The sequence below is a fragment of the Trichosurus vulpecula genome, chromosome 5 (genome assembly GCF_011100635.1).
Source record: "Trichosurus vulpecula isolate mTriVul1 chromosome 5, mTriVul1.pri, whole genome shotgun sequence".
Lineage (NCBI taxonomy): Eukaryota > Metazoa > Chordata > Mammalia > Diprotodontia > Phalangeridae > Trichosurus > Trichosurus vulpecula.
The window spans coordinates 250,282,228-250,426,406 of NC_050577.1; the positions used below are offsets into that span (position 1 = coordinate 250,282,228).

Sequence of the window (144,179 nt, forward strand, 5' to 3'; positions counted from 1 at the left end):
CTTCACAACAACCACAACAACAGTAGCAGCAACAACAATAACTTATATAGCGCTTAAAGGTTTGTTCAACAATCCGGCTAGCAGCTGGTGTGGGGGTGAAAAACCAACACAAGCCCAACAACAGGAACGCTGCAAGCCCAGTTCTTTTGATCTGCTTTACTAAGGAAAGCAACAAAAGGGGTTAACAATCTTACTTTAATCCAGCATACAAGTATCATTCACTTAATTCAGGGGAAAAAGCCAGCACCCTGAGCTTCAGAGCAAACACAAACAAATTACAAACATCAGCAGACAGACCTTGTCTGATTCAAATCTCAATGTATAGTTACCAGGGTTTAACAAAGTCCGAACACGCAGGTTTACAAACTGGAGGGCTCTTAACTACAGCTGCCCAGAGTCTCCACATCAGCACTGGCCAAGAGTGAGAGCCCTAAGCAAATAGCTCTGTTCTCTCTTTTTATGCACTCTTTAGCCATCAAATGTCATTTGAGTGGCCAGAAATTAAACTCTTATTATTGGCCCTGTTCTTAGAAACTCCCCCTAGGACCCTGAGGGCTTCACACCCACATAGGCTTAGTACCTAATAGATAGGGGTTTGGGCCTGGGGCTTAGCACCTAATGAGACTCAATCAAAGATACCCAACTTAATTGATATCACAAGGTTGCAAAGCATTTCACAAATATTTTCTCAGATTTCTTCTCACAACAATCTTAGGAAATAGATACTATATTATCCTCATTTTACAGATGAGGAAACTTAGACAGGTAGTGATTAAGTGATTTGAATACTAAGTTTTACTGGTCCTACTGTGTGGTAGTGAGACTTGGAACAACACTGCCTCTAAGGAGCTCAGGCTGAGCATCACACAAAGGACCATCATGAAGCCCACGGTGGGTGTGAGCAGGTTACAAAATATAAACAAGAAGGAACTAAGAAAGAAAGAAAGAAAAAAAGAAAGGAAGGAAGGAAGAAAGGAAGGAAGAAGAAAGAAAGAAAGAAGGAAGGAAGGAAGGAGGGAAGGAAGGAAGAAAGAAGGAGGAAGGAAGGAAGGAAGAAAAAGAAAGAAAGAGAAAGAAGAAGGAAGGAAGGAGTGGAGAGAAAGAAAGAAAGGAAGGAAGAAAGGAAGAAAGAAAATGAAAGAAAGGAAGGAAGAAAAAAGAAAGAAAGAGAAAGAAAGGAAGGAAGGAGGAAAGAAAGAAAGGAAAAAGAGCATCAGGAGTGATAGGAAGCCATCAAAGAATGGTGTGAAAGGAAGAGAGCAAATGGGGTGATAGGTGGACAACCAGAGCACTGCTGGAGTCCTCATGATGCTGGGAGAATGCAAGGAATGTTTTTCTTCCACTGGGTAAACTCTGAATGTTTAGGTCCACTTGGACAATAGTCTCACAGGATGAGTTGCAATCTGCACTATTGGAGAGAACTCCTGAATTGATGAGATTACAGATCTCAATCAATGAGTAGTTAAGAGTCACTCAGGTTCTGTTGCAACTGAAGAGCTCACTCAACTTTTTCCTACTTGCAAAAAGAAGTAATAAGTGGGGGCAGCTAGGTGGCGAAGTGAGTAGAGCACCAGCCTTTTGAGTCAGTTCAAATCCGGCCTCAGACACTTGACACACTTACTAGCTGTGTGACCTTGGGCAAGTCATTTAATCCCAATTGCCCTGTCTTCCGCCCTTCAAAAAAAAAAAAAGAGATAATAAGTACAGGCAGGCAAGTATAAAGGAGGCATTTGAATGTAGATGGAGATGTATTTTTTTTCTTCACTTATTCCCTTTTCTATTGCTGACTCAGAATTAAAGAGAAATAGTATGGGGTAACTTAAATATATATCTTTTAATTTTAATTTTATTGTGAATTTTAACAGTACCAAAACACCAAACATTTGCATATTATTCACAAAAGAGAACAGAAAATGAGGATCATACATGAAACTATAAATCTCTATTACTTGCAGCTTGTCCTTTTATAAAAGTTATGTAATAAATTCCACATTACTTCCATCAAGTCCCAGCTGAAATTGTCTACAGGAAGCCTTTCCCTATCCTTCTTAATTCTAGTGCCTTCCCTCTGTTGATTATTTCCATTTATTTTATATATAGCTTGTTTGTCCATAGCCGTTTGCATGTTGTCTCCCCCATTAAACTGGGAGCTCCTTGAGGGCAGAAACTGATTTCTTCTGCCTTCCTTTGTATCCCCAGCTCTTAGAACAGTGATTGGAACATGGTAGGTGTTTAATAAGTATTTACTTAGTGACTGATAAAGTAGCTCTGCTTCTTAACTTCCTTCTATTCTCTGTATTTAAAAATACTTCAATAACTCTTCTTTCTTTTCTTTGTTATGTTTTGGTGACATCATCATTGGATTCTTCCCCTCCCCCCTCCACAGGGGGAGGGGAAAGAAAAACAAAGCCCTTGTAACAAATATATATAGTCAAAACAAATCCACACATTGGCTATGTTCAAAAATGTATATCTCATTATGTCCTTTGAGCTAGCTCTCTGTCAGGAGGTAAGTAGCAAACTTCATTACTCCTCTGGGGAGGTGATCAGTCATTGCATTCTTAAGACTTTCAAAGATGCTTGTCTTTACAATGTGGTTCTTATTCTCACTTGTGACAGTTCATACAAATCTTTCCAGGTTTCTCTAAAACCATCTCTTTCATAAATTCTTAGAGTAATAATATTCCATAATTACATCCACATGTCATAGTTTGTTTGGCCATTTCCCAGTTGATGGGCTCCTCCTTTGTTTCTAATTTCTTGATACAACAAAGAGAGTTGCTATAAATATTTTGTACACATGGGGCCTTCTCTTCCTTTCACTTCTTGGGAGTATAGGCCTAGGACTGGTATTGCAAGGTCAAAGAATATGCACAATTTAGTGACTTTCTTGGGTACAATGAGTTTTGGAACCATAAAGTCAATTTGGTTTTCCAGAATGTCTGGACCACTTAACAGCTCCACCAACAAGCATATTAATGTACCCCATGTCTTGAAGTCCCTTTACAATTGTAATTTTATTTTTTTGCCATCTTTGCCAATGTGAGAAGAGTGAAGTAGAATCTCAGAGTTGTTTTAATTTGCATTTCTCTAGTTCTTAGTGATTTAGTTCTTTTTCTTTTTAATGACTGTTGACAGCTTGGATTTCTTGATTTTAGAACTGCCTGTTTATATTGTTTGACCACCATATCTATTGGGGAATGGCTTGTCATTATTATGTATTTGTGTTAATTTCCTATATTTCTCAGCTATCAGAAATATTTGCTGATGCAAAGATGTTAGCCCAATTGATAATTTCCCTTCTTATCTCTGCCATGTTGATTGTGTTCATGGGAAAACATTTCAATTTAAGGTAATTGCTCTCTTCAATTTGGTATCTTTTATTCTTGTTGGTTTAGAATTTTTTTCCAAGACATAGTTGTTAAGGGTACCCAATCCTGTTCTCTTCTAATTCTTTTTGTGTGATGACCTTTTAAATGAAAGTCACATATCATTTTTGAACTTATTATGGTATATGATGGTAAAATGTTGGTCTTGCAACCAACAATTTTGTCAAATGAGTTCTTCGAATTGATCCAACACCAGGTTATAGAGTTGAATTGTTTCTGATACCTGCTTATCTAGTCTCTTTCAGATGGACTAGTTAGAGATGCAACTGAGTCTGAAGCTGGAAAGAGATGACAGTTGTCTAGTGAGGAGTAAATCCAAGGAGTTCAACAGAGTGATCTGTCCTAGAAATGGTTAGCTCTATTGAGAAGCAAGTTCAGCACGGAAGCTCTACACAGCAGGAATCAGCTGAGAGGCATCCTGAGAAGGAGACTGACTTCAGAACCTGCAATACTAGAGTTGTGAATTGCCTTGCTGACGTGTTTTAAGTTGTGTTCATTACTATCATTGCACTCTTAAGCATGAGTACACTTCACTTTTCCCATAAACCAGGTTTGTGAAGGTAAAGTTCTATAGCTACGGTTCTTACTATGCCATCTTAATAAATACCTTTGCTAAAAGCTAATTTCATCTACTGGCTGATTGTTAATGGGAAGTACATTGGTGAGGGCTTGTGAGTTATAGCTTTAAGAGTGTGTACTCACAGAAGACCACTTGAATCCAAAATAACCTGTACTCAGGGAACCAGCAAGTGATGCTAACAGCTTTTACTACCATGAGCCAACCAAGTCTTAAGGATAATCTCTTTTAAGAACTTGCATGGGGGAAGGGGGACATACTTCTCTACTCCTACTATACCCACCCCCATTTCTCATCCATAAGCCTCTTTCATTGGCCAGAAGGCTCATTGATTAAATCCAGGGCTATTTATTCCCCTGCATTCTGTATCCTAGAATTAGCAGGCCAGGCATTCCTGGACAACACTAAAGAACGTTATCTTATGTGGTACACATTATAGTATTCTTTCAGTGTACACTTTGATCAGTATTTCTCTAACAGTTTCAGTAAGTGTCTAGCATCAGAGGCATTATTACAAAGTATAGAGTGTGGATAAAGGAGTTTACAAAAAACAGTGGTTTTTTTTTTCAGTTAAATAAATAAATTACCACACTTTATTTAAAAAAAGAAAACTAGCTTAGAGAAAGAATATATTTTCTCTAACAAATCTGTTTCTCAGACCTTCTGTTGAAAAAATAGAGGCCTTGAGGCCAGTCCTATACCCGATTCCTAGGAAACATCCTGGTCTAAACATGACTATATTTAAAAGGTCTGAGATTGTAAAAAGAGTAATATCTGCTGGGTTTGTAGAATTAGTAAGCCTTAATTAGTAGCTTAAAGCGTCTTCCTTTCTTTGCTAAAGCTTTACAGAAAGGCATGGGATAACCACTCTGTATACTACTAAGTGCTCTCTCTCTCCCGGAGGTCCATGTCTTATCAATTTTTGTGTAATAGAGTAGTAGAGTTCAGCAAAACTAAACAAAGTATCAAAAAAAGACAGAGATTCCATTCAATGTTCTCTACTGATAATCTCTTACCTCTATAAGGAAACAGGGGGAAGTATCATGTACTTTCTTTGGGGCCAAGGTTGGTTATTATAATTCTGTAGCATTGTATTTTGATTGTTTTTTTTAATTTATATTGCTGTAGTCATATATGCCTTGCTGGTTTTGTTTACTTCACTCGGCCTCCATTCATACAAGTCTTCGATGATTTTGTGTATTCATATATCCATCATTTTTCCAGTACAGTAATATTCGATTATATGTATACCACAATTTGCATGAGGAAATGGAGATGATTTTTGGCACTCCAAGCAACGTTTAGAACTTAGCTCATTATTCTGTAGCGTGATAAGAAAAAAAAATTCCTTAAAAAACTAAATCGGGTTCCTCTTTAAGCTAACAAGCACCACACGAAACACATTAGTTCACGAATGAGAAACCTAACCTTTCTTTCTTAATGTCCTAAGACACAGGCTTAATAATTTGAATATAAAATCAATTGGACTATTACTCTAGGTTAAAACTCCATTTGCTATCTAGGGGGAAAATAATCTCACACTGATATCTGCATTGGCAATAAGACATCTAGTCGAAAGCCATCACCCTGTAGGTGATATGGTTTTTTAGGTTAAGTTAAATGAACCACAAAAAGACAAAGATAATAAGTAATATAATATTATAATTTAATAATTACAGGAGACTTTAATGTTCTTTTTTCAGAGCTAGCATAATCTATCCAGAAAGATAAATAACAATTAAAAAAAACCCCTCCAAACTTCTGGAGAAGGTAGATCTGAAAGACTTATATCTTCTGAATTAAAGAATATTCATACATTTCAGCACCACATGGCACCTTTTCAAAAATATACCATGTACTAGGACAGAGAAATTATAAATAAATTTAATATAATATGACTTGCTCTGCCCCACTCTCTTGGGGCCAGGCTTATTATAATACATCAGGATGCTCTCTCTGGGTCTTCTCTCTGCTGGGCCAGTTGCCCAGCAGGTTTTGCTTGTTTCATTCTGCTACGCCTCTGCTACTCCCGCCTTCTTTTTTTCTTGGGCTGTTCTTTGCTGCCACCTGCTGGCTATCCTGTGGAGTTCTCAGTTGAGGTAATGCTCTTTTCCCGTAAGTGGGCTTTGCCATTTCTCTTTTAGCTTAGAGCCCCAAAGTTAAGCTATAGTCTTTTAGAAAGGTGAGACCTAACACATCTAGTCAACAGATTAGGGGAAAGTAACTTTCACTCCCTTCTTCTTCCTGACCACTCCTTTTCAGTCTTCTTTGGGATCTTCATATAAATCATGCCTTGTAACTGTAGGTGTTCCTCAAGGTATGTCTGTTGCCTTCTTCCCTTCTCTTCTGACTTACTTCACTTGGTGATCTCATCAAAGTCCATGGATTTTATTACCATTTCTATGCTGATAATTCTTGAATCTACCTTTCCCGTTCCACTCGCTGACCTCTAATCTCACTTCTCCAACTGCCTTTCAGACATCTTGAGCTGGATTTCTAGTAGACATCTTAAACTCACTATGTCTAAAACAGAACTCATTATCTTTTCCCCCAAACCCTCTCCCACTCTCTTACCTTCCCTTTTACTGTAGAGGGTGACCCGATCCTCAGTGCTGGTGGTGCAGAGGATAGAGTGCTGGTCCTTACTTACTAGTTGTGTGACCCTGGGCAAGACACTTAACTACTGTTTGCCTGTTTCCTCAAATGAAAAGTAGGGATAATAGTAGCATCTACCTCACAGGGTTATTCTAAGGCTCAAATGAAATATTTATAAAAATACTCAGCACAGTGTCTGGCATATAGCAGGTGCTACATAAATGTTTATTCCCTTTCCCCTCTTCTAATGTCATCTTTAAGAACTTTCAGCAGAGGTCTGGCTTGGTTACATCAACACCGAGGCCTCAGATTCAACAGCACATTTGGTTGGCAAAGTGTGAAATGAGACAACTCCTTTTGTAGCAGCTTAGAATTAGAAACCGAGGGGATGCTCATCACTTGGGGAATGGCCGAACAAGTTATGATATATAAATGTGTTGGAACACGTGCTGTGAGAAATAATGAAGGATGGATGAAGGGGTTGGTTTCAAAAAAACCTGGGAAGACCTATATGAATTGCATGCAAAGTGAAGTGAGAAGAACCAGAACAATCTAGATGATGACAGCAATATGGTAAAGGTAATCAGCTTTACCTCAGCATCTCTGATCAACATAAAGACCAACCATAATTCCAAAGGACTCATGATGAATCATGCTATCCTCCAGAAGGAGGGAGCTAATGGACCCAAGTGCAGATCGAAGCACACGTTCTTTTCTTAAACAAACAAAAATTGGGTGTGGTGGTGGGGCATGGCTAATTGCATGACTATACATATTTGTAATGGGTTTGTTTTTCTTACCTCCTCAATAGATAGGGGAAGGAGAGGGGAGAGCAAGATAATTCAGAACTGAAAATAAAATTGGATTAAAAAAAAAAGTCGAGGGAGATACTTTCACTGCTGTTCTGCAGTGAATTCAGCGGGTGGTGCAGCCGATACTCTGCAACTTTCCTCAGTGGGACTTTGGTGTTCGTTCATCTTTTTCTTTTCCAGAGGGCAACCACAGTGGCTTTTTTCTTCTATAAGGGACTGCATATTTGACTGTGATAGGGTAATATCCCCCAAAGTCCCTCACGTGTGTTGGAAAGGTTTCTGCCACTAAATGGTACCAAGTCATACCAATAACATCAGGGAAAATGTTTGCATCTGATCAGTTTTTAGTACAACACTCAGTGGGTCATACTTTACTTCCATTGTCATATACTTTCCCATCATGAGTGGAATGCAAAATGACAAAATGCTGACTAACAGGGCATTTTAAAAAGAATCTTTCAGTTTTTAAATATCCTGTGACTTTAGGGGAAATTTTAGTTGAACTACATATTTGAAATATCTGATTACATAGAAGCTAATACTTTCATAATCTAATTATTAAAAATAAGCTAGCAAGAGTTTAGTCTGTTTTGTTCTAATGCCACCTGGTGTTTGTATTTAATACAATCTAAAACGTTACTACAATTATTTAACCCCTGAAGGTGTAAGAAGCACTTATGTATGAGTCACTAATTTTAAAAAATGCAGCACTTTGAAGATGAGCATTAAGACGGTGAAGTCTGTAGTTTAATAAAAACCTGAATCTACCAAGCTTTCATTTCATTTTATACTGTGCATGTATGGAACAGAATGCTGAAAAAGGATCTACACACACACAAGGAGAAAGCTTGCAACGTCAGTGTATATAATGGAAGTTTAGAAAACAGGTAAGAACAGAAGGTGGCATGTTACGTTGACCTTAAAGGGATTCACAGATGGGCTGGAAAAATCAAGGAATGTCATTTGTAGTTGAACTCTGGTTTGCAAAAGCACCAGTAGACTCATGGGTCTGTCCAATGTCTTTCTCTCCAAACTCATCCTTCCAGGTACTCCTATCCTTCCAGGCTTGCTGTATCTTTTACTTTTCCTTCTTCCTTCACCCTGGATACCCCATCCATTGCTCAATCTCAGTTTCTACCTCAACATCTCTCCCACCCCACTCATGAGACACTGAGACTACTTCAATAGCTTTCCCATTGATCTCTTTTCCTCATCTCTCCCACCTTAATCTATCTTACACAGTTACCAAAGTAATTTAATTTAAAAAAGGTCTGATTGCATCACTCCCCTACTCAATATACAGTGACTCTGCCAAAGGAGGAAATATACATTTTTTTTGGCTTTTAAAGCTCTCAACAACCTGGCTCCAACCTTCTTTCCAGCCTTGTTATATCACTCCCCTTCCTGTACAATAGTCTAGCCAAGCTGGACCTCTTTTGGTTTCTCATATAACACCCTCTTTCAGGGGCCTGCCCTGACAGTGACAGAATTCCATGCCTAGAATCCCACCTCTCTTCCCCTTTTCCCCCTCACAATTTAGCTCAAGCTCTACCTTTTACATGAAGTCCTTCCTGTGACCAGCTTTTGGGTGACCTCTCCTTCCAAAACTTGCCTTGTATTTAATATTTTGTATGTATTTGTGCACATGTTGCCTTGGGGCAGTGGTAATATGTAAGAAGGGGGTTGAGCAATAGAAAAGATCAGGTATACAATATACAGGGGCCACTTAGTGGCACAGTGGATAGAGTGCAGGGCCAGGAGTCAGGAAGACTCCTCTTCCTGAGTTCAAATATGGCCTCAGGCACTTAGTAGCTGTGTGACCCTGAGCAAGTCACTTAACCCTGTTTGCCTCAGTTTCCTCATCTGTAAAATGAGCTGGAGAAGGAAATGGCAAACAAGTCCAGTACCTTTGCCAAGAAAACCCGAAATGGGGTCACAAAGAGTCAGACACAACTGAAAAACACATTGTTTTCCCCAGTGGAATATAAGATTTTTGACAGCAGGAATGGTTTCCTTTTTTTTTTTTTTAAATATCTCTAGTGCCTGGGCATCATGCCTAGCACCTGGCAGTAAGTGCTCAACAGTGCCTCATGGATTGATAAGAAGCCTCAAGAACCTAGCAAGTACACATTTCTTAACTTCATTTGAATTGGAACATGACATTTTGTTTCTTTTCAATGGCTATTATAAAAAGTGGGTGGATTCTTGGTTCTGCTACTCATAAGGTACTTGTTTGACGCATGGCTTCTCTAGGTCTGTTTTTTCATTTGCAAAAATGAAGGGGATGACCTAGACAATCTAAGGTATATGCCAGATCTAAAAATTCCCATTCTAAACTATGACATTACAAAAGCTTTGGATAATCACTTAAAGTAGTATATTTAGTAAAATAGTCATTCACAATTTTAAATTAACCCATCAAGATTTATTTCATCTTCAAATATTTATTTACAAACTATATTCAAACATGGAAATATGTTCTTCAGCTTCCCAAGATTATGCCTAAATAAGAAGCACTATGGCCTAGTGGATAGAGTTGGACTCAGAGCTAGCAAGGCTCAAGTTAAAGTTCCTTCTCTGACACACACTGGCTGTGATCCTAGGCAAGTTGCTTAACCTCTCAGTGCTCTAGGCAACTCTCAGATATAAATTGCAGAGGATGCCTACCTGCATTGGCAGAAGTTTCCTAACCAGGGAGCTCCCAATACCAATGAAATAGCAGGTGCAGTCCTTATTCCCTAAATGGGAACCAACACAGTGACAATTCCTTGAAGAGATTCCTGCCATTCTGCATCGTCTTAACTGTCTTAACCCGTGAGACAGAATACAAAGACTCCCCTCAAAACCTAGGACGTGAGAAAAAGTAAACATTCAACATTGTCCACTGGGAATGAACATTTTCCCAGGTGTCCCTGATGCTGTACGGTTTACATTAGCAAGGTCCTTCAATGTACTTCAAAAAGCCCCTTCATGTCCATTACTGATCCACGGGTGGCCAATGTGGTTCCACAGTTTTTGATGTTTTAAGTCCACACAGGCTTCACATGGAGGGATCACTGCAGGTGAGGAAAAGTTCATGTCTGTGGTGACCTCTGTGGCACATACAAAATAGGCTTGAGCCTACTGAATGCAGTAAAATGGGTAAGTCCATTTTTTCAAACCCTAATTCTACATTCTGAAAAAATATAAAATTTGTGCAAAAGCTATACCTTACAGTGAAAATTTCTCACAGGAAGTTATCAAGCTTTATACACAATGCAATTAAAAACAACAACAATAATAAAGAAGAGGTTGTGCTTGAAGTCATAGAAATGCCCTCAGTGGATTAGCAAAATGCCTGTACAGTGCGTTCTATAATTACATATGCAGATTTTACATTCAAATTCTTTAAGAGGTACAAATCCTTGGAGTCTTTGCTAAGAAGCCTAAGATAGACAACTATGCCTGGAGTTCCTTTGAGAAACATAATAGCACTTACTCCATTTCACAAAATCCACTTGATTTTCAGTGGCTTCCCTACTAAGTCCTTGTGGGATTTTTTTTTTATATCTCTTTAGTCTGATCATCTTCTTCAAGCTTCCTGATTTCATTTTTTAAACAATTGATAGTTTCACGACTTGCTTTTAACCTCTCTTTAAGTTCAGCAATTTCAAAACTTGTTTTTTTCTTGGCAGCTTCTAATTTTTCCCTGGTTTTTACTTCAAGTTCAGCAACTAGGAAGAAAAAAAAATGATAAATCATTTTCTTATTTTCATGTAAAAACACCTTCAATATACGTGTCATATGATTTTAGCACTATTTTCAGGTAAGTTTTTGATAATCTTTAGCAAACATGGAAAATCAACTCTTAAGTTTTATCTCACACCCAACAAACAAGCAAAGAGCCAAATGATGGGAATAGTCAATATTAGAGGGGCTGTGGGAAGACAAGTGCATTTATACATTGTTGGTGGAGCTGTGAACTGGTCCAGCTGTTCTGGTAAATTATTTAGAATCATGCAAAGAGAATGGCTAACATGTCCATATTCCCTGACTTAGAGATTCCACTTTGACCTCTCTAAGGGGGTCTATAACAAAAGAAAGGGCCCAAATACACCCAAGTATTTATAACAGCAACCTTTGTGGTAGCAAAGAACTAGAAACAAAACTAATGCCTGCCAACTAGAAAATGGCTAACAAAACTGTGGATCATGAATGTAATAGAATATTATTGTGTTCTAAGTAGTGAACATAAGGCATGTAAAAGATTTATATGAACTGGAGAAAAGTAAAATAAGCAAAACTAGGCAAAAAATATACAATGACAAGAAAAGAGTAACAGAAAGAACAAGGAAACGTAAATGAATGCTACCAAATTATGATGGTCAAGCTTGGCCCCAAAGGAAATATGACATCTCAATCCACTTCCATAAAGAGGCGGAGTGCCACTGAGGGTGGAAATACTGTATATAATGTCAGACTTTTTGATATGTTGTTTAGTTTTGCAAAACTTTTTTTCCTTTAAATTTTCTTATGAATGAATACAAAAGCATTTGTTAAGGGCATACTATGTACAAAGAATCGTGCTATTAGGGATATAAACAGAAAAGCAAGACAATCCCCGCTCTCAGGGAGCTCACAATCTAACGAGGAAGATAAAACATATTGTAAGGGATGCTCTTCTGGCAGGGGATGTAAGCAATGATATGGTAGGAAGTGTAGGTGATATAAAAACAAGAGCTATAAAGAAAAAAATTATTTAAAAACAAGAAACAAAGAGAACGCACACAAGGTAGGGGAAGTTAATGTCACATCAAGCAATCTGAACTCAAAGTATTTATAATATTTCCATAGCTGTATAAGGATATCAGACTTAACATGTTATACTATACATTTGAGAGCTTGTGTTGTAAAAAGCTCAAATTTCACCTAATTACAGGATTTTAGGGCTGGAACAAACCTCTCAGCCACCTAATCCAACCCATACACAAAAAGAATTCTCACACTGACATACGTCAGAGGTCATGTCTAGGCTTTGTCTGAAGACGTGTAAGGTGAGATGTTTATCCCACCTCAAGATAATTTTTGGACAATTCTGTTGGGGAGTTTTTCTAGACTTCAAATCTAAATTTGTCTCTGCAACTTCCATCCATTGCTCCTGGTTGAGCCCTTTGGAGCCAAAGAAAATAATACTCTGCAAGACCTCCCTTCAGATAATTGTTCTTCTTATGATTGACTGAAGGTCGTCCTTCACCATCACGGATGCTGTATTCTGGACCCTAGAATTTGTCACAGTTTATTTTAAAAACCATGGTGCCTAGAAATGAACACAATACCAGAAAAGCTCTGGCAAGGGCAGAATATAGTGAGACTAATGCACTCCCATTCTAGGAAGTTAGGCCCCTCTTGATAGAGCCTGAAATTGCATTAACTTTTTGGGTTGTGACATCAAATTGCTGACTCTTACCGAGCTGGTGTTGTAGCACACTAAAAAAATCCCTTTCTTCAGAACTGTTGTTAATCAGAGCCTCCCCCATATTATACTTATAAAGTTGATTCTTTTTCATACTGAAGTATGAGACATTACATTTATTTCTATGGAATTCCATCTTGTTAGATTCAGCCCAATGCTCTAGCCTATCAAGATCCTGTTGGATTCTGACTCTGTTAACTATCCCTCCCAGCTAAAATTTGATAAGTCTTTTACCTAAGTCATTGATAAACTTGTTAAGCAGCACAGGATCAAGCATGGACTGCTGGGGCTTCTTGACTAAAATCTAGGTAAACTATATGGAGTATTCCCCTCATCTATTAACCTAGATATGCTCTAAATCCTCTGTAATTATATTCTATATTCTCTAAATACATTCATATATTTGTAATTAAGCAATAAGGTAAAAAGTTTAGCACATATAACTAAGTAATGCTTAGCTAGATACATACCTAGTACTCTATACTGAAATTTTCATAATTGAATCCATTATACTATTAAAGATATATATGACATACCTGTGCACATAGTACTTTAAACAGTAAACATTCCATTGTAACCAAAGATATAAAGCTTCTTCCACTCCAGAACTGCACAAGAAGTCAGACAGAAGCCTTCTGGCAATAGGTAAGGAGGTTCCTCCAGCAAAGCCAGTGTCAGCCTAACCTGAGATAGGTCTGGCATAACTTGCAGGGCTCTTCTGACTACATAAACAAGAGAAGACGGTTCCCCTAAGAAAGGCCCAGAGTAGACTAGGGAGTAGCAATATAGGAGACACAGACGAGATGAAGGAATGATAATTTAAGAGTCATTGCATTCCTTGAAAAATCCTGAATAAAAAAGCCCCTAACAAAAACAAATATGGGATCATATATGCTATTTCTAGAAAACTGCCCAGATCTATTCAAACCAGAGGGGCAAAGTGGTAACAAAAGAATTAACCTATAAATTCCTGAAAAGGACTCCAAAAGAAAGTCTCAGGAACATCAAAGTCAAAATACTGAGCTTTTACATCAAAGAAAAAAATATTATGAGAATCTAAAAAGCAGCTCTGTTAAATCAAATATGAAGGAGCTAGTCAGGATCACATAAGACTTCTACCATATATGAGAGCTTATATAGCTTCTACTATATATGAGAGATCTTGGAATGAGATATTTCAGAAGGCAAAGACAGTGCTACAACCAAGAAGAATTTAACCTCTAAGGCAAGGAATAGATCATTAATATAGCACAGAGTCAGAGTTGAGTAGAAACTCTGAAATACAAAGGAATGGATCTAAGGCAAGGAATGGAGCATTAATAAAGAACAGAGGATTTTCAAGTATTTTTGATGAAAATATCAGAGTTGAGTAGAAACTCTGAAATACAAACATAAGAGTCTAGAAGAGCAACTGCAAGGGACTATATGATGATGTACTGCTAATACTCTAAGAGAGATATGAACAAGTGCCCTTTCAGAACCTTAATGTCTTCAAAGGGTCCTAATAGCTCTGTTGTGAGGGTTTGAAGAGGGGAAAGGGAAATAGAAGGTAAAAGGAGGTTATAGGAATGTAAAGCTTGTTATTCTCCCAAGTTGGTTGGTATATATGAGAAGAAAACCATACAGACATGGAGTACCAGATGAAACTCATTCTCATCTGAACAAAAGAGGGCTTCTGAACACACACATACACACACACACACACACACACACACACACACACAGAAAGAGATTATCATTGACATACCTAGAACTCTATAAACGACGACAATAAAACAAGCAGGGATGGGGGTGGTGGTGGTGTAGTTTGGTATAATATCTGGTATTGTTCTTATTCTTTTTACTTAACTCTCCTAAGCAAAACAATCTCCTGATCTTTATGGAAGAGATTAAAAGGAAATGGGAGTAGGGGGAAGGAAGATGCAACTGTGAGGCAGAGTAAAGTGAGTGACAGTCATGCCAAAAAAAGGAGAAGCCACTGAAACATTTTAAAAAATGAACAGGAAAGAACAGAATGATGTTCAGAAGGAGGCACAAATAAGAACAATTTTGTTTCTATGATTTGTTCTTTGACCCACTCATTCTTTAGGATTAAATTATTTAGTTTCCAATTAATTTTTAATATCTCTTTCTATGGGCCTTTATTAAATGTAATGTTTATTGCATCATCATGATCTGATAAAGATGCATTTAATATTTCTGCCTTCGAGTGTGAGGTTTTTATGCCCAAATACAAGGTCAATTTTTGTGTACAGTGCCATATACCACTGAGAAAAAGGTATATATTCCTTTTTTCCACAGATCTATCATACCTAACTTTTCTAAAATTCTATACACCTCCTTAACTTTTCTTGTTTATTTTGTGGTTAGATTTAGCTAGTTCTGAGAGGGGAAAGTTGAAGTCCCCCACTAGTATAGTTTTACTATTTCCTCCTGCAATTCATTTAACGTTCCTTTAGAAATCTGGATGCTCTGCCATTTGGTACATTTGTTTTATATTGACATTACTTCATGTCTATGGTATCTTTTACCAACATGTAGTTTCCTTCCTTGTCTCTTAATTAGATCTATTTTTGCTTTTGCTTTGTCTGAAATCATGATTGCTACCTTTTTTTACTTCAGCTGTAGCATAATATATTCTGCTCTAGCTGTTTACCTTTACTCTATCTCTCTGCTTCAAGTATGTTTCTTGTAACAACATATTGTAGATTCTATTTTTTATCCACTTTGCTATCTGCTTCCATTTTACGGGAGAGTTCATCCCATTCACAGTTATGATTACTATTTTCCTCCATCCTGTTTTTCCCACTTATACTTTTCACCCTCTCTCTTTCACCCTGTCCCTCCTAACTAATGTTTTGCTTCTGCTCACTGCCTCTCTCCATCTGTCCCCCTTTCTATCAGGGCCATCTCCCTTTTCTTGTTCCCCTCCTATTTCCTTACAGGACAGGCTTGTGCAACCTGGGGCCCACCAAAGGATTTTGGGCAGCCTGTGAAAACATGTTTCCTCTACACTTTTCACAGGCTGACCAAAATCCTTTGGTGGGCCCCAGGTTGTGCAGGCCTACCATAGTGTCCTATAGATAGATTTCTGTCACCAACTGAGTGTGTTCTCTCTTTGAGCTAAATCTGATGAGATAAGGTTTAAACAATGCTCACTTCCCCTACCTTCTTTCTCTCCACTAGGTCTTTCATACCTCTTCATGTGATATAATTTACCCCACTGAAGCAGAATAATTTAGAAAGTAATGAATTTACTACATATTTTTCCCCTATGGATGAATATTCATATTGAAGTTGCATCTTAATCCAACACAGTCTCAACAGACTCCAGTCTTAAAGATTTTTGCCTTAAGGGATTAATATATAATATCTAAAGAGTTGGTGATCTTTTAGCCTGTAATTAGCCAGTGTTTTTTTGGTTTTTGTTTGAACATGGTCAAATAGCTCATCCTTCTTACAACAAAAAACTTTCCTTGGTCTGGACGAGTTCTTAGATCCTTCAGCTCTGTGGTGAGTCACTGCTATTTGAGAATAGCAAAGGATGTAGTCACAGACCTAGAGATTTCCAGTGAGGTTGATTTATCAATAAGATTGGTCACAATTCATCAAAATGACTTCCTACTTCCTTAATAATAAATGGCTTCAACTGCTATGCCTCTGCTGTTAACAGTCAGTATCTTCCTTGTCAGGCGCTGTTTGAGGTCAAATTGACCATTTTCTGGCATCTGCAGGGTCTCTTCCTGTGTGTACAATCTCTTCTTTATGTGGACTTTTCTTTTCTTCACCTTTTTTTTTTGGATATGAGCCAGTGACTTCTTATAGAAGGTTACTTTTCATAACTGGGTAGTATTGGCTTTCCTAGAGATTGTCTAGTCTAGTCTCCACTTAACTAGTGAGAAGCCCCAGTCTGCTCTAGTGCTGTTGGCCCCTGTGACAAGGAGATAAAGTTCCCAGGACTAGGCCCCCCACCCTAATACACTTTTAAAAAAGCTATAGTCATATGAAATGGAAATTCATATGGAAATTCAAATTCTTTTTTCTGTTTAAATTCAAAATTTTTAAAGTTTGAAAAAACTCTGGAGAGAAAAACACAACCAAACACCATTATACTCCTATTCCTGAGCTGCAGATAATCATGCTGAATGGGCCCGCTATAAATTTATGCCATCTAACCTCAACCTGGCTTTCCTTGGTGAATGGGAATTCTAATCAGCAATTATCTTTCAATCTCTTCACAGAGATCATTCCAAACCTTCTCAACCTTTCCTCCTCTTAACAGTGACCTCACCGACTACTTTGCTGAGAAGTTCTGGGTCATGTAAAGGGAATTTCTTCAACTCCCTTAATTCTTGCAGACGTTAATGGATTTATCTGTACCCTGGATGCCACCTCCTCCATCACCTTACTTTATTAGAAGTCATTCCATTTTGTCTCATGCATTTTCAGTCTCCTCTATTCCACTGGGCTCTTTCCCTCAGCTTACAAGCATGCTCTGGTCTCCTTACCTTTGCTTCTCCCAACTCCTCAAGCTATCGTTTCCCTTCTCTTTTCTGCCTCATTCTTAGAAAGAGTACCCTATACTTGCTGCTTCTATTTTTTTACTACTCACTTACTGTCCAACTCCTTGTAACCTAGCTTTTGCCCACACCACCCTACTGAAATAAAACTACTTCTACGACTCTTATCAAATTCAATGGTCTTTCTTCTGTCGTCATCCTGCTTGACTTCTTATTGGCATAAGACAATGTGGACTGTTTCCTTTCCTTGGTTCCCATGACTCTACATGCTTTTCCTTCGGATTCTCTCTCCTCTCTTTTACTGGCTCATCTTCCTCTTGGCTCTTAAACATGAGTTTACTCAAGTTCTGTCATAAGTCTCTCCTCTGGGGCATCTATCCACTAGCACGGTTTTGATCCTTCTATCCAGACAAGTCACACATCCTTACTTCCACCTCAGCACTTGTCTAGGCACTAGTGCTGTATTTTCAGCTGCCTCCTGGCTCTCTCCACCAGGATGTCCTGCCAGCACCTCAAACTCAGGATGTCGAAACTGAGGCCTCCTATGTTCTTTCCCCAACTTCTCTATTTCTTTTAATGGCACCCCCACCCTATCTAGTATGCCAGGCTCCTAATAATAAGTTAAGACATCTCCTTCTCCTTTACCCCACACAAAACCAATCAGTTGCCAAATCTTATTTATGCCTCGGCCCCTCCTTTCACTCCCACTGCAACTCCCTTGGTTTTAGGTCTTCTGCTGACTAAAGTCTCCCCCTTTCTCAAACCATCTTCTGTAAGTAATCTTCAGGCACCATTATTTAAATGCCTATTGAATCAGATATATACTTCTGACTGACATTCAAGGCCTTCCACAACCTACTCCAACCTATCTTTACAGCTTTATTTCATATTATTTTCCTTGAAGTGTTCTACATTGCAAATGAACTGAATTATTCTCCATCACTCGATCTCTTTCTGTTTAGATGAACACAACTTGAGAAGTCATAATTGAAATAGCATTTAAGGTAAAGGCTTTTTGCTATGAACAGACTTACTGAAGAGGTGGATGTTCATCCACATGGGAAAGAAGTTAGACTTTGAAATATTCTGGTTATGTTGATGATTCAGAAAGGAAATGACCCATAATCTAAACAACACCTTTCACATTCGTAGCACTTTTTAATATTTCAAGGTAATCTCACACAAATATAATCTCACTTTATCCTCACAAGTAGGCAGAACAAGTATAATCATCTCTATCTTGCAGATCAGGAAATAAAAGCACAAAAGTGGTTAAATGACTTATTCAAGGTCAAGGCAGAAATGAGACTAGAACCCACATCTTCTAATTCCTAGTCCCGTGTTCTTTCATGTTAATATATATAAAGATAGAACCAATTTTGTACATTGGAATAAATTTTAATCTCACATTTTTACAATTCTCAAATGCAAATTTCCCCAAACTACATGACAACTGATATAGATGAAAAAAAAATGCTCTTGTCTGTTCATAGGACAGAAAATTATAATTTTGCAGGTTTAATTTCTTTCCACAAGAACTTTGAAATACATATTGAAATATAACATATGTTAAGGTGAGGAGAGGTCATCAAAATCTATGTTAACAAAAGATAAATTAAACAGAAAAAGCAGGATGGAAATCTCAAGAATGTGTTGTGTGAATCTGACTTTTTGATATCTAAAAGTAGCACTACTGCGGGAGACATTCAGAATATACTTTGCTGCATCTTAACACTCACATAATTTACTTTTTTTATTTTATTTTTTATATAATTTACCTTAAATGAAAGCTTTTTTATTAGCAATAATGACATCATGTAGCCTTTTCACCATCACAAAATACAGTTCCATGATAATGTATGTAAACTGTTATGTATTTTAACACTTACATTCTGTTTCATGCTTATAGGCTCCTAAGGTTAGCTGGCGAGATGTTGTTAATAACTGCTGCATCATTGCTGTTGGATCTTGAAATATCTAGAAACAATAAAAAACAAGATTTAAAGTCTTTCCCTTAAAAAATGATTTGAGATCTCATTTAAAAAAAATTCTTACCATTTCATCATAGAACTCAGAAACCACAGTCTTTTTCCCCAGCATTGCATTGGTGTCTGACTGAAAAAGCTTTAATAAGTGATAAAGTGTTACCTATAAATAAAAATAGATGACACGTAAGTCTATTTTCCATTATCATCACAAAACATTTGTCAGTCACATGACTGTACTAAGCAGAGATAGTTTAACAATAACATGTTCATTGTAGAACTTTAGGGTTGACAACTGCTTTACATACATTTTAAAAATATGATCCCCATAACAACCCTCTAAGTTAGGTGTTATTATAATCTTTATTTTATAGATGAGGAAACTGAGGCTGAGAGAGGGTAAATGACCTACCCAACATCACTACAGCTGGTGTCTGAAGTAGGATGTGAATTCAGCTCTTCCCATTCCCATGCCTACAATGCTCTCCCTCCTCATTCTGCTTCCTATCTTCTCAGGCTTCCTTTAATACTCAGCTCAAATCCTACCTTTGCTTGATGCCTTACCTGATCCTCTCCTGCTACTGCTACTACTTGCTTCCCCCTGACACAGACAGACAGACAGAGACAGACACACACACACTCACTCCTCCCATATACATATGAATACACAGACATCTATATTATGTATATATACACACATATATCTATATATATGTATATAAGGCATATGCATATGCCTATGTACATGTATGTATACACACATATTTATGCACACACATAATATAACAGCTACATGTTGTGCCTCTATTAGAATGTCAACTTCTCGAGAGCAGGGATAATTTTTTTTGGTTTTTTTTTTTAGCACAATGCCTGGGCACAGAGTAAACGATTAATAAATGCTTACTGAATGATTAATTCAACTGACTAGGTGTCTTAACACTAAGTCCAATGGTCTATATGTCAAACCATGCTGAATTCTGGACTTTGTTTCACTGACTTAGTGAAAGAAAACACCTAAGGTCTTTATGTAGTTTCCCCACCTTTTAAAGAGGGTTACAGCGACCCTTTCCTATTATGAAGAGATGGGACAGAATCAGTAATGAATGGTCTGTTAAAGCCCTTTCAACTCTGAAGAAGTTAAAGTAAACTAGTAAAGATTATTATTGCTTTCAATCCCTTTGCCTTCAAAAAGACAAAATCACATCAATTGGTGATGGCAATTTCATAATGTTAAATCTACTGTTAGATAAATAATTTCATAATAATAATAATTAACATTATATAGTGCCTACTATGTACCAGGCACTGTGCTAAGGGCTTTACACGTATTACTTTTTATCTTCCTAACAACCCTGTGAGCAAGAAGCTATTATTATCCCCATTTTGCAGATGAGGAAACTAAGGCACATATCAGTTAAATGACCTAAGGTCTCAGAGCCTAAGGCTGGATTTGACCTTCCAAACTCCAAGTGGGGCTCTATTCACTGTTCTATCAGCTGCCCCAAAATAGATTTATAAAATTCCACACTACCAAACGGTTTTCTTTTTTGAGCAAACCAACCAGGAATATTGGGGAAAGCTGCGTAAAAGTGAAATGTCTTTTACACATTGTGTGTGATGCTCAAGCCTACAGGTAATTAAGCATATAACAAATGCTAATAAAATAAAAATGTGCTTAAAATGAACAATTAATACGTCTATAAGGAACAGGCGCAGATGAAAATGTGTTTAAAATGAACAATTAATACTCCTATAAAGAACAGGGGTGGCAAAGCTGATCTGTTCTGGTCAAGCAGGTGACTGTGCCAGAGGTACTTATGACCAGTCACAACAGTGACCATAAGTTTGAAACTATCAATAATTAGTAATGGAAAAATACTAAGACCAAGTAATCATATCATTAACTTGATGCTGATGCTAATAAGATGTTAGGGTTGGCATCAAGTGAAAATCATTAAAAATCTTATTTTTAACTCTAGTCTATGGGCTAAATTATTTGCTTACTCCAGAAAGAGAGACATATATTAGTTCATACAAAGTTAAGGGGGAATACAACACACACACACAACACACACACACCCATCATCTTCATTGCCAAATATATTACTTCCCCATGAAACAAAAGTGAACAAGAGAACCAGTTCAGCAAAACTACACAACAGACACTAACCGAGTCTGACAGCGTATGCAATGTCCAACAAGAATGCTTAATAATATGGCAGAACATTTCTTCAGTAGATAGAAAATGGTTAAGTATTTGTCAGCAATATTGTGGAAGTACCTGAATTAAGAGGGGGGAAGTTGGTCTAGATCACATCTAAACCATTTTTGTATGATGTTTATTATTTTGGAACTTATTTTATGCCTCTAATTTAAAAAAAATTAATATTTTATTTCCTGCCCAATTACATGTAAAAACAATTTTTACATTCTTCCCTCCCTCCCCCAAATTTTGAGTTCCAAATTCTCTCCCTCTGCCAGAAGGCAATCAATTTGATATAGTTTATGCATGTGTAGTCATTATGCCAAAATTTTTAAAGGTTACTTACAGGTCTTTCGTTAGGATCAATGAAAAATATTTTGATGATTATTTCAAATTCACCCCAACCTGTTTCTGTAATCTCATATGGTGGCTTAGTAACAACTGAAAAGAAAAATAACAACATAAATACAAACAACTGCTTTTTATTTTATTTTAAAAAATACTTTATAAATTAACTAGTCAAAATAACACACCTCTTAAAGGATTACCATAACTTTCGTGCAATTTAAACTGGATTTTCTTCACATATGCTGACATATCCTAAAATACAAGCACAATGACAGATTATGTTCTACCATCCTGCAAATTAAAAGTACTAAGGGAATAGTAAACTGCACAGGTAATATTTTAATTAAAAAAAAAAAGTTGAGTGCCTCCAAATATTTTTAGTTTGAAAACTCAATTATTTTTAATTGTATAGTAAAGTTGGTGGTAAATATTTCTGCATCCTACACAGAATCAGCTCCCAATTAATCTATTTCAAAGTCCAGATTTATTCCTAGAAAAGGGCTGTTGACTAGAGTTTTTCCAAAGGAAAAACATAGCAAAAATGGGGCATTATGTCCCTTACCAGGGGCCTGAGGCTTAGCTTTTTGTAGAAATGACCATAAACATCATATTTAATCATCTAGAAACAAAATAAATGTATAGTATAAGACTTGCCAAAGTAAAATATGACTAGATTAAACATTAGATTAAACTAGATTAAAATCTTACAGAGAGGCAAATTTTGGCTCAAGGAGGAAAAATATAGTGCTGCCTCAGTAATTTCCTTATCTTTGGAAATCTTTTTGTGGAGGTTGGATTTGTGGATTTTTTGTGATTTAGCTATCTAGGTTTGGTTGAGATATCTGCGTTCTACCCCAACTCTAAGATTCCATCATCCCAAATCACTTGTTGCTTTAGTCCTTGGGTTTCTTACCTATACGTTGTGTGGTATAAAGGAAACTTCAATTAACTGGGGAGATAGGAAAACTGGATTCTAGTCTGAGCTCTCCCACTAACTAACTATGTGATTCCGAACAAGGTCTTTCCATTGCTATAGGCCCCAGCCTCTTCACTTAAAAAGTGAGGAGTTTGGACAAAGTAAGCTGTTAAGATCTCTTGCAGCAATAATATTCCAAGTCCACGAGAGACATGAAACTATTTTTAATGATATAACATTACAGCATACTGTACAAAGCTCTTAATGTCTTCATAATTTCTACTTTACTTTTATACAATAAATCAAGTCAAAGAACACCACCAATGTCATATAATTCAGGTGGATTTAACTAGGTAAACAGTAACAGGCATTTGTAAGGGGACTTCTGGGGAAACTTGAGGCACCTGATAACTTGAGAAACACCTGTGGATTGCTGCTTTCTTTTTCTTATGGTAAATTTTCTAGTGCCAAGAACAGCTATTAGAGATCAAACTGTTCAGGTCATTCTGTTCCCTTATAAACAGAAGGCCTTTCTGTTTTCTTGGGCTGCTATCAATTAGCTCCAAATCCTGTTATATTAGACATATTTGGTCTTTAAAAGGGATGAACCAAATCTTTTTTGCACTCACCATCTTTGATCCCTCACTGCACTGTTGCTTCCAACTCGAAGGCATACACCCCACTTGAGTGGGGTCATGAGTCTACAAAACTAAGTCTTTCCATTTTAGCCACAAATCCTGTACTTTTCCTAATAATGGTGTATTTCAATTTTCCCTAGAACGCAGCCTTTTACTTTATTTGCCCTATTAAGTATGCTTAAGGATACTATGTGACTATAAACCAAACTATCTTCTAACAAATATACTGGAACTTAGAAGAAATCCAAATGAATGCTGTTCTTCAAAGTATCTTACAGTTTAGGCTGTAAGCCACTGACTCAAATGGAGCAGCTATTGTTCAAAACAATTTTGAAAATTCCTCTTTAAGAACTGTCTCCTGAAGTAATTCATAAGGCCCAGCTTGCTTCATGGACCTTTTGCAATTTCCCACTGTACTCTTCAATCAATTTAAGTGGCCTGGATTTAATCACAGGACTTTTATTATAGCTATTTATGCGCTTTTCTCATTCCCCTTCGATTCTGCAAGCCCCAGGAGGGCAGGGACTGTGTGTGTGGTCTTTATGTACACAAGACCTAGCTAGCATAATGCCCTGGACACAGTAGATTCCTGATAACTGCTGGCTGAATCCTTCCATCCCTGTGACATTAGGTTAGCTTCTCTTCCCTGCCATTTCCCTTGCATTGGAGTAAACTTCCCACTAACCTTGAAGATCATGACTATAAAAAGCATGGAAGCAAGCACCCTAGGGATAGACAGATTAGCTTCTTCATGGAATTTCACTTATGCATTACTTTCCTATGACTATTTTTGTTAATGGCTTTTAGGGGAGTCAGCTATGACTCTTTATCCTCATGCCCTATTACAAGTGAAATGTAATTGAGTCTATCTCCACAACTGTTATGGCATCTAGATTCTCCTTCTCAATGCCACCAGTCTAGTGCAGGTTCTTATTCTCCCCTGCCTGGATACTGCAGTAGTATCTTACCTGCTCCCTGCTCTAATCTACCCTTTATACCCCTGCCAGGGCAACCTTGCTAATACTTCACTATGATCACTTAATTCTCCTGTTCAGAAAACCTGCAGCGGCTTTCCACCGCCCAAAGAACAAACTCTTAAGGCTGGCACTCAACACCCTCGGTCTGGTTCTAACCACTCCTTCCCAGCCTAATCTAACAATATTTCCATTACTACAGTCTATGTTGCAGGCAAAATGAACCAGTCACAAGCTCTGACCATCGTTCTGCCCTGCCCTATCTCCTTCCTTTCGCTCATCTCATCCCCAGGCCTAGAAGGGTCTCTCTTCAGGGGGCCCTGATGAAATATTTCCCTTTTTTGAAGCTTCTCTGTTCCTCTCAGTTGGCTGCACTTTGCATGAGCCCTTGCCCTGCCACTTACTGTCTAATCTGTACTAAATTTATCGCTGTACATGACTGTAAACTTGAGAACACTAACCATGTCTGATTCCTTTTTTGTATTTTAAATGCCTAGCACAACTGGCTTCCAAAGTCCTTCATAACCTAGGCCCTGCTCTTACCGTTCCAGTCTTTTTACACTTTACACCCTGACACATCCTCTTTGATTCAGGGACAATGGCTTCCTGGATGTTCCAGAAACAATACACTCCAGTTCTAGGCATTTTCTCTGGCTGTCCTCCATGCAGCTTCCTTTAAATCTTAACTAAAATCCCACCTTCTACAGGAAGCCTTCCCCTCAGCTCCTCTTAACTGCAGTGCCTTTCCTCTGTTATTTCCAAGTTATCCTGAATTTAGCCTGTTTGTACATATTTGTTTCTTGTCTCTTCCATTCTTTTGCCGATTTTTATATCCCCAGAGCTTAGCATAGTAATTACACACAGTGGCTCTTAATATTTACTGACCAACATAACTGGTTCTAAAATAAGCATTTACTGAATTTAAATGCATCATTGTAGACATTAGGGCAACATGACTGCTTGAATAGTTTCAGATGAGACCAGTTTTCACACATGTACTACAATAGAGATCTCAAATAAGCACCATATTGAATAGTGATCAAGAAATTAAAAGAGTAACTAAGAGAAGTGCCTCCATCTGGTCCAGGATTACACAAAAAAGAACCTAGAAGCCTGTGGGTGTTGTAAAAGAATTTCCACCGGCAAGTCAGCGTATATGCAGGAGAACAATACAGAAGCCTGTAATTATGCTCTTGAGAAGCTCCAGTGGCCCTTGGAACAGCAGTCCTAAGACCAGGAAGCACCATGGTGGCATTCTGACAGCAAATTCAGGGCACAGAGTGCTCACAAGTGGGACTCCTCAGGGCACTAGAAGTTTGTGGCATTAGCACAGACTACAGAAAGTGGATACAAGGAAACTGAGGTCAGGACCACAGGGTGCCTGCCCACCCTAACCAAGAGTTCAGGAGAGTAACTCCACAACAACTACAAGCAGAGCCTCAGAGAAAAAAACTGTCTTGGATATAAGGACTACAAGAGTACCTCGGAGAAATGAAGTGAGATAAAAAATTAACTGAAACAAGGGCTGTGGAATAAAGAATTGAGAGATGAATACATAAATTAGAACAGAAGATCTTTTCCCACCAAGAGATCCCAGGAAAATTAATAGACTTGAAAACAAGGAGTACTTTTTGCCTTTCTTTGAATACTCAATGCTTAGCAGCTTGTTGGCTGACTGAATCAAACAGAAATCAATGATTCCATGACACAGCCAATAATATTAGAACAAAGTCAAAAGATTGAAAAAATATTAAAAAGTTATCTACAATTTTTAAAAAGCCTGGAATACAAGGAAGATAATTTAAGAATCTTAACCTTCCTGAAAACCATGATCAATTTAAAAAAAAAGCTTAGATTCCATATTTCAAGAAATTATGAATGAAATAGCCCAAACCTATTAAAGCCAGGAGACAAAGTAAAAACAGAAAGAATTAAATCACTTCCTAAAAGAAATCTCAAAAGGAAAATTCCCAGAAATTCAGAGTTTCCAAATTAAACAAAAATTACTGTGACCATCTGAAAAGAAAGAATTCAAGTACCATGGAACCACAGTCAGTATTGCATAGAACTTTGCAGCTGTTACTCCAGTGGAGAAGAAATCTTAAAATACGTTCCAAAAGGCAAAAGATAAATGCATAAAACCAAGGATTAACTGCAGGTGCAAAATTAAATATAACTCTACACAGTAGGGGAAAAATCGACCTTTTAATAGAGCAGGGGACTTTTCAAGCATCCTTTGTGGGGAAAAACCCAAAACAATGTATCCCTCTGTCATTAAATTGTCAGCTTCTCAAGGGCAGGGACTATCTTTTGCCTCTCTTTGTATTTCCTGTGCTTAGCACAATGACTGGCAAACAGTAAGTGACCATGACGACTGACTGGGGCAGGATTCCAAAGACTCCAAGCACTGGAGGTAAGGACGCATTAATTTAACAAAATCTCCCAGGTAAACTGGAAAGCAGACTGGCAGCAATTTGATTAAAACTAACATCTAATACAATATAGCCCTAGTTCCAAGTAGATACATAACCTAGAAATAAAAAGTCACATCACAAACAAATTAAGGAAGTATGGAAACAGATACTTTTCACAAATATGGATGGGGGAGCAGATGCTTTTTCACAGATACAGATGGAGAAAGAGTTCCTGACCAAACAAGGGCCAGAGAAGATCACAGGAGATAAAATGAACACTTCTGATTACATAAAATTGAAACACTTCAGTACAAGCAAAATTAAAGTGGGCTGAATTAGAAGGAAAACCGTTAACTAGGGGAAAAAAATCTTTACAGTAAATTTCTGATAAAGGCCACTATACATAGGGAACTGATTTAAATGTGTAAGAAGGACAACCATTCCACCATTCTCTTGAACATGCTTACTTGTTAGCAAGGACTTTTTTTTTTTTAATTAAGGGTGGGAGGTCAGAAGGGAGAAGTGAGTGAGCTAGCTAGTGATAGTGATGTTCCACCTCCCAGAGGCAATTTTTTTAAATGTAGAGAACAGAAGAGAGTTCAGAGGGAGCCAAGTAGGACAACTTTGAAACTAGCATTCTGAATTATATATCTAAAAACCAAAACAAAATAAAGACATTCATAATGATTAGTGGTTTCATATACAATCGTCTTATTCTGTTCTTTGTATATGGAAGCATTCATGTTTACTAACATAAAATTCAAAGTACCAAAAAAATTAATTAAAATTCATCTTAAGTGTTACAAATTTGTAATATGCTGTAATGGCAAGCAAATTGGGACTTATTGCTGCTTTTTTCTTTTGGAGTGCTTCTCAGCACTAAGCCAAGCAAGTCACTGAGCCTTGCCTTTGATTGAATCAAGAGTCTTTGATGACCTGCTTAAGTCACAAGAAAGCCTAAGTCATGTGAGTTGAGTCACATGGCTGTCATGTCCTCTGACCCTGAAGAAGTATATATATATATATACTCTGAAGTTAGCATTTTGCCTGGGGGCTCACTCATTGGAGAGTGTTTGTGCAATTTGGCCAGATGAGACTCTGGATAGCCGTTAAGGAGTCCCAAGGCTTTGAAAACCCAGATGTTGGTGTTTCTCTCTCTGGTAACTATATATGTATTATTATGGAGAGACAGAAGCCCTGTCTGCTGACCTGTGTTATTTGCTCTGTTTATACATAATTTCTGTTTGTGTTTTCTCTGAAGTTGAGGGTGCTAACTTTTTCCCCTGAACTAATTATATATACATAAGCACACACATACATGTATGTGTGTATGTGTGTGTGTGTGTGTGTGTGTTTAATTAAAGTGAGATTGTAAACCCCTGAAAGTTGCTTTCCTTAGAAAAGCAGATCAAAGAACTTGTGCTAGCAGCCCTCCCATGTGCTGGTGTTATTGGCAATATTGTTACATATGGATATAAATCAATAAATATCATCATAAAGGAAAATAACAAAGTTGAAGACTGTGTATAATTTTACTAATGTGGGCACATTTTAAACTTTTATTGCTTCTACCATCCTAACTTTACATTTGTAGAAATTTAGTATTTCAAAATCGTTTCCCAATGTAAGACTGAAGCCACTGTTTTAAGAATTACATTACTATACAAATAATACCTTACTATATTTATTTTATGTAAGACCTCTGCAGGAATGGAATACTTTCCAAAGCCCAATTTTTAGGTTAATACAATATCTGCAAGCATTTTTCTTATAGTCAGTGGCAACAGTCACACAAGTGATGGCATCATAATGTTTGGGTAAGTTAAAAAATGTCCTCCCATGAAAACGGCACACTCAAGATATATGACCTTAAGAACTGTATTATGCTTTCTTTGAGTCATTTCAATGAAAATAAATTTAGAAAAACTGTTACAATTGTTTATAAAAGACAAAAATATTTCCCCTACCTCATTCCTGTATGGCTTTACATATACCGTCCACTGATGAGTATGACCATCTTCTTCTCTTTTCTTTCCAAAATAACGAGCAACATTACCATAAACTATAGGTTTAACGATAGTAACCCCCTAAAAGAGAAATTATTTTAAAACTCACTAAACACTATATTATGACTCAGAAACTAATAGAAGACAAAAGTCTTAACAATTTACTATAGCTGCCAGGGGGCCAATAATTCAATGGTAACATTTTCATTTCCTTATAGCATATTAGTATAGTAATATAGTAGAGTTTTGGATTAATTTATAAATATCTATAATGCACAAAGTTAGACATCACACCATATATAGCTTTTTCTGGAAAATGTTATAATTGTGCAAAACGCTTTGAATGTAAATAGGAATACTTATTTAACTGGTTACCTTTTAAATTCTTTGATGCTATTTTACTATTACTTGCCAGTCCCAACTAATTCAATTGTAAATAGGAATAATTTTGCTTGTGAAATTGTTAGACAATGAAAATGTGTGGAAGGTTTTCTTCCACCAAAACTTTAACAACAAAGGCAGCAGGAGGCAGCTAGGCAACACAGTGGCTGAAGTGCTGGACTTGGAATCATGAAGAACCAAGTCAAATCTAGCCTTAGATGCTTGGTAGCTGTGTGATTTTTGGGCAAGATCCCTCTGTTTCAGTTTCTTCATCTGTAAAATAGTGATAATAGAACCTACCTCCCAGGGTTGTTGGAGGATAAAATAAAATGCAACACTATTTGCAAAGTACTTTGCAATTCTCTTTATGTTTATTCTGTATATTCTTGTGAAACAGATTTATAGACTTGGAGCTGGAAGGGACCTTTGTTATCATTGTTCAGTCGAGTCTGACTCTTTGTGACCCCATTTGGGTTTTCTTGGCAAAGATTCTGGAGTGATCTGCCATTTCCTTTTCCAGCTCATTTTACAGATGAGGAAACTGAGGCAAACAGGGTTAAGTGATTTGCTCAGGGTTGCCCAGCTAGTAAGTGTCTCAGACTGGATTTGAACTCATGAAGATGAGTCTTCCTGATTGCAGACAGGGCACTCAATCTACTGCACCACCTAGCTGTTGAACGGAGCTCAGAGGCTGTCAAATTCTACTCCTTTGTTGTTGTTGATTGTCCTTTGTTCTCCAAGATGGCCATGACATCAGGGAGGTGATGCCATGATAAGCAAGTGAATTGGATTTATCTGAGGGAGGGCTGTGCACAATCACCGGCCTCACTTTCTCCTCTGGAGACATCTGGGTCCAGTGGCCAGATATGGATCAGGATGACTAGAGATGGCCCCAGATATAGCTGGGAGATGTTGGTCCTTTTAAGTTAAGGTCTTTCCCAGGTCTCAGTTTGGCCTCCTACTCCTTTATTTTATAGATGAATGAATGAAGCATTTATTAAACGCTTACTACATGCTAAGTAAGTACTGGAAATACAAAGAGGAAAAGACTGTCCCTGATCTCAAGCCTGCTCACATTCTTTCTAGTTGGGGGAGTCAGCACAGTATGGAAATTTTACAACAGCTATAAATCCATGGTCCTTGATGTTAATGCCCCTTCATTAATGTCCATCTTTCCATTGGTAAGATATCAGTTTCTGATGTTGAACCATTTGACACTGCCAAGGACTTTGTTCTAATGAAGAAACTGAAGATGACTTAAAGTGACTGGTCTGGGGAGGCAGGGTTTGAACCCCAGTCTTCCTTTTCTCCCCAGTCCAGTCCTCTATCCACTGAACCTCCTATGTCTTCATTAACTGTTAAAATATACGGTATTCACTAGCAGTGTGACCCTGGGCAAGTTACTTAGCTTCTGCCTGCCTCTTGTTTCCTCCTCTGCAAATTGGGATTAACAATAGCTCCCTACCTCATTGAGTTGTCGGGAAGATCAGCAGAATTAACATACATAAAGCACTTTATAAATAATAATAAAAATAGTAAATGATAAATAAATGCTAGCTATTGTTAGTGTGTGAAGTAAATAAAATGTGAAGACTTCACAGGGGAGATACGTATAAATATATATACATACACACACACACACACACACACACACACACACAAAGAAATGTTTAAAAATCAAGAAATAGGGAAGTGAAAAAAAAAACATTCTGAGGCCGTGAGAGTCTGATGGCTCAGCCTCTAGGAAAGTTTACCCTGAAACTTTTTGTTCTTTCTTCTGGTTCTGGCTTAAAGATTTGCTCAGTAAGAATAGGGTCACTGTGACCTGCTTTCCTTTACTGTAAAAGTACTGTAAGAGAATGGAGCGGGTCTCCCCCTCCCCTTATCCTATTCTTTTTTAGATTTATAAATGTCACCTTAGTTGTAGTCATTAACTGAGGGAACGGGAATTGGAGTTTCTGTGCCTCAATTTCCCGGTTCTTTGTCTAGCTTTTGTGCTCAGATTGTAAGCCCACCTCCAGCCAATGGTGAGAAGGGTCAGAGGTGGGCGGGAATTCTCCTGTGTTAGGTATAATTATGGGTGCTTTGCCCCTTGTAAAGCGCCTCCTTTGCTGGTTCTGCTCTGTGCTAGTAGAGGACACCCAATTCTCAGGAATTTAATAAAATTTATTTCTGTTCCCACCCTGAGATGGCTCCTTATTATAAATTTAATTGGTGAGGATCTTTCATCCCACACAGTAATCAAAAAATAGGGTGTCCCCAAAGTCCAAGTGCAGTTGTCAGCACTGCTCGCTCTATACCAGCCCGTCCTTAGCGAGGGTTTTATTATATCTGTATCCTCAGCGCCCAGCACAAAGCTAGGCACAGAGCTGGCACCAAACGGATGCTTGATGATTGAAATGTCAGGGACCAGCGTCCCTAATAGCCCTTCCACACAGACTCAAGGAGCAAATAAAAAGGAAGGCAGGGGGAGGAGCCGGAGCAGTTGAACCGGAAGGAAAACAGCGGGGGCAGCTCGCGCCAAGCCCAGCTTCATTCTCACTTCCTTCCCCTCCCCCAACCCCTACCTGCTCCCGGTCGTTTTTCCGGCACCCCCTCCCCCACCTCCGGCCGACACCGACCTTCACTCTCCCGCCGGAGTCAGGCCCAAATTCGGCCATTCTCTTGAACATATTGCACCGGGGGAGAAGCCGCCGCTGCCACTGCTACCGCCGCCGCCGCCGGGGAGAGAGGGCCGGGGCCCCTCAGCGGCGCCGAGCGCTCCTCCCGCCCGGGCCTCGCCGCCTGCCTGGACCGAGAGGAGGCGAACTACCGGGGCCCGTGGGGCCGTGAGCCCGCCTGCTCCGCTGGGCAGCGTGCGTGAGGCCCATCCAGCCCCGCGAGAGCGGGAGGAGGAGGGGGGGAGAAGGAGGAGGAGGACGGAGCGGGCGAAGGGAACCGCGCGTGCCCAGGCGCGCGCCCTCCTACGGGTTCGCTGCGCCCCACTGCGGCTGCGCGGGCCGGCTGCGTCGGCGGAGTCATTGCGCTTGCGCGGGCTCAGACTGAAAGGTCGTTAACTGCTAACTGGAGCGAAATACGCCTCCTTTTCTCAATGGCATTTCTCCTGCAGTCCCTTCCAGCTGAGTTTTGCTGGAAATATCCTGAAGTCCTGATCATTAATTTAGGTTTATTTTACATCATGTATTAGGGGCGTGCTGATAAACTTTTAACAACTGGCTCTTTGAAATACACCGAAAGTTGAACAATCAGATTTCGCCTGTATGAGATGTCTCCAGCATGCCATTCCCTGTACCTTTGCTGAAGTTTATTGTGTGAACTAATTTTTAGTTGACATTTAGCGTTATGTAGCCTAGGAATTCTTAAGCTTTTTTTGTACCATGACCCCTTTTTCAGTCTGGTGAAGCATATGGACCCCTTCTTAGTTAATAAGGTTTCTAAATACATAAAGTATTTAGTATTATGAAGGAAACCAATTGTATTGAAATGCAGTTATCAAAATATTTCTGGTTGAGAACCTCTGCCCCAGATAGCCTTTCCCTTATGTGCAGAGTTGGCCTTTCCTGATGTCCCTTAATGCTAAAGCCTTCCTTCCATTGGTTATTCTCTTTTGGCCAGCAACTCTGAGGGTTTTCTCCTCCCGGTTTGATTTTTTTTCCCCTAATTAAAGGGGCCATCCCTTGACTTGCTTTTTAAATACGCCTGTTCACTGAATGGATGTTACCTCACTCAAAGTGAGAACCTGAAAAGGCCTTAACCTCAAGGGGCCAGGCTCTCCCATTGCATCCTGAGCCATTTCTAGTCATCCTGGTGAATATCTGGCCACTGGACCCAGATGGCTCTGGAGGAGAAAGTGAGGCTGGTGACCTTGCACAGCCCTTCCCTCACTCAAAGCAAAGGCAGCTGCAAGTCACACCATCATTTCCCTGATGTCATGGTCCTCTTGGAGAGTGAAGGACAGACACAACAACAATAATCTCTACATACCTTATTTGTAGTTCCTTGTTTGCCTGTTGTCTCCTTCCTTAGACTGTGAGCTCCTTGAGAGCAGGGACTGTTTTTTGCCAGGTGAAGCCTTTTCTGATTTCCCCAATTGTTAAGGTCCTTCCAAATGACTTTATATTTAACTGTTTTGTGTTTATTTCCTTTATTGTATAGTGTGTGTCTGTAAATTGACTACTCCATTAGAATGTAAGCTCATTAAGCAAAAAGATTTTTTCCTTGTATTTGTATCCTCAGAGTCCTGCCAGGCATATAGTCAGAGCTTAATAAATGTTTGTTGATTAATTGTTATGTTGGTTAATTTTGCTTAATTCCCCCTGTATGGGACAGGATTTTTAAATAATAGGAGAGACATCCTTAGGAGAAACAAAGTAAATTTATTTTACAAACCTTGCAAGATTTGGGCACACTTCCATAATGGAGGAGGCGAGGTAAAAGGAAACCTGCCTTAATTTATACTCTTAATGAAAAAGATCCCCACCCACCTCTGTACCTTCTCACCACTGGCTGGGAGGTGGGCTTACAGTGTAGGCGCAAAAACTAGACCTGGGACCAAGGTTGATCTGTCCATTCAAGTTTTTCCCTATCAGAACTCAACTGCCAGGGTGGCGTCTGAAAGTCTAGGAGAAGAAATGGGGTTGGGAGCAGGAGAGACCTTCCTGGAGCAGAGAACAAAATAGCTCACAGGAAGTTCATTATCTTCTAACATCTGAGAGAGAGGGGGAAGGGCATGCCCACAGTTCCAGGCCCTGACCCTCCAAAACCACAAAGCCAAATCCCAAAACCTCTCCTACTCCATTAGACATACCCTGTGATGTCTTCACAATTATCCATCCCATTCACCACCACCCCCCTTTAAAAACCCTTTGTCTAAAGAAGGCGTGGCTTTCTGAGTGAGTGAGGAGGGAGGAATATATGTGGAGATCAACCTGAATTTAAAATAAAAAATATCAGGAAGAAAAGAAAGAAGAGAAAGAAGGAAGAAAACATTTTTGGCCTTGAAATCCTCAAAAGCACACATGAATACTGGATGGAAGATGAGGCAACAGGGCATAAATATCCCACTCCCAAAAGTGGTGGTGGTAGGAGCGGGACCGGGAATTTTGGGACAAAATAGAGGAAATAAAACCTATTTTCATGCTTCAAAAAAATGACCATGGGGACCACTTTTTATTTCATCCCATAGACAATGGGAAGCCAACAGAAGATTTTAGAGTAGGGCAGCAATCTGGTCAGACCCATGCATTTTTCAGCTATATGAATAGATTCGAAAGGGGCAGAGGCTCAGGCAGGAAGACCAGTTAGGTCATAGTTCAGGTGGGAAGTCATAAGGGATTACACTAGAAAGGAGGCAGCACAAGTGGAAAGAAGACAGAGCAGTGGTTCTCAAACTTGTTTTGCTGATGTAATGGTATTCCTCTTGAGGTACATTATAGAAGAGTGTAGAATTTGCATATAGACATACAATGGCAAATGTAAGTTCCATACACTTAGTTCCATATCTGGCCACTGGACCCAGATGGCTCTGGAGTGGTACACTCCCTTTGAGAACTATAGTGATAGACAAAACACTTACTTGAATTTCAGTTTTGTTTCCTTTTCAGTCAGACTATTGGTAAAGAAAGGCTTGTGCCTTGGGGGTCAAATCAAAATGGCTAAAATCTCTACAAACAGATCTCATATATGTTTTAGAAGCAAGAAGGTACATAAGAATACCAGTGCTTAGCCACTTGGGTGATGAGTTCCTGGTTTTTCAGAATCTATCTAGGCCAAGCCAAATAGACCTTTCTTTCACTAACCTCTTGGTTCAACAAACAGACAACCAGAGTCCCAGTGAGTTCCTGAAGTGTGGAGTAAAATCGCAAAGATTCGAAGAAGGCCCCCTCAAAGTGATTGAAAACTAGAAAAAGAAATGCTGTAGTACTGATTGTTGAGAAGGTTTTTGTAGTACTTTTTCATGATTTTGAGATTAAAAGGTGGTAAAGATAGTTTATCCTTCCAATGTTCCTTCGAAAAGCCTCAGTGGAGGTGATATCGCCATGGGTAAGAAAACAAATTTATTTCTTACATACGCTGGCACCTGCTCAGCAGCCCCTATTCCCAAAGATAAAGCAAATTTTGTAATTCTTATTTTCCCTGTTGGGAACTAGTAATTGCAAGTTGTTGCTGATAGGGAAAGCACTTATGACTAGAATGATCATAATATAAAAATAATGATAAACAATGTTTTTTTTTTGAAGTTTACAAAACACTTTACATACAGTCTCTTATTTGATGCTTTGGGGATGTAGAGGGTGGATCATAGAATCATAGACTTAAAGTTGGGAGAGACTAGAAGACTTACACTGTCTGATAGATTATTCCTTGGTAATGTATTTCCCATCCATTCCTTTCTGATTCTACCATGATCATATGGCCCTTATCATCTCATGCCTAAACTATTGACAGAGCCTCCTAACTGCTTTCCCTACCTTCAATCTCTCTCCTCATTCCAATCTATCTCATGTGCTACCAACAGATTTATCTTTTTAAAATACTGCTTTGCAAGTTGCTCCTCTGCTTAGAAACTTTCAATAGCTCCTCTGCCTATAGGATCAAGTTCATTTTTTCTTAGCATAGCATTCAAGTATAGTTGGATTTGGAATTGGTGAACCGACAACCTAAAGGGCCGTGTTTGATGAATCACTGTCAACATGGAGTTTTATCTCCAAGGTCTCAATGACCTGTCCTTGGCTTATCCTTATCAATGACTTTGATGATGCTTTTCAAATTTTCAGAAGGCACAAAGGTGGGAAGGATAGCTAATATTTTTAATGTCAGAAATTGTAACCAAAGAGAACTTGACACTCCCACAAAGAATGGGATAAAAAAGAAGGAATTAATTAGAGAGGAAGGTAAAGTTCTACACTTAGGGTTAAAAAAATTCAAGTATAAAATGGTGAAAACACAGCCCAATTAATATTCCTACAGTACAGTACAAATCTGACTATACCACTTCCCTGCTCAAGAAGCTCTAGTGGCTTCTAGGATAAAACACAAACTTCTTTTGGTTTTTAAAGCCCTTCACAATCTGGTTCTAGCCTACCTTTCCTGGCTTATTGCATATCATTTCCCTACAGGTACTCTAGCCAAACTGGCCTACTTTTTGTTCCCTTTATCCAACATTCCATTTTCCTCCTCCGTGTCTTTGCATAGGCTGGCCCCTATACCTGGAGGTCCCTCTTTACCTCTACCTTATAGAATCCCTAGCTTTCTCTTAGTCTCAAAGTGCCACCTCTTATACAAGGCCCATCCTGATTCTCCAAGTTACTAGAGCTGTCTCCCATTATGATTTGTACTTTCTCTGTAGTGAACTCATCTCCACATTGTGAGAAACGTGATTTTGGGGATCACTGGACTTCCCCAAATTGTGAGAAAATGCAGTTTTGGGGATCACTTGACTTCCTAGGCAGGGCCAAAGTCTTGAGGAAGAACCCTGTAATAATCCCTAGGGAAGGCTGTACAGACCACAGGACTTCCAGAGGAAGACCAAGTGGTAGCCCCCCCTCCCTTAATCTGTGGGGATCACAGGGCCCCCTAGGGGTCAGACCCTAAGAAGGACCCGAGTGATGGTCCCTTAGAACCGTTGTGCAGTTGTGGAGAAATCACAGGACCTCCTAGAATTGAACCCCAGGAAAGAGCCACGTGATGATGCTTAAGGAAGGCTGTGCAGACCACAGGACTCCCAGAGGAAGACCAAGTGGTAGCGCCCCCCTTGATCTGTGGGGATCACAGGGCCTCCTAGGGGTCAAAACCTAAGGAGGACCCAAGTGATGGCCCCTTAGAATGGTGGTAAGATCACAAGGCTCCCAAGACAGGGCCAGAAGTCCCAAGTGATGTCCCCTTAAGAAGGCTGTGCAGGCCACAGGGTTCCCCAGAGAAATCCTGAGTGGTCGCCCTCTTAACAACACCGCAGTGGGGATCACAGGACTCCCCAAGGCAGGATCAGGAAGTAAGCCGGAGAGAATCTTCTGCTGCTCATTCCTTTCCTCCCCTCCCCTCCCCTCCCCTACTTATCATTTAAAGGAAAACTCCATTTATTACTGTGCTTTCTAGTGTTTTGTCAAAAGCCTTTTCTGAATCTATGGAAATAATCATATAATATTTGTTGTTTTTGTTATTGATATGGTCAATTTTGCTTGTAAATTTTCCTAATACTGAACTAGTCCTATATTCCTGGTATAAATCTAGCCTGGTTTTAAGTGTATAATCTTTGGGATATATTGCTGTAGTCTCTTTGCTAGAATTTTACCTTAGATATAATTTTCTTTCTTTCAACTCTCTTTGATTTAGGTTTCAAGACTATATTTGTATCATAGAAGGAATTTGAAAGGATTCCTTCTTCATCTATTTATCCATCTGGTCCTGGGTTGGTTTTTCTTCCTTAAGGAGTTCATTTATGGCATGTTCAGTTTCTTTTTCTAAAATCAGGTTATTTCAGTATTTTATTTTCTGATATATTAATACAATCAATTTATATATTTTGTAAATCTTTATCCATTTAGTCATATTGATATATAGTTGAGTAAAATAGCTCCTAATAATTGTTTTTTTAAATTTCCTTTTCATTGGTTGTGAATTTACCTTTTAAATTTTTGATAGTAGTAATTTACTTTTCTTATTTAAAATCAAATCAGCCAGCAGTTCATCTCTTTTATTTCTTTTTTCAAAATACCAGCTTCTAGTTTTATTTATTAGTTCAACGGGCTTTTTTTAAACTTTCAATTTTGTTGATGTCTCCTTTGATTTTTAGGATTTTCATTTGGTGTTTAATTGGGAGTTTGTGTATTAATTTGTTGCTTTTCTACTTTTTTTGGTTATATATCCAATTTGTTGACCTGCTCTTTCTCCCTTTTTTTGAAATAAACATTTAGAGATACAAAATTTCCCCTAAGTAATACTTTGCCTGCATCACACAAATGTTTAGTATATTGTCTCATTATTGTCATTATCTTTAATGAAATTATTGATTGTTCCTATGATTTGTTCTTTGACCCAGTACTTCTTTAGGAATAGATTATTTAGGTTCCAATTAATTTTTAATCTATGCTTCCACAACACTTTATTGAGTGCAATTTTGATTGCATTATGGTCAGAAAAAGATACATTTAATAATTCTGCTTTTCTGTATTTGTGAGATTTTTATCCCCTTGTACATGGTTAGTTTTGGTGCTTGAGTTCTATTCTCATTCATATTTTCTCCAGAGGCCTATCACATCTAGCTTTTAAAAAATCTATTCATCTTCTTAGCTTCTTTCTTGTTCATTTTATGGCTAGATTTATCTAGGTCCATCAGAGGGTAAATTGAGTTTTACCACTAGTATAGTTTTACTGTCAATTTTATCTGCAACTTCTGAAAAACCATCCACTTCTCTTTCTCTGTCTTTAAGAGTACCAAGCAAAGTTTTTATCTTTAACATGGTTTCCATTATATATCAATACATGGAAAAGGGGTGTCTCCTCTTTCCATGTCCCCTTTGGCTCTGCTGGGATAGAAACATCCTAGTCCCTTTCAAGCTCTTTCCCCCATTAGAATTTTTTTTTATTTAATATATTTAGTTTTCAGCATTGATTTTCACAAGAGTTGGAATGACACATTTTCTCCCCATTTCTACCCCCCCCCCACTCCAAGATGGCATATATTCTGGTTGCCCTGTTCCTCAGTCAGCCCTCCCTTCTGTCACCCCACTCCCCTCCCATCCCCTTTTCCCTTCCTTTCTTGTAGGGCAAGATAAATTTCTATGCCCCATTGCCTGTGTATCTTATTTTCTAGTTGCATGCAAAAACTTTTTTTTTTGTTTTTGAACATCTGTTTTTAAAATTTTGACTTTCAAATTCTCTCCCCTCTTCCCTTCCCACCCACCCTCCCTAAGAAGTCAAGCAATTCAACATAGGCCACATGTGTATCATTATGTATAACCCTTTCACAATACTTATGTTGTGAAAGACTAACTATATTTTGCTCCTTCCTATCCTGTCCCCCTTTATTGAATTTTCTCCCTTGACCCTGTCCCCTTTCGAAAGTATTTGTTTTTGATTACCTCCACCCCCCTCTGCCCTCCCTTCTATCATCCCCCCCCTTTTTAAATCTTCTTCCTCCTTTTTTCCTGTGGGGTAAGATACCCAATTGAGTATGTATGGTATTCCCTCCTCAGGTCAAATCTGATGAGAGCAAGATTCACTCATTCCCCCTCACCTGACTTCTCTTCTCTTCCTACAGAACTGCTTTTTCTTGCCACTTTTATGCAAGATAATCCACCCCATTCTATCTCTCCCTGTCTCTCTCTCTCAATATATTCCTCTCTCATCCTTTAATTTGATTTTATTTCTTTTAGATATCTTCCCTTCATCTTCAACTCACCCTGTGCCCGCTCCTCTCTCTCTCTCTCTCTCTCTCTCTCTCTCTCTTATATATATATATATATACACACACACACATACATATATATATACATATATACACACTCACATATATATATATATATATATATATATATGCATATTCCCTTCAGCTACCCTAATACCGAGGTCTCATGAATCATACACATCATCTTTCCATGTAGGAATGTCAACAAAACAGTTCACCTTTAGTAAGTCCCTTGCAATTTATTTTTCTTGTTCTTTTTCTTGATTACCTTTTCATGCTTCTCTTGATTCTTATGTTTGAAAGTCAAATTTTCTATTCAGCTCTGGTCTTTTCACTGAGAAAGCTTGAAAGTCCTCTATTTTATTGAAAATCCCTATTTTGCCTTGGAGCATAATACTCAGTTTTGCTGGGTAGGTGATTCTTGGTTTTAATCCTAGCTCCATTGACCTCCAGAATATCATATTCCAAGCCCTTTGATCTCTTAATGTAGAAGCTTCTAGATCTTGGGTTATTCTGATTATGTTTCCACAATACTCATTGTTTCTTTCTGGCTGCTTGCAATATTTTCTCCTTGATCTGGGAGCTCTGGAATTTGGTGACAATATTCCTAGGAGATTTCTTTTGGGGATCTATTTGAGGAGGCGATCAGTGGATTCTTTCAATTTCTATTTTGCCCTGTGGCTCTAGAATATCAGGGCAGTTCTCCTTGATAATTTCTTGAAAGATGATATCTAGGCTCTTTTTTCATCATGGCTTTCAGGTAGTCCAATAATTTTTAAATTATCTCTCCTGGATCTATTTTCCAGGTCAGTGGTTTTTCTAATGAGATATTTCACATTGTCTTCCATTTTTTCATTCCTTTGGTTCTGTTTGATGATATCTTGATTTCTCATAAAGTCACTAGCTTCCACTTGCTCCAATCTAATTTTTAAGGTAGTATTTTCTTCAGTGGTCTTTTGGACCTCCTTTTCCATTTGGGTAATTCTGCCTTTCAAGGCATTCTTCTCCTCATTGGCTTTTTGGAGCTCTTTTGCCATTTGAGTTAGTCTATTTTTTAAGGTGTTGTTTTCTTCAGTATATTTTTCAGTATTTTTTTGGGTCTGCTTTAGCAAGTCATTGACTTGTTTTTCATGGTTTTCTTGCATTCTTCTCATTTCTCTTCCCAATTTTTCCTCTACTTCTCTAACTTGCTTTTCCAAATCCTTTTTGAGCTCTTCCATGGCCTGAGACCAGTTCATGTTTTTCTTGGAGGCTTTTGTTGTAGGCTCTTTGACTTTGTTGACTTCTTCTGGCTGTATGTTTTAGTCTTCTTTGTCACCAAAGAAAGATTCCAAAGTCTGAGACTAAATCTGGGTGCGTTTTCGCTGCCTGGCCATGTTCCCAGCCAACTTACTTGACCCTTGAGTTTTTCAGCGGGGTATGACTGCTTGTAGAGTAATGAGAACTGTGTTCCAAGCTTGGGGGGATGCGCCACATCAGCACTCCTCCTTCCCCAAGAACCCCCAACCCGGACTGGACTTAGATCTTCAGCAGGTTCTTCACTCCTGCTCTGATCCGCCACTTAATTCCTCCCACCAGGTAGGCCTGGGGCCAGAAGCAACTGCAGCTGTAGTTCTGTAGGTGCCCCACCTCCACTGCCCCGGGGGTGGTGGCTGAACCCGTGAACTCCTTCCACTCCCGCAGCTTTTCCCACTGACCTTCTCTGTTGTCTTTGGTGTTTGTGGGTTGAGAAGTCTGGTAACTGCTGCAGCTCACTGATTTGGGGCACTAGGGCCCGCTCTGCCCGGCTCCTGGTCTGGTTGGTCCGTGCCGCTCACACTGGGCTCTGCTCCACTCAGCTCTGCTCTGCTCTCAGCTCTGTGAAGTATAGACCTTACCCAGAGACTATCCAGGCTGTCCTGGGCTGGAGCCCTGCTTCCCTCTGCTATTTTGTGGGTTCTGAAGTTCTAGAATTGGTTCAGAGCCTTTTTTTATAGGTTTTTGGAGGGACTTGGTGGGGAGCTCATGCTAGTCCCTGCTTTCCAGCTGCCATCTTGGCTCTGCCCCCCTAGCCTTCCCTCCATTAGAAATTAATAAACAAACATTCTGACTTGTTAATTAACCTACCACATAGGGTTGTCATAGACTGGAAAGTGCTATGAAAATATGAGCTGCCATTATTAGTAGACTCCATGACTACTACTAATAATTGCATAAAAGTTACTCATCTCCTGTGGCTTGATTAGTATAAATCAGTTTACTTAGGCACAAGCAATCCTGTCACACTGACAAAAGTCCAGTTTCTAAACATAACGAAGTTAAATGACCAGGGCCTAGACAAGAGGACCAAGTACATTTGGCAATGTTCCAAATGGCAAATGCAGGTGCATATTTTCCTTCTCCCTCAGCAGTGTGCTTTCACACACAGAAGAGTGTCACAGTTACACAGTAACATATGCTAAATTATGTTCTTCACATTCTTTTAGACCCACGAGGAGTAACCATCTGTCCCAGCTTCATCAGAACAATGTATGACAGACTCTATTCTCCATGAATAGGTGATGGGACTGAGGTATGGAGTTGCTGGATTTCTTGGATAAGCATGCAATGGGTCCCTATTCCAGTGTTAGTGGCCCCAGAGGGAGAAGATGAAAGACAGCTGCAGGTGAGGGTCTCTGATGAAATTGGTGCTACTTCTTTGGTCCAGCCCAGTAGGAAGAAGGATACTCAGTGGAAGATGTAGATTGGGCCAGGACCAGGGATGAGTTACATTGATTAGGGCAAGTTAAAAAAAAAAGGCTTGGAATAGAGCTAAGGGAACAGTCAGAGTTTTGTCTTCTTGGTCACCAGGTTTTCTGTGTTCTCCTTGATGTGGGAAGGCATCGTGTCCTCCAGAATATAAGCATCTTCTGGTTTCACAGGGTTGTAGTAGTAGCCCATGATGGAAAAGATGAGACAAACAATAAGCAGGAGACAGGAAAACAAGAGAAATTCAGCCCACTGTACTAAAGCACTTGTCTAATAGTGTAATAGTGGCCCATAATGGAGAACAGGGTGCAGATGATCAACGGGAACACAGAATAGAAGATGAATTCAATCCACTGTATCAGAAAAACAGACTTTGCCACAAAGAACACAATATAGTTTCCTATGGAGAACGTCACCAGCTAGGCTGCCGGTAGCAACGACTTCATGCTGGGAGGAGCCTCAGTGTAAGTGAATTCGAAGTTGGTGACAGAGAACATGATCTCCCCAGCTGTGAAAAGCACATATTGTGGCATCTGCCACCTGATAGACACCTTATTGACTGGAATATTCTTGGTTTTCCAGGCCCAGGGGCCTTTTCCAGACTTCTTAACAATGAAGACTGTATATGCTTCACCAAAGTCCAGCAGACCCAGGTCTAGGAAGAACTTTGCATCATCTATCCTGCATGGCACATAATGGTATTCTCCTCTTTCCAAAGTCCTGTAAGAAGAGACACTATAGTTTTCACCAACAGTGACAATGTTGCCTTTGCCCAGGGAGATATTCACTTCCTTGTCCGAAGTGTCAACAAATCTCACAGCTGCCATTTCATTCGTTGGTCTGGTTCCCATATCTTTCATCAGGATGCTAGACACTCTGTTTCCATCTCCAAGAATGACCAAGCTGCATTGGCTCTTCTCCTCCACCACAAGCTCATTTCTGACAGATAAACTACCAGACTGCAGCTGAAACTGGAAACATTGGCTCTCAGTGTTCAGAAGGAGTTTGGAATATTTTGGTGTTTGCTGAAAGGACCTCACAGGCTTTGCTAACAAGGTGTCACCCTGATTGCTCTGCATTATCATCTTCACATCTGATTTGGCCAGATTTACGATCTGTAGAAAGCTCTCTGTCAGCTGGCTTGGCTGGAGCCATTCTATCCACATTAAACTGTAGAATGGCTGCAGCAACAAATGCCAAGGCTGTCAGTATCATTCCAATAACCATCTTAGTAATGGGTTTTAAATTGATTCGGCGCCTCTTGGTTAGTGGGTAGATGACCAAGTCAAATGTTGGGATGAGGATGAGAATCAAGAAGGGATTCAACAGCTGAACTTGATCTGCTTTAATTTCAAAACATCCTGTGTTGCCATTCCACCTGGTTGCTTGCAGAGTCCACCGAGAGTCCTGCTGATAGAAAAGAGCCCAGAACATTGGCAATGGGATGTACACGAATAGTACATGGGTCAACGCTTTCACCTCCAAGATGAGCTGCTTTAACACCAGAAAATGGCTTCTTGAGATGAAGGATGGAGGAAATTCAGCTCTCACAACATAGTCTTCACTGCTGGTAGACAACTTAAACCTACAACCATGACTCACTGGATACTCTTCAGCTGCCCAGTCCTGCCAATGCTCTCTCTTTGGAATATCACTGGAGCAGTTCTTCAGATGGTTTGAAATAGCAAACCATATGCATTTGCAGACTTTAAGTATGATGTCTCCTTCTGGAGGAACTTTTTTGTACATCTCGCTTCCAAATAAGAACACAACCAATGCAGACAGTTGAAATAATCCAGAGACACCAAAGACAAGCACGTAACAATCTCCTCCAAAGCAGCTGATTCATCTCCGAGCAGGGGCATAAAAATTGTTGAAATCAAGAACGCCAGGCTGACTATGACATACATAACGGAGAATACCTTTCTCCTCTTTTCTTTATGTTCTTCTTCAAACTGGTCTCCAATAAAAGCCACAACACAGGGTTTAATGATTCCCAATCCTAAGGCAATCAGGGAGAATCCTGACATAACGAGGATCTGATGAATCAACTGTCCTCCCACCACAGGCACTGAACTGAGTATTAGGATCACGTGACCCATCACACACAAAATGTGGCCCACCACGATTGTGTTGTAACTTCCCAACCAAGAGTCAGCAATGATAGCTCCTGTGATGCTGGCTAAAAAGTTTAAGCCATTAAAGAGATGGTAAATGGCAGTAGAGGTGTTTTCATTCCATCAGAGGAAGTAGACCATGTACAAGGTGATCACAGCTGTTGTGCCACCAGTAGAGAAATGTTCACAGAACTGACTCATCAAGATGAAGATGACATTCCACAGGTAGTTCGAGGTTTAAAGAGCACACTGCTTGCCATCTACCCTCCACGGCAGTGGGACGTGCTGGGTTATGTGCCTGCCAGAAGACAGGGAACAGCCTTCCCAGACACTGTTAAAAGGGGTTGCGGTGGCTGCCTGTCCTCTCCTGGGCCCTCCCCTCTCCTTCTTCACCCATTCCTTTTTAGGGGCCTCCACTCACCCTGAGGGCTTATCTGCAACTTCTTTAAATTTTCCTGTAAGAATTTGGATGCTATGTCACTAAGTGCATATAAATTCAGTAATTGATATTACTTCATTGTTTATAGTACTTTTTAGCCCAATATGGTTTCCCTGTTTATTTCTTTTAATTAGGTCTATTTTGGCTTTGCTTTGTCTGAGATCATAATAGCCACCCTGCCCTTTTCATTTAAGTTAAATTATAATAGGTTTTGCTTTACCCCCTTATTTTAACTCTATATGTATCATTCTGTTTCAAGTGTGTTTCTTTCAAACAACGTATTATTTGATTCTGGTTTCTAATCCACTCTGCTGTCCTCATTTGTTTTATGGGTGAGATCATCCCATTTACATTGATAGCTGTGATTACTAACTGTTTATTTTCTTCTATCTTATACTCTTATGCTTATCCTTCTCTTTTTTTATTCAAGAATCTGTTTTGCTTCTGGCCACTTAATCTATCTTCCCTTACCCCCCTTCCTCTTTTCTCTTAATCCCCTTTCCTCCTACTTCTCTATTGAGTAAGAAGAATTTCTGTATCCAGCTCAGTGTATACAATTACTAGTCCCTCCTTGAACCAATGCACATGAGGATAAGGTTCAAGTATTGCCTGTTCCCCCCTCTACTGCCCACTTTATTGGATAAACTCTTTCTTGTGTATCTCATTTATGAGATAATTTTTTCCCATTCTTCCTCTCTCTTCCTTCTCTTCCAGTGCATTCCACTCCTCCTCCTTTCTAGTCTTCTTTTGAGATCATCCCAACAAAATAAAATCACACCCAGGCCCTTGGTCTAATTAGATTCCCTCTAAGACCCCTGGTGATGATAAAGTTCTCAGGGGTTACATGTATCCCCTCCCCATATAAGAATGTAAACAATTTAATCTTGTTTAGTCTATTACAATTTCTGTCTCATGTTTACCTTTTTATGCTTCCCTTGAATCCTTGTTTGCATGTCAGATTTTCTATTCAGCTCTGGTCTTTTCATTAGCAACACCTGGAAGTCATTGATTACATTGAAGGTCCCCCATTTCCCTGCCCCCGTAGAGTAATACTGGGTAAGTTATTCTTGATTTTAAGTCTAGATCTTTTGCCTTCCATATTCCAGGTTTTCTGTTTCTTTATCCTGGCGGCTGCTAATTCTTGTGTGATCCTAACTGTGGCTCCTCAGCACTTGAATCATTTTTTTCTGGCTGCTTACAATATTTTTTTTCCTTCCTCTGGAAGTTCTAGATCTTAGTTATAATATTCCTGGGAGTTTTCCTTCTGGAGATTCTTTTATGAGGTGACTGGTCAATTCTTTTAATGTCTACTTCTTCCTCTAGTTCTAAGAGAACTGGGCAGTTTTCTTTAATAATTTGTTGAAACATGATATCGAGGCTCTTTTTTTTGTCATGGATTTCAGGTAGTCAAGTGATTCTTAAATTCTTAAATTGTTTCTCCTTTATCTGTTCCCACATCAGCAAGCTGGGCTTGTTTCTTAGTTTGTAAAATGAGTGGGACTAAACTCCATGGTCCTTTACAACTCTAAATCCCATGAAACTTTCTGAGGAACTTACACTGTTGCCTCAGAAAGAATACTGTTCTCTTTTTTCATGAATCATCATAAACTTCAGTTTGGAAAACAATGACATGTACCATAAATGCACCATTTACTTGACTTTATTTTACTTGTAAGGAGGAGAACAAAGAGAGGTTTCTATTGTTCTTTTTCTTCGAACTTTTACATTCCCTATTGTGGAGGATGAAACATTGTGGTTCAATACTCTTCATTGTTTCACTTTGTGCTATTATGTTCCCATTGTTTCTCCTGATGGTTTTATATTTCCCATTGTTTCATACTGTAGTTTTATACCCTCCATTGTTTCATCTTCCTATATGCCCCTATCATGATTTCATGATCAAGGTCTTTGTGAGAGAAAACTGTAGTAAAGAGTGAGTGAGAAGGACAAGACCTTGGCTTTGTTATTATACATACATACATACATATATATATGTGTGTATATATATACATATATATACACATATATATATATATTTTACTAGATCTTGTTTCTATGGTAAAAGGAACTCCTGGTGAGGTATGTCCCTCAAATAATGCAGAGAAGCACCTGCTCTGAAACCATAGTCTTCGAGAGCTGCTTTGGGCATTGAGAAGTTAAGTGACCTGTTCAGCGTCACAAAACCAGGAGGGGTCAGAGGTAGAATTTGAAGTCATGGTCTTCTTTACCATGAGGCCAAGTCTCTATCCATTTTGACATGCTTTTAATAATACAAGAGAATAGAATCGGAGAACCACAGAAATTCAGAGTTGTAATCTAGTCCAACTCATTACCAATCCATTCCCAAGAGGAATCCTCTCTACAGCATAATACGGGTAAGTATCCAACCTCTGTTTGAATCCAAAACTTCTTTATATTTTTTAAACTATTTTGAAATTTTTACTTAACCTGAGAACATGTTCAGGGTACTTTGTTAATTTTAAAATCAATATATAAATATGAGTTATTATTACTAAGGAAGAAGAGCAGAAGAATAGATAATACAAAATGGCATATTTTAAATAATAACTTTATATGGGGTTTTGAAATTTTTTGGGGGGGGGTAGTAATCTTCATGTATTTGAATGACTGTCATTGGGAAGATGTGGATTGGGTTTTTCAATTTCTCCCCAGATAGTACAGAAAGGGGTAATTCATGGAAGTTACAAAGAGGTAGGCTTCAGTCAATGTAATACACAAATTGTCCAGAAGTAGAATTAATTGCCTAAGAAAGTGAGAATAAGGAGTTGACCCATTACTTTCTGGATATAGGGAGTTTCCAGGTGAGGAAAATCCTTCTGCCATTTCATGTTGGCACCTTCTCTGCAATTTAATAATCTTAAGAGAGTTACCCGGTACACCGGAAGGTCAAGTGGCTTGCTCGTGGTCAGACAACCCATAAGTATCAGTGGGGAGACACGAGTCCAGGTTTTCCTGAGGAGAAACACCATTCCATTGCACACCTGTCTTCCCTCTTTGTGGTGAGGGGACAAAATGATATTCCCATCCAACCAGGTCTCCTTCCTGGTCCCTAGGCTAATTTGGGAAGAGGAAAAATGCCATTCTATTGCATATCAGTTTTCTGCCTTTATAACAAGGGGGAGAAAAGGCCTTTCTATCCAACCAGGTCTCTTGTCTGGTATCCAGCCTCCTAGAAGAAAAAGAGAAATACCATTCCTTTGGGTACCAGTCCCCTGCCTTTGTTATAAGGAAAGAAAATGCCATTATATCCAACCAGATCTCCTGACTCTTGCTGGAAGAGGAGAAACACCATTCCATTCCATCAAGCACTTGTCTCCTTCTTTCCAGGGAAGAGGAGAAATGCCACTCTTAAGTCTCCAGCCTGGTCTCCTGCCTTGTGGCAAGAGGAGTGATACCATTCCTTTAGCTCTAAGCCCCTGTCACCTTAGTTCAATTGCCAAAGGCACCAAGAGGACTCTACCTTATGGCCATACATCTACCATATAATAAAAATCTAGCTATAATCATTTCTCAGTGATTAATCAACAACCCTCTGGTCACATCCTTTCCATCACAGTGATTCTGAACCCCCTGCAGTTATAATTCAAACTTTTCCCCTGTCTCCCACTGCCTGATTCCTTATTTCTTCCCCCACTCTTTTCAATGTTCCACTCTAAAGATATGCATCTCACTTCACTATGCTTTCTGGAATACCTATTCCATGAGCAACAAATTGGCTTTCATCTTAAATCTTTTTGTTTCCTATTCCTTTCATCTTCTGACTCTCACCAAGGCCTAGTTTCTTCCTGATGACAGCTTCCCTGGTCTCCCTTTTCAACACTGTTGTACTTTCACTCATTCCCTCCAATCACTTGTTGAGGTGAGGGAGTTGTAATATTTTTTGCTCCCCATTGCCACTTCCAAGTTCTCCTAGCACCTCACTCAGTAATATCTTCTCCTCTGAGGTTCACTCAATTCATGTCTACCACCCAATAAAAATGCTAGAAGTTTGAGTCTACCAGCCTCCAGAACACTCCCTTTTCACTTTTTTAAACTCAATTTTAATTTAATTTCTGAATTCTCTTCCTTCTTTTTTCTCTACTCCCCCATTGAAAAAGCAAGAAAACTGGAAAACAGTATGGCAGAAACTATGCATAGACCAACATCTTTCACCACGTACTAAAATGGGTACATGATTTAGACATAAAGGATGAAACTATATAAGCAAATTAGGAGAGCAAGGAATAGTTTACCTGACAGATCTATAAAGAAGGGAAGAATCTATGAATGAACAAGAGATTGAAAACATTATGAAATGCAAAATGGATAATTCTGATTACATAAAATTAAAAAGTTTTTGCACAAAGCCAATGCAACCAAGATTAGAAGGGAAGCAGAAATCTGGGAACCAATTTTTATAGCTAGTGTTTCTGACAAAGGTCTCATTTCTAAAATATGTAGACAACTAGGTCAAATCTATAAGAATACAAGTCATTCCCCAATTGAAAAGTGGTCAAAGGAATATGAACAGGCAGTTTTCAGAAGAAGAAATTAAAGCTACCTATAGTCATGAAAAAAATGCTCTAAATCACTATTGCTTAGAGAAATGCAAGTTAAAACAACTCTGAGGTACCATATCACACCTATCAGATTGGATAACATGACAAAATAGGAAAATGACAAATGTTGGAGAAGACGTGGGAAAATTGGAACACTAATTCTTTATTGATGGAGTTATGAACTGATTCACCCATTCTGGAGAGCAATTTGGAACTATGCCCAAAGGGTTATAAAACTGTGCATACCCTTTGATCCAGAAATACCACTACTAGGTCTGTATCCCAAAGAGATCATTAAAAAAGGGAAAAGGACCCATGTGTACAAAAATGTTTATAGCAGCTCTTTTTGTGGTGGCCAAGAATTGGAAATTGAGGGGATGCTCATTAATTAGGGAATGTCTGAAAAAGTTATGTTATATGTGGTATATAGTGGAATACTATTGTTCCATAAGAAATGTGAGCAGACAAATTTCAGAAAAACCTGGAAGATTTGCATGAACTGATGCTGAATGAAGTGAGCAGAACCACAAGAACATTATACATAGCAACAGCAACTTTGATCAACTTTGTTAGTCTTAACTCTTCTGAGCAATGCATGATCTAAGACAATTCCAAAAGACTCATGATGGAAAATGCTATCCACATCCAGAGAAAGATCTATTGTCTCAATGCAGATAGAAGCATACTTTTTCTTTTTTTCCTTTCTCATGATTTTTCCCTTTTGTTCTGATTCTTTTTTCACAACATCACTAATGTGGAAATATATTTAATATGATTGTACATGTATAGCCTATATCGGATTGCATGCTGTCTTGGGGAGGGGGGAAAATTTAGAACTCAAAATCTTATAAAAGTGAGTGTTGAAAACTAAAAATAAATAAGTTAAAAAAAAGAAAAGGCAAGAAAAACAAAACCCATCACAAATATGTATAGTGATGCAAAGCAAATTACCAAATTAGCCTTGTCCAGAAAGAAAAGAAAGAAAGAGAAAAGAATAGAAAAGAAGAAAAGAACAGGGAAGAGAGGAGAGAAGAGGAAATGAAAGGGAAAAAAAGGAGAGGAGGAGAAGAGAAAACATGCTTCAATCTATATGCTGAATTCATCATCTTTCTCTGTTAAATGATGCAGAATAATTTTAATTTCCTCAAATCTCCTAGTCTCCACTTCAAATCTGCCAAAACAAACCAGGGAAGCATACAAACAAAATTACTTAAAAAAACTTTTTATACAATTAAACCAAATTTAAATAATGGAAAAGTATTAATTATTCATGGGTAGGCAGGGCCAATATAATGAAAATAACAATTTTACCTAAACTAATGCATATATTCAATGCCATCCCAACTTAATTACCAAAAAATTATTTTACTGAATTAGAAAAAATAACAAAACCTAGCTTTACCAGGTACTGCCTGCATGACCCTGGGCAAGTTTCTCCACTTAAGGCGAAGATGAAGAGATGGGATTAGATGAACTATAAGGCCTCATTTTAAAAATTGGTAGGAACTGAAATAATGGATAGGTAAAGCAGGAATTTAAGCCCCTGAGCACTCAACTGAAAAATATCATGAAATAGTCAACCTGAACTGGGCACTGGTTTGTTGATGCTTCATAATCCAGTCATTGTATGCCAGTAGTGCCAGAAGCATTTCTTGGAACTGGCGTATGCTGAATCCCACCAGATTTTTCAAGATATGTATATATATATATATATATATATATAGATATATATATATATATATATATATATAGATATATATATAGATATATATATAGATATATATATATATTTTAACCACATTGATTTGATCTAAGAGCTCTTGCCAGCATTGCTTCTTTGCTAGATTAAAGAAGTACCAGTTGAAGGAGGGTAAGATGGTTTTCCTAGGGAACATGACAGTCTGACAGGGGCTGCCAAGGTAGGGATTGTGTTATATTTGGTAGTCTTAACTTTAGCAAAAGTCTTTTATTAGCTCTCCAGGCCTGTGGACATGGCATCACCATTTTAACCTAGTTTTTCACCCTAACAACCACTTCTCACCCATTTGCTGAAAATATCTCAAGACTTTACAGCAGTCACTAGAAGCAGGAGCTTTTTGTGATTAGTTGACATTAGTATTTAATTTGATATAATCAGGCTTGTAGAAACAGTTCATGGTAGAGATTGGTATAGTCATAAGATCAGAGAAGATGGTTACCACATTTAGTTAGACGTAGTCCTGCTGGTAATTTTTTTTCCTCTTTGGGACCTTTGTACTGAAGACAGCTAGAAGAGCGTGCTAATTCCCAATCAAAAGCAGCCGAACATAAGAAAAGATGGGAAACATATGATAAGTAAGCCAAGCCTCACTTAAGAGACATCGATGTGATGAAGAAAGGAACAGAAAAAAAAAAAGACACTTGGTCTCTGTAGTTTGGCGAATCACCAATAAGATCAAAGAGCTCATTTCCAGCAAGTATGAAGGGGAGAGGAATTTAGCTTTGAAATGTAGGTGTACTATGTTCATGTTTTCGCCAGGGTCAAGTTAAGCTATGCATGCAAAGAGTGAACCATGAGTGTACCTCCTGGAGGAGAATGTGAATGGGGCTGGAGGAAAGCCTTTCTTTTCTCCAAATTATCAGAGAGAATAAAGTATGCAGACAACATACATGAGAGATGTGATTTCAGACTTAAGAGAGAGAAGCAGAGCAGCAGGAGAAAACCCCACATGTAGCCCATAGAAACTCTGGGGCCTTTACCCCAACTCCTACTTGGCTGGATGCTTACAGGACCTTTCAGTGTAGGTGAATGTATCTTTTCCTCAGAGTTCTAGGAGTACCACTTGGAGGTATCTTTCTATTACTTCCAGCACAAATTTCTACTAGAATGTATTGTTCCTCTAGTATCAATTGCCAGTAACAGTTCCTCCTCATTGTCACTAATACTGTTGATTAGCTCCCTATTTTCAATTCAACCAGTTGATAATCTCCTCACTGATTCCACTGATAATCCATTAATATCAATTAGCTTTTATAAAGGGATATTTACTAACAGGATATAGCAAAAACCAAGTGATATTTACTTCTCCCTGGTGACAGCCTCCTTGGCCACTCTTTCCAGTACTAGCTACACCTTCACACATTGTATCTTGGCTCACTAGTTGAAGCCTCTGAAATTGGAATATTCTTTGCTCCCCATTGCCACTTCCAGGTTTTCCCTCTTCCTCCATCATTCGATAACCTCTCTTCCTTTGAGGTTCATGCTATTACTTCTACCACCCAATCAAAATCCTTGTAGCTGTCATCTACAGACCACCCAGGTCATTTCCTTCCTTCCTCAATGAATTTGGTACCTGGCTCACTACTTTTCTCTCTTCTCCAACTCCTGGCTATGGGACTTCAACATACACTCTCTCTCAAGAACCCTAATCACTGTTTTCCTCAAATTGTTCACTTCCCATGAGCTACTCCTCTGCCTCATGTCAGTTACACACAAAAATGATCATACTGTTGACCCTGCCATCACCCACAAATATACCACCTTTATGTTCAAGAATTCTAAAATCCTCTTATCTGACCATAATCTATTATCTTTTTGCCTTCCCTTCTTTCACTTACAAAATCCTACTCTTTATCTACACTGTGATTTCCTATCCTCCCTCAATTCTTTCCCAGGCCATCTCACTTGCACTAGCCACTTTCTCTTTTTTTTTTATCCAGACAAATTTTAATGAGCTGCTGACCAAAACACTGGTTCAGCGTGTGATTTAAATATATATATATACACACACATAAATAATTTATTATGAACCAGTGTAGGACTTTTCTAGTAAACCTTTTCTAAAGCAAATGCTGCTGCTTTTTTCCAAAAGCCAAAGGTTCAGCTGGAATTGAAGCAAAGGAAACATAGCTTTGCTGAGCTCATCTGTGGAGCCCAATGCTGTGTTCTTTGCATGAAGAAAATGGGGGGCAGGGGGGGGCACCAACAGGATGGCACAGTTTGAGTAATGCACTACTCACGTGCCTCCCCCACACATTCTAAGCTCTAACCACTCCTCAGTTTGAAGCCTGCTGGCCTCCCCAATGAAGGGCAGGAAGCTGAGCACTGGCACCAGAGTCTCACTGTGTCCATTGGCAGTGGACAAAGGCTCAGTTAGCCTCTGCCATCTTGTGCAGGTCGTGCTTCCTCTTGACCACAGGGCCTTGGTTGTGGAAGGCCTCCAGTAGCTCATGAGACAGATTTCTGGCATCAGCATACGCCGGTGCTTCTTCTCCTGACATTCTTGAATCATCCATTTCATGGCCAAGAATTGCCGGTGCCTGTCAGTCAGAGGGGCTGGGACCTGGTAGAAGTGGCCACCTTTAAGGATGCTGACCAGGCCGAGGACAGGCTGACAGTTCTCTAGGTACTGGTGGAAGATGGTGTAGGGGTTGCATTCAATGGCCTCCCGCTCCTCAGCTTTGGCTTCATGATATTTTTTAAATTGCTTTCTCTTGAGGGTTTCCAGAGTCTCAGTCATCAGGGATCTGGCCAGTATTTTGTTTCCTCCTTTCATCATCATGTTGGTGAATTTACTGATCACTGGGTCCTCAAACAAAGAGCTTGTCTTCAATGGTGGGGGAGCTTTGAAGATCTGTGTGGTTTTGAGATTCTGCTCAAACTTCTCCTCTTCAGTCAGCTCCTCCAAGGGCTTAAGGTAGTAGTCCTTATCAAGTTGGGGTTCTTTGTAATTAACATCATAGCGGCTCCATCTCACCTGGGTCAATCTCGGCAGAGCCTGGAGAGTTCTCTGCACACCGGGCCCCAGGCTCCAGAGGGAGTGTGCTGAGCTCGCCACAGGGGCAGCCATCCGCACTACCCACTTTCTACTCTTTCTCCATCTTGACCCCTTGGTGAACTGACTCAGCTCTGTACTGTTCTCCTCTGTTGAATTCCTAGCCCCCTTATCATGATTACTGAACACTCCTAGCCAAGCCTCAGCTTTGGATCACTCCTCTCATTCATGCCTTAGCTCCTTCATGTGTATTGCTGAATGGCAGCTCTTTCTTAGAATTGGCTTAGAGGTGGCTGATAGAACATTGCTTGATTTCTGGTGGCAGCAGGGAGGTGAAACTACTCAGCTTACAATTAATAACAAATAGATTATGTATAGAGAGAGTGACTTGTGGCAGGAAGCCTAGGAGGCTATTATAATACTGTAGAGGTGATGGCGTACTGAACTAAGTTGGTGGCTTTGTGAGTACAGTGAAGGAGTGGGATGTGAGAAATATTGTGGAGTTAGATATGGTAAATTTGGAAACTGTTTTGATGAGGGGAGTAAAATTAATGAGTCAAGGATAATGATGAAGCAATTATATATAGGTCTTAAGGAACAACACAAGAATTTGATTACAAAGCCTTTAACTCGGTTATGCTTGTGCATTAACAATACTGTTTAAGTCTACAGTTGTGGAAAAATTAGCAACCATTAAACTATATGTAAATCCAATTCATTTGTTGATGACCCCAATCTTGTCTGCAGTTCTGATGCTTAGATTGAAGTCAATACAAGAAATAGGAAGCAATAGCCTGCTCACTGTTGTATGGTGCAAGATATAAACACCAGATTTTCTTAAAAGACTGAAATATATTGTTAGGTAAAGCAATGTAACATGTTTTGAGAGCTATGCACAATAAAAATAATGAAAAAAAAGCAGTCTGTTCTTTTAGTACCTATGGATTTAATAATAATATTTCTTTTTTAAAATACAAAATTATATTGATATAGATTTAATATCACCTACCTTTTCCCCTTTTAGTTTTACATATTTCTGTTAGTTGTTTGCATATTTGGTATGTTAGGTCCTTACCAGAGATAATTAACAACAGAGGTTATTTCCCAGGCAACTACTTCCATTCTTATCCTACTTCTATTAATTTTATTCCTGCAAAAGTTTTAAAATTTCATGTAATTAAGATTTGTATCTTTTAAATAAGTTTTATCCCCTATTTTGTAAAGAATCCATTTATTAGTCACAGCAGTGAAAAGTATAAGATTAGCTTCTCTTTGAATTTTTTTATGGTCTTATCTTTAGTATTTGGGTCATGTATCCATCTTGAATTTATTGTGTTATATGCCATATACTAGAAACTAGATTGCTGAATTCAATTATTTCTGATTCTTCCTTGTCTAATCTATCAATTGATCTGCTTTTAAGGTTTTACGATACACACATATTAACTCATTGGATCCTCACTACATCCATTTTTCTATTTTTTTTATTCAGTATAAAATGATTTTAATGATTGGTACCTTGAAATAGAGTTGGAAGTCTGGAAATGCTATTCTCTCTTGCTTTTAAAAAATTATTTTCCTTGATATTCTGGATTTTTTTGTTCCTCCAAGTTCATTTTGTTATTATTTTGTCTGGATTGGTAAGTAATCCCTTTGGCATTTGAACTGGTATAGGTAAATTAATAACTGAATTGTGGAAGCCTTGTCATTTTTATTACTTTGGTACAACCCAGTCATGAGCACTGAATATTCCTTTAGAATAACATTTATTAGAAAAAAAATTTGAGTAAAATATTATATACCATTCAGATGAGATTCCGAACATAAGTAGTCTCTACTTTTCAAACTTAATGTGCTTGCCTAACAAAGATGCATCCTTTATTTTTCCCGTTCATCAGTTTTCATTGATTTCTGAAGTGACTGCAAGTGCCAGGTTAGAATTTTACCTTACACATGCATTTTAAGAGGTGGTGTCTGGAAATACTTCTTACCTAAAATTGTGAAATACCTGTCTTCATGATACTGAATTGTTTGCTTCCAAAATTGAATATTCTGAAGGTTTTTGTGATAACTATGAATCTAGACACATGCTCTAAGTAATCTAAAAAAAATGTAGTCAGACATAAAACTATCAGGAAACATTAAACCTTTTGAAAAATCATTGTCTCTATTTTATTTGAGAAAATTATTTTTAAGGGGATTAGAACATTTCACTTAAAAAGCTATTTCATATGAAGAGTGATCAAGATGAGCTGAAGAATTTAAATCCAGCATTTTAGAGTTTGCAACCATGGAGATATACAGAAAGATTCCTTCCATGGCAACGGTTTTTCCATGCCAACCTGCAGATAAAGCAAGATCAAGTAATGCAAAAGTTAGCAAGACTAAACTTGGAACAATGTTAATATATGATTTGATATGTGCGAATATAGAGACAGGTATTAATGCATATGCAAGTAAATATTTCAAAACAGAATGAAGCATAAAAAACAAGGAAAAAAAAGGTTTTAATAGAAGTCACTACTTTGGTTTTTGGTTTTCTTTTTTTTATAAAATGACTATAGGATTGACTATAGGATTTCTCAGGATTCTTTCAGGTCTGAAATTTTTGTGAATCTTTGTGTATAAGAATCTAAACATTAAATGCACTATTCTATATTCTGGCCAAACTAGGCTCCTCATTGTCTCCTGATCTTGTCCTGACCTTACCCATCTCTGTGCCTATGGCCATGGTGTCCCCAGAGTATAGAACAGTCTACTCTTTCTGCCATTGTATTTTCACCATGTAAAACTCCCCCCTCTCCCTCAAAGTGTTATCTTCTCCATGAAGCTTCTCATGATCCACCCAAGTGAAAATGTTCACTCTCTCTTCAAATTTCACCTAATATTTTCTTTTCTGAATTTCTTCTTTGACCCTAATATATTTTGCCTTGTTTCACAACCATTTGAATACTTGTCTTTTCCCTCCTTTTTGATTATAAGTTTCTTGAAGATAGGGTCTATCTCAAGCATCTAACACAGTACCTGACATGGAATTTGAATGTAAGAATTGCTTGTTGAACTGAATTTTACAAACTACACCTATTAAGCACATAGTCCTTTGCTCAAGGAATCATTTCAAAGCAAGTTAACATAGGAAGAACCATTCCTCCAGCCCAGCCCAGCCCAGCCCTATTCAACTTATGTGTCATCATTGATTCCTCACTCTCACATCACCTATCCAATTTGTTGCCAAGACCTGACTTTTCTAAACTTCCCCTTCATTCCTCTGACACTGCCACCACTGTGATACAAACCCTTAACACTTCATATTGGACTACTCCAATAGCCTTTTGGTTGGTCTTCCACCCTCAAAACTCTTCTCACTCTAGTTCACCCACCCCTCCCCCAGCCTCACCACCACACCCCATTCAAGCATCTTCAGTAGCTCCCAATCACTTCTAGGATCAAATATAAAATCCTGTGTTTGGCATTCAAAGCCCTGCATAACTTGGCCTCTTTCTATCTTTCTCGTCTTCTTAACACCTTACATTCCCCACCCCATCCTTTTACATTCTCACAAACTCTGCATTCCAGTCACACTGACTTCCTTTTTGTTCCTCCCATGTGATACTTCAATGACTTGTTTTGAGAATTTTCACTGGCTGTCCCCCATGCCTGGAAAACTGTGTCTTAATCTCTGCCTCTTAGCTTCCCTAGGTTTTCTTCAAGTCCCAAAGTCCCACCTTCTGCAAGAAGTCTTTCCCCATCCCACATAAACAGTGTGACATACCGTAGAAGAATGCATCTTTTGGAGTCTGAGTAAATTAAAGTAGGTGGTATTTTAATTTAAATGTGCTTAATGTCCATTTACTCTTACATTGGATATTCCATTATTAAACAACATCACTATATATAAAGATCATTACTGATGCGAAATAATTACAGTGCTGACATAAGTGAATGAGATTTAAACACCCCAAAAATAGCAGAGTGGAAGTGTCCCAAAATGGTCTGTCTCATATCCTAACCCAATGGTGAAAAGCCAGGTAGTAAACTTGGGTTCAATAAACAGACCTACTCATGAGAGGTATCAATGAAGGTTAGTCTAAATTGCGTGAATCTGCGTAAATTTTATTGCATGGCACCATGAGAGTCCTTTAATAATTTCTTGTTATCCACCAAATCACATTCAAACTCAGCCTGGTGCTCTCAACCCTCCATAATCTGGTAATATGACACTCTTTCAGATTTATCTCATACTACTAACCTCAAGTCCTGCATTTCTAACACTGGATTACTCTTCCTATTCCTTGTCTTATTGCTGTCCTATTGCCACTCTGCTTAGAATATACTTTAAGCATGGAATATGCCACATTTCTCACTGTTTGATCTCTATCTATTCCTTGAAGTCCAGGTCAAATACCATCTTTTTCACCAAATCTTTCAGTGAACTCTGGAATCAGTAACAAATCTCGTCTGTTAGACTTAGTTTGTATCTCACTTAAGGACTTATGTATTATTTTCAATGATAGTTATCCATGTATATGTCATATCCACCCATCAGACTATAAGCTCCATGAGGTCAAGGGCCGTGTCTTATTTAATCTTTGTATCTCTTTTAGCACAAAGCACAGTGTTCTGTACACACTAAGTGCTTACCATTTTTTTTAAAGTTGAAGCCCCTTATAATTATGTTGCAAAAATGGTATAAATGAATTTTTATATAACTTGTGCCCCTGTCTGTCTTTTCTTCTCTTCAAATTGTTTTTTTATTTGGACTCTAGGGAGATGATCCTTTATAAAGGAAGGATATCAGTAGAACAATTTCTGATGCTATTGGCTTGGGTAATTCATTATCTCCTTCTTTAACTAGAGAGAAATGATTATTTCTCTCATATTAAAAACCAATTATTGAATTAGGATTAAGGTTTTTTCTATTTTCTATGTCCTTCATCAGGAATCAGCCCCTATAAGTTATTCAGGCAACCTTTGAATTGTAGGGCTGATAATAAGATGAAAAACTTGGATTTGATCAAAAGGTAAAGAAATCCTAGTTTAGGTGAATTGGTAGATTCTGGCCTATTGTGTTTTAGTCAGGTCTCAGTAGAAGTGGATTCCCTCCTTCTGTCTAGATTACCCTAGATGGGGTGGTTATGGGTACAGATAAGTGTCTTTGTCCAAGACTGAGTGATCAGAATCATGTCCCCCAGGCTCTCATTAGAATAAGCCCACCTCTCATTATAAAATTCATCCTCTTGTTACTTGTTAACCAATCAGAGTTGATTTCCATTCTCAGGAACACCTACTCTTCCAAGGGCATATAAGTGTTGAGCAGGTTCCACGAGGAGTCTTTGGCTTATGAGAGATGGCCAAATGACCATCCTTTTATTAATTACTCACTAGCAAAATTACTAAAATGATTAATTACCCAGAAACTATGTCTTTCGAACCTTTTTTTTTCCTTGTCACAATCTGTGGGAGGAGAGGTGACAAGCATGGCAAAAAGATAAGTGGTGCTGACTGTGCATTCATTAATCCCTTTTCCACTTCCTTTCTTCCTTCTGTTGACCTTGATGTTTAGACTACCAGGAGAGGAGAGAAATAGGAAAAGAGAGCAAGGGAGTAGACATATGGAGAAGTACAGAAACTGTGAACTGCACTGAAAAGATGTCATGACTCCCTGAGGAGACCTGAACATGGGGCAGAGTAAAGCAAGTGGAGACCAGGAGAGGTCCTGATACTTGAGAAAAAATAGAAATTGTGAATGATTGGGAGAAAAACTCTCAAGTAACTAAGACTTTCATGTAATTGAAAAACATGTGTTTTGGATGTAGGAAGCTGATTTCACTTTTAGTCATAATTCTAAGATGGAGAGGGAATGCCCTCACTATTTTTCCTTTACCATAAGGAGGTGTTATTGAGATTTTCCCCATTTATACCAAGAGATCCCTCAGGGCAACCAGGAGGTGGTTAGAGATGAATATATTTGGCTAGTTTTTTTTACTTTATTCTACTCTTATTATTATTTTTTTCTGTATTATTTACATAATCATCAGATTCTAAGTTTCTAAAAATAGGAATGCATTATTCTTTTCTACATTATTTATATAATTATAGGATTCTAAGTTTCTAAATATAAGAATGCTGTGGACAATTGAACTGGGAGAATGGAACCCAAAAGAAGTAGGGACTTATGAGGTAATATAGACAGCAGACTTTATATTGTAATATTTTGAATAATATTCCGTTTGAGAAGAGACCCTCTTTAATTTTGAACCTGGCCCTTCCTGTTTGGGTTCAAAATGAAGTATAAGATGCATTGTGCTGCCATCACAGTCACAGTACGTGCTTGGCAAGAGGTAGAGCAGTGAGATCTAACATCTTCAGACTGAACAGTATTTGGTGGCCAGTATTACAGCCTCTTAGGAAAGGATTCTCTCTAGTATATCCCAGAATAAGGAACTTACAAGCAAAGAGCTATTAGGTAGAAATTCTAATATTGTGCTACTTTTCTGGATGATAATTACAATGATATGCTGTCTTTCTGTAGGCGTAAGGAAAACAGTGCCACCCAACCCCAGGGTCCTTGGTAGGCAAACAGATGTCACATATACTATTGTAAGTAATGATCACAAACATGAATATACCCTATCAATGTGGTTGCTGCTATAGAATATATATTAGAACGGACTTTATTTTGGCTTTCAGCATCCTCCCTCATCGAACATACCCATTATAAGAGGAAATGAATTATTCTTTATAATGATTTAAAACATACCATGCCCGAATGCCTTTGGGTTCACGGACAATCCTCCTTATACATTTTATAGATTTGATGATGTCATATGTCATAACATCTGAAACAGAAATCAAAGCCAATGTAAGAAAGTTTAAAGTTCATTTCATCCAAAAAGAACAAATACTACTTATTCAGGCAGAATAAACAGCATTTTAAGAGTATTCTTCTAAATTTCAGCTAACTGGGAGTCAGCCAGAGGAAAGTTTTATTTCTCATTCCTACTCTCCCAGACCTAAGTGAAACTAATATGAATTTATACAGTACTTTAACACAGACAGAGCACTTTCCTCACCACAACCTTATGGACCAGTTATCCTCATTTTTCAGATGAGAAAACTTAGGCTCAGAGAGGAAATGTGAATTGTCACTCAAGTAATAAATGTCACTTTTAGAACTTAAAGCCAGATGTCTTGACACCAAATCCAGGGTGCTTTCCAGTACACCACCTTTTCCCTCATTGAAATGAAGTTATATTCAGGTCTAGTGTAACAGGACACTGGAGATAATGTCTCCTAGCTCACTTGAGCCCCTGGGAGCTGACACCATGATGAATGAGATGGCTCTCTCCCACTTCTGTGGGGGAAGAGAGAACTAAAATTTCTTAAAGAACCAGAATTTTGTACATGTACACAGAGGGCTGGTCTTCAGGACCTCTGGAAATGCAGTAGTAGCACTAAAAGGAGAAAAATTGCTGCAGGTTTTGTTTTATAGTGTCTTGCTTTCTCATAAAGTCATTAGCTTCATTCTAATTTTGAAGGAATTACTTTCTTCAGTGAGTTTTTGGACCTCATTTTCCATTTGGCCAATTCTGCCTTTTAAGGCATTCTTCTTCTCACTGGCTTTTTGGAGCTCTTTTACCATTTGGCCTAGTCTGTTTTTTAAGGTGTTATTTTCTTCAGTAATTTTTTTTTTTGTTTCTCCTTTATCAAGCTTTGACTCTTTTCTCAGAATTTTCTTGCATCACTCTCATTTCTCTTCCCAATTTTTCTTCTAACTCTCTTACTTGATTTCCAAAATCCTTTTTGAGCTCTTCCATGGCCTGAGACCAATTCATATTTTTCTTGGGGGCTTTGAATGTAGAAGCTTTGACTTTGTTGTCTTCTGAGCATGTGTTTTGATCTTCCTTGACACTATAATAATTTTCTATAGTCAGAGGTTTTTTCCCCCATTGTTTGCTTATTTTCCCAGCTTATTACTTGACTTTTAACTGTCAAAACAGGGCTCTGCTTCCAGAAAAGAGGGCACATTGTCCCAAACTTTAGGGTTTTTGTGCAGCTATTTTCAGAGATATTTCTAGGGACCTGTAAATTTTCATTTTTCCAAGGTGGTATGATCTAAGGAGAGATGTTTACTGTTCTCCTGGCCTATGCTCTCATCCGTAAGGGACCATAAGTACTCTTTTCTGTCCTGGAACTGTGAGGAGGGTCCTCCCTCCACTGTGGCCACCAGCTCTGCTGTGCTAGTCCTCCTCCTCTCCCTAGGACTGCCACCCAGGACTGAGACTCGGATCTGAGTCTGGGCAAAGCTAGAGTCCTGTCCCAGTGCTAGCAAAGAGACCCCCATAATCTCCTTCTGACCAGTTGTTCTATCCCCTTACTCTCTATAGGCTGAGAGCTCTGTAAGTAGCTGCTGCCGCTGCTGATTCAGTCACTCCCAGGGCCTGCTCCTGGTTTGCTGGTACAGCCTATGCTGGACAGCACTCCACTCTCACCCAGGTGTGACAGCCCCTTCCTGTTGACCTTATAAGTTGTCGTTGGTGTCTGCGGGCTGAAAGATCTGGAAACCACCATTGCTGCCAGTGAGTCAGTCTCCTGGAGGCCTGCTCAGGGTTTCCTGGGCTTGGGTCTGTTCTGGCGTGGCCTGCATTGGACTGCACTTCTATCTCACCCTGGTGCAACAGACCTTTCCTGATGACCTTCCAAGTAGTGTTGGGCTGGAAATTTGTTTCACTCTGTCTTTTTGTGGGTTCTGCTCCTCTAGAATTTGTTTAGAGTCATTTTTTACAGGTTTTTAGAGGAGTTTGGAGGAGAGCTTAGGCAAGTCGCTGCCTTTACTCTGCCATCTTGGCTCTGCCTCTCCTTTCCCACAGTTTGAAGAAATCCTCCCCATACAGGGTAGAGTTGAGATGGGAAATATGAAAGTCAGCCTGAATGGTGGAACTAGGAAAAAGAGACTCTACCTGCCTAAGGGTAAGGGCCTTAGAATGTAACCTCCCTTAGGGGAAAGCATAGGCATACTGATGTCATTATATCCCCAGAGCTGGTGTTGAGCTTGGCACTTAGTGCTTTTGTTTCATTTTTAATAAATACTTACTGAATTGAACTGATTTGTCTTGTACTATGCAGTTCAGCTAGTAAATATATTACATAAAAATATGTTTAGAGGAAGAAAAGTGTAAGACTACAGTACTAATATGTTCCAGATTTTGAGCAGGAACATGAAATCACATGAATCTAGTGGCACAGGAAATTCATAGAATAAAAATGTCTTCTCTTAATTGGTGAAAGTAAATGTTTCTCATCATTCAAGTAACTTCTTTATGTGCCTGATACACTTATACATTTTCTTTTGGTCTTTAACTTTGTTCTCAACCTTTTTCAATCTGTGGACTGCTTTTTTGAGACAAAAATGTTTGTAGACCATCTCTTTCACCTACTCTGGACTGCCACTGTTAAAAAAAATACCCGTGTTAATGAAAGTGCCATTACTTTTGATCAAACACCAATTTGGTATACCGGAAAAAAGCTGTGACTTTTCGAACTAGGAGATAAATCCTTCTTCTGCAACTAATACCCCCACAATCTTGGATAAAGTCTCTGACCTTTCAGGGGCTCATCTTCCTTACCTGTTGAAATAAGAGGATTGGCTGAAATGGCTGTGAAAAGTTTTTTCTGACTTTAACTATAAGCCTATGATCAAGTAGAAGTTAAGGTACTTGCTCAGGGTCACACTGCAAGTAAATACCCTATATTTTCACTGAGATAAGGTGGTTCAGTGGATAGAGGACTGGACTAGGGAGAAAAGGAAGACTGGGGTTCAAATCCTGCCTCTCCAGACCAGTCACTTAAAGTTTAAGTCATCTTCAGTTTCCTCATTAGAACAAAGTCTTTGACACTGTCAAATGGTTCAATATCAGTGGAAATGACCTTAATGAAGGGGCGTTAACATCAAGGACCATGGATTTTCAGCTGTTCTGACCTTTCCATATGTACTGACTCCCTCAACTAGAAAGAATGTGAGCTGCTTGAGGTCAGGAACTGTCTTCTTCTCTTTGTATCCCTAGTACTTACTTAGTATATAGAATGCCTTTAGTAAAGGAATCATTCATTCATCTATAAAACAAAGGAGTAAGAGGCCAAACTGAAACCTGGGAAAGACCTTAACTTAAAAAGGCCACTACATCCAGGGCCATCTCCAATCATCCTGATCTATATCTGGCCACTGGACCCAGATGGCTCCAGAAGAGAAAGTGAGGCTGCTGCTGACTTTGCACAGCCCTCCCTCACTTAACTCCAATTCATTTGCATGTCAATGCATCACCTCCTTGATGTCATAATCCTCTTTGAAAATAAATGACAAACAACAACAACAACTTCAACATATAAATGAGTTATAATATCATACTTGAAAGAAAGGTGTAGACACAACTTCATTTAAAAAAAAACACTAGAAACAGAAAACAAGCTCTTACATGACATTTTTAGAACCATCAGTTGTTAAGAACTTAGGATTATACTTATAACAACCAGGAGTGGGGAAAGGTCTATTATCATTGAGCTCTGATTAGATAGAATGCAAGCAGCAACGACAGGTCAATTTTTGATGACATGTATATACTCTTAGTAATTTATCTGATGACAAAACACTTAAAGTTTAGATTAATAGGCAGATATGCTGATAGCAGGATGTGGGACATCTTTTTTTAAAAGTCAGACATTAATAGAATAGATAGAACAGTCAAGATTAGCCTGAAGTAACAGGAATTCCAGGGAACTTATTGGTGGAAGCTAATTTAGGTATCTCAAAATTTAAAAGAGAAACCAAAGAATCCTGCCCATTCCTTCTGACTGACAATGTAAGAAAAGTATCCTCCTAAGAAGAGACTACATTACTTGTTAAGGGAATCATAAGTCAGGACTGGAAAATGAATGAGAAGTAGGATTTTCTTATTGGTTTTCTAAACTTTTTTTTAATCTCTGTGCATTCTTATTTGCATAGTCATATAGCTATCCATCTACCTTGCTGAATAGTTATTACCCACCCAAACCCATGAGATTGCTCTAACCTGCGCATGACATGCCACATCCATTCATAGCTCCTGGTGTCCTGCCGTCATTGCACCAGTAGAAACTGTTGATCTGAAATATTCCATAATCAGTGCCTCCATCTACATCATTGCGGTATTTAGCTTTTGTGTTAAAATTGCTCGCCCACTTTGCCAAGCACACCCCTGTGAAGAGTTCATTTTAATAATGAGCAATTCATATACAATCTATTTATCCAGTATGACCAAGATAACAGAATAGATACAATCCTTTCTTGTCACTGACATATTAAATAAAAAAATTAAATAAGATAAATATATAGAATGTATAAATAATACAAATAAGTAATTAAATAATATAAAATAAATTTAAATTTTTAAAAATAATTAATTATATAAATTATATAAAGTAATATAATTTATATTATGTTATATTATATATGATATATAATATATGTAATATATTATAATAAAATAAATTATGCAACTTAATTAAATTAATTTAGTTAAATTAAAATTTTAAAAATAAATAAAAGAAATAAAATAAAATAATAAAATTAAATAATGAATAATTTAGTTTTGAATACATTGCTTTTATTTGTAATTGATCTTCAATATGCATTAGCTAGTAACACTTTAATCTGAGGTGTCTTTCATTCCCTAGTAAATGAGTTTAATATGTATAATCACCACATTTAAGGAACTAGGAGAATTCTTTTTTAGAAAGATCCTTTTTATGAGCCACTAATTCTTTAGTCTATAGTTCTTACTTGCAATTTCTTATAGTGCAGTACATCAGTACAAAGGAAGTCTTGGGCAAGTCAGAGAAATAAAAGCATTTTGTTTGTTGTATGTATTTTCACTATATTCTTTTTTTTTGAACTCAGATTTTCCTGACTTTATTTTTTTCTTTTTTTTTAATTTTTTTTTTTTTAGTTTTCAACATTCATTTCCACAAGATTTTTAGTTACAAATTTTCTCCCCATCTCTACCCTTCCCTCCTACCACAAGATGTCATGTATCCTGATTGCCCCTTTCCCCAGTCTGCCCTCCCTTCTATCACCCCACTCCATCCCCCCCCATCCCTTTTCCTCTTACTTTCTTGTAGGGCAAGATAGATTTCTACACTGCATTACCTGTATATCTTATTTCCCAATTGCATATAAAAACATTTTTTAAAAATTTGTTTTTAGAGCTTTGAGTTCCAAATTCTGTCCCTTCTTCCCTCCCCACCCACCCTCCTTGAGAAGGCAAGCAACTCAATATCATTATGCAAAACACTTCCATAATAGTCATATTATGAAAGACTAACTATATTCCCCTCCATCCTATCCTATCCCCCTTTATTCAGTTTTCTCCTTTGACCCTGTCCCTTTTCAAAATTGTTTGCTTTTGATTACCTCCTCCCTGAATCTGCCCTCCCTTCTATCATCCCCCTCCTCTTATTCCCTTCCCCCATACTTCTTGTAGGGTAAGACACCCTATTGAGCGTATTATATTCTTGTACTATAAGAATATACTACACTATTTATGTGCTACTGTATGCCTGTATGCACGCACACATATGTGTATATATATATGTATGTATGTATGTATGTATGTACACATTACTGAGTTTGAATTCTAGCTCTGTCATTTACCTCCTGTATGACTTTGGTCAAATCACTTAAACTTCCTGGCTTCTTTCCTCATTTGTCAAATGAGTGGGACTAAGCTCTTTGGTCCCTTATAGCTCAAAATCGCATGAAACCTACTGAGAAATACTGACACTGTTGTCTTAGAATGAATGTTATTCTCTGTTTTTATCAAGCATTGCAGACCTCACTTTGGAAAACAGTGACCTGTGCCATTAATGATCTACCTGCTTGGCTTCATTTTACTTGTAAGGACGAAGTCAAACAGAGGTTTGTATAAAATGTTCAGGTTTTTTTGAACTTTTAAATTCCCTATTGTAGAAGTTGAAACATTAACGTTCTGTATTCCCCATTGTTTTGCCTTGTGATCTTACACATCGTTGATCACCAAGGTCAACGTGACCAGCAGCTATAGTAAAAAATTGGGGAGCTGTCTCCAACAATGCAGACCAGCACCTGCAGTACAATTTATAGTCTTTGAGGAACTGGTCACAAAATCAGCCTGGGTTAGAGGTTGGAATTAAGCCCAGGGTCTTCCTGACCTTGAGGCCCACTCTATTAATTCTGACATGCTGCCTCTAACAGATCAATATAAGAAGTCTTTTAAAAAAACACATACACACATATCACACCCCCAAATAGTGCAGCCAAGCAAACTCTTTGCCCTATCATCCAATAAAAATATCCACTCATGTTCTATAAAACATTCTATGATGACTGAATGTCTGTTTTAGAAAACACTTAGAGTGACTGTGGGTAAGTCACTTTGTAAGATCATAGATTGGGAAGTGGTCTGCCTGCCCTCTAAAGATCATCTGGTTCAATCCCCTTATCTCAAAGACGAGCTAACTGAGGGTCAGGGGTTAAGTAACCTGCTTTTCCCAATAGAATGGAAGCTCGCCAAGTGTAGAGGCTGCTTTTCATTTCTGCATCTCCAGTACCTTGCCCAAAGTAAATGCTTCATAAATACTTGTTGAGGTAAATTGAATGGCCCAAGTTCACAAAGCCCAAGTTCAGCCAGGATTTGAATTTGGGTACCGTACTGCCTTTCACAATACTTAATTTCTCTTGGCATCTGTTTCCTCCACTGAAAAATGGAAAGATTGGACTAAACCATGTCTAAATTTCTCCCAGTTTGACTCTATGTTTTATCTTACCTGTACTTCCTCACCATTCATTCTACTCCTCCACTTCATACAATCTGCATTCTGATCCTGCCACTCCCTTTGCTGAAGCTGCCCCTGCAAAGGGGTATTGGCTTCTTAGGGACCAAACCCAGTGACCTTTACTCAGTGTGTGTCCTCACTGATGGAGCATATGATATTGCTGGTGACCACTTGTCTTGAAAGCCTTCTCCTCCCAAAGAAACTGCTCTTCTCTTCCTCAAATTGGCTTAGAGTCCTTTGTCTGGATCTCTTTTCTCCCCCAATGGACAAATTTTATCTTATAACATCTTTATTTGGATGTAAGTCATGTCCTTTCAGTCTAATTGTAAACTCCTTGAGGAAAGAAACTGTTTTGTCATCTTCATATCCCCAGTGTCTCCCACTTAGTAAGTGTTGCAATTTTGTTTTTTAAAAACTATCAGGACTCTGCCTAGATACTGAGCCTATGGCACTGTGATACTTGGAATTAAGATTGCAGTTTAGATCTATAATAAAGAACCATGTTTTAGGACAAGTTGTTGACACCTCCCTGCATTACAGCACACATCCGTGTACCAAGAAGAAAATGCCTTGCCACACATTCCTGTAATTCCCCAAGGGACCCTTACCCTCTTGCTTCAATTTGAATTAGCACAAGACCCTGTCTCAAGACTAAGGCTTTAGGAATGAGGAACTGACCCATACCAAAAGTGAACAAACAAATCCTGTTATGGGTTCCCCAAAGAGTAAAATAATAAGGCAACATGAATGCAGTTAGGCATTTGCTAAAATCCCTGTTCCTTTTGCCCAACCCTTGAGCAACGACCATACAGTTAAGAAAATATCTAACCGTTGAACCTCTGCTTCCATACCCTTCTGCTTGCTCAACAATTAATAAACAGTATGAAAATCTCTCCTTGAGCTCTGTTGGGGCCACTCTGATTTGGGTTGCTTGTTCCCCAGATGGCCTCTGGCTAATAAATTCTCCAATTAAAACTTATACTCTGTGACGTGTCTTGCTCGCTGCTGGTATAACAGCACAATTATATCTTTAAGTTCCTTCTGTCTTACTGCCACACCATCAGCCAAAACTTTAACAAACCTCTGAAGCGTACTGCTTCTAAGTAGTACCTTAAAGCCTCAGTTTGCTCACCTGTAAAAAATGAGGGAGTTGTAATGACCTTCAGAGTCTCTTTCAGTTGCAGATCTATAAGACCCCACAAGGACAACAAAATCCATACTGTATGCTACTCCCCCTGCCCATCTTTAGGGAATATCTCTCACCAAGAGCAAAGGGTTTATTCTTAATGAGGGGTTTAATGGTCCCCTTTTCTTGGTACTGATTCAATTTCAAGTTAGTTTCAGTAGTTAAATCAAAGGCCCTTCTCTTAAATATTGAGGTTTAAAGAAATGGATGGGCTCCTGAAATTGATTCTTTATCCATACATAGATATTGTGGATGTCCATGTAATGACACTACTAGACAGGATCAGGTTACTTCCAGCTTAGCCCTCTACATTGGAATGAAGGGACATTTCTGAAGAACTGCACACAGAGGCAGAAGGTTGTTTTTTTTGGGGGGGCCAGAATGTCTTGATCTTGTCCAAACAACCTGAACTCTCTTCTGAGAGATACCACCTTCTCAAATTCTATTGTGCCAAAGAATGACACCCCCCGCCCCCCAATTCAGCAATACTGGAAGGCTTTGGTACCTAAGTATTGATCTGGAGGGAGCTGGGGCTAAGGATTTAGTAGAAAATTTGAGATTCAGATTGTGCAGGTCCATGGGAAGATAAACTAGCCCATTCAGTTTGGTGAATCCTGAAGGATACAATAGATCCTATTTGGAGCCTTTAAGAAATGAATCCCCTGGGGCAGCTAGGTGGCACAGTGAGTAGTGCACCGGCCCTGGAGTCAGGAGGACCTGAGTTCAAATTTGACCTCAGACACTCGACACACTTACTGGCTGTGTGACCTTGGGCAAGTCACTTAACCCCAGTTGCCCTGCCTTCCCCTCTTCAACCCCTCCCCCCCAAAAACAAACAAGAAATGAATCCCCTTTTCCCATCCCTTAAAAACTTACTCCAAATTTCATTTCTAGGTGATCTGGTTGATATTTTTAAATTGTGTAGTTCTATTTAAAGTTATATTAACACACAAATCAACTTTAAAGCAAGGACAATAAGAAATGATGCATTCCTTTGAAACCAGTACCCCCTCCTCCCCTCTATTCTTTGCCCTCCTCTCCTAGTATCTGTGGAGATCTTTAGAACAGTAGACTTACAGTCAGCCAGGCCGATCCTATTGTAGCCATCCATGCCATACTTCTTGAGAATTCTTGCTAATTCACATCTGTCCATGATTTTGCCATGGACTGCCATGAGGAGGAAGACAGTTCCCAGAAGAATCAGCATCTTCATGATGCCTGACAAGTCAAACTGCCCACACCGCTAAGCCTGAGCCGGGTCCCAGTATTTAACTGTTTTCTCAAGTTTCTTGTCCTAGCTATTTGAGGGCTCCACCTCCTGAAAGTACTACATGGAGATTAAAATGTGTTGATTACTCCCTTCTATCCTTTAGAATGGAAGGGGAGGGATTTTGGGGTGGAGATTTTGCTTCTCCATTGTATGGCAGATTATATCCAACATAATTTCGCAGAGGATAAGATGACTCAGATAACAGACTAAAATCTATTTACCAAGAGGCTAATACTAGTTTAAAACCAGAGGGAAATAGAATTCTTTAACAAGTGAAGGCCAAGGACAATAATAATTAGCATATACACCAGACAATAGAATCAAAGAGTCACAGAAAGTCAGAGCATGAATCTAGTCCAAAGTCTTCCTAATCTATGCCCAAGAGGGAATTCTCTCTACAACATAAATGAAAGGTAGTCATCCAGTTCTCAAACTTCTTTATACTTTAACTATTTTGTAACTTTTATTTACTTCATCTGAGAGAATATATGCTGGGAAATTTATAAATTTTAAATCATGATATATACACATATATGACATATATATATATGTTATTATTACTAATGCAAAAGAGTTGAAGCGTGGATAATGCAAAATGGCAAATTAGTTTTAAATTTTACTTTATATCTGGCTTTGAAATGTATTTTTAATTTGTAATCTTCACACATTTGAATGGTTGTCATAAAGAAAAGATGAGTCAGGTTTTTCAGCTTTGCTTTATCAAGAAATCAATCAATAAACATTTATTAAGCACCTACTAAGTGCCAGGTACTGTGCTAAGCACTGTGGATACAAAAAGAGGCAAAAGATGGTCCCTGCCTTCAAGGAACTTACAATCTAATGTAGGAGACAGCAAGCAAATAAAAATGTACAAACAAATGTGTAAAAGGTGAGTAGGAAATGATTAACAGAGGAAGGCACTAGAATTAAGAGGGGTTGGGAAAGGTTTCCTGTAAAAGATGGGATTTGAGCTGGGACTTAAAAGAAGTTAGGTAAGCCACTAGGCAGAATTGAGGAGGGACAGCATTCCACATGTGGGGGGGAAGGCCGGTGTAGAGAAAATTCCCAGAGCCTATCTGGAGTGTCCTGTTGGTGGAACAGCCAGGAGGACACTGTTACTGGATTACAGAGTATGTGTCAGGGACTTAAGTATGAAAAGACTGGAATGATAGGAGGGAGCTAGGTTACAAAGGGCTTTGAATGCCAAACAAAGTATTTTGTGTTTGATCCTGGTAGTGATAGGGAGCCACTGGAGTTTATTGAGTAGGAGGATGACACAGTTTGACCTGTGCTTTAGGAAAATCACTTCAGTGACTAAATGGAGAATGACTTGGAGTGGAGAGAGACTTGAGGTGAGCAGACACAGCAGTAGGTTATTGCAATAATCTAAGCATTAGATGATGAGGGTGTTATGGTAATTAGGGTGGGACTTTATTGTTTTCTCTTTTGGAATGCTGAGGTAATCAAGTACCTTTGATGAGTCTTGCCTTTCAAATGTAATGGCAAGCAAAGTAGACTTTTTGTTATCTTTGTTTTGGACTGCTTCTCAGCACTAAGGAATCTTTGATTGAATATGGAGTCTTTGATGACGGCTTATGTCAAGGGAAGGCCTAAGTAAAATGGGTTTGAGTCACATGGTTGTGATGCCCTTTGACCCTGAAGAAGTGTATATATACTCAAAGGTTAATGTTTTGCCTTTGGGTGCACACTCATTGAAAGAGTGCTGGTGTTGATACTCTGGGTAGCCATTGAAGCAGCACCCCTAGCTTTGAAAACCCAGATGTTGGTGCTTCTCTCTCTGGTAACTGTATCTATTGCTATGGACAGATAGAAACCTGTCTACTGGTTTGTGTTTGTTCTGTTTACATAATTTCTGCTTGTAATTTCTGTTTGTATTCTCTCTGAAGTTCAGGGTTTTGGCTTTTTCCCCTGAACTAAGTGAATGACATATGTATGTTTAATTAAAGTGAGATTGTTAACCTCTTAAAGTTGCTTTCCTTAGAAAAGCAGATCAAAGAACCCGTGCTAGCAGCCACCCTGTGTGCTGGTGTCATTGGTCTTTCACCTCCACGGCAGCTGCTAGCAACATTGTTCTTTATACAGACACAGTAGCATCAAGTAGGAACATTATTGATACAGAGGGCATGTACTAGAGTGTACAAGTGTCAGGGGAGAGAGGGGGATGCTTTGGAGAGGTGTTATAAAGTTGACATGGAGAAGCCTTGACTACGGATTGGATATGACGGGGTGAGAGATAGTGAGGAGTTGAAGATGACTCCTGGGTTTTGAACTTGAGGGACTGGTAGGATAGTGTTATTCTCTGCAGTAACAGGGAAGGTGGGGTAGGGGAGGTTTAAGGGGAAAGATAATGAATTCTATTTTAGAGATGTTTAGTTTAAGATGTCTATTAGAAATACAGTCTGAGATGTTTGAAAAGCAGTTGGAGGTATGAGATTGGAGCAAGGAGGTTGGGGCAGGATTGGTAGATTTGAGAATAGTCAGAATAGAGATGGTAATTGAATCTATGGGGACTAATGAGGTCTTCAAGTGAAGTAGTATAGAGGAAGAAGAGAAGGGGGCCTAGTATGGAACTGTTTGGGACACCAATGGACAGGAGCCATGATCTGGAAGAGGATCCAGCAAAGGATAGTGAGAAGGAGCAGTCAGATAGGTAGGAGGAGAACCAGGAGAGAGTGGTATCCTGAAAACCTAGAGAGAAGATCGTACCGAGGAGTGGGTGATAAACACTATCAAAGGCTGCAGAGAAGTTGAGGAGAAAGAGGATAGAGAAAAAAAAGGTAATTGGATTTGGCAACTAAGAGATCATTAGTGACTTTGAAGAAAGAAGCTTTGGTAGATGTGTTGGTAACCAAAAATGGGCTCCTTAGCACTTAGTCAACAAGTGCCCTTGAATAGTTTGGCTTTTTCCCCTGAACTAACTGAATGCTATCTGTATGTTGGATTGGAGTAAGCTTGTTGGCCCCTTCACCTTGCTTCCCTTGGTTAAGCAGATCGAAAGAACCTGTGCTTTCCCCGGCGTACCTTACATCCTGTAGAAGCTGCTAGCCAGATGGTTAAAAACAGCTTCTGTTGGAGCCAGAGACAGCTACAGCTACAGCCGAAGCTGAAGCAGGAGCTGCTGGTAGCAGAGCTGACCTACGTGTGGATTGAGGAGTGCTGAACAAGGACTTGAGGCCAGTGGGTAATCTTTTTACCATAGAGGGGAAGCATGTATATGATTTTGCTTTATACCATCATGCTTCTCTGTGGCCTCCTGGTTACTCTTGTGAGGCGGACTTATTGGGCCTGGAAGCTTTTGATCAAAATATCAAAATGGGGATGCTGGTTTGTGGGTTGGTTACTGTGGAGCCTAAATATATGCTTTGATTCTTCTGCCTCCTACTTTGAGAATTCCTTATATCCTGCAGTTCCGAACCTTTCAGACATATATATGATTCTTTTTGAAATTATAAATTCTGCCCTCATAATACAGTAGAATGATAAAGTCAGAAGCTAGATTGTAAGGGGTTATGAAAAGAGTGAGAGGCACTGATTGTAGATGGACTTTTCAAGGGGTTTAGCAACAAGACCAGAAGAAATACAGGATGATAATGGGGATAGGAGGATCGAGAGAGGATTTTTTGGTGGTAGGAGGCATGGGCATGTTTCTAGGCAGTAAGGAATGAGCTGGTAGATAGGGAGAGATTGAAAATAAGTGATAGAGTGGAGATGACACAGGGGGCAATCTATTGGAGGAGATGGGATGGAATAGGATAGCTTGAGAGGTAGAGGAGTTGGTCTATCAGCCTCAAGGCCACATGTGGCCTTCTAGGTCCTTGGGTATGGATTTTTGACTGAGTCCATGTTTTACAGATCAAATCCTTTTATTAAGGGAATTTGTTCTGTGAAGTTTGGATTCAGTCAAAGAGCTACACTTGAGGACCTAGAGGGACACATGTGGCCTTGAGGCCGAAGGTTCTGCACTCCTGCTCTAGACAGTAGAGCTAAGACAATGCATGGAAATTATAAAGACGTAGAATTCAGCCAATGTAAGGACAAACTTGATAACAATTAGAGCTGTCCCAAAGTAGAATGGATTGCCTTTCTTCTTCTTCTTCTTCTTCTTCTTCTTCTTCTTCTTGTTCTTCTTCTTCTTCTTCTTCTTGTTCTTCTTCTTCTTCTTCTTCTTCTTCTTCTTCTTCTCCTTCTACTACTACTACTACTACTACTACTACTACTACTTCTACTTTTTTCTACTTCTACTACTTCTACTTCTACTTTTTTCTACTTCTTCTTCTACAACTTCTACTACTTCTTCTTCTACTACTACTTCTTCTACTTCTTCTTTTACTTCTCCTACCACTGCTACTTCTATTTCTTTGTCTTCTACTTCTTCTTCTTCTTCTACTACTACTAGTACTACTACTACTATAAGAAAGGGGGATAGGGATTAGACCTTGTTACTTCATTGGTTTGCCAACTCCCAGGTGAGGAAAAGTCCTTTTACCAAAGCAGGTTAGCACCTTCTCTGCAATTTAATAATCTCAGCGAATTGCCTGGAGCATTGAAAGCTGCCTTGCTCAGGATCACACAGTCTATATGTGTCAATGGTGGGATGCAAACTTAGGTCTTCTTGGTCAGGTCTCTATCCACTACAACCAAGTGTGGTAACAATTTAGATCTGAAGATCTTTCCCACCCATTAATAGGCCGTGTGACCTGCTTACGTCACAGGAAGCCTAAGTCATATGTGGTGTGAGGAGCTTCCTGACAGGAAAAGAAAGTTATGCTGCAGGAAATACAGAGAGAGAGAGAAGAGAGAGAGAGAGAGAGAGAGAGAGAGAGAGAGAGAGAGAGAAAGAAAGAGAGCAGTTATGGCTGCTAATGGCTGCCATCATGTTGATTAGAACTGAACAGGCTGTGACTTAGCTGTACTGTGAGTTTGTTTTGGGGAAGACCCCAGCAGGGGGTTGGAGAGGTTTAGGGATGTCAAAGCTCCACGTTGTGATATCATGTTTTAAGTTATTTGCTGTTATGATAAAGTGGGCTAACTGGCTATGGGAGCTGAACATTTGCTTATAGGATATAGTGCTCTGGTGTCTGAATAAATGTTATATGTCTTCTACCTTCTTTATGGAGAGTCTTTCATACTTTGCGATATAAAACTACATAGGCGTATTTGCGATTATCATTGATGTGTTTATTGCCTTAGTGATACACCAGGTCAGCTGCCAGTTCTTCTGCCTTCCAGGAGAAAAAGAAAAACATTCCATTGGGCCAGGTCTCCTGCATTTTTGATGAGAAAAGAATGCAATTCTATGAAACATATCAATTGTCTTCTGAAAAAGAGAAGAAATTCCATTCTATCAGCTTCCTCCACTAATCCCCTTGTTAGAACTGCCTAATATAATATCCTGAGAGGACTTCACCCTGAGTCCAAACCCCTTGGGATGCTGATAATCTACCTAAACTTATTCAATGATTAAGAAACTCTCACTAAGTCATGCCCTCTCCATCCAAGTGATTCTGAATTCCTATATGTTATAATTCATTAAACCCCACTTCCCAATTTCTTATTCCCATTTCCCTCAGTCCAATCACTCCCCCTCCCACCAATGTCCTACTCTAAAAGTACCTACTCCTTTCACCCTGTTCTAGGGCATGCCTGCTTCAGAGGTTAAAAAAAAAAAACAAACTTGCTTTCATCTTAACGTAATTGAGGAGTGGTAATGTTAATGGGATATAAGATCTTCCCCACCCATTAATAAGCCTCACTTGGAGCCCATTGGGGGAGGAGCTTGCTTAGGGGAGGCTTACTTGTAGGAAGGCTTTCACACCTGTAGGTACAAAGCTAATTAGGCACTGAGTCAGGAAGATTGAGATGCCTTCTGGCTCTGAGCCAAAAGTGTATATATACTCTGAGGTGAGATTTTGCTTTGGGGGTTTGCTCATGAGAAGGACTTTTTGATTTCCTGGTTGAGACTGAGTAGCTATTTGTCCAGAGCTCCCTGACTACTCAGGTGTAAAGGCTCTCTAGATCCAGTGATGTATGTAAAGTGTATAGCAATATTGCTTTGATTCAGGCAGTTAAGAGCCCTGTCTATTGATCTTTATGCTAATTTCTCTGCTTGTATTTTCTCTGACATTCAGAGTGCTGACCTTTCCCCTGAATTAGTGAATTTAATTAAAAGTAAGACTGTTAATCCCTTTTTGAGCAGTCTTTCTTAGAAAAACAGATCAAAGAACCTGTGCTAATAGGCCTTCCTGGCTATGCTAGGGTGCTTGCTGCTACAGGGGTTCAATACCATTTGCAAGAGATTCTTCTCATTGGTGGAGATTAATTACTCTATGCTCTTTGCCTGAGTAAAGAGTGGAGTTGAAAAGAACTTGGGTGAGGAAGGATCTTGGTTTTCTGGTTTTCACCTTAGAGAGAGGAAACATGAAATTCCAGGTCCTCTTCAGGGAGAAGTCCTTGGAGGGAGAGAAAGACTCTGGGAAGAAACTGATACATAGAGGAGCCAGTACTTTGGACACATATGTCCCTATCCCCTGTTTATTACATTAGAGATGTTTGAGAATTGTTACTTGGGTGAGATCTAGGACTCTTTCTCTTTCCCAATGGGAGAGCTCATTCACCCTGAGTATTGTCTGGTATAATCTCAGCCATATAACTTTCCTAATTTCTGTTTGTTATTGGCTTGGATAAACGGTTTTATTTGCTATCTGACATGTGTGGTCTTTGTGTAACTGACATTTTTAGAGGAAGGGAGTCAAACCTTGAATATATACGCTGGGGTTCTCCTTCCCTTTAAGGTATAGTGATCAGGATTGTAGCTTGAACCAAAAAATTGCTTCTCCTAAATTAGAGTTCAGCAAACTATGGTCAAATCTGATCCATTGCCTGTTTTTGTATGGTGAACTAAGAAGGGTTTTTACCCTTTATTTTATGTTAGTATATTTTAAGTTCAAATATATTAAGACTTTATTCTAAAGTGAAAAAAAAAATTTAGTTCACAGACTGCAAAAAAACGAGGCAGCAGGCTAGAGTTGGTCTGTGGACCATAATTTGCTGACACCTGCCCGATTTTTGTAGGATAATTTCTCCTCTCTAAGGAGAGCAGATTATACAGCTTCATGATGTCAATATTCCCTTCCAGGAAGGAATCTAATTCTCCCTTGGAGAGGGGTGGATGAGAGAGATTCTAGAGATATCTATTCATACTTTCCTGTTAACCAGACTTGAGTGGGAAGTAGGGAGTGTGTCTCTGTGCGGCCTATGCATGTGTTCCACCTGGGTCTGGCTCACAGGAAGGGAGCTCTAGTGCTGCTTGCAGAGTCACTCATCCTGCCTCCACCATTTCATTGGTCAAAGTAGGGGGACTGGAGAACTCCTTGCTCCCTATTGACACTTCCAGGCTTTCCCTCTACCACCTTAATTCAATAACCTCTCCTCTTTTGAGGTTCACATTTATCACCTGATCAATATTTTGATTGCTGTTGTTAACCAGCCTCTAGGACACTGTCCCTTATTCCTCAATGAATTTGGTGCCTGGCTCAAAGTCTTCCCTTCCCAACTCCTGCCCTCATACTAGGGAACTTTAATATAGATATGGACACTCCCTCAAACACCCTAACTTCCTATTTCTTTAACTTAGTCATTTCCTTTTTTCCCATTACAAATATGCCTAGTAGATCCAAATTTCCACAATGGCCATGTCCATTTGTTGCATTCTGCATTCTGAGTCTTTCTAGAGATGCATATTCATATCTCTAGAGATATCTATTCATACCTCTATCCAGAGCTTGGTCACATGTTTCATCATTAGTTCTCTGGAATCCTGGTTATACTGATAAGAATTCAGCATTATAGCATTTCATCACATTTATATACTGTAAGTTGTTCTTCTACTTCCCAATTGATGGACAGCCTCTCAGAGCCCCCTTCTTTGCCACCTCAAAAAGAGCTATAAATATTTTTGTAAGTCTTTAAAATATGTTTTGTTCAGGATAAATCTTTGTCTTAGTCTACCCTCATCCTAATTCCCCTTCCCTTATTCTTGCCTTTCCCTCCTATTTTTCTGCTAGTGAAATGTATTTTTGTACCCAACTACGTATTTGTGTGTATGTATTCTTCCTTCTTTTGGCCTGTTCAGATGAGAGTGAAGTTCAAGTGCCAGCCACTCCCCCCGCCCAATCCCTCCTCTTTATTTGCATAGAAGGCTACATGTATAACTTGATTATATGTTATAATTTCCCCTCACTTTCCTTTCCTAATCCTCCCCTCCACACAATGTATTCTTCTTTCCCTTTCTTTTCATTCTTTTCCTAAGATCATCAAAGGCATAACAGAACTACTCCCAGGCCATGTCTATTTGAACTCTACCTCTATGAATCCTGATGATGATGATGGGGATCAGAGGGAATACATGTATCATTTCCCCATATTTGAATATAAGCAGGTTTTCCTTGTTTACTCCTTTATTATTGTTCACTCATGTGTACCTTCTAATGTTTCTCTTCATTTCCATGTTTGAAATTCAGAGTTTCTCTGCAGCCCTGGTTTTTTTTATCAGGAATGCTCCAAAGTCCTCTATTTTGTTACAAATCCATTTTCCCTCCTATAGTATTATTCTCAGTTTTACTGCATAAGTTATTCCTGGCTGTATCAATATGTTATGCCTTCCGGAATATCATATTCCAAACTCTCCATTGCTTCATAGTGTTGGCTGATAAATTGTGTGTAATCCTAACTGTGGCTTCTCTGTACTTGAATTCTTTCTTTTTGGCTGCTTGCAGTATTTTTTCTTTGACTTAGAAGCTCAGGATTTGGGCTATAATGTTCTTAGGAGTTTTGGTTTTAGGGTTTCTTTTAGAAGGTGATTGGTGGATTCTTTCTATCTCCACTTTTCCCTCTGGCTCTAAGATATCTGGGCAGTTATCTTTTGAGATTTCTTGAAATGTTATGTGTAGGCTCTTTTTTTTGGGGTCATGGTGTTCTGATAGTCCCAGAATTCTTAAATTTCCCCCCTCAATCTGTTTTCACATCTTAATTTTCTTCTATTTTTTTTTAGTTTTTTTTTACTTTGTTTAAATATTTCTTGTTGCCTGATGGAATCATTGGCATCTATTTGGTCCATTCAATTTTTCAAGGGAGTTTGTTGTTTGGGCAAGGTTTTGTACCTCTTGTGGCCTTTTCAGGTTCTCACTTTGAGTGAGGTAAGGCCCATTCAGTGAATAGGCCTCTTAAAGAAGTGAGCCAAGGGATGTCTCCTTTAATTAAAAAAATCAAACTTGGAGGGGAAGACCTTCAGGATTGTTGGTCAAAAGAGAAACAGTTACTATTGACATTCACTCTGAGCTAGGATGGCCCAAAATATTGCTTGTTCAAGGACCTATTGTGGTCCAATCTATGAGCTTCAGAGTGAAATAGGTTTAAGGTTTGGTATTTGAGAAGAAAGAAAGAAAGAATTAAAGAAAGAAAGAAATATACAAAGAAAAAAGGAAGGAAGGAAAGAAAGAAGGACGGAAAGAAAGAAGGAAGGAAGGAATCTAGCCAGTAAACCCCAAGTTAACTAGTCAGCTTCTGTCCATCAAAATTTACCTTCCTCTGGAGAGGAGAAGGAGAAGGAGAAATGAGCTGAGTTACCCTAGTATCTGAGTCCCCATTCAGGCAGCTCAGACTAATCACAGGTTGTGTTTGTCCTTCGTTTTTGAAGATGACCATGACATCAGGGAAATGATGACATGACTTGCAGTTGACTTTGATTTGAGTGAGGGAGGGCTGTGCAGGGTCACCAGTCTCACTTTCTCCTCCAGAGCCATCTGGGTCCAGTGGCCAAATATTCATCAGGATGACTAGAGATGACCCAGGATGCAATGCAAGACCATGGCCCTTTAAGGCTAAGGCTTTACCTCACTCAAAGTGAGAACCTGAAAAGACCTCTGTTTTTCACTGAGACTTTGCTTGTACATGTTTTGTAGTCATTCTTTCTCCTGGATTTGTCTTTTGACTTCCCTGTCACACTTCTGGAAGGAAGGTCTGGCCTAGTCCTGTTGCTACTTTTTGGGGGTGCTATTGAGTGTTGTGATATTCTGGCATTTCAGGGACAGGGCAGGGGATCTTTTAGTGTTCCCAAAGTATTCTTATACACGGCAAAGTCTGATTGGGACATACCCCTTCCATTCCCTGCCCTTGCCCTCCTGATCTGGGTTTTGCTGATGAACATAACCCCTATCAGTCATCTGGAAAGTTCTGTTGACTCAGAGTGGTAGAATTGTAGATCCCCATTTGGTTGGTGATTCCTACCCTAGTTATTCTTATGAAGGTTGGGTTAGATGCTAGAAGTGAGAATCTGCTTTGTGCCTGAGGTCTGAGCCACACCACTGCTATTGCTGCTGGTTGTTTCTGAGCTTCTTCCTTTCTCCATATACAGCCCAAAGCCTCTCCCTACCATGGAATGTCATTTCCTAGCATAGCTCCTGTTCTTGCTGTGCCTGGGATCTGGGACCTAGAACTGGGTAATGGGTGACAAAGCCGCCAATTTGCACTTGTCCTGGTTTCAGTGACCTGGTATGGGTCACATGGTGCCATGCTTTAGATCTGAGGCCTCTTTCTGGTTCACAGTCCCTTCCTGGGTGCTGGAGTGCTCCTCCTGAAACACGCTCTTGGTCCAACTCTGCCTCCAGTGTCTGAAGACCTTTCTGTCTCCCTATGCCAAGATGGTCTTGACAAATGACTCCCTGTGATTTTTTCTGGACTTCCCCATCAGTGTTTAGTCTGGTGCATTTTCTAGATTTGTTTTTTAGAGAATATTGTGGAGGGGAACGCCCCACACTGCTTCCTTTTACTCTACCATCTTGCCCTGCCTATTTACTCATTTCCTATAACTTACCCCTTTCCACCTCAGTTACACACAGAGATGGTCATACACTTGTTTTTGACATCACCCAAAAATGCAGTATTTCTGTGTTCATTTATTCTGAAATTCTCTTATCAGATTATAACTTGTTATTCCATTTTTCCCTCTGCTTTGCAGCCCCAAACTTTGCTCTTTGACTTCCGAGTGATTTCCAAAACTTGACCTCTAAAATCTTTCTGAGGCCATCACTCCCTGCATTAGCTACACTCTCCTTTCTCTATATCTTGGTCTCTTAAGCAACCAGTTCAACCATACTACCCTCTTCTTTTTAGTCCCTTGCTCCCTGTTCATACTGCTGATCTTGCCCTGCCAAGCCTCAATCTTGGATCACTCCCACCATCTGCTGCCTTAACTTCTGTACATGTACGTGTTGCTGAATGAAGGTGGAGAGAATCATGAAACCATGCTGTAGGGTACATAACTGGACTCTCACTGTGGCAAGGCAATCCTTTTACACTTTCCTCACTGTACCAATTACTTACCACAGTGGCTTTTCAAACCTTTTCATCTTTCCTCAAACTTCTCATGGCTCCTTCCTCCCATTTCCTTAGCTGAGAATCTCACCTTAAATTTCACTGAAAAAAATCAGGCCATTCACTGAGAACTTCCTCTTCTCTCCCCCTCTTTAGCAGATATCACCCAGATGTCTTCTGCCACTATCTCCTCCTTCACTCCTGTCTCGCATGAAATGGTGACCCCTTTCCTTTCCAAAGCAAACCCTTTTACATGCACAAGTAATCCCATGCCATCCAGTTTTCTCCAGCAGATTACACCATCTATTATTCCCATGCTTACTTATCTTCGATCTCTTGCTGTTTCTCTAGTGCCTACAAACATGCCCAGGTGTCCCCCATCCTCAAAAAACCCTCACCTTATCCAATCATTTCCTCTAGATATTGTCTCATATCTCTCCTCCATTTTTTGGCTATGGTTCTCAGGAAGGTTGAATATTATCAATGTGTCCACTTCCTTTCCTCTATAGCTCTCTCTGACCTCATCACACATCTAACGGGGGACAGCTCTCTCCGTAGTTAGCAATGATCTCTCATTTGCTGAGTCTATTGACTTTATCTCAATTCTCATCCTTCATTACCTCTTTGTAGCCTTTGGCATCATAAATCACACTCTTCTCCTTGATACTCTCTTGTTTTTTTTTATAGTACGTTTCTTTTTTATTTATCTTGCTCAGTTCCATGAGTTTTTGGGTTCCAAATTTTCTCTCCCTTCCTCTCCTCCCCCTTCCCCCGCCCAAGACGGAAATACAGGTTCTACATATACCTTCACACTGAACTTATTTACTTAACAGTCCAGTTGTAAGGAAGAATTATGGCCAATGGAATGAATCATGAGAAAGGAGAAATGAAACCAAAAAAGAAGGAAAAAAAAGAGAGCAAAGAGTTTGCCTCAATCTGCATTCAGACTCCATCATTTTTCTCTGGATGTGCATAGCTTGTTCCATCATGAGTCTTTTGGAGCTGTCTTTGAACCTTGCATTGATGAGAGGACTCAAGTCTATCAAAGATACTCTCTTATTTCTATTGTTCCTTCTGTCTCTTTTCCTGGATCTTTATCTAGATCATGCTTGCTGACAGTGGGTATCCTTCAAGACTCTGTCCTGGGCCTTCTTTCTTTTTTCCTCTATACTATTTCACTTGGTGATCTCATCATCTCCTATGAATTCAATCATCACCTCTATGCTGATGGTTCTCTCCTCTACTTATTTATTCCTAACTTTTCTCCTAACCTCCAGACCTGTACCTCCAATTGCCCGTTAGACATCTCAAATTGGTTGTACCATGGACTTCTTAAGCTCATGTCCAAAACTAAATTCACTCTATTTCCCCTTAAATCCTCCCCTCTTCATAATTTCCGTTACTATTTAGGGTAGCTATCCTTGCAGGCATCAATGTTTATAGCGTAGGTCTCTTCCTCAACTCCTCACTCTCTCTCACTCCCTCCCATATCCAATCTGTTGTCAAGTCCTATCATTTCTATCTTCACAGTATCTTTCATATAAGTCCCCTTTTCTCTTCTTACATTACCATTACACCGGTAGATGCTGTCAGCACCTCACACCTGGACTGCTATAACAGCTTTTTGGTTGGTCTTCCTGGCACAAGTCTCTCCCCTTTACAATCTATCCTCCACTCAGCTGTCAAATGGATCTTCCTAAAGTGCAAGTCTAATTATATCAGACTATTTCATCAATTTCAGTGGCTTCAAATTGACTCCAGGTTTAAATTTTAAATCCTGTCTGGTTTAAAAAGGTCTCCAGTAACCTTCCTACCTTTCCAGTCTTCTTATACTTTATATTCCCCAACCCCAAACTCTGGGCTCCAGGGACTTTGAGCTCCTTGCTTTTCCTCGCACACAATGCTCTGTCTCTTGACTCTAGGGATTTTCATTGGCTGTTTCCCAGGCCTATAACACTCACCTTCTTAATTTCTGTCTTCTGTTTTCTCTGGATTCCTTTACTTCTCAGCTAACGTGCCACCTTCTGCTAGAAGCCTTTACCAATCCTGATCTTTCCAATCCAATGCCTTCCCTTTGTTGATTATCTCCAATTAATCTGGTATATATCTTGTTTGTACATTATTATTTTCTGTATTAGACTGTGATCTCCTTGAGAGCAAAGATGGTCTTTTTCCCTTTCTTTGTTTTTTTTTTAAATAATATTTTATCCTCTCCCCCCACCCAATTACATGTTAAAACAATTTTAAACATTTTTTTTAAGTTTTGGTTTCCAAATAGTATCCCTCCTTCTCTCCCTTCCTTCTCTCCTCCCTGAGATGTTAAGCAATCTAATTGCTTTTCTTTGTATCCGTAGCATTTAGCACCTTGCTTGGCACATAGTAGGGGGTATAATAACTGCTAGAAGACAATTATTCACTGATAATGCTACTAGTGCCATTGTTCCCAAATAACCTTGTGTTTAACATATATGTGTATGTATGTATATGTTTGTGTGTGTACATATGCATATATACACACATAAACATACGCACACATATATAGGAACATAAATATGACATCCATACACATAAATATGTAAGCTCATACATCATATTTGTCTTTCTCCAATTTATGTTTATGTTGCATTTATTTACATGTTTACTTCTCTCCTCTATTAGAATATAAGCTTCTGATGAATAAGGATTGTTTCCTTTTTTTTGTATTTGTACCTCCAGCACCTACCACAGTGCCTGGAATATAGTAGGTGTTTAATAAATGCTTGTTGATTAATTGATAAGGAGGTGTCAAGTATACTACTATTCCCTGACCTTAATAGCCTGTCCCATATCCCAACTATTTTTTATTTTCTTAGAATTCCTGGCTTCCTTCAGAGACTTAAATACCCCCTTCTGCAGGGGGTCTTTCCTGGTCTCCTCCCCTCCCAACTCTTGCAACCTTCCCTTCTAAGATTACTTTCCAACTGCTCAGATATAGTTTATAAGTACCCAGATATTTGCATGTTGCCTTTCCTGTTAGAATGTAAGCATTGATTATTTCTATCTTCCTTTTTATCCCTAGTACTTAGCCTAATGCCCAATAAATATTAAGTACTTAATAAACCCTTATGGCTTAGTTGATTGACCTTCAAACTGGACTGCCAGGCCCCTGGGTTATGCAGGACCCAGCCCTCTTGCTGGGAGAGGAAGAACTCTGCCAATCCTATATTTCCTTGGTGCACTGGAAAGCCCAATGTGCTTGGAAGCAGTGGCTCTGTGTTCAAATCTAGCTTTGCCACTTACCACCTGCAAGATCTTGGGCAAGGTACTCAGCTTCAGTTTATTCTCCTGTAAAATGAAGAGATTGTATTAGATGAACTAAAAGGGCCCATCCATTTCTAAATCCATGATCCTAGCTGAAACAATAGATGGGAATCCAAGTCTGAACGATATGGAACCACTCCAAACCAATGCCCTGCAGTGCTTGTCTGTGGTACCAAGAATGAAACTGGTGAAACTCCTTCACTTCCATCCCAGGATACACTCTAGCTGTCATGCTGAGCCTAGATCTCATTCCTCATTTCTTTGAGAGTCGGTTCACCTTTTTCCATTTTCCATGGGTTCTTAAACAAAAACACATTTCTCTAAGAATGATTTTTAAAGTCCTATCATCATCCAAGTTGCCATCCTTTAGTTATGTTCTAGTTACTCAACATCCTTCTTAAAATGTAGTGCCCATTGGCCTATTCTGTGCCTTTTGAGATGCTAAGGAGATATATGTTAGGAATAGTTGATAAAGCTTCAATACTTCACTACAAATTCAAAGGCATGGATTTAATTTGGATTAAGAAAATAGGAAGAAGACTTTTATTGGAAAGAGTCCTAGGATGAGAGGAAGGAGAGATCTGAATTCAAATCCTATTTCTGATCCTTATTGTATCAGCACTGATTGTGTTTCTGGTTCTTAGTTTTCTCATATATAGACAAAATGTGATAATATTGAGGCAGCCAGGTGGTGCAGCAGATAGAGTGCCAGGGTCTGGAGTCAGGAAGACCTGAGGCCAATCTATTTGCCTCAGTTTTCTCATCTGTAAAATAGAGATAATAATAGCACCTACCTCCCAGGGTTGTTTTGAGGATCAAATGAGATAATCATTGTAAAGTGTTTAGCACAGTGCCTGGCGCATAGTAAGCACTATATAAATGTTAGCTATTATTATTAATATATGTGAAGCATGTAGGACAAATAATATTTGTAAAGCGCTTAACGCAGTGCCTGGCATATAATAGGTGCTATATAAATGTTAGCTATTATTATTATTAATAATAATAACTTTGACTTTCAGGATTTCCAATTTAGTGTTTAATTGGGAATTTCAGTTTGTTCTTTTTTAGTTTTCTTTTTAGTTGCATGCTCAATTCATTGATCTACTCTTTCTTGATTTTGTTGATATAAGTGTTTAGAGAACTAAATTTTCTCCCAAGTATTACTTTGACTCCACCCCATAAATTTTGTTACGTTGTCTCATTGTTGTCATTTTCTTTAGCGAAATTATTTATTGTTTCTGTGATTTGTTCTTTGACCCACTCATTCCTTAAGATTATTTAATTTCTAATTAATTATTATTTAGTTTCCAATACTGTCCTTGCAAGTGTACTGAAACAAGGAACAGTTCTTTGTGACAAGATGGAAGGAAGGCTTGTTGCTAGCCCTTCATTCTCGATTTCCAGCGTTCCTCATGCCTATGATGCTACAGACTTTGTAACCAGTCATAGTGTTTTCTATCTATGATGTTGCCTTCTATTCTAGATGCTACTCCTTTTGTCCATAAAAGAGAGCTGTCCTCCTCTTTCAGGGTATTAGCTTTTCTGAAGGGGCTGAGACCTTGTTTATAGGCAAAATTCATACTTTGTCAATAAATTGATCATGCTAGGAACTTTGTGCCTCAGTTTACCTTAATTTTGATCCTAACAGCTGTGCCTCACACATGATGCTTCATCTTTTATCTTCATGCCTTTGTACTGGCCACCACTTATGCCTGGTATGCTGTAACAACAATGTTGCTAGCAGCTGTTGTGGGGGTGAAAGACCAACAACAAAAGTACACAGGAAGGCTGCTAGCACAGGTTCTTTGATCTACTTTTCTAAGGAAAGTGACTTTAAGGGATTAACAATCTCAGTTTAATTAAACATACATATATCATTCACTTAGTTCAGGGGAAAAATTCAGCACCCTGAACTTCAGAGCAAATACAAACAGAAACTACAAACAGATCAACAGACAGGCTTTGTTTGATCAAGACATCACATACATAGTTACCAAAAAGAGAAGCATCAACATCTGGGTTTTCAAAGCTAGAGAGTATATCAGTAAGGCAGGTCACATGACCTATTAATGGGTGGGAAAGATCTTCAAACCTAAATTGCTACTACAGAGGGCTCTTAACAACAGCTACCCAGAGTCTTATCTGGTCAAATCACACAACACTCTTCCAGTGAGTGAGAGCCTCAAAACAAAATACCAACCTCAGGTCTTATAGATTACCTCAGTACTGAGAAGCACCTAGACAAAAACAGCAAAAAGTCCCATTTTGCCTGCCATTACATTTGAAAGGCAAGACTCATCAAAGGTACTTGATTACCTCAGTGCTGAGAAACACTCCAAAACAAATGACAAAAGGGTCCCACTTTACCTGCCCCATTCAAACAAAGGCAAGACTCATTAAAGACACTTGATGGCCTTAGCATTCCAAAAGAGAAGAACAGTAAAAAGAGTCCCACCCTAATTACCATAACATATGCACTAGCTATAGAACTTTTCCTAACAGAATCTCTCCTTTCCTTCAAGATACAGCTCAAGCATCATCTTTCATGCAACTTTTCCTAATCCTCTCAATGGCTAGTGCATACTCTCTCAAACTATGTTATAGTTAAAATCACATTCATATTAATTCTTTTTCTATTTGTTCTATACACATACACACTTCCTGCTATTACTCTTATCAGAATGTAAGTTTCTTGAGAGTTGTGATTGTTCTATTCTTGGCATTTTTTTATCCCTAGCACAGTGCCTGATGCATAGTAGGTGTTTAATAGTTGTTGATTAATTGTGAAGAGTTGGAGATATTAGTTGGCAGAGGCAGGAAATTAAGTACCACAAGAACTTTTCTTACTCAAAGGCAAATCAAAGTGAGGCTTACTTTGGAGAGACAGCATAGTAGAGAGAATGATTAGAGTTTGAATTGCAGCTGCAACACTTTTAAACTATGTGAATGTGGACAAGTCCTCAACCTCTGGGAGCCTATTTCTACATGTATATTTGCAAAATGGGAATAATGATAATATTTGTACTTCTTGGGGATGGTGGCAGTGCTTCTTCAATCTTAAAATACTTGCCTTTATCTGTACAGATTGAAAGGGATTCCAGACATCTCAGTGCAACCATTGGATTATGCTTTCAGGACTCTTTCCAGCCCCATAAATTCTGCAGCAGTCAGCTTTCTCCCAGCAGGGCACTCCTTCCTCACCATTTCTAGCTGTAAACTTCAGCCTGACTACCTGGGATTACTTCATTCCCAGGCTGAACCTCTATGGACAATGAGAACCTACCTTAACTCACTCCTCACTGATTAACATACTCCTATCCATCCCTGTGATTTTGAACCCCAATGCCCAATCCCTCATTCTCATTCTCTTTGATCTAATATCCATTCCACATCTCCAATGTACCACTCTAAAGCTGCCCATCCCTTCCACTGTGCTCTCTGGAATGCCTGGTCCATGGGTAACAAACTATTTTTCATCTTAAATCTTTTCTTTTCCGATTCTTTTTCCATCTTCTTGCACTCATTGAGACCCAGCTCCTTCCTGATGACACAGCTTCCCTGACCACCCTTTCCAATACTGGTTGCACTTTCCCTCATACCCCTGATGCACTGGTCAAAAGGGTTGCTCCCCTGTTGAAAGATAGGCCTGGTTTTTTGCCCTTCTTTGTATACCAAGCTCTTAGCACAGTGCCTGACACACACTAGCCACTTAAACTACTAGACAGACTGACTATTATTAATCTTGACTAAAATATTTCCTAGGATTATAGACCTAGAGCTGGAATGAACCTCAGATGTCATTGAATACAACTTCCTTACTTTATAGTTGAGAAACTGAGACCCAGGGAAGTTAGTTGACTTGTCCAAGGTCACAACTAGTAACTGAGGTGGGATTTTAATTCTGTTCCTCTTATTACAGCTCAGTACTCTTTTTTCCTTCTCACTCTCTTGTTTGTCTTTCCCTAGACATGCTAAGGGCAAATGTTGTGGTTATTGATCCAGAGCCAGACACTGTGGAGAATGAAGTCAAGTAGGCCTTAGGAAGCATTGCCAACAATAAAGCTAGTGCCAGTGATGGAATTCCAGCTGAGCTATTTAAAATCCTAAAAGATGATGCTGTTAAAATGCTGTTCTAAATACACCAGCAAATTCGGAAAACACAATAGTGGCCACCAGATTGGAAAAGACTAATTTATATCCCAGTTCTAAAGAAGAGCAATGCCAAGGAATGTTCAAATTACCAAGCAATTGCACTCACTTCACATGCCAGCAAGGTTATGCTTAGGAATTCTACAAGCTAGACTTCACAGTAATATATGAACTGAGAATTACCAGAAGAGTAGTTTTCAAAGAGGCAGAGAAACTGAAGACCAAATTGACAACATTGGCTGGATTATAGAGAAAGCAAAGGAGTTCCAGAAAACACATCTACTTCTGCTTCATTGACTACACTAAAGCCTTTGACTGTGTGGATCATAGCAAAATGTGGCAAGTCCTCAAAGACATGGGAGTACCAGATTATCTAACTTGTCTCCTAAGGAACCTGTATATGGACTAAGAAACAACATGGAACAACTGATTTATTTAAAACTGGAAAAGGAGTACAACAAGGTGGTATACTGTCACCTTATTTATTTAACCTATATACAGAGTACATCAGGTGAAATGCCAGGCTGCATGAATCAAAAGCTAGAATTAAGGTTGTCGGGAGAAATATCAACAATCTCAGATTTGCAGATGACATGACTTTGATGGCAGAAAGTGAGGAAGAATTAAGAAGCCTCTCGATAAGGGTAAAGGAGAAGAGTGGAAAAGCTGGCTTGAAGCATAACATAAAAAAAAAAAAACCCAAACCAAAAACCCTTGAGATCTTGGCAATTGGTCCTATCACTTCCTGGCAAATAGAGGGAGAAGAAATGGAATCAGTGCCAGATTTTATATTCTTGGCCTCAAAGATCAGTGCAGATGGTGACTGCAGCCACGAAATTGAAAGATACTTGTTCCTTGGAAGGAAAGCTATGGCAGATCTGGACAGCATACTAAGAAGCAGAGATAACATCTTGCCAACAAAGGTCCATATAGTCAAAGCTGTGGTTTTTCCAGTAGCAATGCATGCCTGTGAGTACCCAACTGGGAAAATACTGAGAAATAGTCAGCCTGAACTGGGCATCATTTTGCTGATACTACACAATCCAGCTATTTGTACCAAGTTTCATTCCCAGCATCGCCAGACACATTTCTTAGAATAAGGTGTACGCTGTATTCCAACAGATTATCAGGAAGTTTTTTAGTACATTGAAATGGTCTAAGATGTCACCAAAGCCCGTTCCAGCACCATCTCTTGAAGAAGTCCCTGGCAGACGAGGTTGTGGGGCATATGATAGACAAGTATCCAGTACACATGGGACTGCTAAAGGGAGATTCTACTACAGTTTGTGGTCCCTACTTCAGCGAAATACTTTCATCAGCACCCTAAAACTATGGTCGTATAACTACTATTTTAGCTCTAAGTTTTCTACCCTGGCATTTACCTCTCACAGTGTCTCAAGACTTTCTAGTATACATTAGAGACAGAAGCACTCTTAATGGTCAGTATACTTAAGTATTTATTTTGATATAGTCAAGTATGCAGAAAACGGTTACAGTGAGGCTGATGTAGTCATAAGATTAGAACAGGAAGAGGCAAGAAGTCGATCGTTACATTTAATTAGATATGGTCTTGCCAGTATTTCTGTATTTCTGCTTGGGTGGTTGCAGGACAATAGCTGAAGGAGCCTGCTAATTACCAATCAAAGGCAGCTGAGAAGAAAAGATTGGAAGCCTAGGTCAAAATGCTTATACTTTAATGAATCTGTGATCTAATTAATAATAATATTTAATTATGTATTATTAAATATTATAATAATATTGAATACATCTATTGTCAAATATAATAATATTTAATCATTTGGTATTATAATAATATTTAATCACTTGTGTATTAAATATTATAATATTTAATAATGATTATTATAGCTAACATTTCCATGGCACCTACTATGTGTAAAGCACTGTGCTTTATAATTGTGCAAAGCTAAGGGCTTTATAATTATTATCTCATTTGATCCTCACAACACTGGGACATTTTATATTATCCTCATCTCATAGATGAGGAAATGAACACAAATAAAATTGGAATGACTGAGGTCAAATCTAAACTCAAGTCTTCCTGGCTTCAGACCCTGTACTCTATCCACTTTGTCACTTAGCTGCCTCTTCAGTTGAATGGGGGATATCTCTGACTGCTCCCTTCATTTGTACAAATAGCAATTCATCTGTGCTTTAGCATGCTTGGCAATTCTTGTTCATATTCTCCAAAAAAAAAAAAAAGTCCTCCAAAGAGACTATCTCCAACACTCTCAGAGGTCTTCCTGCAGGTCTTTAAAAAAAATTCTTGGGCACCAGTGAAATATTCAAGCTGTCTATCTGCTAACTCATTTTTTTTAAATTTTTTTTTTTTTTACCATGTAACTGATCCATCTCTTTCCCAATCACACATTTCCAGGAAGGGCTATGCCAAAAGCAGGTGATGAATTTTAAACTTGTCTTAATGATAATTCCTTGTTTTAAAAGGTAAAGGAAGTAATGGGGAAAATTGCTATCTTGAACCTGAATCTAATTAATAGAGAAAAACCTATTGTTCCCCTCCTTTAGTCCTCTCAGCTTAGAACCTTGCATCATATTTTACTGAAAACATGAAGGCCATTCACGGAGAGTTCCCATTTCTCCCCTCCTCCTCATGTCAGATCCCCCAGACACCTTCTTCTATTATCTCTTCCTTTACCTCTGTCTCAAATGAAGTGGTGGCCTTTCCCCTCACCAAGGTAAACCTATTTGCACAAACGATCCCATTCTATGCCATTGTCTACAGCAGAATGCCTCCTATCATTCTCTCTCTCTCTCACTTATCCTCAATTTCTCCCTGTCTACTGGCTGCTTTCTCATTGTCTGAAAACATGCCTTTCTGTTTCCCATTCTCAAAAGAGAAAGGGAAACTTGTTCCGTCCATCCCTGCTAACTATCGTCTCATAGTTTTCCTTCCTTTTATGGCTAATCTTCTTGAGAAGGTTGACTATACTCAATAATTTAATTTCATTTCCCCTCACTCTCGTTTTAACTTGTGACTATATGGCTTTCAGCCTCATCATTCAACCAAAACTCTTTCTCCAAAGTTACTAATCATCTCTGACAAAAGTTTTGAAACAGAAATGAAAGAGAATGTAAACAAGTTTCAAGTTGATTTCTCTAAAAGAATTCATCCTACTTGTTTGTGCAAAAGAAACAATACTGTAAGATTATTCTCCTAAATTCAAAGCGACTGGGAATGGGAAAGTTCTTTTCTCTCTTTCAACACTCTCCCAGATCTAGTGGAACAAAGTATTAAGGCTAACATGAATTTATACAGTGCTTTAACACAGAGTACTTTTCTCACCAAGACCCTGTGAAACAGTCACTTATCGCCATTTTTCAGATGAAGAAAGTTGGGTTCAGAGAGGAAGTGTGAATTGTCACGGTCACACAAATAATAAATGTTGATGTCAAAACTGTACACCGTGTCCAGGGTGCTTTCCAGTACATTAACTGTTCCTCATTTAAGTGAAGTTATATTCTATTCTAGCGTAACAAGGCACTGGAGACAATGTCTCCTAGCTGACAAATGCTTCCAATGTCTCCCTTACTTGAACCCCTGAGAGCTGATGCACTGATAAATGAGATGGCTCTCCCCTAGTCCTTTGGGGGAGGGGAGAACTGAAATCTCTCAAAGAACCAGAATTGTGTGCATGTACACAGGGGGCTGGTCTTCAGGACCTCTAGAAATGCACTAAGAGAAGAAAGACTGCCACCAGGACAGTGTGAGGAGGAAAAGAACCTGCTACATCCCCTCTCCATAGCCTCCTTGACCAAATGCTTTCACATGCTCCTCCAGAAGAGAAATGCAAGAAAGGATGGGTGAAATGCTGGGAAAAGCTTGGAGCAGAACAATGTGGAGCCACCCAAACAGAATGTAGGGTGATGGCTGTCACTGATGTGAGGAAGGGAACTGGTGAAACTCACATCACCCTGTTCCTCACCAAACTCTGGCTCTTGCACTGAGCTCATATCCCATTCCTCCTTCTTTACGAAAATGGTTTGATCTCCATATTTGGGATATATTCTCAAAGGAAACTGGTTTCTTTATCACATCCTTGAATGTGGGTGTCCTTGATAAGTATTTCAAGACAGTGTGTGTGCATATGTGTGTGTGCATGCATGTGTGTGTATATATGTGTGTATATGTGTATGAGGGAAACAGACATACAGAAAGAGCAACACAGAGAGAGACAGAGAGAGGAAGAAAGGGATGGAAGGAAGAAAAGGGAAGGAGAGAAAAAGAAAGATTTTTGTAATGGAATCGCTGGGATTTTCCCCAGTTGTGGGGAAATTGAAACATATTATTATAGATCCCCCAAGGCACAGAAAAGATAAAATGAATCTGGACTCATTCTTAGATACAACAGAAATCAGCAGTGTTCTTTGCAGAGGAAGCTCCATCAAGTAAAATCAGAATAATGACCCCCAGGCAGGCACAAGGGCCTTCCAATGGTTTGAAGGAACCTGTCCCCATTGGGTGAAATTGTAGAGTTGAAGCTGAGGACATGAAAGTCAACCTGAAGGGAACAGCTGGGAAAGAGAGGCTCTCAGGTGGGGACCTTAGAATATAAGCTCCCTGAGGGGAGTTATAGGCATTTTATTGTCATTATAACACCAGTGTCTAGCACAGAGCCTGACACAAAGTGATTGTTTAGTAAATGCTTGTCTAATTGAACTGAATGTCTTACGCTATGAGGGAAATTTGTTATGTAAGAAAATTTGCATTACAAAAAAGATGTTTGGAGGAAGAAAAGTATAAGACAGTACTAATGTGTTCCATATTCTGGGTAGGAACTAGAAATGACATGAGTCCAGTGGCACAGGGCTTCATGCAAGAGAAATGTCTTAATCAATGGAAGTAAATGTTTTTCATCTTGCAAGTAACTTCATTATGTACTTGATATACTCAACGACTTTTTGTCTATTACATCGATCTCAAAGTTTTTCAATCTATGGACTACTCTCTCGAGACAAACATCTCTGTGGACGATCTTTTGTACCTGCTTTGGACTGCCACTGTTAAATCAAACAAATGAACATTTGTAAGCATTAATGAGAATGGCATACTTCTGATAAAATAAAAATCAGCTATAATGGAAAAACCTTTAACTTTTGGCACTAAGGTTTAAATCATCCTTTTGCAGCTTATTCTTCTTGAGATCTTGGATAAATTACTTCACCACTAGGTTCTTCACTGTCCTCATCTGTAAAAATGAAGGGGTCAGCCCAAATAATCTTGATTTTTTTTCTTGCTCTAACTTTATGAACCAATGATCAAGTAGACAGTTTTACTTTGGCTTAATTTAAGTATTATTACATCATGCTTGAAACAAAAGTGTAGACACAATTTTACCTTAAAAAATGACATCCCAATCAGTTTGAAGCATGTCACCCTTCCCCTCCCCCCATAGAATGTAAACTCCTTGAAGACAGGAACAACTTCACTTGTGTCTTTATATCTCCAGGGCCTGGGGTACAGTGCCTGGCACATGGTAGGCCCTTTATAAATGTTTGTTGATTGATGGAATGATCCTGTAATTCTGGGGATGAGGAAACATAGATTAAAGCATTCCTATGTGCCAAGCACTGTGCTAAGCCTCTGCTATGCAAGGAGCTGTCTGTCTCCTCCTTCCCCTTTCCCCCAATTTTGGTATTTTGAAGGGACAATAGAATGGAGGACAACATGACTTTGTAAAATTTTTCTTGGAGGCCTGGGATAAAAGTTTACCCAAGTAGTTATGTGATCACCAACCAAAATTTCATAACATAGGCATCCTGTTAAGCAACAAAGAATGCATGCTTGTACATAAAAATAAACCAGATGAACTTTCACTGTTGACTGGCATACTATTCAATAAAGGATAATTCTCTTGGTTACCTTCTGGCGGGAAAATGGATGAAAGTTTAGAAGACATTAAAAAAACTGTGTTTTCTTTTGACAGATAAAGTAGAGAGTCACTATGGGTGATGAATTTTAAGGGACTTACAGTGATGGGCTGTGTTTTGATAAAAGGACAAGGGAAGAAAAATCCTAACATTAGTCAGCAGGAAGAGCTATTCTTTTATACTCACATGACCCCTCAGCTTGTATAAGGGCTAGAGTACTTTGTAACCTTAAGACTCCGTGTAAATGTTAGTTATTGTTGTTGTGGTTAATGTACTATCTCCTTATGAAAACCTCATGAAATTTCTCAGCTACAAGCACTATCAACCAACCAGTTAGAGGTAAGTCTGCTGGGTTTGGGGGTCTGAGCAATTGGGTTCAAATCTAAGTTCTGTTATTACCTGTTGTGGTGCTAGTATGATCAAAGATCTTCCTCCCCGCCCCCCCCCCCCCATTCAATAGGCCTCAGGTGGAGCTAGTTAAGGGAAGCTTGAATAGGAGAGACTTGCTTATAGGCAGGCCCATACCCTTTTGCTATTAAGTGCTAAGCCCCAGGCCTACACAGATAATTGGAAGGGCTCTGAGAACTTTGAGGGCTTTCAGAACTGTGGGAGGAGAGAATGCAGTCAAGCAGACAGTTAGTATTTGTGAGTGAGTGTTTACAGGAAGGCCCCAGCAGAAGGAAAGGTTACAGGATGACTTGGCTCTTTGTTTTGATACCGTGTTTTAATCTCCTTGCTGTTATGCTGAGGTGGACTTACTGATTTTGGGATACAATTACTACTATGTTGAATGGGGGTTATTGGGTCTGGGATTTGATCCTCTGGTGTCTGAATAAATATTTTACTTCTTCTGCCTTCTATACAGAGAGACTCTTATACTTTGAGATTCTGAACTATACAGGCATATTCGTGGTCACCATCGATATCATGAATCTTGCCTTACTGATATACCTGTGAGACCTTGGACAACTTAACTAATCTTGCTGGACCTGTTTTCTCCCCTGTAAAATGAGGGGGATGGACTAGATGTTTCTTCTAGTTCTAAATCTATGATATTATAATCCTAGAAGTAAAGCCTTTATGTGTAATATCTCTCTCTGTCACTCTCTTTTGTCTCTATCTCATTCCCCCTATATATTTGCCTCTCCTCCTCTTCTATTCCACTGCCCCCTCTAAGAAATATAGAACTGAATTTGAAATCAGAGGAATTGGGTTTGAATGACCTGAGAGAAATGATTATTTCTCTCTTGTATTAATAACTAATTATTGTGTTGAGACCAAGATTTCTCTCCTTTTCTACTTCCTCAACCAGAAATCAATAAGTATGGGAAATCTTTCTCATAGATTTACCCAGGCTAAGATCCAATCTGTCACCAAAAGAAATTCTAAGTTTTGGCTAATGGAAAGGTTCCTGTTGATTGTGTTTGGTCAGATAGGTCTAGGGTAGAAGTGGATTCCCTCTTTGATATATATACATATATATATGTGTGTGTGTGTGTGTGTATATGTATATGTATATGTGTATGTATGTATGTATGTATGTATGTTCTCTTTGACCAAGGTTTGGGTGATCCAACCCAAGACCATTATTGTAACATAGCCCAGTCTCTCATTGTAATATTCATTTCCTCATTAATTGTTGACCAATCAGAGTTGATTGCCACCCTCAAGAACATCTACTCTTCCAAGAACATATAAACTATGAGCCCATCACCATGAGAGATCTTTGGTCTAAGAGAGACAGCCAAATGACCATCCTTTTATTAATAATCATGCTACCTTTATTAATACAATGATTAAGTTACCCAGAAATTATGTGTCTCAAACTTTTTAGAAACCTTGGTCAAATCACTTAAACTTTCTGGGCTTCTTTCCTCATTTGTCAATGAGTAGGACTAAATTCTATTGTCCCTTATATCTACATGAACTATTTTTTGGTTTAGAATTCAGTTCCCTGTTTTCATCAACCTTTGCAAACCTCACTTTAGGAAACAGTGGCCTCTGCCATTAGTGATCTATTTACTTGGCTTCAATTTACTTGTAAGGAGGAGATCAAATGGAGGTTTGTGTAGAATGTTCTACTTCTTGGAACTTTTAAATTTCCCACTGAAGAGGTCAAAACACTTTGGTTTTATTCTCTCTATTGTTTCACAGTGTAGTTTCATGCCCCTTATTGTTTCACCTTGTGATCTTGTATTTCATGCTATTTCGTGATCAAGGTCAGTGTGACAGGGAACTGTAGTAAGACTGGATAAGAAGGATAAGACTTTGGCTTTGTTATTTTATTTATTTTTGGACCATTCCTGTGATTTCTTTGGTAAAAGGAATTCAGGTAAAGCAATTCCCTCAAATAACAGAAACCATTTTGCAGTTCATAGTCTTTGAGAATTGCCTGGGACACTGAGGGGTTAAGTGACCTACACAAGACCATAAAACCGGTATGGGTGACAGGTAGGAATCTTCTTGACCTCATGAGGCCAGTTCTCTGTCCACGTTGACATAATGTCTCTAATAATTATTATATATGAAAAACAATAGAATCAGAGAATCAGAAACTTAGAATTGGAATAGTGTCCAATTCATTCCCAGCCCATGACTAAGAAAGAATCCTCATTACAACACAAATTGATGAGTAGGCATACAGCTTCTGCTCCAATTCAAAACGTCTTTATATTTTTAACTATTTTGATACTTTTACTTACTTCCTCTGAGATAGTATATGCCATAATTTTTAGGCTTTGAATCACTACTTTTTTTTCTTCAGTTGTTTCAGTTGTATCCAACTCTTTGTGACCCCATTTGGGATTTTCTCAGCAAAGATACTGGAGTAGTTTGCCATTTCCTTCTCCAGCCCATTTTATAGATGAGAAAACTAAGGCAAACAAGGTGAAGCAACTTGCCCAGTGTCATACAGCTAGTAAGTTTCTTAGACTGGATTTGAACTCAGGTCTTCCTGATTCCAGGCCAGGTACTCTATCCACTGTACCACCTAGCTACCCAAATGACTATATAAATATCAGTTAATATTATTACTAATAAAAAAGAGCTGAAGCATAGGTAATGCAAATTAGAAAATCATTTTCAAACTTTGTCTATGAAATTTTTTTTCTAATCTTTGAGTATTTGAATGGCTGTCATAGTAGAAATGATGTTTTTTAGCTTTTCCCTAGGTAGTGGAACTAGAAACAATGAATGGAAATAATGCGAAAAGATAAATTTTAGTCAACATAAGGAAAAAAACTTGCTAACAATTAGAATGTATTACCTCGAGAAGTGGGGATAAGGAATAGAGCTGTTATTTCATTGGTAGAGGGAGTTCCCAGTAGAGGCAACTCCTACTACTAATGCAAGTTGCTGCCCTTTCTGAAGCTTAATAATCCTGAGAGTAGCCTGGTGTGCCAGGAGGTCAAGTGCCTTGCTCACCATCACACAGCCATATGTGGCAGAGGTGGGACATGAACCCATCTTCCTGAGGAGAAATACACATGTCTCCTGCCTTTGAAATAAGGGGGACCCATGCTATTCCTGTCATGCCAGGTCTCCTGCCTGGTTTCCAGCCCCCTGCTAGAGGAGGAAAAACATTATTCCATCACACACTGCTCCCCTCCCTTCCAAGGAAGAGGGAAGGGCCATTCCATCAAGTCTTCTTCATGGTCTCCTCAATTGGGAGAAGAGGGAATAACACCATTCCTTCAGCTCCAATGATCTGTCTTCTTGGCTTAACTGCCTAAGACCCTGAGATGACTCCATCCTGAGGCTGTATGGAAGGTGAAAATCTACTTAAACTCATTCCTCAGAGATTCACAAATTACCTCCTCATCCTACTCTCCCCATCATTCTGAACCACCTAAGGTCACCATTCAAACCTCTTTCCTGCCTCTATTCTCTGATCCCGTATTCCCATTTTTCCTCCCCCAAGATCCTACTCTAAAGCTACCCTCCCTTTCAGTTGTGCTCTCTGGAATGCCTATTCCATAGACAACAAACTGCCTTTTATCTTATCTTTTTCTTTTCCACCCCTTTTATCTTCTGCCTCTCAGTGAAACCTGGTTCCTTCCACATGACACAGTCTAGTACAACCCAATTCTGAGCCTTATTTCATACCACTTGCCTCAAGTGCTATACTTCAGTCAATGGACTGACTACTCTTCCTGACCCTTATGTATGTCCTATTGCTATCCTGCCTCCATTCTGCTCATATTATTCCTTATATATGATAGGATGCATTTCTGACTTCAATTCTCCCCATGCATTTCTTAAGGTCCAGCTCAAATATTGTTTCTTTCATGAAACCTTCAGTGAACTTCAGAATCAGCAATGACTTCTCTCTTTTGTACTTGGTTTGCGTCTCTGTAATGTTAAGCATGGTGGGACTTTTTTTTTTTACTGTTTTCTCTTTTGGAACACTTATGTATCAAGTGCCTTTGATGAATCTGACCTTTGTTTCTTCGATTAAAACGAGAGTCTTTGAGGACCTCCTTGCCTCAAGGGAAAGCCTAATTTACATGGGTTTGAATCACATGTTTGTGATGCCCTTTGACCCTGAACAGGGTATATAAACTCAGAGGTTAGTGTTTTGTTTGGAGCTCTCACTAACTGGAAGAGTTTTGGTGTGGAGACTCTGGGTAGCTGTTGTTAAGAGTCGCCACCCCCCAAACCCCCTTGCCCCAGCTTTGAAGAAAACCCAGATGTTGGTGCTTCTCTTTTTGGTAACTATGTATGTGATGTCTTGATCAGACAAAACCTGTCTGGGGATTTGTGTTATTTTGCTTTGTTTATAATTTCTGCTTGTAATTTCTGTTTGTATTTGCTCTGAAGTTCAGGATGCTGACTTTTTCCCCTGAACTAAGTGAATGGCATATGTATGTTTAATTAAAGTGAGATTGTAAACCCTTGAAAGCTGCTTCCCTTGGAAAAGCAGATCAAAGAACCTGTGCTGGCAGCTCTTGTTGCTTGTCTTTTTGGGTCTTACACCTCAGCAGCAGCTGCAATCAACATCGTTGTTACAATCTCACTTATAGATTTAGGTATCATTTTCAATAATAGTTATCTATATATATATCATATCCGTCTACTCCACTTTAAGCTCTATGAGATCAGTAATTATGTCTTATTTAATCTTTTTATCTCTTAGTACATAACATAGTGTTTTATGTGCAGTTTGTTGTTCAGTCCTTTCAACTGTGTCTTCATGACACCATTTGGGGTTTTCTTGGCAAAGATACTAGAGTGGTTTGCTATTTCCTTCTCCAGCTCATTTTACAGATGAGGAAACTGAGGTAAACAGGGTTAAGTGAATTGCTCAGGGTCACATAGCTAGTAAGCATCAGTTGTCAGATTTGAAATCAGGAAGATGATTCTTCTGGACTCCAGGCTTGGCACTCTATCCACTGAGCCATCTAGCTGCTCTTCTATGCACAATATGTGCATAATAAGTTTTTTTTGAAGTTGAAGGCCTTCATAGTCACGTTGCCAAACATTTGAAATAAATTTTATGTAATCTGTGCCTCTACCTGCCTTTCCATCTCTTTGATTTGTTATTCTCTGGAGGAGATGATTCATGGTGAGAGAAAGAGCCTAGAAGAGCAATTTCTGATGACAGTGAATGGGAAATTCATTGACTCCCCCTTCATCTGGGGGAGGAGTCAAAGTCAGTCATTCAACAGGATAAGAAGTGCTATCTGCACATGGAATGGTCTATTGTTTTGTTTCCCTTCTGCCTCCTGTTGACCTCTATAGACTTTCGGGAGGAAAGAGAAACAGAAGGAGAGAGCAAAGGAATAGATGTACGGAGAAGCAAAGAAACCATAAGCTGTACCAGAAAGAAGCTATGCCTCCATGAGAAGACCTTCTGAGCATGAAACAGAGGAAAGCAGCTGGGAACCAGCACCAACAAAAGAAGTCCCAAACAGGGAGCAGAGAGAGATCAGGAACAATGAGAAGTCTCATGTGATTGAGACCTCTACCTATTGTCAACCCTGTTGCACTGCTGAGGTAGAAAGTTGGTATGTCATTCAGGCATGATACTAAAATAGAGAGAATTCCTCTACTACTATTCTTTCCCCATGAGGAAGTGTGGTTGGGATTCTCCCCAGGTGCACCAAAGATGTGGCAGGGCAACCAGGTGGAACTGGTTGGAGGTGAATAAATCGGGCTAGTTCCTTTTCTCTTTATTTTTATAGAAAATAAACTGCACGGGGCAGAGCCAAGATGGCAGCTGGAAAGCAGGGACTAGCATGAGCTCCCCGCCAAATCCCTCCAAAAACCTATAAAAATGGCTCTGAACCAATTCTAGAACTGCGGAACCCACAAAACAGCAGCAGGAAGCAGGGCTCCAGCTCAGGACAGCCTGGATGGTCCCTGGGTGAGGTCATCCCCGCACAGAGCTGGGAGCAGAGCAGAGCTGAGGAGAGCAGAGCCCAGCGTGAGCAGCCCTCGGACCAACCAGACCAGGAGCCGGGTGGAGGGGGCCCTAGCACCCTGAATCAGTGAGCTGCAGCAGTTACCAGGCTTCTCAACCCACAAACACCAAAGGCAACAGAGAAGGCTAGTGGGAAAAGCTGCGGGAGTGGAAGGAGTTCACCGTTTGGCTACTGCCCCGGGGGCAGCAGAAGTGGGGTGGCTACAGAACTACAGCTGCAGTTGCTTACGGCCCCAGGCCCACCTGGTGGGAGGAATTAAGTGGCAGATCAGAGCAGGAGTGAAGAGCCTGCTGAAGATCTAAGTCCAGTCCAGGTTGGGGGTTCTTGGGCAAGGAGGAGTGCTGGTGTGGCAGCGCATCCACCCAAGCTTGGAACATAGTTCTCTAAACTCTAAAAGCAGTCATATCCCACTGAAAAACTCAAGGGTCAAGTTAGTTGGCTGGGAACATGGCCAGGCAGTGAAAACGCACCCAGATTCAGTCACAGACTTTGGATTCTTTCTTTGGTGACAAAGAAGACCAAAACATAAAGATAGAAGAAGTTAACAAAGTCAAAGAGCCTACAACAAAAGCCTCCAAGAAAAACACGAACTGGTCCCAGGCCATGGAAGAGCTCAAAAAGGATTTGGAAAAGCAAGTTAGAGAAGTAGAGGAAAAATTGGGAAGAGAAATGAGAAGGATGCGAGAAAACCATGAAAAACAAGTCGATGACTTGCTAAAGGAGACCCAAAAAAATCCTAAAGAAAATAACATCTTAAAAAACAGACTAACTCAAATGGCAAAAGAGCTCCAAAAAGCCAATGAGGAGAAGAATGCCTTGAAAGGCAGAATTAGCCAAATACAAAAGGAGGTCCAAAAGACCACTGAAGAAATTGGAGCAAGTGGAAGCTAGTGACTTTATGAGAAATCAAGATATTATAAAACAGAACCATAGGAATGAAAAAATGGAAGACAATGTGAAATATCTCATTGGAAAAACCACTGATCTGGAAAATAGATCCAGGAGAGATAATTTAAAAATTATTGGACTACCTGAAAGCCATAATCAAAAAAAGAGCCTAGATATCATCTTTCAAGAAATTGTCAAGGAGAATTGCCCTGATACTCTAGAGCCACAGGGCAAAATAGAAATTGAAAGAATCCATCGATTGCCTCCTCAAATAGATCCCAAAAAGAAATCTCCTAGGAACATTGTCGCCAAATTCCAGAGCTCCCAGATCAAGGAGAAAATATTGCAAGCAGCCAGAAAGAAACAATTTGAGTACTGTGGAAACACAATCAGAATAATCCAAGATCTAGCAGCTTCTACATTAAGAGATCGAAGGGCTTGGAATACGATATTCCAGAGGTCAATGGAGCTAGGATTAAAACCAAGAATCACCTACCCAGCAAAACTGAGTATCATGCTCCAAGGCAAAATATGGATTTTCAATAAAATAGAGGACTTTCAAACTTTCTCAGTGAAAAGACCAGAGCTGAATAGAAAATTTGACTTTCAAACACAAGAATCAAGAGAAGCATGAAAAGGTAATCAAGAAAAAGAACAAGAAAAAGAAATTGCAAGGGACTTACTAAAGTTGAACTGTTCTGTTTACATTCCTACATGGAAAGATGATGTGTATGATTCATGAGACCTCAGTATTAGGGTAGCTGAAGGGAATATGCATATATACATATGTTTATGAATATATATGTATAAGTGAATGTGTATGTATGTATATATATGTGTGTGTGTGTGTGTATGTATATATATATATATATATGTATATATATATATATATATATAGAGAGAGAGAGAGAGAGAGAGAGAGAGAGAGAGAGAGCAGGCACAGGGTGAGTTGAAGACGAAGGGAAGATATCTAAAAGAAATAAAATCAAATTAAGGGATGAGAGAGGAATATATTGAGAGAGAGAGACAGGGAGAGATAGAATGGGGTAAATTATCTCGCATAAAAATGGCAAGAAAAAGCAGACGAAAAGGCAGGTGAGGGGGGAATGAGTGAATCTTGCTCTCATCAGATTTGACCTAAGTAGGGAATACCATAGATACTCAATTGGGTATCTTACCCCACAGGAAAGAAGAAGGCATAAGATAAAAAAGGGGGGGGATGATAGAAGGGAGGGCAGATGGGGGTGGAGGTAATCAAAAACAAACACTTTCAAAAGGGGACGGGGTCAAGGGAGAAAATTAAATAAAGGGGGATAGGTTAGGAAGGAGCAAAATATAGTTAGTCTTTCACGACATGAGTATTGTGGAAGAGTTATACATAATGATACACATGTGGCCTATTTTGAATTGCTTGACTTCTTAGGGAGGGTGGGTGGGAAGGGAAGAGGGGAGAGAATTTGGAACTCAAAGTTTTAAAAACAGATGTTCAAAAACAAAAAAAAAGTTTTTGCATGCAACTAGAAAATAAGATACACAGGCAATGGGGCATAGAAATTTATCTTGCCCTACAAGAAAGGAAGGGAAAAGGGGATGGGAGGGGAGTGGGGTGGCAGAAGGGAGGACTGACTGGGGAACAGGGCAACCAGAATATACGCCATCTTGGAGTGGGGGGGAGGGTAGAAATGGGGAGAAAACTTGTAATTCAAACTCTTGTGAAAATCAATGCTGAAAACTAAATATATTAAATAAATAACGAAAACCTCATGGTAAAAAAAAAAGAAAAGAAACTGCACAATGATGAGTACAGAAGGTGATAAACTGGAAAAATAGTACTCCATAGGAATAGGTGCTCATAAGGGAGACCTCACATACCAATATTTTCATATAAGATCATAGGTTCATTTTGAACCCAACAATCATGGGCTTAATATTGGCTGATTTGTGCTGCCACTACAGACAGAGCATGATTGGACAGTGGGCAGAGTTGCCTCAACATCTTCAGACTGAGCTCTTTCTGGTGACCAGAATGGATGTGTAGCCTTTCAGGAAAAGGATATCTCCAGTACCCCTCAGAAAAAGTATGGCCTTATAAAGGCCACTTCATTGGTGGTTCAAAGAGAGAACCATCTACTGAGCAATTCCAATATTGTACTCCCTTGCTGGATAATTATTACGGAGATATGCTGTCCTTCTGTATGCATAAGAAAAGCAGCACCACAGAACTCTCAGGTTTTTGTTAGGCAAACAGACACCACATATGGTATTGTAAGTAATGATTATAAATGGGAATATACCTGAGCAGTCTGGTTGCAGCTATGTCATATACATTAGAATGGATTTTATTTTATCTTTAAACACTCTCTCTCCAAACATAATAAGAGGAAATGAATTATTAAAATGTACCATGTCCCAATGCCTTGTTGACTGATGATTGCAGAAGTAAGGTGCAATGGCAGAAGTCCTAAAAGGGAAATGAAAGAATAAACAAATTTCAAGATAACTTCATCTAAAAGAACAAGTTCTACTTATTCAGAAAGAAGAAACAATACTGTTCAATTTTCTGCCCAAAATTCCAAATAACAAGAAGTGTTATGGATGAAAGCCTTTCCTCTTGCTCATCTTTTCCCAGACCTCGGTAAAACATAGCATTAAACCAACTTAAATTTATATAGTGCATTAAGGTTTACAAAGTACTTTTCTCTCCGTTACCCTATGGATCACAAAGTTATCCCCACTTTTCAGATGAGAACATTGAGGCACAGAAATAAAATGAATTGTACATGGTCATACATGTAGTGAATGTTGATGTCAGAACCTAAAGCCAGGTGTCTTAACTCCAGGTCCAGGGTGCTTTCCCGTACACCACTCTTTCCCTCATTAAACTGAAGTTATATTCAGTTCTAGTGTAACAGGGCTCTTGAGATATTATCTCCTGGGTAATAGAGGCTTCCAATGTCTCCCCTAGTTGAGCTTCTAGGAACTGACACTGTGACCAATGAGATGGCTCTTTTCCAGTCCTGTGGAGGAGGGAAGAACTGAAATCTCTCAGAAGGCAAAAAAGTATATGTGTGTACACTGAAGGGTGGTCTTTCGGTCTTTTGGAAATGCAGTGCCAGTACTGTGGGGAGAGAGATTACAGCCAGGACAGTGTGGGGAGCAAGAGGGGCTGTTACTAGCCCTTCACCATAGCCTCTTAGACCAAGGTGCTTCACATACTCTCCCAGGTGCATAAGAGAGGATGGGGCAGCTGGTTAGTACTGTGGGCAGACTGCTGGTCCAGGAGTCAGGAGGACCTGACTTCAAATCTGGCCTCAGACACTTACTAGCTGTGTGACCCTGGGCAATTCACTTAACTGTGTTTACCTCATTTTCCTCATGTGTAAAATGAGTTGGAGAAGGAAATGGCAAATCATTCTATTATCTTTGCCAAGAAAATATTGAATGGGGGCACTAAGAGTCAGATATGGGGAGAAAAAGACTAAAGAAGAGATTTAAGGGTGAAATCCTGGGAAGAGGCTCAAGCTGATTAATGTTGGGCCACTATTAGTTCAAACAGAATGAATAGTGATAGTTTTCTCTGGTGTGAGCTTGAATTGGAGCAAGCAGTAAAGACAAGTCAGGGTTCTATGACTTGTATTTACCTTTAGTAGGTTATTTGATGATGAAAAATATTTAAAGAAATATAAGATGTTTGGAATAATAGGCCAGCTATGCTGACAGAAGGATGAGGGTTATCTTTTTAAAAATCGGGAATAAAATCAGACATGAATGGAAATCTTTTTCTTCAAATTTTTTTCCTTTCAATCAATAAACATTTATTAAGCACTTACTATGTGCTGGGCATTATGCTAAGCATCGAGGATACAAAAAGAGGCAAAAGACAGTTCCTGTCCTTAAGGAGCTTATAGTCTAACAGAGGAGACAATATGCAAACAAATATATACAAAGCAAGCTATATATAGGATAAATAGGAAATAATCAAAAGAGGAAAGATACTGGAATTAAGAGGGGTTGGAGAAAGCTTCCAAATGGGAAAAAACCAGTGAATTTTTAATTGATATCCTTAAAATAAGCTAGAAGTAGATAGATGAATCCTAAGGAGCTGTCTGAGGTACACTACCAAGATTTAAACCTAGGTCTTCCTGCCACCAATTCCAGCCTTCTACCCATCGTACCAACTTTTGTGACCGCACAGAATAGCAACCTGGAGAAAAACACAATGTGGAACTTTGGTCATAAAAAAATTAGGGCTCTAAGTAGCATAGCTACATCTCCCAAGTGTGGAAGTGGTCAGCATGGGAGAGAGTGAAGAACACAGCTGAAAAACCTAGCTTCAAATCTCAGCTCGGATACTTCCTCCTGTCTGTATGACCTTGGACAAATCACTTTACTTCCCTGGACCTCTGTTTATCCATCTGTAAAGTGAGACAGATGGACTAGGTGGCCTCTGAGATGTCTTCTAGATCTATGATCCTATAATGTGAACTAACAGGATCAGCCTGAAATAGTGAGCATTTCCATTATGGGCATACCCTAGCCAAAGGACCTTTATTGGTAGAAGCCAGTTTAGGCATCTGAAAATGTAGAAGAGAATCTGAAGAAATTCTGCCCAACCCTTCTGACTGATAATGTAACAGTCAAAAAGGACTGTGACATAATACCCTACAAAGATGAGATAACCTCTTTTTTTTTTCCTTTGCTTGGGAATGATAAGTTAGGGGTTGAAAGTTAATGAGAAGCAAGACTTTTCTTGTTGTCTTTCTAAAGTTTCTTCCATTGTGTGCATTTTTATTTCCATTGGTATCTACCTTGCTGAGCAGTGTTATTGGGCCCCCAAATCCACGTGGTTGCTCTTACCTATGCATGGAATGCCACATCGATTCACAGTTCCAGGTATTATGCCATCATAGCACTGTTATGGTATAGGGGTATTGTCCTGAAATTCAAAGGCAAAAGGTGCTGGTCTGCCTCAAAAGAATTAGACTCAAGCCTTCTTTCATTCAGATGGCAAGGTTTATTGTGTCACCAACAGAAGTGGGTGCAATTGTAAGAACCTGTGCATTTGGTAGACTAGACTGATCTTTTTTTATAGGGAAAATAAAGATTGTGGGAAGATTTGGATGGGATCAAGGAGTGGCCAATAGCCTGGGGTGACCCAGAGGTTGGTTGTTGTCTTTTGTTTTGGAAGAAGACCAAAATGACATCACTATGCTTGAGTCAAGATTCAATGTGTCCCACTGTGGCTGATCAGGCCAATACGAGCTGGGAATGCTCTATCACAGGTTGGGCACAAATAGTGTGTGTGAACATTTGGGGTGGATACTCCAAATTTGTGCATCCTGTGTTTCCTTTGAGCTGTTTCAATTCTGCTTTGCTCATAGAGCACAGCACCTTCTCTTATGTGGGCACACCATGCTGAGGGGTCTTGTGCCAATGTCTCCCATGTCACACAATCGATTCCAAAGTTCTTAAGAGGGACCTTGAGAGTGTCCTTGTGTCACTTCTTTTGACCACCATATGAATGCTTGCCCTGGGTGAGTTCTTCATAAAACAGTCTTTTTGGAACCTGGAAAGACCTATATGATCTGCTGCTGAGTGAGGGGAGCAGAACCAGGAGAATATTATACAAGATTACAGACACACGGTAAATCTGATGACTAACCTTGATAGACTTGGTTTTTCTCGGCAATGCAAGGTTCTAAGACAACTCCAAAAGACTCATGATGGAAAAAGCGATTCACATCCAGAAAAAGAATTACTGAGTCTGAATGCAGACTGAAGCACACTATTTGTTCTCTTTTTTTGTTTTTGTTTCTGTTTTGTTTCTTCTTTCTTGTGGTTCATTCCATTTGTGTGGGATGAGTGAAGACCTCTCATAAAAGGGAACAAATTAAATAAATAGAAATAAGTAGGATAGTGAGTCCCATTTCTCTACTTAGATATTTTCCCCTCCACAAGCTTAGCTAGTGACCGTAGGCCCCCGAGGTTAAGAACAGGTCCTGTGTATTTACCTAATGGCGAGAGGCCTGAAAGAAAGAAGGGTTGAGGTGAATAAGTCAGCAACCATAAAATTCTCTGAGGATAAGGATAAGACACAGGATACTCACCCCCTGTACATTGACCCCAAGATAAGAGAACCTCTGTTTGGGGAAGAATGGATGGAAAGCCGAAAAGCCAGGTGCAATATAGATGTGCAAGATTAGGTAACTAACAACTAATTCCTGCCTGTCACCGATAACCGAACTGTTTGTTTAATCGTCATTGTCATTTAAGACAGATTTACTACCTTGAGATTGATAGTAGAATGAAACAAGGATGGTGGGAAGTTTATGACTGTCTCCTGCTTGTAAAAATAACCATACTGTTTGTTCCTTGCCATTGTCCCTGGGATAGATTTATCGCATCCAGATTGTACCCTCAAAGCTTACGTCTGCAAGCTGAGAGGAAGGAGGTTGGGAGGGGGAATTGCGGTTAGGGACCTATATAAACACCCCAATTTTCTGTGTCCAGTGCGCTCTGACACTGAGAGGACCCCCAGTCCTCTCGATGTCCGGGTTGCCCTTTCCTGCAGGATCGTAATAAATTTTCCTTTCTACTTTCACCTTGAGATGCCTCTGTTGTTAATTTTTGGATTCGTAAAATCCATCCCACACACATTGGTTATAGTTTTCTTTACAACTTGACTATTGTGAAAATGTTTAATGTGAAGGTATATGTAGAACCTATATCAGATTGCATGCCATCTTGGGTGGGGAGGGGGAGGAGAGGGAGGGGGAGAAAATTTGAAACTCAAAAACTTGAGGAACTGGATGTTGCTAATTAAAAATAAAAAAATTAATTAATTAATAAAAAAATTTAAAAATAGTCTTTTTGGCAATGTACATTTTGCATTCAAACAATGAGGCCAGCCCATTGGAGTTGCATTCTCTGAAGCAGTTTGAATGCTTGGCAGTTTAACTCAAGTAAGGACCTCAATGTCTCATACCTTATCCTGCCAAGTGATCTTTAGAATCTTCCCAAGACAATTCAGATGGAAGTGATTCAGTTTCCTGGCATGGCTATGGTAGACTGTCCAGGTTTTACAGGCATACAACAATGAGGTCAGCACCACAGCTCTGCTGATTCTCAGGCGAATGCCAGGGACTGGGCCATATGGGAAAGTTCAGGGGCTGGGTTCCTGATATTCATGGAAAAGTTCAAAGGGGGAGGGGGTGTTCAGCACCCATCCCGGTTAGCACCAGAGTTGACTGTTGATGTGACATATTCCAAAATCAATGCTTTGATCTTCAGGATGGATTCTTACACTTTCTGTATTCCAATTGTTCTCCCATTTTCCCAAGCACGTGCCTGTGAAAAGTTTATTTTTTATGTCACATCCAAGGGCAGTGGACAGAGTACTAGGCTTGGAATCAAGAAGGCTCATCTTCATGAGTTCAAATCCAGTCTCAGATTCCTACTCGCTGTATGACCTTAGGGAAGTCACTTAACCTATTTACCTCAGTTCCTTATTTGTAAAATGAGCCGGACAAACCACTCCATTATCTTCACTAAGGAAATCCCAGATGGGGTCATGAAGAGTCAGACTCTGCCGAAAGGACTCAACAACAACAACAACAACGTCGGCTTAGAGAACACAGTCAATCAGTTGTTCTGAGGCAGGATGGAAATGAAGAAAATGTACAAGTTCTAGGCTTGCAGGAGTTGCTAAAAGTCCAGTTTGTCCCTGTGGGAAATGCATTTCTCTGAGGTCAGCCTTATTAGAATTACCTGTGTTGGCAAGAAATCTTTAACATAGTGAAGGTCTCCTTCAAGACAGAATCAATTAGCTCATTCTCTTGCCAATAAAGAACGGAATAGAATATAGCCTGATGGTCTCTTTACATAGCCTTGTAGCTCTGTTTACTTAGCCTCAGAGTTTACTTTTCTGGGGGGCAGATGTTTTCCCCAAACTCATGGTATAGAAATTCACCCACCTCCTCCATAAAATCTATGCATACATTGGAAAATTTAGGTGCAGTATCAGGATTTGTTACAAATGCTGTGCTTGGAGTTGGAGGAACTGAGTTAAAATCCCAGCTTGGGCAAGTCCCTTCCTTCTCTGAGTCTAGGTTTCCCAATGCATAAAGCGATAAGGTGGGGCTCGATAACTCTGTAAGGCCTTTCCAACTCTAATGCTATGATCCTAGGTAGTGCGAAGAGAGAAATATGTCACTTTCCTTGTATCTCTATGAAGAAGTCACATGCAGATGTCATGTTTATGGGCAGAAAATAAAGTAGAAAGTCAAAACTACCTGAATTAATTGAATGACTGTTCCCCTGCACCTTTCAGTTATTTTGGGCAGTTTTCTGGATGGTTTAGATAACTGTTTCTTGATCAGAATTATCTGGACTATTGGTCTCAATGCTACACATCATTTTGCATATGTACATAGTAGTTATGGCAGCTGTAGCAAGAGATGTAAAATCAAGATCCCCTAATTCCCTTGTGCCTTTCCCTCATCATCCCAAACTACCTTATATTTATTTTTTATATTCTTTGTTATGTACTATAGACACATTGTCTTGCCCCATAGAATGTAAGCCACTTGAGGGCAGAGGCTGTCTTTGTATGTATCTGACACATAGTAGGCACTTTGCTGATTGATTGATTCATGAAGGGGGGGGTGGGAAGTAACAGCATTTTTCAAACCTTAAAATGATGTAAATGGTATTTATTGATGTTGTTATTTTTAATGTAAATACTCAGTCTGGGTTTCAAAGCCCTTCAAAACTTGACCTTACACCCCACCATGAACTCTTCCATTCAGTGACACTGGTCTTCTTACTGTTCCTGGAACAAGAAGCTTCATCTCCCAAATGCATAGCATTTTCTCTGGATGGCCCTCATGACTGGAATGTTCTCCCTCCTCATTTCTGCCTCCTGGTTTCCCTGGCTTCCTTCAGGTCCCATGCTAAATTCCCACTTTATATGGTAAACTTTTCCTGATCTCTCTTTAGTCTAATGCCTTTCTTATGTTGATTATTGCCAAGTTATCCTGTATTTACCTTGTTTGTACATATTATTTGTATGTATTTATCCTGTATCAAGTTATTCTGTATTTAGCTTGTTTGCATAATGTCTCTCTCATTAATTATCCCCATTATTTCTTAATGATAAAGTTCAGTGTGATGGGGAACTGTAGTAAAGAATGGATAAGATGGATACAGTTTTGGCTTTATTATTTTATTTACTTTTGGACCAGACTTGTGACCCAGTTTGGTGGAAGGAATTCTATTTGAGGGAGTTCCCTCGAACAATGAAGACCAGCATCTGCTCTGCAGTTCAGTCTGAGAGTTACCTGGGACCCTGACATGAATGCTATCACAGCCTGGGTCAGAGGTAGGATTTGAACCCATGATCTTCCTGACTGAGAAATGCAAATTGGAAATCATATTTAATCAAAAGTATCAGATTGATTTTTTTTTAGCTAGGCCTGCAATGATTTATTGAACTTAATCAAACTAACTCATATTAGTAAGTTGTTAGAGTTTAACTTCCCCACTCTTGTGAGCCTAAGCTCTGTTTTGTAAGACTTCCTTATTTTGCTCTGTAAGTTACAATTCCCCTTTTAGTTTGAGTTAATTCCTCATTTTGACCTATGGAAACTTACAAATCTTGCGCTCCTCCAGTCTATTAATAAGTAAGCTTGTGTAATGCCTGGGCAATTGGAGAAAAGGAGTGTTTACTACTTAAAGATCCTAGTTCCTCATCCCCAGAACCATGATTTCCCTGTGTTTGTCGTTGTTCTAGGTACCAAGGATGAGTTAGCCCACCTTGTGGAAAGCTGATACAGTTTGTAGTTAGCATTCTCTGTGCTGACCAATCAGAATCAGCTGACATCTATGTTACTTAAGATTTCTTTTTTTGCCTTTGCTCCTCTTTACTGACTCTAAGAAAGCCCTGTAACCTCTCTACAGGGTCCTTGGTTACTGAGGAGTTTTGGACCTCATTTATTGGCAATTGCTAACTTTGCTAGTACATTGATTACGTTCTCAACTTTTTGTCCATTTCTCATTATGGCAGCTTTCCATCATGACGTGACCATGAAGCCAGCTTCTATTCACTTTGATATACTGCCTCTAATGGCTCGGTGTAAGAACTCTTTCCAATAAAAAAAAAAAGCCACATTACATCCTAAAACTCAGTGCATCCAAGCAAACTCTTTGCCCCAACATCCAATAACAACATTCACATGCTGGTTCTGTAAAATCCTTTTGTACGATGACTGAGTGGCTCTTAGAGAAAACACTAAGAGTGGCTGTGGGTAAGTCACTTCGTAAGATCATAGATTGGGAAGTGGTCTGCCTGCCCTTTAAAGATCATCGGGTTCAATTCCCTCATCTCAAAGATGAGCTAACCTGCTTTTCCCCAATAGAATGGAAGCTCCTTGAGGGGAGAGGCTGCTTTTCATTTCTACATCCCCAGTACCTCGCCCAAAGTAAATACTTCATAAATACTTGTTGAGGTGAATTGAATGGCCCAAGTTCACACAGCCCAAGTTCAGCCAGGATTTGAAATTGGGCACCATACTGCCTTTCACAATACTTAATTGCCCTTGGCCTCTGTTTCCTCTACTGGAAAATGGAAAGGTTGGACTAAACCATGTCTAAATTTCTCCCAGTTTGAATCTATGTTTTATATTGCCTGTCCTTCCCTACCACTCATTCTACTCCTCCACTTCATACAATCTGCATTCTGACCCTGCCACTCCCTCTGCTGAAGCTACCCCTGCCCCCTTATTGGCTTCTTAGGGACCAAACCCACTGACCCTTTCTCAGTGTGTGTCCTCACTGACCTTGCTGGAGCCTCTGACATTGCTGGTGACCACTCCTCCTGGATGCCTTCTCCTCCTCCAAATGAATGTGCTCTTCCTCAAATTGGCCTGCAGCAGGGGTGGGGAACCTGGGGCCTTGAGGCTGCATGTGGCCCTCTTGTTCTGTGAAGTTTGGATTCTGTCAAAGAACCACACTGGAGGACCTAGAGGGCTACATGTGGTCTTGAGGCTGCAGGTTCCCCACCCCTGGTCTAGAGTGTTTGTCTAGACCTCTCTTTTTGCTCTGACAAATTTATCTTATCTTGTCTTATCTGGATGCCTGTGCTGTCCCTTTGGTCTGACTGTAATCTTCTTGAGGAAAGAAGTGGTTTTTTTTCTTTTTTTTTTTTTTTCATCTTCATGTCCCCAGTGTCTGGCACTTAGTAAGTGTTAAAATTTTGTTTTTAATACTATCAGGACTCTGCCTAGATACAGAGCTTATGGCACAATTATATCTTTAAGTTCCTTCTGTCCTGAAGCCACGCCCCCATCCAAAACTTAAACTAACAACAGCTCTGAAGTTTAGTACTAGTATGACCTAGGATAGCTAACTTCAGCTCCTGGGGCCTCAGTTTCCTCATTTGTAAAAAATGAGGGGGTTGTAATGAATGATCTCCAAATCATTTTCAGTTATAGATCTATGACCGTAGGAATACTCTATCAGGGGTGGGGAACCTGTGGCCTTGACACCACCTGTGGCTCCCCACTGCTAGTCCCCTGGGAATGGAGCCAGTGACCAAAATCATATTGCACACAGCCTGCCCTCTCATTTATAGGGAATATCCCTCATTGAGAACAAAGGGGGCTTAATTCTTAGAAGGGTCCCCTTTTCTTGGTACGGTTTCTATTTCATGTTAGTTTCAGTAGTTAGTTCAAAGATTCTTTTCTAAAATGTTGAAGTCTGAAGATGTGAAAGGGCTCCTGAAATTGATTCTATCCATATATAAATACTATGGGTGACCACATCATGACAGTATTAGGCAGGGAAGGAGGCAGTTACCTTCAGGTTAGGCCCTTCTACATTGAGATGTAGGAACATTTCTGATGAGCTGAATACACAGGCAGATGAGTCTTTTGGGCCAGAATTTCTGGGTTTTGTTAAAAAACAAATTTGGACTTTTGTAAGACACACCACCTTCTCAAATTCAACACATTTTAACAAGGAATGCCTCCCCCCAATTCAGCCATACTGGAAGGTTTCAGTACCCAAATGTTGACCATGAAGGAGCTGAGACCAGGGGCTCATAGAATTTCATAGAAAATTTGAAACTTGGATGATGCAGCTCCATAGGAAGATAAAGTAGCTGGTTTTGTTCAGTGAATTCTGGACACAATAAGTCATGTTTGATGTTATTAAGGCTTGAATTCCTTTTCTCCAACCCTAGAGCCTCACTCCTTAAAATTTGGTTACTAGGTGACTCAGCTAAAGTTTTTAAACTGAGGAATTCTATTTTAAGTTATATTAATAGCCAAAGAAAATTTAAAAACAAGAACTAGAAATGATGTATTTCTTTGAAACTGTTAGCCCCATTCTTAGCCCTCCTCTTCTGTGCAGGTTCTATAGGAGATCAGCCTTATAGTCAGCCAGGCTGATTCCATCGTAGCCCTCCATGTCATTATCTTTCAGAGCTTCAGCAAAGTCATGACAATGGAGAGGAAGAGAAACCCCAGAATAAGTAGGATCTTCGTGTTGTCCAAACAGTCAAAGTGCTGCAAAGTGCCTGAGCTGGACCCTGATAATTTTTCTCTTTAATTCCTCTTCTTCCTTGCTTGAGGGCTCCATTTCCCCAGCTATATAGAAATGGAGATCTATTTATATCCACATTTCCTCCCTTTTCCTGAAAGTAGGAGACCTGACACATGGAAGGGCATGGCTGTTTCCCTCTTCCCCTGAAGGCAGAATGAGAGTGGGAGGAACAATTTCTGCTTTCTGAGTGTTTAATTAGACTTGTCCAACATCTATGGGTCTGATTCGCCAGAAAACAAAAGTAAAGTAGAGGGGTGGCCCAGATGAGTCAGTCAATAATCAGTCAATAAACATTGGTTAAGCATTGCTACATGCAACATGTGGCCCTAAGTATTAAGAGACATAACAGGCTGAAATTCCATTACCAAAGGCTAATCCTAGTTAAAAGCCATCCCTTCAACTGTGTTTTTCTGGCAAGCCTGCTTCATAGGTAAACAACTTGCTTTTATCTTAATGCAGCCAGGGACAAGGTCATTTGCATAAGACTCTGCTCATTGGTGGAGACTGATTCCTCAACGCTCCATATCTGGAGTGAGAGGTAGAGTTGACAAAAGCCGGGAAGAGGGAAGATCTTGGTTGGATTCCAGCTTGAGAAATGGCACGTTGGGTTTCCAGCTATTCTTTAGGAAGCAGTCCCTGAAGGAAGAAAAAGACTCGGGGGGAAAAGCTAATAAGGAGAGATAGTAAGGAACAAGATGATCGATAAGGAAAGATTGAGGCCTAGAGAGAGAGGATGGGAATTAGAGAGATCTATTGAAGAAGGGAAGGAATGGAACCAAGGGTATAATTAAGAGTTAAGTTAGTAGGTTGGTAAGGAAAAGGGTCCACTTTGTCATCAGAAATTGGAATAAAGAAGGAGAGAGAGAGGGAAGATGACAGGGAGTTTTGAGACATGGAAAAGGGGAGAAGAGAGTTCAAGGTGATTGACACCTATTTTCTCAGTAAAATATGAGACAAGGTACTTTGCTGAAATGGAGGGAGGGGAGGTGGTGTGGCAGGCTTGAGGAGAGAAGAGAAGGTTGAGAACAGCTGCTCTGGGGAATGTGAAAGAGAATTAATCTGAGAAGGGTAAAAAGGATTGCTTTAGTGCATTCAGCACCCAGTTGAGATTCAATCACATACATTTAACTTGGACCCAGTCACCTTGATCATGTAATTTCCTCTAGCAATAGCATGTCAGCAGGAGTGAAGAAAACAGATGGAAGGCTGAGGGCAGGGCAGTGACCCGGGGTTGGGATTTCATAAGGTATGAATAGTCATAAAATAAGAGAACGAATTATTAGAAGTTGGAATTGAACTGGCAGGATTGAGATTGGGAAAGAAGGAAGATGAAGTCAGAGCAAGTGTGAGAATCTGCAGAACACTGAGAAAGGGAGGGACTGGAGACCCCAGTGCGGACAAAGAATGTTCACCTCTCTTGTATCCCCCTCTTTCAAAATCAGAACATTTGCTCTTCCTCAGTACTGTGGCCACTCTTCTGTTCTGCACAATCTTTCAAAGATCAATGGTGTAGTAATCCCATCTAATTCAACAATCTGACAAGCATTTATTAGACATCTCCCATGGAAATAAAGTACAGGGGGAAATGGAATAATAATTGGTCCTCATTAAATAGATATATTTTAGAATTTTTTCAAAGAATTTTATATTGATATCTTTTGTTTTTGCATTATTTCTCAATATTTCTCCTCCTCATTCCCCCATCCAGATAGCCATAGGGTTGATAGATAACTTGGAGCAGGATTTAGAGAGAGGGATCAATGAGCATAGAGTAACCTTTAAAGGAGGAGGGTTTGTGTAGTGACGGCAGAGGGAGGGTCTGTAACTGGCCGTGTTGAACAATGATAATGCCTCCTTCTGGTCCAGTGTGGGGAGTCTATGAGAAGGTGCATCTAGTAGGAGAGAGGAAAGCCAGGAAGTTTTCTGTGACTCCTAGAACATGGAAGGAATAGGAGAGGTAATGGTCCATGATGAAGAGAAGTTTGTGAACGATCAAATGAAAGAAAATTCAAGAAGGAACCAGGAAACAGCTAACAGAGCTGGATTGGGGATTGATAGGGGACATCCTGGGGTAGAGGAGGATGAGAGAATGGGGACAGGTAGCGGGGAGAGGGTGGTTCTTATTTAAGCAACTAAGCATTCTGTATGACTGGGACTGGGAGAGGAGGAGGTAGGAGCTGGCAGGTCATATGAGGTGGGGATGTATTTACCGGGGCTTTACCTTAAGAGTTTGTGAACGGCTAAGAGTAAAGTCTGTTGTCTTTCAAGTACTAGGAAAGAAATGATATTGAGCTTAGCGCTAGGAGTCCACAAGTGAGGTACTAACAGCAAGAAATTTGGCATCTGAATCTTTCATTCTGATACCTCAAGTAGATGCTTGTTGCTGAAGGCTATGATCCTGGAAGTTGGGAGTTTAGGCTTTAAGACTATCAAATTTTCAGAGAATACAAAGCTGAGAAGAATAGATATAAGCTTGAATGATTGAATTCTTGAGGTTGGGATGAAGTCCAGGAACCCTAAGACTGGAGTTCCCAGACAAGGTCATTGAGGAGGGGTACTCCTCAAGGACCAGAGTACTAGAGAAGGTTGGGGCTGTCTGGAATGGATTCATGACCTCAAGCATTCTTTAAGTCAAGGTGACAAAGATTTATTATGCTTTTCAGTGGGCAACAGTTCTTAGGGAACCTGCAACCTTACAGGGGTATAGGTAAAGTTTATATAGGTTAAACTTTAGTAAAACATGTGCCAAATATGTTAATTAGGTGATTCAGGGCAGGATTATGGAGTGGTTAAGGAGTGGTCAATTCTTAAAGGATCATGCACTTTTTATATCTACTGTGCAGCTATCTTACCCAGACTTCTCTGGCAAATAGCTGGGGTGGGGGGGTGGCTACATGGAGGTGTGGTTTTAGGCCTGAGATGTCATTAAGTTAACTAACAGACGGGGCTAACTGGGAAATGATCAGCTGCTCCCATCAATGTCTTGTTACACAAGATAAATGTAAGGGAGTATACATATGTCTAGGTCTAGCATGTATATGATAGGTCAGTGAGTATTAAATATCTTTATGACCTAGTACACATCCAGTTCAGCATGTACACAGCTGCTTTGAACTAATAAATTCTATAGGTACAGCTGGCTATTGTATCAGGAAGAGAAATAAATATTTTGCTAGGGCATGCTGTCCTGTTTTGCGAGAGAGAAACTGCTAGGGACAGTGTTTCGAGGCTAGGGAGAGATGTGATTTTGGAACTGGGGTCCAAGCACAGGTACCACCACTCCATAATTATGAGGATCAAAAGGTCTTAAGAGCTTGAATATGAGTTTTTGAGTTCAATTATTTCTTATTCTTTGTTGCCTTGTCTGTTCCATTCATATACTTTTAAGGTCTACAATGTATATCTATATCTACCTATATTTATATCTAAATCTATATCAATGTCTATATCTATTTATCTATTCGTTGTTTGAACCTCACAAAGTTTACTTTTCTACTTTGTGACCAGTAGCAAATAGTTTTGATGATTTCTATTTCATAATATAGCTGGAGGTCTGGAAGTGCTATTCTGGCTTCATTCCTACCATTTAAAAATTATTTCCCTTGACATTCTAGATTATTTTCTTTGACTAAATTAATTTTGTTATTTTGACTGGATCTATAAATCATTCCTTAAGTATTCTGATTGGCCTTTGACCATATCTATATATTCTTTGGTTATATTTTCATTTTTATTAAATAGGCAGGGCCCAGACATGGACAATGAATATTTCTCCAGCATAACAATATTTCTAAGAAGAAATTTGGGAAAAAGGTAATAATTTGATTTATATGTGTATATAAATATATTTATGTGTACAACTCTATATATTTAATTCAGATGTAATTCTTGCAAGTAATCAGGTTCTTCTTTTCATAATTTGCCTTAGGTAGTTGCCTAATAATGATATGCCCATTTCTCCTTTTTATTGTTTTAAATGGATCCCTGGAGAGGTGACAGCCAGTGCCAGGTCAGGATTTTACCTTACAAACATTCACTTCAAGATGTGATCTCTGGAAATACATTTTTCCTGGAATTGAAGAATTTCAGTATTCATGATACTAAATTGTCTCTTCATAGCCAAACCTAAATATCATGGGGGTTTATGTGATAACTAGATAATTTCCTTTCAGTTTGAGTTTTCCTGGAAATCTAAAAAAATGTAGCCAGGCATTAAAATATTATTAAACATTAAGTCTTTTGAAAACTAGTTGTTTCATCTACGCCAGATTTATTTGAGAAAATGGTATTTTAAGAGAGAAAAATTAATTTTTGATTTGAAAAAGCTTCTTTATAGGCAGAGGAATCATGATAAGTTGAAGGTCCTAAAGGTGGCAGGTTAAAGATGGCAACCTTCAAGATATTTGGAAAGATCTTTTCCTTCACACTTGTTTCGCCAGGCCACCCTGCAGAGAAAGGGAGATGAAGTCATGAAAAAATGAGCAAACTATCCTTGGATAAATGTTAATTTTTGATATGCATGAATATAGAGACATGTAGTAATATTTATGAAATGCAATTATCTATTTCAAAACAGAAAAAAAACCCCATAAAAAGTAAATGGTTCTAATAGAAGTCACTCTATAGGCCTTGACTTTCTCATTTTTAAAAAGGAGATTGAGGTATTGGATTTCAAAGATTTCTGCCATCTGAAAACTCCATGATTCTTAGTGTTAAGGCAACCAATATTAAGGCAATTCACTATTCTATATCCTGACCAAACTAGACTCTTCAGTATCTCCTGTTCATGCCCCAATGTCTACCATCTCTATGATTTTGATCATGGTGTCCCCTATGCATAGAATGGTCACTCACCTCTGTGCTGCATTTTCACCACATAAAATCCCCACTTCCTTTCAAGGCTCATCCCATCTCACCTCCTCCATGAAACTCTTCAAGATCCATTGAAATGAAAGTGATCTCTCTTTTCAAATTTCATCTAATATTTTTTCTTCATGTCTTTTTTTTTACAAGTAACACATTTAGCCTTGTTTCATTAGCATTTGAATACTTGTCTTTCCCTTCCTAGTTGGGTATAAGTTTCTTGGAGATAAAGTTTATCTCAAGCATCTAATACTGAAATGAATTTTGCAAACTGTATCTACTGAACACCTTACCCAAATGTTGAAGAAATCAATTCAAAACATATTAATAGTATTTGAAGGAGCTTTCCTCCACCCTACCCAACACCAGCCTTTATTATTAAAGAGGATACCACAATCCTCCCATTTACCCACGCTTTCAACCTAAAAGTGATTTATGACTCCTCATTCCCTCTCATTCCCCATATCTAATCTGTTCCCAGGTCATCTGTTTTCTGCCCCTGTAATATCTCTCACATATGTTCCCTTCTCCATTCTGATAGTTCCTTCATCTGGTTTCAGGTTCTTATCACCTCACACTTGGATTATAGCAACAGCCTTTTGGTCAGTCTCCCTCCCATAAGTTTTTTCCCATTCCAATCCATGTTCTATTCAACTATCAAAAAGATCTTCCTAAAACACAGATCTTACCCTGTCACCCCCCATCCAATCAACAACTCCAGTGGTTCCAAATTACCTCTAGGATCAAATCCAAAATCCCCTGTTGGGCACTCAAAGCATTTTATAAACTGGACCAGTCTTCTTACACCTTATACTCCTTGCTGTACTCTACCATCTAGTGCAACTGGCCTCCTAACTGTGTCTTGAACAAGACACTCCATCTCTCAACAGTACAGCATTTTCTCTGCCTCTCCCCAATGTCCAGAACTCTCTCGCTTCTGCTTCCTTGTTTCTCTGACTTCCCCAAATCTCAGCTAAAGTCTCACCTTCTGAATTCGTGAAGATAAATTGCATCTAAACTCTAGGTTGCATGAATCTAAGTAGATCTTGTTGTATGGGACTATTGAAATGAGTCCCATAATGACTACTTATTGCCTACCAAATGACATCCAAACTCAGCCTGGCTCTCTATCCCCTCCCAACTGGTACCTCCCAGGTCTTTCAGCTTTTTCTCATCATAGACAACTTGCTTCAAGTGGTGCACTTCCATTCTTTCCTGTCCCCTGGACATATCCTGCTGCTGCCCTTCCCCCTACTCAGATTATTCTTGATGCATAGAATGGTACATTTCTAGCCATTTGATCCTATTAATCCTTCCCTTAAGGTCCAGTTCAACCACCATTTCTTTCTTTCAGTGAACTCCAGAATCAACAACAAATTCCTGTTTTTGTACTTGGTTGGCATCTCACTTATGGACTTAGGGATCATTTTGAATTATAGCTATCTGGGTTTATGGCAAATCCAGATCCTAAGCTCCATGAGGTCAGGGACCATGTCTTATTGAACGATTTTTCCCCCTCCGTAAACAGTAAGTAGATAATAAATGCTCTTTGTAAAAAGTTGAAAGTCTATATAGTCATGTTGTAAAATGTCTCAAATAAATTTTTATATAAACTCTGCTTCTGCCTGCTATTCTCTCTCCAAATCATTGTTTCCTTTTAGGTGGTGGAGAGAAGATTCCTGACTACAAAAACAGATTTGCAGAGGATTTTTTCCACCCAGAGGATTTTCAGATATTACTTTCACAGGGGAAATTCGTTGCCCCCCACCCTTCGTGGGGTAGGAGTGCGCGATCACAGAAATTATGAAACAGGATAAAGGGTGCTATTCACACACAAAGAAGTCTATTTTTCATTTTCTTTCTTCCTTCTGTTGATTTGATATTTGGGCTTCCAGGAAAGGAGGGAAACAGGAAGGAAGGGCAAGGGAGCAATCACACAGACAAGTAGAGAAATTAGGAGCTGCCCTGGAAAAAAGTTGGGACTCCATATGGAGATTATCTGAGCACGGAACATATAGCAAAACAAGCAGAGGCCAGCACAGCCAAGAGAGGTCTCCATCAGAGAGCAGAGATAGAGATCCTGAGCAATCAGGAGAAATGATCCTATGTTAATGAGACTTCCACCTCTCATAAATCCTGTTGTGCTAGTGCAGAGGTTCCCAAACTTATTTGGCCCCCCCCCTTTTAAAAACATTACTTAGTGCCCCATGGAAATCTACTTTCTTTAACCTTTTAACAGCTTTTTTTTGAAATTTGCATCATTTCAAAAAAAAATTTTTGTAAAAAATGATGCATCTTAAATTTAATAATTTGTTGTAAATTTGTGGCTTTTTTCTTGCACTGAAATTTTGATGATGCAATACTGAGTCATATAGCCATATAGTATCATATCGTATATGTATACAAGTCATCATATGCATACATTCTTCCCCTGCACGCTGGATTTCCTGACAATGCACAACGTTCTCTCCTGCCAACATTGCTTGTTAAGACTTGTTGGTGGACTTGACCACTGGTTGCTTATACTTTGCATCTTGTGTGTTTATTTGGAAAATAATGTAATTACTACAACTTTAACTCTGTTATACAACAGATGAAACATGTATGAACTGATTTTCAAAATTTTCTTCTTTTCTCTTTTTTCCTTATGTTTCCACCACCCACATATTTTTATTCAATGCCCGCTATACACCCCAGGCTACTACTGCCCTCCCAGCTTTGGGAACCTACAAGTGAGAAAGTAGATTCCTCTTTTGATCATGATTCTCAGATGGAGAGGGAATGCTCCTACTGCTTTTCCTTTCGCATTAGTGTGATTGGAATTCTCCCCTGCTGCACACACAAAAATGTGACAAGGCAATCAATAGGAAATGATTAGAGACAAATAAATAGGGCTAGGTCTTAATTATTTTATTCTATTGTAATACAAGGAAAATTAGGAACCCCTGAGAAACCCCTAGCTACTGACAAGCACCCCCAGAAAGAATGGACTCAGATATCTTTGGCATTTAGCAAACCCCCTGGGACTCCATGACTCCACCAAGGAATGTCAGTAGATAGGACCATCCCACTGAAGGATAACCTGTCTAGCAGATATCCCTGGGGCTCCGTGACTCCACCAAGGAATGTAAATGAGATTATCCCACTAGTGCGATAACCTGACTGAATCTTTTGATCAGCCAAGACCTTTGTTCCTGTTCCCCCCACTCTGTACCCCCATATCCTATATAAGCCAAGCCATCACCCTAACACATTTGCTATTGATTTGTGGTGCCGTACCCCAATGGCCGCCGGCTAATAAATTCTCCACTTAAAACTTATACTCTGTGGTGTGTCTCGCTCGCTTCTGGTACAGCATTATACAAAAATAATCTTCATAATCATAAGATTCTAAGTCTCTGAATCAATGAATGCCATGGTTAGTGAACTGGGATAACAAAACACAAAACTTTAGGGGCTCATGAAGGCCACAGACATCATATTTTAATATTTTTGATCAATATTTCATTTCAGACTCTGTTTTGAACCCTGCTAGCATGAGCTCAACACTAGCTGCTTTGTATTGAGAGCCCAGCCAGAGCATAACTGGAAGGTGGGAAGAGCAGCCTCAACATTTTCTGCCTGAGCACCCTCTGGTGATCAGAATACATATTGCAGCCTCTTAGGAAAGGACTATCTCCAGAAGAGTCCAGAAAAAGGATTTAAAAGATCACTTGATTGGTGGTTCAAGCAGAGAGCTTCATAGTGGGGAATTCCAACATTGTACTTCCTTGCTGGATAATTATTACAGTGATATATTATCCTTCTGTAGAATTAAGAAAGCAGCACCACACAACCCTAGGATTCTTATTAGGAAGAGTTGTCCTATAGAGTATTGTTAAAAATGATTGCTAATATGAATATGACCTACCAACCTAATTGCTGCTATACAATATATAACAGAATGGATGTGATTTTATCTTTGAACACCCTCTTTCACTGAACATGCCCATCACTGAAAGAAATGAATTATTCTTTATAGTGAATAAAAACATACCATGCACGAATGCCTTGTTGATCTACGATCTTCTTTGCACAATTTACTGCTTTAACAAGGTCGTCTTCCTGAAGTTCTGAAACAGAATGAAAGAAGAAATAAGCCAATTTCAAGTTCATTTTATCTAAAAGAACTATTCTTCCTTGTTAAGGTAGAAGAAACAATATTGTAAGATTACTCTCCTAAATTTCAGACAAATGGGACTGCAGTAGAGAAAGGCCTGTTCTCTTATTCATCTTCTTCCACACCTATGTGGAACACAGAACTTTAACCATGATAAATTAAATTACTATGTGCCTTTAAGGCCTTACAAAGTGTTTTTTTCTCCATAACACTATGAAGCACACAATCATCCCCATTTTTAAAATATGAAAATTGAGATTCAGGAGATTTGATTTGACCATGGTAACACAAATAGTCAATGCTATTGTCAAAGCCAAGTATCTTGACGCCAGACCCAGGGTTCAGGGTGCATGACAGCAGGTTGAGGGTCATCTATTTAAATAAATCAGGAACAAAGTCAGGCATGAACAGAAATATTTTTTCATTATTTTTTTTATTTCAAATTAAAAAGGGCCATGATTCTTTTCTTTTCTTTTTGTTAACTCATTCTTAAAAGAAGCTAAGAGGAGATGAATACTAGGGAGTGTCTGAGGTGAAGTGACTTGTGCAGAATCACTCAGCTGTCAGCTGGTGACAGATGAAGGATTTAAACCAAGATCTTCCTGCCACCAAGCCCAGACTTCTAACCACTAAACCAAGTTGACTGAACACACAAAACAGCAGCTTGGAAAAAAAAATCATCACTTGGCTCACCGGACATAGAAAACAGTCAGGGCTAGAAGAAGCATAGCTACACTTCTGAGGCACAGATTCTGGAGCTGAAAGACCCAGGTTCACATCTTACCATGGTCACTTCCTCCTCCCTCTATTACCTTGGACAGAACACTTTGCTTCCCTGCCTTCACTTTAACCATCTGTGAAGTGAGGGTGATTAACTGGATGGCTTCTGAGGTCTCCTCTACATCTATGATCCTCCAATGTGGACTAATAGGATCAGCCTGAATTGATGAAAATTTCCATTACAGGCATTGCCTTGACTATGGACATGTATTTCTGGAATGCAGTTTAGGTAGCTACCTGAAATGAAATGAATTCAAAGGATTGTGTCAATTCCTTCTAATTGATCCTGTACCAGTCAACAGGACTAAGACATCATACTCTCCTAAGAAGAGATGGCTTTATTTCTTTTTTTTTTTTGGTTTGTAATGATGAGACAGGGACTGGAATGTTAACTAGAAACTAGGAATTTCTTATTGGCCTTCTAAAACTTCTTCCCTTGCATAACCTTAATGTGCACAGCTATCTACCTTGTTGAGCAGGGTCATTGTGCCCTAAATCCATGAGGTCGATCTTACCTGAACACCTGACTTTACACTCATTTGCTGCATGTGGTGTCTTGCCATCATCACACCAGTAGTGACTGTTGATCTGCAATATCCCGTAATCAGTGCTTTGATCTCCAGGGTTGTAGTTTGTAGCTTTGGTGTCAAAGCCGCTCTCCCACTGTGCCAAGCACACCCCTGTGAAGAATTTATTTTAGTAATGATTACTTCATATCCAATCATTTATCCAGGAAAAACCAATACTCTTGAATTGATGTAATCTTCCTTTTTCACTGATATAGTCCACAGGTGGTGCAATGGATAAATTGTAGGTCCTGGAGTCAGGGGACCTGAGTTCAAATTTTAACTCAGACTTTTGCTAAATGTGTGACCCTGGGTAAGTCACTAAATCTTTTTTGCCTCAGTTCCTCACCTGTAAAAAATAATGAGCTGAAGAAGAAAATGGCAAAGCACTCCAGTATCTTTGCCAACAAATCCCCAAGTGTGGTAGCTGAGAGTCAGACAGGATTTAAACAACTCAACAATGAAGAATTAGTATTGCTGGGGTGAGCTGATGATTAAGTTTTCAGTATGAGCTTTTATAGTTTGTAAATAGGCAAACACCCAAAGACACTGAGAGAACAAAAAACAAATTATGCATTCCTTTGAAAGTGTTACCCTCATTCTTAGCCCTGCTTTCCTAGTCACTGTGGAGAACCATAGGAGATCAGACTTACAGTTAGCCAGGCTGATCTGATGGTACCCATCCAGGTGTAGCTGCTTTATTCTTCTGGCAAATTCACATCTTTCCATCCTTTTACCATGGGCTGCCATGGAGAAGAAGATGAATCCCAGAAGAAAGAGGACCTTCATGTTGCCTGAGTAGTCAAACTTCTCAAAGTGCTGAGGCTGAGATGTGCCCCAGTATTTAACTTCTCTCTTAAATTCCTTTTCCTTGCTGTTTAAGGGATCTACACCCTAGAGAGGAGGAAGTCAAGATCTATTTATTGCTATATTCCACTTCCCCTGAAGGCAGAAGACCTAGCACATACTATGGCATGGTAATTCTTCCTCTATTCCAAAGGCCAATTAGGGTAAGGGTAAGGGGATATATTCTGCTTTCCTGGTATTACATTAGACTTACCGAGCCTTAATTGAACTGAATTGAATAGAACTGAATCAAAATATAATATGGAAAGATATGGTTCAGATAAAAGGTTAAAATCCACCTTTCTCAAGGCTAATGCCTTTTTAGAGTCAGAGCATCACAGAAAGCTTTAACAAGTGAAAGCCAAGGATAATCATAATCCTCATATATATAAGACAAGAGAGTCAGAAAATCATGGAATTTCAGAGCTAGAATGGAGACGAACCCATTCCCAACCTATGTTCAAATGGAGTCTTCTCTGTAACACCAGGGATGAATGGTCATACAACCTCAGCTGGAATCCAAAATCTATTTACATTTTTAGCAACTTTGAAACTTTTATTTGCTTCATTTGAAATAATATATGCAAAGCAATTCTTAAACTATAATCACTATATAAATATCAGTAATTATTATTACCAGTGGAGAAGAACTGAAGCATGGATTTGGAAAATGGAAAATGGAAAATCATTATTTTATATTTGGCTTTGAAATGTTTTATAATCTATAAATATCAGAATGAGAGTCATCAGGATGGGATAGATTAGTTTTTTCAGCCTTTGTGGTGATAGCAGAGCTAAGAGCACTACATGGAAATCACAAAATGGTAAATTTCAGTCAATACGAGGAAAAGGTTGCTAATAATTAGAGCTGTTCAAAAGTAGAATGAGTAACTCAGATTAACTCACAATCCTTTTCATTATAGTAACATTTATGGATTCTTAAAAGAGAAATTCTTCATTTGGGCTTTTGCCCTGATTAAGGAGGCAAAACTAAGGGCAAAAAGAATTAAAGTTTATTATAAGTAGGTCAAGGAAACAATACATCATTGGAGATCAGTGATGGCTTCAAGGTGGGGCCAGCTTTTATTGAGAACTTCCATAATGAGTAAAGACACTTCAGATAGGTCAATGTCAGCAAAATAGGTTGGGTCCTTGTATCTCAGGTAATTCAAAAAGCTGTGGACTTGGCTTCCCCTTGCATTTCCTAACAGAACCTCCTCCAACCCTAACTGGCAAGTTGGGCTGGGAACAATAAGTCACTGTGTCAACATAACTTTTAATGGCATACACCTTATTCTCTCTTCTAATACTGTCACCCCACTGGTATGGTCTCTCATTACCTCATGCATGAACTATTCTAAAATATTTGTGTCCCTGCCTCATGTCCCCAGTCCAGTCCACTTTCCACTCATCTTTCAAATTAAACTTCCTAAAACACAGGTCTATATCACCTCACTCCAACCCCATTCGATAAATCCAGTGGCTCCCTATTACTTCTAGAATCAGATATACAATCTTCTGCTCAGCATTCAAAGCCCTTTCACAATCTGGCTCTTTCCTAATTTTCCAGGGTTTTTTTTTTACACCTTACTGTCATATATTCTGTGATCCACTTCCATTTGCCTCTACTCTTCCTTTCACAAGACACTGTCCTTCTCTTGACTCTGGGCATTTTCAGTGGCTGTCCATACTCATCTCTGCCTCCTGGCTTCCTTCAAGCTGCAGACAAAATTCTACCTTCTACAGGATGCTTTTCTTGACCCATATGAAAGCTATTTCCTTTCCATTCTTTATCATCTCCAATTTATCCTGTATATAGCTGCTTTGTACATAGGTGTTTGCATACTGTCTCTTCCTTTAGACTCTGAGCTCCTTGAGAACAGAGACTCTCTTTTGCCCAGCACTTTGCACAATGCCCGGCACTTAGTAGGTACTTAATAAATGTTTATTGACCTACTGGCTAAGACACTGTCAGGAAGTAATGAGTTTTTCAGGCAGCCAGGTCTCGCAGTAGATAGAGTGCCAGGCCTGGAATCAAGAAGACACATCTTCCTGAATTCGAATCTGGCCTCAAACACTTACTAGCTGTGTGACCCTGGGCAAGTCACTTAATACTGTACCTCAATTTCCTCATGGAGAAGGAAATGGCAAGCCATTCCAGTATCTTTGCCAAGAAAACCCCCCAAAGTTGTCAGGAACAGTTAGAAATAACTGAAATGTCTGAATAACAAAAATTAGATCTCAATACTGAAGGCAGAGGCTGTATGACCACTTCTCAGGAATATTGTTGAAGGGAAGGGAATCTGTTGAGGCACAGATCTCTTCTGAGGGCCCTTCCAGTTCCCAATAGCTTTATCATCTTGTCCATGTCTTCTCTTTATTGTGTCCAAAAGGATACCATGAAGCACTTTGTCAAATACATTGTCTAAAATCCTGAACTCTATATATGTGGCATTCCCTTGAGCAAAAACAGATGAACCAAAACATGAGGTTAATTCAGTACGAATGGCTCTTAATGAACCCATGATGACACCTAGCCATTATCATTTCCTTTTCTGAGTGTTCACAAACCATCACTTCAATGATCTGTTCTAGAATTTGGGGATGAGAATATAACATATAACAAAAGTAGAAAGAGGGAAGAGGATACCATGAAGGGATTTGAACACCAAACAGAGGGCAATTAAAAATTTTTGAAAAGATAGATATTAGAGCCAGAAGCAAGAGGAGGAATTGGAGGAGGAATATGATGCTATGGAATGCACTTGTAAGAGTGGTGTCAAGAGTACAGATCACTGAAGCTCAGAGGGAGCTGAGGTGGGAGTTGAAATATAAGAATAACAAAAAGGGCTTTAAAAACAGGATACCACTTCTGCACAGGCAGGTGGGGCAGTTCTCTGAAGGGCAGCTTTGTGATGTTGAAAAAGATCCACATGTACAAAAATATTTATAGCAGCTCTTTTTGTGGTGGCCAAGATTTGGAAATTGAGGGGATGCCCATCAACTGCGGAATGGCTGAACAAGTTGTGGTATATGAATGTAATACTATCGTTCCATAAGAAATGATGAGCAGGCAGATTTCAGAAAAACCTGGAAAGACTTACATGAACTGATGCTGAATGAAGTGACCAGAGCCAGGAGAACATCAAACACAGTAACAGTAACATTGTACAATGACCAACTTTGATAGACTTAACTCTATTCAGCAATGGGAGGTTCTAAGACAACTCCAAAAGGCTCATGATGGAAAATGCTAACCATATCCAGAGTAAGAACTATAGAATCTGAAAAGGATCAAGCATACTATTCTCTCTCTTTTTTTGTTTTTTGTTTCTTCTTTCTCATGCTTTTCCCCATTGGTTCTAATTCTTTATAACCTGACTAATATAGCAATATATTTAATATGATTGTACATGTATAGCTTTTATCAGATTGCATGTTGTCTTGGGGAGGAGGGAGCAGAGAGAGGAGGAGGACATTTAGAACTCAAAATCTTATTGATGTGAATGTTGAAAACTAAAAAAGAATACATAAAGAAAAAAAGATAAAAAAAGATTTGGTAGTTCACTTTCTACCCCCTATGGGGATCCTAAGGAAGGAGAGGTCCTGACTGGTGGGCTAGAAACCAGCGCCAGGCGGACCCTGAGTTTGGACATGCACCTGCAAGACCCATGTTCCGGTCATGAAGCCCTGCTATAAACCAAACTTTTCTCATGGTTACTGTCACCTCTCATTGTCAGGGCTACAGCTCACTGCACAGCCACTGCCATGTGTATTAAGATTTGGCCTCCCTAAAGGAGGTCCTGACTCATGTGTCTAGTTTCCCTCCTCCAATGGAATAAACAAAGCTTTTTGCTTATGACCACTGTTAGCCCTATTTTTCTATTTTGTTTTTATTTTATTTTATTTCTTAGCGTTACCTATGGTTGTGATGACTCATTTGAGCTCTTGGATATTTTTATAGCTAATAGAAATTTCATAACTTCTGTGTCTTTTTGATCATTTGGTTTCAGACTTGACATGACCGAGTAAACTTCCTTTAGTTCACTATTGAGTGGAGTACAAGTGCCCCATTTCATTGCCATTTTGAACCTGATCCATTAGGAGTGGCCAAAATCAGGCCTGGCCTACAGTATGTGTCCTGGTAACAGCTAATTGGAAACAGCTGAGTAGAGAAAGGGAAATTCAGAGAAAGGGGGCCATGGGTGGCCTTCCTGCTTCTGTTGGTGCTGGCTGCATCTCATGAGGAAGCTCTTATTGCCCCAAGGTGGATTGATTGGATAGTAAACTGTCTGTGGGCAGAGAACAAGAAGAAACAGGTGCAAATGTATTATGTGTCTTTAACACTCATGCCATGAATGCTACAACTTATGTAAATTGCGGTTTGTTGAATTTTCAGTTTTTGTACTTGTGGCCAGTCAGTCAATAAGCATTTCTGTGCCAGGCATGGCGGCAAATGTTGAGGATGTCAAGAAAGACCACAGTAAAGAGCAATAGGGCTCTATGTACAGGATAAATAAGAAATAATTAAGAGAAGAGGCATAAGAATTCAGAGAGATTGGGGAAGGCTTCCTGCAGAAGGTGGGACTTTAGGTGGGACTTGAAAGCAGTCAGGGCACCTTGAGGGAGAGAATTTCACCCATGGGAGATGGCTGTAGAAAATGTCCAGAGCCAAGAGATAGAGTACGTTTCTCTTGGAATAGCAATGAGGCTGCTATCATTGGATGGAAGACTAAGTGAAGGTATATAAGGAGTAAGAAGACTAGAGTGTTTGGGGTGGGGAAGGGCTTTAAATGCTACAAAATAGAGGCTTTTGTATGTGATCCTGGAGGTAATGAGGAATCTCTGAAGTTTATTGAGTTGGGGGTGGGAGTGAATGTGGTCGAACATATGCTTTTGGAAATTATATTGGTGGTTGAATAGAGGATGGATTAAAGTAGGGAGGGACTTGAGGCAGGCAGTACCCCCAGTGGACTCTCATGATAGTCCAGATGTGAGCAATGAGGGCCTGCACCAGGGTGATGGTAGTATTAGAGGAGAGAATAGGGTGTATTTGAGAGATGCTGCAAAGGTGAAATTATCAGGCCTTGGTAAGAGATTGAATATTGGGGTGGTAGTGAGAGAAAGTGAGAAATCAAGGAAGACATCTAGTTTGGAAGCCTATGGGACTGGAAGGATATTGGTGCTCCCAAATGTATTAGGGGAGTTTGGAAGGGAATGCTTTTAGGGAGAAAGGTAATGAGTTCAGTTTTCGACATATTGCGCTTAAGATATGGGATATCCAATTTGGATGTTTGAAAAAATCAGAGATGTGAGACTGGAGATCCTCAGAGAGATTAGAGCCTTGGATAAATACATTTGAGAATCATCTGCCTAAGAGATAATAACTGAATCCTTGGCTGTTGAGGAGATTACCAAGTGAAGTCCAGTTGGAAGCCCAGTCATTCTGGTGCTGCTTCTGCCTGTCCTCACTGCCTTCCATTGGGAGACCCACTGTGAATAGCACAGGTTTGGCATCATGCACCACATGGACCAGATTGTTAACCTCAGGGACTCAGCCCTTCCCTAGAGGAAGACAAAGGCTGAGATTTCTGCTCTTCTTTCTTTTCCATATCCTGTCACTTCTTCAGGGGTCTCCTTGTTGTGTGTTTGTTTTGGGTATTATTGTTATCCCTCTGTTTTAACACTTCTTTTCCTGATCTGGTGCTACCTACACCCAGCTACTCACATTTCCCAGATTAAGTTTGTTCAGTATTAGAGCTAAAGTCATTTAAGTGATGGAAAGTTCGATGGAAGATTTTAAGAACTTACCGTTAAGGGGTGTGGTTTTGTAGGAGCCAAACCAGCTATATAGGTTATGCTAGTTTTTTTTTTTTTAATAGCATCAAGCCATCTTCCAGGGCTGGGATTTCACAAGGCATGAATACGATAAAATATGGGGAACAAGGTATTGGAAAGTAAAGTTGAACTGGCAGGGTTGAGATTGGGAAAGGAGGAAAATGAAATCAGAGCAAGTGTGAGAGCTTGCTGAACAATGAGAGGGAAGGACTGGAGATCCCAGTGAAGACAAAGAATGTTCACCTCTCCCTTATTCCCCCTTTTCCAAATCAAGACATTTGCTCTTCCTCAGTACTGTGGCCCCTTTTCTGTTCTGCGCAATCTTTCAAAGATCAATGGTGTAGTAATCCCATCTAATTCAACAATTTGACCAGCATTTATTAAAAGTCTCTTATGGTAAAGTACAGAGAAAGATGGAATGATAATTGGTCATCTTGAGACAGACATATTTTAGGGAGTTCTGTTTTTAGATAATTTTGTCTTGATATCTTTTGTTTTTGCATCATTTCTCAAGATGTCTTATCCTCATTTCCCCCTCCAGATAGCCGTGGGCTTGATATATACTTGGAGCAGGATCTAGAAAGAGAGATCAATGAAGATAGATTAAAATTTACAGGAGGAGGGTTTGTGGAGTGATGGCAGAGGGAGGGTCTGTGGTTGGCCACGTTGAATAAGGAGTGTGCCTCCTTCTGGTCCAGTGTGGGGAGTCTATGAGAAGGTGCATCCAGTAGGAGAGAAGGAGGCAAGGGATGCAGTGTCTTCTGGGAGTTCTCTGTGACTCCTAGAACATGGAAGGAGTAGGAGAGGTAAAGGTGTAAGATGGAGGGAAGTTTGTTAATGATAAAATGAAAGAAAATTCAAGAAGGAATAAGGAATGCCATACCAACCAAACTACCAAAAATTATTTTACAGAGCTGAATAAAATAATAACAAAATTCATCTGGAAGAACAAAAGGTCCAGAATATCAAGGGAACTAATGAAAAGAAATGCTAGGGAAGGTGGCCTAGCCATACAGATATTAAATTGTATTATAAATCAGCAGTCATCAAAACTACTTAGTACTGGCTAACAAACAGAGTGGTGGATTAGTAGAATAGGTTTGGTACACAAGACAGAGTAGTCAACAACTATAGCAATATACTCTTTGATAAACCCAAAGAATCCAGCTTCTGGGTTAAGAATTCACTATTTCACAAGAACTGCCGGGGAAACTGGAAAATAGTATGGCAGAAACTGGGCATAGACCAATATCTTACACTGTATACCAAAATGAAGTCAAAATGGGTTCATGACTAGAAATAAAGGCTAATACTATAAGGAATTTGGGAGAGCAAGGAATAGTTTACCTGTCAGATTTATGGGAAAGGGAAGAATTCATGACCAAACAAGAGACAGAGCATTACAAAATGCAAAATGGATAATTTTGATCATGTTAAATTGAAATGTTTTTGTATAAAGAAGCCAATGCAACAAAGATTAGGAGGGAAGCAGAAAACTGGCAGAAAATCTTTACAATCAGTGTCTCTGATAAAGGCCTCATCTCTAAAATATGCAGGGAACTGAGCCAAATTTATGGGAATACAAGTAATTGCCCGATTGAGAAATGGTCAAAGGATATGAACAGGCAGTTTTCAAAGGAAGAAATTAAAGATATCTATAGGCATATGAAAAAATGCTCAAAATCACTACTGATTAGAGAAATGCAAATCAAAACAACTCTTAGATACCACATCTCTCCTGTCAGGTTGGCTAACGTGACAAAACAGGAAAATCATAAATGCTGGAGAGGATGTTGGAAAATTGGAATATTGTTACATTGCTGGTAGAATTGTGAACTGATCCAGTCATTCTGGAGATCAATTTGGAACTAATGTTCATACCCTTTGACCCAGCAATACCACTTTTGGGGCTGTACCCCAAAGATATCACACAAGTGGGAAAATGACCCATATGTACAAAAATATTTATAGTGGCCCTTTTCGTATTAGCAAAGAATTGGAAATCACGGGGATGCCATCAATTGGGGAATGGCTGAACAAGTTGTGGTATATGAAGGTAATTGAATAGTATTGTGCTATAAGAAATGGGGAAGATACGGACTTCATAATAACCTGGAAAAACCTACACGATATAATGCTGAGTGAGCAGAGCAGAACCAGAGCATTATACACAACCACAGATATATGGATTCTGTGATGCCTAACCCTGATAGACTTTGCTCTTCTCAGCAATACAAGGTGCAAAGACAACTCCAAAGGACTCACAATGGAGAATGCTATCTACATCCAGAGAAAGAACTATGGAGTCTGAATGTAGATCGAGGCATACTTTATGCTCACCTTTTTTTCCCCTTTGTTTTTTTTCCCTCATTTGTTTTTGTTTTTGTTTTTGTTTTTTGGTTCTGTTTCTTCCTTCTCATGATCGATTCCATTGGTCATAATTCTTCTTTACAACTTGACTATTGTGTAAATAAGTTCATTGTGAAGTTATATGTAGAAGGTATATCTGATTCCATGCCTCCTTGGGGAGGGAGAGGGAGAGGGGGGGGGGAAGAAAATCTGGAACTCAAAATTATGTGGAATTAAGTGTTGTAAACTAAAAATAAAAAATCTCAAAAAAAGAAAACTAGTTGTTTCGTTCTGTGCCAACTTTATTTGAGAGAATGATTTTTAAGATAAAAATACAATATTTGATTTGAAAAATCTCCTTTATAGGCAGAGGAATCATGATGAGTTGAAGGACCTAAAGGTGGTAGGTTACAGATTTGAAATATTTGGAAACCTTTGAAGTATTTGGAAGTATCATTTCCTTGGCAAGTGTTTCACCACCTTATCCTTTAGAGAAAGGTCGATGAAGCAATGAAAAAATGTGCAAATCTGCCCTTGGACAAATATTTATTTTTGATATGCATGCATATGGAGACATTCAGTATTATTTATGAATGGCAATTAAGTATTTCAAAATGAAAAAAAAAACATAAAAAAACAAAATAGTCCTAAAAGAAATCACTGATTAGGCTTGGCTCCCTCATTTAAGAAGAGGATTGGGCTGTTGGATTTCCAAACTTTCTATGGGGGTCTCAAACTTATGTAATTCTTAATGTTGAGGCAACCAATAAATGAATCCATTATTCTACGTTCTGACCAAACTAGACTCTTCAGTATCTCCTGTTCTTGTTCCAATTTCTACCATCTCTGTACTTTTGATCACAGTGTCCCCTGTGCATAGAATGGTAACTCACCTCTGCCCTACCAATTTCACCACATAAAATTCCCCTTTTCCTTCAAGGCTCACTCATCCCATGTCACCTCCTTGTTGAAACTTCTCAAGATCTCTCTCTTTAAATTTCAACTAATATTTTTATGCATTTCTGCTTTACATCTAACATATTTTGCTTCCTTACATGACCATTTGAAGTTTTGTCTGTTTCTTCCTATTTGGTTATAAGCTTCTTGGAGATAGTCTATCTCAACCATCTAATACAGTGTCTTTTATTACTGAAATGAATGTTGTGAACCAAGCACATTATCCAATGCTAAAGAAATCTATTCAAAATATGTTAATAGTACCTGAGAGTATTCCTCTACCCCACCCAACAGCAGTCATTATTATAGAGAGTATCACAATCCTCCCATTTACCCATGCTTTCAACCTAGGTGTGATTTATGACTTCACTCCCTCTCTAATCAGTTGCCTAATCATGTTTTCCACCCTTGTAATATCTTTTGTACATATTCTCTTCTCTATTCTGACACTTTCATTGCCCTATTTCAGGTTCTTATCAACTGGCCTTTTGGTTGGTCTCCCTCCTAAGTTTCTTTCCATTGCAGTCCATCTTCCATTCAACTGTCAAAAAGATCTTCCTAAAACACAAATCTCATCATGTTACCCCCTCCTGCTACCCAATCAACAACTCTAATGGTTCCAAATTACCTCCAACATCAAATCAAAAATCCTCTGTTGAGCATTCAAAGGTTTTTAAACACTGGACCAAACCCTTTCCAAACTCTTTCACCTTACACTCCTTGCTGTACTCTATCATCCAGTGACATTGGCCTCCTAACTGTGCCTTGAACAAGACACTCCATCTCTCAACTCCACAGTATTTTCTGTACCTCTGTGTGCCAGGAACTCTCTCCCTCCTCATTTCTGTCTCCTGACTTCTATGACTTCTTTCAAGTATCAGCTAAACTCCTACCTTCTGAATTCATGAAGATAAATTGAATCTAAGCTCTAGGGTGCATGAATCTAAGTAGTTCTTGTTGTGTGGGACCATATACACAAGTCTCATAATGATTACTTATTGCCTACCAAATAGCATTCAAACTCAGCCTGTTTCTCTATTCCTTCCCAACTGGTAGCTCCCAGTTCTTTCCTTCTTATCTCATCATAGACAACTTACCTCAAGTGGTACGCTTCCATTCCTTCCTCTCGTCTGTACATATCCTGTTGCTGTGCTACCTGCACTCTACCCACACTATTCCTGATGCATAGAATGGTTCATTTCTCACCATTTGTTCCTATCCATCCTTCCCTTAAGGTCCAGCTCAACCAACATTTCTTTCTTTCAGTGAACCCCAGAATCAACACTGATTTCTCCCTTTTGTACTTGCTTTGCATCTCACTTAAGGGCTTAGGGATCATTTTGAATTACAGCTATCTGGGTTTATGGCAAATCCACCTCCTAGATCCTATGCCCCATGAGGTCAGGGATGACGTCTTACTGAATCTTTTTTTTTTCTCTCAACACCTAGCACAGCGTTCTCTACACAGTAGGTATATAATAAATACTCTTTTTAAAAAATTTGAAGACCCATATAGTCATGTTGCAAGCTGTTTTGATTAAATTTTTATGTAACTTGTGCTTCTGCTGGCTATTCTCTCTACAATATTGTTTTCCTTTGGGCCTTAGAGAGATGATTCTTGACCACAAAAACATTGACAGAGGACTGTTTCCCCCCAGAGGATTTTCAGATATTACTTTCACAGGGGAAATTCATTGTCCCCCACTCTTCATGGGATGCAAGTGTTAGGGTTTAGGGGTGCTGGGAACCCTGAAATGCAAGGGTAAAGGGTGCAGGTCTGCCTCAAAGGAATTCAACCACTCAAGCCTTCTTTCAGTCCAAGTAGTGAGTTTCTTTGTGACTACAATGAGATGAATAAATTGGGCTATGTACTTTTTGCTTTATTCTATACAAAATAAATTCCATAATCATTTGATTTTAAGTCTCTGAATCAAAAAATGCAGTGGGCAGTGACTTGGGAGAACAAACCCAAAAGATTTAGGGGCTTATTAAAAAGTATGGGCCCCATACCTCATATTTTAATACTTTGAACAGTATTTCATTTCAGACAGTTTTTTGAAACCTGCCTGCATGAGCTTAACGCTAGCTGCATTGTGCTGAGAACACAGCCAGAGCATGATTGGATGGTTGGCAGAGTAGCCTCAACATCTTTTAGCTGAGCACCCTCTGGTGACCAGGATGCATATCGTGGCCTCCTAGGAAAGGGCTATCTCCAGTAGAGCCCAGATATAGGGCTTACAAGATTACTTGGTTGGTGGTTCAAGTAGAGAGTCTCCTCGTGGCCAATTCCAGCATTGTAATTCCTTACCGGAAAATTATTATAGTGATATATTTTCCTTCTGTAGAGTTAGGAAAGCAGCAGCACACAACCCTAGGATTCTTGTTAGGAAAGTAGTGCTATAAAATATAGTTTAAAATGATTGCTAATTTGAACATGACCTACTAGCTTAGTTACTGCTATACAATATACAACAGAGTGGACTTTATTTCATCTTTGAATACTCTCTCTCTCACTGAACATGCCTATCACTGAAAGCAACAAATTATTCTTTATAGTGATTGAGAACATACCATGCTTTAAGGTTTTCTTTGCAAAATTTACTACTTAACAAGGTTATCTTCCTGAAGTTCTGAAACAGAAATGAAAGATGACATAAGCCAGTTTCAAGTTCATTTTATTTAAAAGAAATAATTCTACTTGTTAAGGCTGTAGAAATAATATTGTAAGATTATTCTCAGATAAATGGGACTGCAGTAGAGAAAGGCCTGTTTTCTCACTCATGTCTTTGCAGACCTAAGTGGAACACAGAACTTTAATCAGACTGACTGGAATTTCTATGTCACTTTAAGGCTTACAAAGTGCCTTTCTCTTCATAACCCTATGAAGCAGGAAGTTATAAAATTTTTTAGATGAGAAAATTGAGACTCAGAGAGGAGAGGTGAATTATCCATGGTCAAACACATAGTCAATGTTAATGACAGAACTTAAAGCCAGGTGTCTTTACCCCAGGCACAGGGTGCAAGGTTTGTGATAGCAGGTTGAGGTTCATCCATTTAAAAAATCAGGAGCAAAGTCAAGCATGAATGGAAATCCTTTTTCATTATATTTTTCTTTCAAATTAAAAAGGTCAGTGAATTTTTATTAATATTATCATTATTTTGGATAACTCATCCTTAAGACAAACTAAGAGGAGATGAAGACTAGAGAGTTGTCTGAGGTGAAATGTCACAGCTGTCAGATAGTGACAGATGAAGGACTTGAATCCATGCCTTCCTGCCACCAATCCCAGCATTCAAGCCACTGAACCAAGTTGACTGATCACACAGAACAGCAATTTGGGGGAAAAAAGCCTTGTTCACGGGCCACAGAAAACAGTCAGGGCTAGAAGTAGTATAGCCACACCTCACAGGTATAGATTCTGAAGCTTAAAGACCCAGGTTCAAATCTCACCTTGGACATTTCGTCCTGCCTGTGTCACCTTGGACAAATCACTTTACTTCCTTGGACCTCACTTTAACCACCTGTGAAGTGAAGGTGATGGACTTGATGGCTTCTGAGGTCTCCTCTACATCTATGATCCTATAATGTGGATTAATGGGATCAGCCTAAACTAATGAAAATTTCCATTACAGGCATTCCCTTGTCTATGGACATTTATTTCTGGAAACTAGTTTAGGTAGCTCCCTAAAATGAAAAGAGAATTCTAAGGATTGTGTCAATTCCTTCTGACTGATTATGTTCCAGTCAAAAGGGCTGAGAAATGATACTCTCTTAAGAACAGATAGCTTGCTTTTGCTTGGTAACGATGAGACAGGGACTGAAAGTGAATTAGAAACTAGGAGTTTTTCATTCACCTTTAAAGCTTCATCCCTTGTGTAAGTTTTTAATCGCATAGCTATCTACCTTGTTGAGCCGTGTCACTGTGCCCTGAATCCATGAGGTTGCTCTTACCTGAGCAATTGACTCCATACCTATTCAATGCATTTTGTGTCTTGCCATCATCACACCAGAAGTGACTGCTGATCTGAAATATCCCAATATCAGTGCCTTGATCTCCAGGGTTGTAGTATATAGCTGTGGTGCTCATATTGCTCACTGCCTCTGCCAAGCACACCCCTGTGAAGAATTTATTTTAATAGTGATTACTTCATATCCAATCATATTTATCCAGGAAAGTCAATACACCTGACTTGATATAATGCTCATTTATCACTAATAAAGACTATAGGTGGTACAGTGGGTGGAGGCCTGTCCCTAAAATTAGGACCTGAATTCAAATCTGGCCTTAGACATTTGCTAGCTGTGTGACTCTGATTGTTTCAGTTCCTCATATGTAAAAAAAAAAGAGCTGGAGAAGGAAATGGCAGACAATTCCACTATCTTTGCTAAGAAATTCACAAATAGGGTAGCTGAGAGTTGGAAATAATTGAAATGACTTAATAGCAAGGAAGCACTACTTTTGCTGGAGTGAGGTGATGGTTAAGTTTTCAGTGTGAGTTTTTACACTTTGGAAACAGGCAAACAGTACAAATCAGGGCTAAACTTACAGTTTTGTTCATTGTCTAGCTTTAAGAAATTGATAAAGAAAATGTTAAATGTGCAGATTAAACTTAAAAGTGTGTCCTGTGTAAATTTAAAATATTTTTTAGATAGTAGCTCTTGTTTTTCTGTTGTTGTTAACATAGATCCTCAATTTGTTTTCAAAGCCCTTCCTAACCAGGCCCCCATTCTACCCATTCAGTTTTTCTCTACCTTATCCATCATTCCTCTCAGCCTCTCATATTCTTCCATTGTCACCGATTCCTTACTCTTCCTTGAACAAGACATTCTCCTGACTGATTATTTTCTCTGGCTGTCACACATATCAGTAGGGAAATTATGGCAATATATCACAGAGATCATACACTATGACCAGGTAGAATTTATTCCAGGAATCCAAGGCTGGTGCAATATTAGGAAAACTATTGGCATAATTCTAGAGAACAATCTGGGACTTTATCCTCAAAGCTATTAGGCAGAGACAGGAACCATTATTTCCATCTTGAGTCCCTCAACACTAGAATTCAGGAGCATATCTGATGAGCTGAACACTGAGGCAGAAGGGTCCTTTTGGCCAGAATTTCTGACTCTTGTACAAAAGCCTTGTAACAACAATGTAGCTAGCAGCTGCTGTGGGGGTGTAAGCATAATAACACCAGCACATGGGAGGGCTGCTAGCACAGGTCCTTCGATGTGCTTTTCTAAGGAAAGCAACTTTAAGAGGTTAACAATCTTATTTTAATTAAACACACATATACCATTCACTTAGCTCAGGGGGAAAAGCCAGCACCCTGAACTTCAGAGCCAACACAAACAGAAATTACAAGCACACATCGTATAAACAGAGCAAATAACACACAGAGATCAACAGACAGCCCTCTATCTATGTGACCAAAGAATTATATAGTTACCAGAGAGAGAGGCACCAACATCTGGGTTTTCAAAGCCAGGGGGAGAGGGAGGAAGGCTTTCAACAGCTACCCAGCATCTTGTCACCAACAATCTTTCAATGAGTATGCCCTCAAAGGCAAAACACTAACCTCTGAGTTTATATACACTTCTACAGGGTCAAAGAGTATCACAACCATGAAACTCAAACCTCTGTGAACTAGGCTTTCTTATTTCTTAAGCAGGCCAAGGACTCTCTAGTCAATCAAAGAAACAAAAGACAACAAAAAGTACAATTTGCTTGCCATTACCTTTGAAAGGCAAGACTCCTCAAAGGTACTTGATTACCTTACATTCTAAAAGAGAAAACAAAAAAGTCCTGCCCAGGAGCAGCAGAACTGAGAGTGGCAGGATTCAGAAGCAGACAGTGAGGCAGCAGACATTGAGGCAGAGCCAGCATTGAGAGAGACTGCAGAGCAGAGAGTGCAGAACAAGAGAGAGTTTTGGAGATCAAGGAACTCGGAGTTTGCAGAGCTGCAGGAGAGAGTGCTGAGCAGAGAGTTAGGATTCATGAGTGATTGTTTACAGGAAGGCTCTAGCAGGGGGGAGGTTACGTTATGGCATGGCTCTTTGCTATAATACTCTGTTATAATTTCCTTGTTACTACAATGAGGTGGGCTTACTGGTTTTGGAATATTATTGCTATTATATGGAATTGGAATTATTGGTCCTGGGATTGATTCTCTCATGTCTAAATAAATGTTATACTTCCTCTACCTTCCATCTGGAGAGTTTCTTATACCTCGCAATTCCAAACCATTCAGGGATGTTCATGGCCAACTTCGAGGTCATAAATCTTTCCTTACTGCTGTAAGCCTTGAGCTCTCTTCTAAGAGGTACCACCTTCTTTACTTGACTACAGTATGCCAGGGAATGCTTTTATACACTGTCGTCCTGTAAGGCTTCAGTGAGTGTTGAAGTGGAGGAAGTTGGCATGGGTGAGGCATGGGGGAATTTGACACTCAAATTATGCAAATCCATAAGGAAATAAACTTGCTGATTTAATATAATGGATTTGGAAGGAAACAGGGGGCCAAATTTTAAGTTAAATAAGGCTTGAATTCCCTATCCCCATCCCTAACATCTTACTCATGAAAATTTGGCTTCTGAGTAATCCAGTTGATGTTTTTAAAATGAGAACTTTTGTTTCAAATTATATTATTACCCAGAGAAATTGAAAAAATAAGAATAACAAATAATACATTCCTTTGAAACTGTCACCCCCATTCTTAGCCCTCCTCTCCTAGTGTCTGTGGAGATCCACAGTAGACAAGATTTATACTTAGGCAAGTTGCCATTATGGTAAGTAGTGAAAGGAAGAACTAATACACAGGAAGCAGATGGGGGTGGAGAGCTGGTGACGTTGAAACCGTATTCTCACCTGGGTTGAAGAGGAAACAATGTCTACATCTGGAACGAAGCTTTCTGAACATATAGAGAGGTGAGAAAACTAGAGAGATATTTGGAGGGGTCTGTAGATTGGGATTTGAAAGGTGAGGTGAGAAAATGGGGGAGGGATTTGGGAGGGCTGGGTGGGATGGAGAGTAGGAGGTTGAGGGGAGAAGATAAGGTAACAGAGATGGGGTAAAAAGAGAGGCTGAGAAAGAAAATAGTGAGTAAAAACAAGATGGAGGGAAATTCACAAATACTAATTAGAACTTGAATGGGAATGGGATGTTTACAGCAACTCTCTTTGTGGTGGCAAAGAACTAGAAATTGCAGGTATCCCCATCAGCTGTTGAATAGCTATGCAAGTTGTGTTGTATAGTTGTGATGGAATACTATTGTGCTATAAGAAACGATGAGCTCACTGATCTTAGAAAGGCATGGAAAGACTTGCAGGAAATGGTAAAGAATGAAGCGCAACCAAGAGAACATTATATACAGTAATAACAATATTGTTTTAAGAATGATTTTGAGTAGACAAGCCATTTTGACTATTATAAGTACACAAATTAAAAATAAAGGACATATGAAGAAAGATGTCATCTGCCTCCAGAGAAAGAACTCAGAAATAAAAGCTTGTATAGAAAAATTTTGTCTATGTATACTTATTTGTGTCTAATGGTAGCCATCTCTAGGGCAGGAAGGGTTAAGGAGGGAAGAAAAGAAAGGAAAAAAGAAAAAAAAGGAATTTACACCACAACTTCATTATATATTTAAAGAATTAGATTAACAGTTTCATGTGCAATTATCTTTTTTTTTAATGTGCTATGAAATGATTGTTTTATTCCACAAATTAAAAATGGAAAAAAAAGAAAGATATAAAAGCCAGAAGCAAGAGGAGAAATTGGAGGATGAATATGATGTCATGGAATGCACTTGTAAGAGTGGTGTCAAGAGTACAGATCATTGAAGCTCTGAGAGAGCTAAAGTTGGGGTTGAAATGTAAGTACAAGTCCTGCATAGGCAGGCAGGACAATTCTCTGAAGGGTAGCCTTGTGATGTTGAATACATTAGCCAAGAGACCTTTGAGCCTGTGACACTGAATATAGCCTCCATGAGGGTTGTGGGACTTCAGCCTTCAGAGGGAGAAGCAGGGATCCTAGCCAAGACCCCAAATGGAACCAATATAGATCCAAATCCTTGTCCCAACTCCTATTTGCCCAGACTATGTTGGAAGGACCAAAGCTCTAAGTTCTCTGAGGACTTGGGGTGGTCTTGCTACTGCTTCCAGCAAAAGCCTCTGTTCTACTGGATTATCCCTTCAGTATCAATCTTCAGTAACAGACATTTCCTCCTCATTGTCACTGATATCACCGATTGGTTGTTGTTTAGTCAATTTGCCATGACCCTATTTGGGGCTTTCTTGGCAGAGATACTAGAAAGCTTTGTATTTCTTTCTCTAGATCATTTTATAGATGAGGAAACTGAGGAAAAGAGGGTTAAATGATTTGCCCAGGGTCACAGAGCTAGTAAGTGTCTGAGGTTGGATTTGAACTCAGGCCTTCCTGACTGCAGGCCTAGCACTCGACGCACTGTACCACTTCTCTGCCCACCACTGATTAGCATCTGCTATTAATTTAACTAGTTGATATTTCCTCAATACCTTTGATAACCAGTTAATATCAATGATCATCTACAAAGGAATATTTACTGAAAAGGCAATATTTTTAAAATGAGAGCTATTTATTTAAAAAATTAATTAGAAACCAAAATAA

At 39.2% G+C, this 144,179-nt stretch overlaps 3 protein-coding genes and 2 pseudogenes across 4 annotated transcripts; all 5 read right to left on the bottom strand.

Annotated features, from left to right (window-relative positions):
• Positions 1–9,776: 9,776 nt before the first annotated feature.
• YEATS4 (YEATS domain containing 4) lies at positions 9,777–32,202 on the bottom strand. 2 transcript variants are annotated; one of them, XM_036761583.1, is made up of 8 exons: positions 31,832–32,202; positions 28,791–28,910; positions 22,067–22,133; positions 21,880–21,974; positions 19,401–19,493; positions 19,235–19,322; positions 13,362–13,547; positions 9,777–11,086 (listed from the first exon to the last, which is right to left on the bottom strand). In XM_036761583.1, exons 1-7 carry the CDS (start codon positions 31,880–31,882, stop codon positions 13,378–13,380), a joined length of 684 nt encoding a protein of 227 aa, XP_036617478.1. In that variant the 5' UTR covers positions 31,883–32,202; the 3' UTR covers positions 9,777–11,086; positions 13,362–13,377. The 2 variants fall into 2 exon arrangements, with proteins under 2 accessions (XP_036617478.1, XP_036617477.1); XM_036761582.1 differs by lacking the exon at positions 13,362–13,547 and having other exon boundaries at positions 31,832–32,198.
• Positions 32,203–42,417: 10,215 nt separating this feature from the next.
• Positions 42,418–44,696, bottom strand: LOC118851240 (annotated as a pseudogene).
• An 8,859-nt stretch (positions 44,697–53,555) lies between these two features.
• Positions 53,556–54,286, bottom strand: LOC118851242 (annotated as a pseudogene).
• A 2,078-nt stretch (positions 54,287–56,364) lies between these two features.
• Positions 56,365–70,478, bottom strand: LOC118849755 (lysozyme C-1-like). Its single transcript, XM_036758722.1, has 4 exons — positions 70,320–70,478; positions 65,278–65,442; positions 60,972–61,050; positions 56,365–56,553 (listed from the first exon to the last, which is right to left on the bottom strand). Exons 1-4 carry the CDS (start codon positions 70,453–70,455, stop codon positions 56,487–56,489), a joined length of 447 nt encoding a protein of 148 aa, XP_036614617.1. The 5' UTR covers positions 70,456–70,478; the 3' UTR covers positions 56,365–56,486.
• Positions 70,479–119,419: 48,941 nt separating this feature from the next.
• Positions 119,420–126,403, bottom strand: LOC118850521 (lysozyme C). The gene is made up of 4 exons (XM_036759980.1): positions 126,194–126,403; positions 125,490–125,654; positions 124,072–124,147; positions 119,420–119,617 (listed from the first exon to the last, which is right to left on the bottom strand). Exons 1-4 carry the CDS (start codon positions 126,327–126,329, stop codon positions 119,551–119,553), a joined length of 444 nt encoding a protein of 147 aa, XP_036615875.1. The 5' UTR covers positions 126,330–126,403; the 3' UTR covers positions 119,420–119,550.
• Positions 126,404–144,179: the final 17,776 nt, after the last annotated feature.

Coding starts and splice junctions, on each gene's coding strand:
- LOC118850521 (XM_036759980.1), bottom strand. CDS start 126,329: ATGAAGGTCCTCTTTCTTCTGGGATTCATCTTCTTCTCCATGGCAGCC. Junction 125,655..126,193: donor TCAGATCAGCCTGGCTAACT/GTAAGTCTGATC, acceptor AATTCTTCACAG/GGGTGTGCTTGGCACAGTGG. Junction 124,148..125,489: donor GTGTAAAGTCAGGTGTTCAG/GTAAGATCGACC, acceptor ATTCTGTTTCAG/AACTTCAGGAAGACGACCTT.
- YEATS4 (XM_036761583.1), bottom strand. CDS start 31,882: ATGTTCAAGAGAATGGCCGAATTTGGGCCTGACTCCGGCGGGAGAGTG. Junction 22,134..28,790: donor TAAAGCCATACAGGAATGAG/GTAGGGGAAATA, acceptor CTTGTATTTTAG/GATATGTCAGCATATGTGAA. Junction 19,494..21,879: donor TTGATCCTAACGAAAGACCT/GTAAGTAACCTT, acceptor TTTTATTTATAG/GTAACACTTTATCACTTATT.
- LOC118849755 (XM_036758722.1), bottom strand. CDS start 70,455: ATGAAGATGCTGATTCTTCTGGGAACTGTCTTCCTCCTCATGGCAGTC. Junction 65,443..70,319: donor TAGGATCGGCCTGGCTGACT/GTAAGTCTACTG, acceptor AACTCTTCACAG/GGGTGTGCTTGGCAAAGTGG. Junction 56,554..60,971: donor CCCAAAGGCATTCGGGCATG/GTATGTTTTAAA, acceptor CTTTATCTGCAG/GTTGGCATGGAAAAACCGTT.